This window comes from Neodiprion lecontei, chromosome 5 (genome assembly GCF_021901455.1).
Source record: "Neodiprion lecontei isolate iyNeoLeco1 chromosome 5, iyNeoLeco1.1, whole genome shotgun sequence".
Taxonomy (NCBI): Eukaryota; Metazoa; Arthropoda; class Insecta; order Hymenoptera; family Diprionidae; genus Neodiprion; species Neodiprion lecontei.
In genome coordinates, this window is record NC_060264.1 from 27,680,814 (window position 1) to 27,824,992 (window position 144,179).

At 40.9% G+C, this 144,179-nt stretch overlaps 6 protein-coding genes and 2 non-coding genes across 10 annotated transcripts; 6 read left to right on the forward strand and 2 right to left on the reverse strand.

Moving 5' to 3' along the window:
* Positions 1-3,008: 3,008 nt before the first annotated feature.
* LOC107221009 (tetratricopeptide repeat protein 36) lies at positions 3,009-4,006 on the reverse strand. Its single transcript, XM_015659846.2, has 3 exons — positions 3,849-4,006; positions 3,533-3,724; positions 3,009-3,447 (listed from the first exon to the last, which is right to left on the reverse strand). The coding sequence occupies exons 1-3, from the start codon at positions 3,955-3,957 to the stop codon at positions 3,197-3,199; spliced, it is 552 nt and encodes a 183-aa protein (XP_015515332.2). The 5' UTR covers positions 3,958-4,006; the 3' UTR covers positions 3,009-3,196.
* Positions 4,007-5,588: 1,582 nt separating this feature from the next.
* On the forward strand, positions 5,589-47,609 carry LOC107221005 (protein enabled homolog). Its single transcript, XM_015659842.2, has 10 exons — positions 5,589-5,669; positions 45,210-45,343; positions 45,529-45,618; positions 45,722-45,784; positions 46,410-46,475; positions 46,588-46,629; positions 46,712-46,783; positions 46,853-46,966; positions 47,088-47,266; positions 47,478-47,609. Exons 2-9 carry the CDS (start codon positions 45,260-45,262, stop codon positions 47,250-47,252), a joined length of 696 nt encoding a protein of 231 aa, XP_015515328.2. The 5' UTR covers positions 5,589-5,669; positions 45,210-45,259; the 3' UTR covers positions 47,253-47,266; positions 47,478-47,609.
* Trnaq-uug lies at positions 35,467-35,538 on the forward strand. Its single transcript has one exon. It is a non-coding gene; the product is annotated as a tRNA-Gln (tRNA).
* Trnay-gua lies at positions 38,642-38,738 on the forward strand. Its single transcript has 2 exons — positions 38,642-38,678; positions 38,703-38,738. It is a non-coding gene; the product is annotated as a tRNA-Tyr (tRNA).
* Positions 47,610-50,567: 2,958 nt separating the features above from the next.
* On the forward strand, positions 50,568-60,085 carry LOC107228209. Its single transcript, XM_046740269.1, has 3 exons — positions 50,568-51,685; positions 54,289-54,421; positions 59,082-60,085. Exons 1-3 carry the CDS (start codon positions 51,478-51,480, stop codon positions 59,251-59,253), a joined length of 513 nt encoding a protein of 170 aa, XP_046596225.1. The 5' UTR covers positions 50,568-51,477; the 3' UTR covers positions 59,254-60,085.
* A 746-nt stretch (positions 60,086-60,831) lies between these two features.
* LOC107228208 lies at positions 60,832-64,211 on the forward strand. 2 transcript variants are annotated; one of them, XM_015669587.2, is made up of 4 exons: positions 60,832-60,975; positions 61,227-61,436; positions 61,530-61,731; positions 63,833-64,211. In XM_015669587.2, the coding sequence occupies exons 2-4, from the start codon at positions 61,250-61,252 to the stop codon at positions 63,975-63,977; spliced, it is 534 nt and encodes a 177-aa protein (XP_015525073.1). In that variant the 5' UTR covers positions 60,832-60,975; positions 61,227-61,249; the 3' UTR covers positions 63,978-64,211. The 2 variants fall into 2 exon arrangements, with proteins under 2 accessions (XP_015525073.1, XP_046595569.1); XM_046739613.1 differs by having other exon boundaries at positions 60,959-61,098.
* A 590-nt stretch (positions 64,212-64,801) lies between these two features.
* LOC107228206 lies at positions 64,802-67,323 on the forward strand. Of its 2 annotated transcripts, none has more exons than XM_015669585.2 (6): positions 64,802-65,319; positions 65,412-65,556; positions 65,651-65,874; positions 66,090-66,298; positions 66,368-66,666; positions 66,751-67,323. In XM_015669585.2, the coding sequence occupies exons 1-6, from the start codon at positions 65,141-65,143 to the stop codon at positions 67,048-67,050; spliced, it is 1,356 nt and encodes a 451-aa protein (XP_015525071.2). In that variant the 5' UTR covers positions 64,802-65,140; the 3' UTR covers positions 67,051-67,323. The 2 variants fall into 2 exon arrangements, with proteins under 2 accessions (XP_015525071.2, XP_015525072.2); XM_015669586.2 differs by having other exon boundaries at positions 66,371-66,666.
* Positions 67,324-100,553: 33,230 nt separating this feature from the next.
* On the reverse strand, positions 100,554-117,718 carry LOC107218402. Its single transcript, XM_015656260.2, has 3 exons — positions 116,342-117,718; positions 107,130-107,521; positions 100,554-105,173 (listed from the first exon to the last, which is right to left on the reverse strand). Exons 1-3 carry the CDS (start codon positions 116,478-116,480, stop codon positions 105,015-105,017), a joined length of 690 nt encoding a protein of 229 aa, XP_015511746.1. The 5' UTR covers positions 116,481-117,718; the 3' UTR covers positions 100,554-105,014.
* Positions 117,719-144,179: the final 26,461 nt, after the last annotated feature.

Here is a 144,179-nt window from a genome sequence, read left to right on the forward strand (position 1 = left end):
GAGTTATTTCCCTTTCGGGTTAAGCTTCGTTAATTAGAATTCGATCACGTATCTCCTCTCAAAATTATGTCTGTTCCTCGATATTGTTTCTTATTTTATTTTGAAAAACTATCAAACCTAGCAATACGCTCTCAGGTACTTTTTTGCAGAGCTCACCGAGACCTTGAAATTTCTTGAACATAACTTTTGCTCTATTTGCAAGAGTTTAAGGGGGTATTCTAGTGTAGAAATTTGAAAAAATCGATTTTTTTTTTTTATATTTTCAAAGCTTAACCTTTCAAGAATGTGTCCTTAAAAGGACAAGTCAAAATTTCAATTATTTTCAGAGATATAGCTATTTTAGTGACACGTCTTCAATACTGGCTCGGCTGGAACGAATTTTACTCGAAACTTTAAACGCGTTTTTCTCAAAACTACATTTTTCAAAACGGTTGACATGATTTCTCAAGTTCTATTGAACCGATTTACTTGAAATTTGGTGAGAATCTTCTCAATACATGTCTCTATCGCACGAACTATTATTATAACGAAATAATAATTTTTACTATTTTTAAAAAATTCAGAAACGTCCAAAAAAGTCAAAAAAAACGTATTATTTTTTCGGACAGCCGTAATTTGGCAAAAAAAAATTTTTTTTCGACTTTTTTTTAGTTAGTACGATAGCTGCATTTATGTAGATTAATAATCTTTTTTTTTCTGATTTTGAAAATGCTTGCAATCGTGACAACATTGGCGCGCCATTTTTTTTGTACCCCCCACTTCAACAACTCGTAGCACTTTCAATTTTGTATTTTTTGACTTGTTTTTTTTTTTTTTTTGTAATCGTGAAATAATAATAAACGCCTGATAAAAAAATGGATGGTAAAAATATTTTTTGTTTTTTGTTTATAGCACTTCAAAAAACACCTCAAATTCATGCCTCTACACTAGAATACCCCCTTAATCAGCATAAGCGTGTGTCATTCCCTTCGGACTTGATTTACAATTATCGTTATATCTCCGAAAATATGGATCCGATTGTAACGAAATGTCGCCTAAAATTTGCTCCGACGTTCCAACCAACCGCAGATTAAAATTATGTTCAAAATCGGTTGGGTAGTTCTCGAATACAACATGAACACCTACAAACACACACACACAGACACACACATATACATATCTTAACGCGGAAGTGTAACCCCGTGCTGCAGAGGTCACAAAAGAATTACTGCGCAGCAAAAGAGAACGAGCATAGAAAGAGGGAGAAAAACAGAGAGATTCGAAAAGTTTTATGAGCTTTAATCAGACTCGCGATGCAGCATACAAACGTGTGTATGTATGTGTGTGTATAGCTGTGCGCATGTACAGCATATAGGTACAGAGTCGTTGTGAGGCGGAGTTCATTTGCGCTAATGAAATCACTGTTATCTTCTACAAAGCTATATATTTTGCCCACGCTATGCATTTATATATACACATACACGTGTATTTGCGTTCGTGTTATATCTGCCGGAGGAGCAGTCTCCTCGAGGATGGGCCATTTCTATGCACAGAACATACCTACCGTGCTCTACGGCGTTATTCGTAAACCATGCATGTATGTACGTATATACCTATGCATTTGCAGAGTCCACCTCCAGCAGCGGTTCCCAAATCGGTTTACTTCGATTATTTTTGCCGAGTGATTTTACGGTACGAAAGTGAAATAAAGGAGAGGAAAATTAAATGAAAAATAAAGGATATATTCGATATGCGTCGATTGGTCGATATGAGGGGAAAAAATAGTCGTAAATACGTTCGTCGTTGTTTTTCTTGTGCGTGAAAATGTATGATAATCAAACAACTCGTCGGATTATGGATAAGTTTGGCTCTGGTACCTGATGAAAAAAAAAATTGTTTTCGGCAAGGTCTGCTTTTGTAGAAACCAGAATGATGTTTCGGTATTTAAGAAAAATTACCAATTTTCTCTCAACACTTATTGCAAGTAACAATTGAATAAACTTCATTTTAGCATTTGAATTTTTGAATAAAGGTGATTGAAATGCGAAACTGAAATTTTTTTTATTGTCATTTACAACAAATGTTTACGAAAGTAAGTAATTTTTCGTGAAATTCGAAATATCCTTCTGGTTTCTAAAAAAGCAAAATTTGACAGCTAGACACTAATAGACTCAAAATTCGTTTTGACCGGTGATTATTGATCAACGTAAAAAAGACAAAGGCAAACTTTGTAGGTGATAGATGAAGATTTTGGTTACTATTTTACGTATAGAATCAAAATTTATTTATTTAAATACAAATTCGAAGAGAATTTTTTATTTTTTTTTTTTCCTGACCTGTGTAATTAGTGCTTGTGAATTATAATCTATGAATTGATTTATTTCAATCTTGACAAAACAAACGTTAGTAATAAAAACAACAACAACAATAACAATAATAATAAAAGAATCTATAGTCTAGTTAGGTTCTAAAATTGAATTGCATCTTTTCATCGATTGATGTGACGCACGTTTTTTCTTTACTTTGTTTGTCATGTAACGCGTCAAAAATTCAATCACTTGCACTTTATTCAGTTTTTTTTTTTTTTTTGCAGACACAGGGAAATGAATTTCACCATATTGCGTAAAGATATCGGCCTTATCGTAGGTTGATGACCGCTGATGCGCGATATTGCAGATTCATACGTTACACACACGAACCGCGTGTGGGGACAGAGAGACACAAACGCGCATGGTAGAGATTATACCGCATTGACTTGTATCCCGGGATCTGATTGCGGCGCTGCGCATAAGTTCACTTCCATCATATAGCTATAGCTATAAGGACTTAATAGCCGATGATAAAGCTTTGGCTTTAACGAGATTCACCGCTGGTGTCCCGAATGTAACGTATAGCTACCTATATTTTTACCAGAATTCGTTTGACGGTCTGACATTTTTTTTTTTTTTTTTTTCTTCGAATCCTTGTTACCTTAATTTTTTTCTCAATTAAGCGAAAATAAAAAACATTGGACCACAAAAAACAGCGACTTTTGACCAATTCATTTATTTATTACCAGCTTGAAAGCTAATACATATAAAAATCCATATAACGTTTACATTTATGTAAATTCACTGGTTAATTAGAAACATTGACAACAACGTAGTTTATTTGTAAACTTTTGAACGATTATCCATGAATTTATTTTCGTAGATGTAATGACTGTACGATAAATTCCTCAAGGATTGCTTAATTTCACAGTCATTTCTCTCAGCATCTGATTGCACATAGCCGCGTAGGGATTAAGCTCGACAAGTTGAGTTTTAGCAAATTTCGAACCGCCTTTTGCAGCCTCCGAAAAATCCCTCCTGGCTTCGTCCAATTTGCCATTTTTTCTTAACAAAATTCCTCTCTGGCAAAGCGCGCGATTTCCGGCTTTTCCTCGACCGTTGCTCAATTTCAGAGCCAAGTTTAAGTCCTTCATTGCGTCTGCGTAAGACGGATAGCAAAATAAGCAAAAAACAAAGTATATTTAGTAGTTGTTAGTCCTACGGTAACAAATGTAAATGCTGACCTTCATCCAGTCCCGCTAATCTGAGACACTGAGCTCTGTCGTTCAGAAGTGTTACTGAGTTTGGAGATTTTTTCAAAGCCTCCGCGAAAAGTCTCCGTGCTTCATCGTGGTTTCCTTTTTCCGTTTCGCTAATCGCTTGCCTGTGTATCGCTGCAATTTCCGGTATCAAAACATCCTCCTCCGAATTTTGAGCTGAAACGTTATTTTGGAATCATTAGATACTTGCTTGAGATTGTGAAATGTCAAGTTTTGCTTGATGCAATCGATCTGAGAAACATTGCGCATGCCTGCTTATCGATATTTATTTTCAACTCACTCTCTTCGTCAATATTTGTTTCCTCAGAAAATACCGCCTCGCCCAGCGGTGTCAGAGGGTTGAAGATGCTGTTGAGGACAGCCTTGTCGTGTTCGCTGAGCTGGTGCATTATTCGTACTGATTGCTGATTCGTGCTGAACGGCGGTGAATCGAGTATCAAGTAATCTTGGGAAATAGTCGAGAACAGGTTTCTCTTCCACTTGTTTACCTTCTCTCAATCAAACCGGGTATGCAAATTTTTTGGTAACATAGGTATAGGTAACCTCGACCAGTGTTCGTAACGCACGAAGTAAGTTCACAGCACACCTCTGAAGAGATCTGATCGTGGGATTAGTTTCTCTTTTAAATATCTTTGTCCTCGGTCTAATCGACAATCTTCAAACCCATACTGCCAAAAACAGTGGTGTTAAAACTCTCCAAAATCAACCGGTGTGAACTACTACAGACAAAGTTTTATGGTCAATTCAGATTCCAACATCAGACATTAAATTGTGGTCTACGTAGAAGTTCACACTGACATCTTTGTCATGGTGGATGGATGTGGAACCACAATTCTGAAAAACGTCTGATCCTGAAAAATATTCATCTCTTCATCTTTTGCACTATATTTGAAACAGGATTGAAAGTGTTTCAGCCCCACCAGCATCGGAAGCACTGGCCGAAATCAACCAGAGTGAACTACCACAGACCAAGTTTTATGGTCAATTCAGATTCGAACATCAGACATTAAATTATGGTCCACATAAAAGTCCATACTGAGATCTTTGTCACGCACGGTGCATGGACGTGGAACCACAATTCTGAAAAACGTCTGGATCCTGAGAAATGTACATCTCTTCGTCTTTGCACTGTATTTGAAATTGGATCGAAAGTGTTTCAGCCCCAATAGCATCGTCAGCAGCATTGCACTGGTCGATGCGGATGGTGGGCATGCCTTATTACCATGCCGTCGGGAATATGAGCTGCAGCTGAGGACCGACGTTCGCCTCGAGGTGGATCAACGTGGCAGTGCAACTCCCGGGCAGAGCAATGCCTTTGGCTTTGATGTCACACGCGTGATGGGGCCGCAGGATAGGTGCCTATATCGTTGTTAATAGGTTAAGCCTTCCCGCACCCGATGCAGGGCATATCGGCTCGCGTATCAAGGCGTACGTCGATCTGTCCGGCATTCTGGAGCTCGGAGGATCCGTCCCGCGAAGCCTCTGTAGGCACCCCGTAATCTATTTCCATCCCTCTCCCTCTCTCTTCGTCTGTCGAATGCACCGCTCCTCTGTCCCATAGCCACATAATATATTCTCGAAATGCAATTACCAGTCGGGATTATGTGCTCGTCGTTCACCTGACAGGTGTCCGTTCGTCCTTTGCTCGACTCTGCAGGTTCTAAGCGTGGGTAATTAAACCGCAACGTTATAGACGCGGACCGCCTGCCTGCGTTGCTCTGCTGATAAACGACCGGCTTATGGTAGTCGGAAACTTTCTTATTTACATGCTTTGTTTTGTTGTATTATATTTTCCTCAGGCTGACGTGGTGAACAGGAACAGATTCGACATCGAGGCCATCTACAGGGATCGGTGAATCATTGCCGAATCACTGGTAGCTGCGTCTACAGTCAAGCAAACCCATGAAGACTTCGCGGAGGATCCTTCTTCCCACACTACGGAGTCTCTAATATTTTGCACCTCACCGAATCAAGTCGTTGAAAATTTCAACATGCTGATTTCATTGCTCCTACTTTTTTCAGCTCTAAAGGCGAGGATACTTCACTTTCAAGCCTACTCTCGGTGTAATCAGAGAACTAATTCTGTACAACCAACACCACGGTAAGAACTGGACTATCGTTTTTCAACATTATCAATTCACTGCCGATGCAATTCTGCATTGATGCAACGAAAAAACTGAATTTCCATGAAACATGCTGGTGGTAATTGACTAGACACCTTGAAGTCAAATTCCTTTGCCTGATTTATCGGACATTTATGTCCATAACATGACGCGTAGAGACAATCATGTCGTAAGTTCTCCAAATGCAGTTTGTCACACTTCATTGATGTAAATTTTACCGCAATACCTGATAATGAACATTGAACTTGTTTAGTCCTAATTACGCTTTGCTTATTGTGCACCGCACCTTAGACCGTGAGACTGCCTGGGAAAAAGATGGGTTGCGGGTGATTCCTCGAGGGTGAAGTTAAAAAAGAGACGTTCCGACCCGTTCCGTTCGACGGTTTCAACATTTCGATTCGATCGCACCTTGTGTACCTACTAAGTATACCGCAAATAAAAACTCTTTCAGTCAAGTTACCCTAGTGCGGCAGGAATCGAGCGGTTACTGGATGCGGCAAAAAACAATCGGTTCTTCCTGACGAATGGGGGAAAATTACCTAAACATCCGTAAGATCAAAAAGTTCGGAAAGATTGTGACTCGAAGATGCGGTGAGGTTTATAGTTTTACTAAAAAGACAAAACTCCATGTGTAATCAAACGGTCCGTAATGTCTCTTACGGGGACCTTGAATGCTGCTTTCTTATCATTAATCCTCGGATTCATTTCTCGCCGTGATTTTCGCAGCCCGCCAATCTGTCTTCCAACGGAACAGTATCGAGGTGGCTTCGATTTTGATGGAATATCGACAAACGCAGCAGATTCCAGTCGCGTATACGGAGAGATATGGGATAGGAGGTGCCTCCGTGATTTGTGGACGTCAATACCGCGGCAGGGTTACGCCTGACGTATCTCACCGATCATAATTACCTCCTGTTCCCAGATATTTCGCCCGGGTTCGGTCCCCGATAACGCCTCGAGAAATCCGTCCTCCCTGCAACGGCTAACCACTGATTTACAACCTCAGCTTACGCCTTGCTGCCTAATAACCAGCGGCATCTATCGTGCGACGCATGCATGCAATGCCATCAATGAGGCAACGCTTGGTTCCGGAAAGTTCAATTTCGAATTAGGGTACCAATTGCAACTACGAGGGACACCGACAAGTTCACACGTTGGATGAAAAATATTGTTACAATTAACCTTAGCCTTCGTACAAGGTCAAGATAAGCCATTGAAAATATCGCGAGGTGACCATACAAATGGTCAAAACTACCATATTTCGGGTAAGTCAAACCATCGATCAAGGTTGAGATCGTCTGTAGAACCATGCATTGACTGCGTTTTTCTTTCTTCAATATCGGTACCTATAACTCGTAATCGCGAAACGCACTTAGTTGGAGCTTAATGTCAACTGGAAGTAGACTGAAAAGAGGAAAAATGATATCGCGGAGGTTCGTTGAACCTGTTCGACGTCTCCCTGCAGCGGTTGGCGGAATCGCAGGTATATTTCCCACAGAGCATAATGCACCTAACGTGAATGTGAGGCGAGGTACGCTTGTGTTTGAGAGTCGGTATAGTTCTGTCGGTCTGTCGCGCATCTCGTGCAATCCATAAAAAACGCTAAAGTATGAGTCACCACGCTGTCCGGTGGCAGCGTCGGTGCAGTGTATACCTGGTCAAGAGGGCGTAGTTGCAGTGGATCATCGTCATGGTACCTGCACGCAGGTGCCTCGGCGGCAGCTCTGACTCTTGGTAGTAAAAAGTCATACCTGATTGAAATCGAGACGTAGAAAAAGCGTAATCGAAGATTGCCGAAGGAAATAAAGATCGAGTCAAGCCATCACCGTCATCATTTACACACTCTTTGATCCGAAACTATTTTTTCACAACACGTACCCTGAACCCTAGATGCTCTCTTCATTGGTCATTCGAACTCCTCTCAGAAATAAAGCGTGTCGTTTTCACGTATTCAGTCTCATACCTCTCCTACAGCCGCGCAGCTGTTTTACATAAACGTCCTGCTCGATCCTAGATCAACTCGGATGGAAATGGGCAACGTGGATGCGGGGCTATTAGGTTAAATACGGTTATAATACAGGCAGGGGTTAAAGGGGTATAAACACTAAACAGCCAGTAAATCAGGACTCGGCTTTGGGCCTCAGGCCAAGGGTCAGTTGGGGGACCATTGGGTGTGGCTCATGGATCGGCTTGCACGCGTTCTCCAACGTTCTACTGCACTGCTTGGCGTAACGACGATGCACTGCCACCGCCATGATAGTCGCTGACCTGGAAACTATCCTTACGTTCGGAAGTGACCCTGATTCCCCGACTACTGGCAACAAAGGTTGAATTTCGTTTCTCGTGTTTTTTCTTCTTCCGCAGAGAACCTCTGGAAGAGACGCGCGATTTCCTCATTATTCTTCATTTAGACCGCGAAACCCTCCTGCCGGTGGGATATTTTTCACCCGCTTTATAGGTGGCTTGGTAGTACGTAGCACAGTGGAATTATAAGTTTGAGTTCATTGATTAAGCGGCGTTAGACCTTCTGGATAGTCGGTCGGCCGAGGGTCGGTGGAGCGATCGCGCCGCATTAATCCGCCATTAATTTAATCCCGTTGTGTCCAGCCGAGTGAAAAGTGAGCGAGTGTTGACTTTTAAACAAGATTTGAACGTTTTATAAATGACTGTTGCGTCCTGCACCGAGTATCCTCATCGGACGGAGAGGAGGTCCTCTCGTGCATCGCCCCGCGCTTAATACAGGGACATGTATGCATACGGTTTCGCAGCGGCGATTAATGCCACCGTTGCAAGGGTTAAAATCTGGTCGATTTATCAAATCAAGGGTGGAAAAACAAGATAAAAGTCAAACTCGTGGAAAAGTCTCTTCGTTCGCGCCCCTGTACGATCAAAAGCTGACACGGGGTTTCAGCTTTAAGCACGTGAGAAATGACCGAGAGTCTGCCACCTTTTGCCGGATGGATGAAATTGCTGTTGACCGTTGTTACAGCGTCGTACTCGGTTCGAGGACCCGAGCATCAGAAGCCCTCAAATGTCACCGTGTTAAAAATGACAGGCGTGACTTATCTCTCTATCTTGTGCTCGCTCAAAATATCAACTCCTGGTAGAGGCGTGTCTACAATAACCTCGTCAAGCTTCTTGTAAGAGTCCGCAAAAATAGCGAATGGGAATAATGGACTAGCGCTCATGCCACCGGATAGACCAGATCCTCACTCACCATTTCTTTACACGTACCTACTCCGTCATATCCTTGTCTCCAATGTTGTACCATTCTCGAGCAGTCTATCAATTCGACACACCAACAGTCAATTCACATTTTCATGCTGCAAAGTTTCAGTGATCGGATGGGATTAACGTACAACGTTTATAAATGCAGACCCACAAGCAAAGTGAATCTCCTTGAAAGGAAACTTTTGCGAATGTTGTTTGAACCTTGTCAAGGAACAGCCTCACAACGAGGTTTTCCAGTCCTCCGTACACCCCGTCAATTCGTATCTCGTAGATCGGTCCCATGAGTGTATTCATAATGAGTTGGGCGACAGCGGGGTGTACAAGAACATATTCGCAAACATGCAAAATTCAAAGGACTCTCAGCTCGTTCGCGTAGTCGCGTTGCTGCCTGCGTTATATCTGATTTTACGACATAATTGAGCCTTCCTCGACGAAGCCCTTTCAACTCCGCTTTTACACGTCTATCGCATACGTGTATGCAAATACAGATTGAGCATGATAAATTGCTGTTGTTAAGACACCCGGCATTTCGCACGAGTCAGTCACTCAGTCAGTCAGTCAGTCAGTCAGTCAGTCATTGAGCGAGCCGACCTCGCGGTGTAAACCTGTTCGGTCTTACCCGTCGTACAAAATGGTACTTTAAACGTAATATCTCCAACGGTTTCGCGCCTCCGGTTCCTCCGCTCATGCATACGAGTCGATCCATTTCTCCCAGACGACTCGGCGGCGTTTCTCGCAGGCAGAAGAGCGTCGCTAAAGTTTTTTCATTTTTTTTCTTTACATTTTTATTTTCTTTTCGCTTGACCGTCGGTGCGCACTGCGTAGTTTTCTCTCTTTGGTGCCTGGCATTCGATCGTAAAAAGAAAAAAGTCTCCTCGCTGACTTTGGCTGGCTGCAGTAGCTACCCCGAAGAATATAACAAGGGACCAGTTGAAAAGCCGCGATGCAAATGAGCGTCGAGAGTTGACGATGAGGCGCGACCCCCCACGAATTTGGTAATGAGACGATTTAGTTACGAAATCGGCAGTAAAACTATCCGGCAAAGAATGGGACGTCGACCGAATTACTTCGCCCGGGTTTCTCGCATTCCAAGGGATGGAACGTCGTCGGGACGAGTGAGAACTTTCAAGGACCGTTTCTTCGTCGGCGCGTCTCACAACCCGTCAAACCTTACGTGCAGCCCTTGCGTTATACATTTACATACGGGGAGAATGGCAGGGACTGGATCTGTTAAATGACGCAGAGGGCCTCTTCTACCGCTGCCTCCCAAAACTGACTCGACAATAAGGAGAAGAGGCGTGATGTTGTGAATAGGTTGACAAAGGGCCAGATATATTACGTAACACGATCCAACAAACAGAAGCACACGGTGCCGTTGTAAAAAGACGGTAAATTTATAAGAGAGAGGTTGACGAATGAACCATAGAAACTGAAGAGGGAATGGGAAACTTTGTTCCGAACCGAAGGGACGATCGGTACTCGCTTTCTAACTCCAGTCTATACACTTCAAAGTTCTATGAAATCCACAACAATATCTTTACAATGTTTCACGGAATCCATTTAATTTCATACATTTTTTCCAATCCGTCAAGTTTCATGAATTCTTACGAAATTCCTAAGAATCGTTAAAAGCCTGTTAAGGTAAGTGTACCAGTTATTGACACGCTTAGACCCAATTGTTGACCCTTTTATTTTTCAAAATTATAAATTGACGCCACAGATTCTGAATTTTTCAATGGCTAAAACCAATTGCTAGAGTGTTGAACACTTCGAATTTATTTTTTCCTAATTTTGAAACTAAGGATCAAACAGCTACAACTAAAAACGGTCAATAATTAGAACAGGGTAAAAAATTGGTACACTTTTCTAAATCATTCCACATTTCATGAGATTCCGTACGAAGCGATCTGTGACCTGACAAAGTATCATAAATTTTTTTTTAATCTCCAATGCAATCCACCAACTTATACCAAGTTTTACGTAAAGTCTCGTGAGATACTTCGAAGTCTCCGAAGATCGGAATTCTTCAAGTCTCAAAGTCTAGTCCGCGAGATTATATCAACGATATAAAAATTTCGAAGCTGAACAGTGTTCGCAAAACCAGGTCGAAGTAACGTTTTGCAAAGTACGTGGTCCTCCGTTTCTAAATCTACACCTTCGAGAGTTATTTTCGATACACTTGAAGCCCTACGATCATAAAAGCTCGGGCTTCGAGAACGTTTTCAGGCCTGCACTCTACGCAAGCGTTGAGGGTTGATTAATCGTCACGTTGGTGGTTGCGAATCGATGCGAAGAATCCGCGTCGCAGGTACATTGAAGTAGTGAGGAGGGGTACGCGCATTATACGTGTAAAAAGAAAGGAATCAAGGGAAGAGTGCGGAAGTTGCATGGGGCGGATTGTGCAAGCTGCAGCGGTAACGCGAGGAGGGAAAGGACGTTGACCTGACCTGGTGAAACACATACGGATCTGTCCTTACGCGCCTGTGAACGTCATTCAAGAATGGAAGGGGGACGAAGAAAAAGAAGGAAATACAGATAGAGAGAGAGAGAGCGAGAGAGGGATGCAATCCTGCGGATGCAGGGACGTTTTTGCACGCTGTGATGCTGCGGGGCTGCACCGCGTTCGCGATTCGCGCGTTCATTGTGCCCCGTATTTACCCACCTTCTACCTACCTACACCTACACCTACGCCTACGCATATACTTATAGGTACAAACCACGGCCAGAGGAGAGCAAAGAACCGACACGCACTGCACGTTCAGGGATGAAGGGGGCGAGGCAATAGCGGAGGGATAAAGTCACTGCGCTTCGAGGGGCGGAGGGATGTGGGGAGGATGTAGGGAGATCGAGGAGCTGCTGCAGGCTTCGCGATGCGGAAGACTTAATCCTGCCCTCCAACATCCTCGTGCGTAACTCGTGTTCGGTTCGTGGTAGGCATCAAAAGTGCTCCAGCCATTCTCGCTCACTGCTCAACGGTATAATCTTCTTGGTTCTTCCCGCGCTCACTTTGATGCATACCGATATTTTGTTTCGTATTGGAAATGTGTCGCTTTCTTCAACTGGGATTATTGTTTTTTTTTTTCTTTTTTTTTTTTCAATGTTTAGGGTTCCGTACCTCAAATGGAAAAAACGGAACCCTTACAGAGGATCACTTTGTTGTTTGTCCGTCCGTTTGTCGAGATCCTTTTCTCGGGAACGGGTCGAGGTATCAAGTTGAAATTAATGTCGAATACTAAGGTTTACGGTCCCTTCGAGGTGTAAAAAATTGAAGCTTTTAAGTCAACGCGATCAAAAGATACGGACATTTATGTCACGTATTTTTATACTGACAAACTCACAAATTAAAACCTATGAAGTACTTCCCGTTGATCTAGAACCACGAAATTTGGAGAGAAGCAAGATTTCACGGCGCAAGTAAAGGAAAAAGTTTGAAAATCGTTAATTTGTAGTTACAATACTTAAAAAAAGTTATTAAATTTGTACGGAACCTTCAGAGCGCGACTCCTATTCGCATTTGTTCGTTTTTTTTTTTTTGTTTCCACTCAATGTAATCAAAAATTGTTTATTAACAATAAACTGGGGCCTATAAGGGGTGACTTTTTTCTCAAGACACAGATTGTGAAAAATGATATTTATACGTAAACGCTTTCGCGCTTTCGAAGAGTTGCAGATTCGAACTTAGAGTCTACGTCCGACAAAACTGCCAATCAATTGCAAATAAATTCTCGTTTACTCTTAGATATTTCTTCAACTTTTGTCTATTATTATTATTATTGTTGTTGTTGTTTGGTTTTTAAATTCTGTATCCCGCTGACTCGTCGCCGGAGTTTCACTGCAGCAGCGTCGCGACACTGCGTCTGTTGGTGACACAATGAAGGATGTTTTCTCTATTTTACTTCGTTTCACTTTTTCATTTTGGAAAAAAGAAGGAAGGAACCTGCCATTGTTCCACGACGTATGGTGCAGTATTATCAAGGAATATTCAATAATAAGAATAACTAACGTCAGGTGAAGAAAAAACCTTTGCATTATTCTGCACGCGACGCGTGATCGCGTCAAGTATTTTAGATCTTCTTCATTTTTAAAAACTTCGGGTGGTGGCAAGTTTTTAATCGGAAACAATTTTAAATGCTGCGTTATGAAATTTAAATGGTAATCAATACAACGCGTTTCTCATCGTCAGATGAATTTATTCGCGGTTCTGAATAGCAATAAAAAAAATTTTCTTACAATTGTCAAATTATTGAGAAAAACATGTCAACGTTAGCAACGAAAAGTCCACTTCAAAAGTTTTCAAGGGTATTTACTAAACTGTTGAAATTGTCACACACAAGCTCATTATTCTGAAAAAAATGTCGTAGAATTTTGATTGCTCGAATTCCAAGACGAGCAATAGAAGTTTTGGTCCTTGGGAATGTTGTTGAGTCAAAAAATATGCAGTTTGAACAAAACTTTGAACGAGTTTTCGCTAGAAATTAGTGTAAAACAATGAGAAGACCCGGCATAAAATCGTGGCACGGTTTCCGGAGTCAGTCTGAGGTTTTTTTTTTTTTTTTTTTGTTTTTACTACAATAATTTTTGAGGTTATCCGAGCATCTGGAGGGTGAGTTTCCTTCCGTGAACGTAACTCGGCGGTACAGACAAACATAACGTAACTAGTATACGCGCATCAGGGGCTTGCGGGATCACAACAAGTAACTAAAAAGACATAAAACTTGGTCTCCGGCTCGTAAAACTGTATAACTTTGTTAAGTTCAGGGGTGTTGAATTCAAGGACTGTGTGTACAATAAGGCAACCCTTTAACCGCGAGTTATTATGCGAATTTTACCGACTTTCGCAGTACGGTTGCATTAACTATCGAGTTAAACACGTTCAAAATTCCCGCCTCGCAATGAATGCCGGGAAATTAACCTGACTAGATGCCTCCCCGAAAGGACCACCTGCCATTCACCTCCTCGCCACCGTCATGGCAATAATCGTGAACGTGAAATTTCATGCCTGCTCGATGCAATCCATTATAGATATTGCTCGTAAAGGGACGGCCCTGTCTCATATCTACATAATGCGCTCATCCCGTTGCACACGTGTAATACCCATCCGCCATGTAGCAATTCGCCATTGTTTTGTTTCAAGCTTTCTGCAACCCCCCCCCCCCCCCCCCCCTCCTTCCCCAACCCTTCTTTTAATCACCTGCCATTTTTCCTCGGTTATATTTGCACGCGGTTTTCCAACCAAACTGCATTTATCGTTATGGAATAGACGTACTAGAAGGAGAAAATGTATAGGCCGTGTAGATAGGAATGTTGGAAACGTTTTAGATCGAGGACGGAGAAGAAAATACAAAATGCGATAATCGATGACGTCGGAGAAAGAAGTTGACGAATTTTATTGTAATTAGTAACAGAATGTTGGGCAATTTTGCGAAACTCATGCAAACGGTGGAATTGGAAATTTGTAATAACAAATAATCTTGCCCATCTTATACGAATACAGTTTTAATTTAGTCTAGAAGAGTTTATTTTAATTGAATCAATCTATAATTTGATTCAAAGAAACATGATTTCCAACTATCCGAAGAACTGCCAAGTGTTATAAATTCTATTCAACCTTCGATCGACGAGGTAAAAAAATTATTTTCAGACTCAAGTAATTAATATTTTTCGGATATAATTCAAGTCATTTATTAAATCCAGTCGCAATTGCATCGAAGTTAAAACTGTCTTGAACCCTATTTTTGACTTGACAAAATTATTACAACTCGTTCGAGTGAATCGAGTGAACGGAATATAACCTCCTCCTATGCATTGTTGTTTCACTTATTTATTTGTTTCTTATCAAGTGCAGGGAGAGCGAATCGTGACGATGGTAACAATAGCGCGTGTCATAATATGAAAATTATCGGTAAGGCAGGTTAATTTTATTTTTTTTATGGGTTTTCTCTCCTCCCAAGCAAGTGGCACGAAGGTTTGGAATAGCAGACGCATTTCAAGCGTTACACCCACACATGTATACGTATAAATATACATATATACGTGCATGCATTGCCGCACTACGATGCAGGTAACGCTGCTGCAGCGAGAATAGCCGGAGCAATAGCATCCATGAACAAACATGGGCTCGTGATAATACAAGTACTAAACACTGCAGGTATCGCCCCGGTATTATTGCTTGCCCTCTCGTTGCTGCTGCTGTTGGTGTTGGTGTTGGAAAATTTTACTCCATGTATTCACCTATTCGTGTAACCTTTGCCCGATGATGCCCGTTTACATTTTAGAATTCTTTTTATACCCTTCCTTGCTTATGCTTTTTATTGTTCTTTTGTAGTTTGTTTGTCTGACAGTGTCTGTTAGTCGACGGCAAACTTGCTCCGTTGCAGGTTGTTGCTAAAAACGTTTGCAAAAAACCGAATATTCTATTATAGTATTCGTTGTTTTGCTTACGTTCACTTTTTTTGCAGTTCTTCACTTTGCGTTAGTGGTTTTTCATGGGTATAGTTTGTATTTGAATTTAGGGAACTGAAATTTCTATATTATAGACTATTGATGTCGGTCTTTGGGTTTCTGGGATCATAGTTAAAAGCATGTCAAAAGACCCAACAATAAATTGTACCGTATTAAGTACGCTATAAAAAAAAAAAATTACTGTCGTATCAAAAATACTTGTTGTAACTTTGATCAATGTAATACGATTGCTCGAAAAAAGATGCAAGGTTTTAAGTGGGTTACAGAAAAAAAAACTAAACTTTTTGTACATTAAATAACTCCAGACGTAAACGGTACAATATCGTATATGAATTACACAGGTCTGCATAAAAATATATTTTTTTCAGCTACGCGGGATGTTTTTTGGTAATTGTTGTGTTTTCGAGTATGCTGAATCCAACAATGACTTCCATTTCCCTTCGTCGCGCACGGTATTCTTGCCAGATACAAGGTACTTGCATAAAAAAACTATAACAACTATGAAAAAATCACCATTTTCTTTCAATAAACAATATTTCTTATAAAATTAAACAAACGATTTCTTTATGAAATGTATTCAACATTCCGTGTTCCATTCATTTCGCCCGTGGAAATCTTTTCTTCTTTTTTATACACCTCCGAAAACGCTTTCGCTTTCCATTTTCTCTTTCCCTGTTTGTATTTAGTCCCGAGTCTCGCTCCAACACATATTAAATGGAAGTAAGAAATCACTACTGCATAAGATTCTTAGAATAAAGAATAGGATACCAGATTTCATATTAAACGAGAGTTTCACTCTAAACGAAACCAAAAACACGCGTTGAAGAAAAAACCTGACGCGATAGAAATTATTGAATATTTTTTCCGCTTTCAGTGAGTGACAATTTTTAAGAAACGGTATAAATAAAAAATCCGCAATTTTTTGTTTCCAGCTCTGTGTTTTATTTTCGACAACCCTCAAACGCAAAACACCATCGCTTAAAAACTGTCTAAGGTTCCGAAGTTCCAGCCATCAGTTCGGAGCAACAATGGCACGAAAATAAAATTTGAAAAAACAAAAAAAAAAAAAAATAAAAAAGAAAAAATGGTGTATGGATAAGTCGCGAAATTCGATCGGTGTTAAATTTGGCAGTATATTTTTTTAGCGAACAGAGATGAAGCGTTACGGAGAGACGGGCTATGTTTGGTCGGCAAACAAAGCCGTCCGTACAACCGTCGATGCGAAACGAGTTGAAAATTTTGTGAAAACCCGTCGAACCGTGGAGGGCAGCGAAATAGGGGGGAAAGGTTTTAAGTGAATTTCGTAGCCAATACCGGCGGCGTAATGCGCGTGCAGTGGGCGTGGGTGGACGTGTCGACGGGGTTTTCACGGGTGCAGGATGCAGGATGCAGGACGCAGCATCCAGGATGCGGGGGGGGGGGGGGGGGAGTCCTGACAACTCGGCAGGAGCGCGGCACGGCAATATATCCGGGATGTTTTGGCGTTATAACGCTGTTAACACCCACGATTGCTTTCAATCCTCCCGGTTCATCATTCCCTCCCATCGGCATCGTTATACGCCAACGAATATCGCCACATGTGCGAAATTATCGGGACGAAATTACGAACGGCTAGTGAAAAGTTCACTCGTTTATCCCGAACTGAAATTTGCAGAAAACACGCCGCGAAATCGATACCGAATCATCCGATCCCGAAACTTTGCGCATCTCGTTATCCTTCTCAAGGACCAACTCGTTTTCGGCATCCTGATATTCGTAAGTCACGGGTCGTTTGAACCCGGAAAAAACTCGAAATTTCAAAACAAAAGTGTTCCCTGTGGTCGAAATATTGATGATATTATTTTTTCAAATCGGATAACGAGTTAATCTAATTTGAAGTAAATTCTTTACCCGGCAGAAAGTTGACAAGTTTTTCAATGAAAAATTGATCCGCGGTAGTGAAAAACGTCAGAAAACTGGCATCGAGCAGTAGAAAATTATAAATAAAAAAAGAAAAAAAAAAAACTCGTCGTCTTATTAGAAGCGCTAGATTAATTTCCCATCCAAAAACTTATTAAACTATTTCATTTTTAAAATTTGACGCGTGAAATAGAATAGCTTGTAATCCGATATCAAAAGAAAATTTGCCTCAATACTTAGACCTCAACGAACACTTTTGCACGAACCAGAAGTGCCAGAACTTTCGGGTTAGCCCGCGTTTAAACGAACCGTGAATCACGAGTTGTTTCATTCTTCCTTGTTATTCGGAAATGTGAATTTTCTCAACTGAGTGCGGAAAATTCAATTTTGCGTCCTCACACGAGTCCGCAAAATATCACATTCCTGCACTAGTACGGAAATGAAATCTAAATATCCAGTTACGTTACAAGAAAAGATATTTCGATTCTTTTTAAAAATTCAATTTTGCTGTTTTAAGCAATTTTGTTGTTTACAGAACATCGGAAATGTGTGAAAATTTATTTTCAAACGAAATAAAAATTTTAAGCCCACCGCAATTTTGAGTATTTTCGCGATATTAGTTTAAAGTAATTTTATGTCAAAGAGATATCGTTTTTGACTTTTAAATCAAACTTGTCTGCAACTGACTATAAAAACGTTTTGTTAATTGAAATCATTTCGGCATCATTTGATAAGACAAATTATTGTTTAGACCAGTCCCGTTCAACATTCTCCAGGTTCCTGAGAAATTTTTCAGGAGAAGAGGAGCGCCGCAAAATTGATTCGGGCGAATCTTTATGGTGACAAGGATCTCTAGGCGAGTATCCAAAGGTTGTAGAGTTGCGGTTTCGGGCTTTCGAGTCAGAGAATTGAACGGTGACAGTTTATGGGCGGTCTGCACGCTCATTCGCGTATGATGCAATCACTGGGATGATCTCTGAATCAAATCGAGGTTTGTACGCGGAGCTTCGTACACCCTTATACGACCTGCACGTGAACCTTTACCTACACACTGCAGGACATACGGATATATATAGACGTGAGCAATTTCACAGGGCATGAAACGCTGACTTCATTATTCGGTTGTTAATTCGCCGCGTCGTTTCAAACGAACCGCACACGCGTACATGCCTACGTATGCATACATGCACATGTACATTCGGCGATGCGTTGATTTTGACAGATCAAGATACAGATATCCTCGTGCCAGATCGATCGGCGTTGCACGATTAATTTTTTTTTCGTCCGTCAATTTATTTCAATAAAAGCAAAATTAGAAAAGTTTCTGATCGCGTCATTTAACCGGTTCACTTCAAAATGAAAATATTATCCCAAATTGCCTTTATTTGAATAAAGAAACGTTTTTCAGCAGATTTTGAGATGTTTTCCACGTGTTTCAGAAATTTTATCAGAATATTTTTTTTCGTAATTTGCGTTTTTCTAGAAATGTGAGAATAATGCGACGAAATAAATGACGGCAATAGATTTGTCAGGAGATTTGATCGAAGATTAATATTGTACACTATAGTGTACAAAAAAGCGAATGGGTTGACCGGTTTAAAAGGAAACTCTGTATCATACGATTAATTAGAGGAACAACAACAAAAAAAAAAATAAATAATTCCACATAAATTTTCTGTCAAAATTGTTATTCACTCTTAGAGTGGCTGAAACTTTTGAATATTAAATCGGTACTTGTTTCATTAAAAATTGATGTATTAAATCGTAAGTAAAGAGGATCACATTTCCTTCGTCCCAACTTAGGAAGAAGAAAAAAAAAAACCAGTCTATGACCGAATAGTACAACGCGAAGGTTTATTTATCCCTGTTTAATCTATGTCCGAGTAATCAGTAGAAGTACAACGAAACGTTGTCCCAGCTTCTGAACATCCTGACGACCACAGGGACGCGTGTATGTCCCTTGTTTGATTTTCCGTCCTGTGTCTTCTTCCTCTTGGTGGTGCATATTTTTCCCCCTGTTTCTTTCTTTCTTTCTTTCTCTCTTTTTTTTTTCCCCTTCTACCAAAGAGGGAGACATAATTATGCGCCGGTTTTCCTGTAGGCATAATAACGCGTATACCTATACGTCAAGGATATGACGACGTAGTTTTTTTAATTACTGCACGCCGCACCGCCGTGTGTGATGTATAACATGAATGCTCTCTCTTTCCCTCTACTTTTTTCTCCTCCTCTCGAATTTTCCTCCCACCGCATTTTTTTTCAAACCGTACGCATTGATATTTCGTTTATTCTTTACATGCATAATATTTCTCCGTCTCTTTATCATCCATTTTTTTTTTTTTTTCCATAAACTCTTCTCTGTTGCTCCCTTTTCCCAGGCTTCGCTATCATCTCCCTTCACCTCTTCCTCGTCGTTCCGTTACTTTTTACGCACTCCAAATTCTTTATTCTCTGTACTTTGCCTCTGCAATGCTGTTGCAATGACGTCTATAGGAACGCGAGTCGGTACAGGGCAAATCGCTTTTGCGTCCGGTTTGCCTGGTAATGGAGTACGGTTTATAGAACACTTTCATATTTCCCCTCTTTTCATGCTCTATATTCGATTCAGAATATCACACCTTTCTAGTCCATATGAACAAATCTGTCGAGAAAATTTAAAAGCATTTGTGTACCCCGATTAAAACAAAGAAAATATTGAAGGGGCAAATGAATACACTGTTTAATACCGGATCGAAAATACAAAAATCGCTCTATAGTGGAACCGGTATACAAATTTTCTAACTTGAAGATAGATGTTTTGACAATTTTTTGGGAATTCTTAGACCGTTCGAACAATGTTTCAGTTGACCAAATAAAAAAAAAATTTGTTGCGATTTTGCTTCTTCTGGTTATATATTAATTCTTTCTTGTACAACTTGTATATTTATAAATGATATATTATCAGCTTCCGAGAAGGCCTCCCTCAAAGGGCCGAGTACGTCGGGTAATTGTAAGTTTTTTATTTCGAGACCTAATACACCGAGAACGTACATTAACACGTACCGGATAAGGGCGAAAAAACTCATTGATAAGGTATAATTTTGACTCCTTGGTTGTCGGATAGTGAAAAAATGACGGGGGTTCGTCTTTAAGGGAGGACGTTGCACCCGCGTCAAGGGGCTTGATACCACTGGCATAGATGCGCGGATTTCGATGTGTGCAATCCGTCGCCCCCCCGTCGCAATTCCACCTGGCGCCCCTTCGACAAGCGAGCAACGTGCAAGACGCCTTCCCCATATGCCCGTCGTATGGCCGATGTGCATGGGCATGCCGAGCAGCCCGCGTATAAATATCCCATGGCAGGCGCGGTCGCACCGCAGCACCCAGGGTGCAACAATAGGCTCTTAGCGGTCACCATAGCAACCCCATCATCGATGCCTTGGTAACAGCTCGACGGGATCTTGAAGGAGATCATCTACGGGATAGGCTGCTCGATGACGCTGACCTTTTGGTATCCTGGTGTTTGGTAAAGAGACACCTTGAAAAATGGGGAACTGCTGCTGTTAATTAATGGGGGGAGGTACCTACCATAGAACGACAAAGCTTGGTCGAATTTCATGTTTTTATTTTTATTTTAATTAAATTTTTTTTTTTGGGGGGGGGGTAAACAATGTATACATATATTCATGGTCATAGGTACTTTTTATTATATTATTATTCTAGGTTTCGAAACAATTTTTGTTGGTTGAAAGTAGCGAAAAGAAAGATGAATATTTTAGATTTTACATAACCTGCGGTGATAATATATATCGCAGCACTTTTTTTCGAGTTGAATCGACAGCAATTGTGGCAAGATACACAAATCCGGTAATAAGAGTTAGAATATTCTTAGGGAGATTGACGTTGATTTGACTACAAAAAAAGTGCTGTCCATATATATTCACCACAACAGATGTAAAACCTAAGTGTTACATTTTTTTTTCGTGTATATACATGTGGTCACTTGATGAACCAACAATATTGGAAAAATATTAATAATTATTTGGCTAAAGGGGAGGCCGTAGAATGAAAGAGTTGATTTTTTTGGAAAAAAAAATTTCAAACTCTTGACTTAGCCAAAATCATGCTTATTTTGATAATTTTTAGTCAAACTTTAGGTTCATCAGTTGGACGCAAGTATCATAAAATTTTGTGTGCCAAGCTTGATCCGTCAAATGGTATTTGAATAATCCCTGTACACAGACTTACAACTCATTGGAAAAAAAAGTTTCGAGATAATCGCGTCTGAAGTTTCGACAAGGGAAAACCGTATGATTTACAGAAAAAACTGATCGTTTTTTTGCGTCCTTTATCACATTTTACCGTTAATTTGTCCGTTTTTCAATCATATTTTTCGCTTCAAAATCAGACAATTTGTGGGGACCTGATCGGTGAGCAAAATGTGTCAAAAAAAAAAATTATAATCGAACGACAAACGCCAGAGTTTAGACATTTCATTAACGTTCTAATTATAAAACCTTTTATCGAATTGACGATACCTCAGCTTATGTTATTCAAATTTGGTCATATTCATTTTTATCAAACAGCAGGTATGTTGAAGATTTTTGAAACGATTTTTTTCTTCTGCATTCTTAACTTTCGATTCGAACCCAAAGTCAAGTTCCTGGTATGATTTTAATAACGGAAAACTGACCGTTCTCCACATTTCGATGGTTTTTACGGTGTGTAAAGGGTTGCAGGGTAACAAAATCGGTTAGATATTTGACCGTAACCTGATTTGGGCCGAAGTACAAACGATTAATCTTCCTATTCACCCCGTGAATATTGCTGCACGCTTGATAAAACACGTCAAGTATATCATAACATTCTTTTTCTATCGACTAATCGAGTATCTGTCTACATACATGTGTACGTATGCGTTAGAAATAATCGTGAAACATATGGTGGGACCGACTAGCTATCGGTACAGAATTGATTGTATGTATAAATATGTATGTGTAGGTTGAAAGAAGCGGTACGTAGGTACAGGGTTGGAAACGGTTGTAGAGCAAAAACAGTCCCCATAACGAATCGCGATTTGGACACCATTGTAAAGCATTTATCACTTTGTGTTTGACCGCAAATACTCAAGATAGACCTTATATTCATTTTTGTAATATCCTCCACCTGTTCAGGAAACACAGTTTGATCTGAAATTCTCGGTATAATTCTGACCTACGGTAATTTTTTCCTTTCTCGATTTCCGGACTGCACCCGTTGCTTTCATCCGGTTGCGACGAACTCACAGTCAGTGCGATTGCCGCTTCTGGCTTGAAGAAGGAGAAGAGAGAAATAGAGTCGATTGAGAGCTGCTTGAGTAATATTTTTGGTCAAGGAGAAGCAAAATTCCGAATTATTTTATATGAAGAAACAACAAAGTTTCGAATGGTCCGAAACATGACGGCTCAAAGCTTCGAAATGCAAACTTCCGAAAAGTAAAGTTACGATAGAATGAAATTCTGAAAATTAAAGTATACTCAGACAGCGTAGTTTACTCAACGAGTGGGTGTAAAAAATCAGAATGACCAAGATTCCGAAAATAAAAATATCGGAAATCCAAAACAAAGAAAGATAAAAGTGGCGAAATTCACTCGAGTCAATTTCAAACGAGGATCTGTTAAAAAAACAGCAAACATTACAAAAGTTTTCCGCAATACCGGGGCCGCGATAAAAATCTGAACAATTTCTTTCCATTGTACAGTTCTAAACAATTAAACAGCGATTTGTCAAGGTGACGGTGAAATTCTCTGTACGAGAAAAAAATGTTTAATCATAATTTCGCTCTACTGCATAAAACCATGGTGTGAGAGACGCGGATGAAATTGCAGGTTTGCACTTGGCGACACGGAATTCAAGAATCAGAGCAAACCTCGAGGGAGTCGGTGAAATTAAAGGACATTGGAATGGGAGTGAAAAGGCATGTTGCGATAAAGATCCAAACGCGCGGTTCAATTCCCAGCGACAATTTTGCTCGTCGCAGATAATTACTGACCGTGGCGTTTTTGAATTTTCAAAATTACTTGCGGCGGCGAATTATTTATGCGGGCTCGTTCGCTAAACAATAGGGAGAAAGGTGTAAACGCGTGCTGCAGGATATTTCTTGATATGCATCGCGGTTCGCGATGCACTGGGCATTGATTAATGACACGCCTGTTGCAGTTTGGTCACAATGCAATTTCGACCCGCTATGTCCACCCGTGTGTGTGTGTGCGAGAGTGAGAGAGAGAGTGTGAGTGTGTGTGTGTGTGTACGTGGTGGGCCATTCAGCTTCGGTGTTTGTACGAAGTGACAAAGCCCTGACAAGTGTGACACGGTGACATGCAACGCCCGTCCACCGACGACAACCAATTAATCACTGTGTATACACTGCATACCCTCTCCCTGCACGCTGCACGATGTTTTACCGTATAAGGTGCACCTACGTATGTATCCGATGCAGCAGCCAAACACAATGCGAGATCCGTACGCGGATATCGGTATTAATATTCCCCAGTCCTCGCCGATTTGCACTAATATTAAGGGTGTGCCCTGGTCGATTTCGACGTTGATGTATATATACCTCCAACTGTTCAAGTCCACGTATATAAAACGCAAAAAGGGCTCAACAGCCCCATTCTATACACAATTCTGAACAAAAACGATCCGATACTTTTTCATTTGACGAAGAAATAAGGAAATGGCACGGATTCTACGAAATCATGCCATTTCTTTATTTCAGCGTCAAATGAAAATGTATTGGAGTATTTTTGTTCAGAATTGTGTATAAAATGAGGCTGTTAAGCCTTTTTTACGTGGACTTTGATATTTAGAGATATATATGTCAGCATCGAAATCGACCATGGCACCCCATCAATCGTCGGATCTCGGCTTGCACTTATTTATTTTTATGCGACCGAAACAATCATCACGTGCGACGGAAACTTCAACGAGTCTCGTTTGTCATGTTGCAGTTTTGTGTTGTACACGAACAGCGAAATGGACTTATGAATAGTTGATTCAGTCGCGAATCGGATCGTGTCTGATGAGTATGAGGAAGAAAAACGTGTGATCTGGAAAGAAGATAAATTCGTTTCTCTTTCGCGAAGAACTACACGGTATATGATATCTCCGTTCTTTATATCCTCTGCGGATAAACTATTGATACCGATTGTTCCCAAGGGTAAAACAGAGAGAATTCCCAAGGGTAAAACAGAGAGCATAAGCTGGGAGGGAATACATCCGGCTTTTTGGTGCAGAGATCACGAGCTTGACTTCACCCTCTTATCAGCTCGTTACTTGTGGCTGCGATTCAGGGTTCGCAATTCGTCCCAAATTCATGACCATCAATATAATATCTGAGAGCGTTGTTCAGATGTCGATATTTTAAGTTATTAGAAACTCGTCGTTTTAACGCACGCATCACAACATGGCGTTAGGCAGAGAGAGCGTACTTCTCTCTGTATACCTATAAGGTTAGCCAACTTGTATCTAAGGAATTAACTAGGAACTAAACCTATAGTTAGACGTAAAGATACTAAACTAGAAAAAGAAAAAAAACTCGTCTTTTTCTTCTTCTTCTTCCTGTTTTTTTCCACAGTCCCGCTTGATATATCCTGCGTTGTGCAGAAATGGAATGGGACCGACAAGAAAGGAAAGGAAAGGAAAGGAAAGGAAAGAGAAGAGCAGGAAAACATCAGCTTCCACTCAATGATTACCAAAGTATATTTGCATAGGACGCGAGAGCCGCGATAACCTCCCTGCCGTACATATATTGTATTGTATACACACACGCACACGCTCATACACACACACACGCATACACATACATATACCCAATTTACATTTTATTTTAATCGCGGTAATCGATCCGGCAGTTTCGTCTCTGCACCGCACGGATATGCGGCCCTCGTTCTCCACCTCCACCTTCCCTCCCCCGGCTCTCCTCACCTACCTATCTATGTACGAGTATGTACCTCGGAATTAAACCTCCAGCGGGAGAGACTACTTTATTTTTATTTAAACTCCTCGCGGGCCTCGATTACGCATTAGCGGATGGGGAAACTACGCTCAACTTTTAACGATTCCGATATTCTAACTGCCAATCGACGACGCCGTTACCTATTCTGCAGAGGGGGATGGAATTCTCACGATCTGTAGACTGCGGGGTGAGTTTAATTTATCAATCTGATTCCATTTACGGGCTCTCCGCTTGTTGTGTCTCATACGGATATCGGACGAATTCATTCCACGCAATTAGAATTTGTTGAGCGTGGCCGATTGAATATGGAAAGTACATTGCGATTTTTCGTGATGCGTTGATTATTCAATCAACTGGTTTCATCAATTCAGACGAATTGTTTTTACGTCTAATCATATTTTCATCTACAAATCGATTGATTTTTTTTCCTTGAAATAATTTAATTTCCTGTCCAAACGTATCTTTGTTCATTTAAATCGGTTGATTTTCTTGTTTATCCAAACAACTTATTCTTAAACTTGTTCTCGTTTTAGTGATAATAAGTTGATAAATCAGTCGATCTTGTTCACTGAAACAATTTATCCTCTTGTTCGATACCGATTTCATTGATAAATCGACTCGGAATTAAACCTCCAGCGAGAGAGTAGATCTGTCACTCGATTTAATCATCTTCTCATCAAAGTAAGCAACAGCATATACAAAAATCGGTTATAATCGGTGATTATCGATTTTTTCATAACACCTTTCGATGCAAATAACTAATCGAATCGAATTCTCGCCTCAAATAATGAACACGTTTCGATAAGTAAATCGGTAAATGGATTGAAAAAATTAATCATCTGTGAAATAACGATTTATTCAGATTTGAGATTATTTTCGTTACCGATCAAATAGATCTGTCACTTGATTTAACCATCTTCTCATCAAAGTAATCAACTACAGATACAAAAATCGGTTACAAATCGATTACAGAAGTTTTCTATAAACTACTTTCGATGAGAGTTAAAAGTGCGGGGATTGTGAAGATGGACGCTAATCCATAGGTGTGCCAATTACGCAACAACGGTTGTCGAATTAGTTTTAGCCTGTATCTTTCTGCCGTCTATAGCGAGAGATAATTGAGGCACTTTAAGGGCGGCGCCATCAATATTCCAATAATTCACAGGCTTGGGCGAATGCAAGGGGTTGCGTACTCCGTTCCCTCGGGTGTTAGTCCGGTCCTCCAGTTCTCCGGCAATACATCACACTGTCCACAGTACCGTAACTCACCCTGAACGTGGAACGGTCCATACACCAACCGATCCTGGTCAATAAACACACGCACACGCATCTGGATTCGAGTGTTAGTGAGGCAGATATACGACCGGGATCACCGAACGTAGCGTCTAATCTACCCCTAATTTTCCACGAAATGGGGAAAAACCCGCGATTCCGCTTTATTATCCCGTAATATCAATTTCATAACTCGGCTATGTTCGCCTTTCTTCATTATTACATCCGTGATGCTGCGAAATCAGGGGGAAAAAAATTATCGAAAACTTACCCATTTCAGATTTTACTCCAGCGATTTTATTTTCATCCTAGTTTTCGCATCGTTTATACTTGAGGTTATGTTGGTGAATGGGCGAGAATTTTGGAAAAAATTCTTACCGAGGTTTCCGATTCGTTGATTTGTTACCGAGCATACAAATTAGATTTACCGTCAAGTTAGCCAGAACTAAGTTTTACAATTTTTAGTTTTTCAAACCCTATTACCTATAAATTCGTTGCACCAACGGTTGATATTGTTAGAATTTCTTTAATTGGCGTCTTTTTATGATGGGCAGGTTTTGTATGAGGTTAATTGAAACGTTTCAAGTTTATGTAAAATCCTTATTGGTCATATAAAATACGATAATACGGTTTTTTGATTTAAACTTTTGGTGTGAAGGAATGAAATCCTCTCGAAAATAAGACATTTCTACAAATGACGTATTCGTGCAAACCTTCTTTTTAATTTTCATCACCTTTAGTGATATGAGAAAAGTACTGGTTTCAGTCGAAAATCACGTTTTCTAATTTCAACGAATCTTTACGTTTTCTAACCTCTAGAATCCGAAGAACAGGTTTTTAGAAAAATGTCACGCTGATGAAAAAAATTGAAACTTGCAGGATTTTACAATCGAGTGATGGGCATGAAAAATTGCCATGTCCCGTTTAATTTCAACTTCCATTCCTACCGGAAATAAATCGATTTTCAATCTTTTTACCAACAAACGTATACTTTTCCCTTCTCATTACTTCTTCTAAATAAACGATTATATTTTTCCCAGTTTATACATTTATTTAAAAAAACAAAACAAAATAGGGTTGTGTCTAATTTTTCTTTCACAACTGTTTCATCCGACTTTCCAACTCCCATCAATTTCAGACTTCTTTACTCGAACGTTTCCCAGATCACCCGCGGAAGTTTTATCGGACAGACCGACAAGACTCTTGTCTCTTTTCATATGGTGATTAAAAGTATCTTCTCGAAATAACTGTGTTTCCGGCTTGTATATTTTTACGCTCTAAATACAATATCAGATAAATTGTCTTCATACCTTGGAAAATTTGAATTTCTACACGTATACATATATATAATAAAGAAAAAAAACAGAAAAATTGTTACACGTGTTCAGATTTGTATCAAGTGCGTCTACATCGAATCCTCTCACTCTCCGTCTGTGGAAAAAAATAGTGAATGAGGGAAGAAAGCAATAAAAAAAGAAAAAAAGAAAAAATAGAAAGAGGGAAATAAATAGAGGGAAACAACGGCGTACGGATTTCAATTAAATTGAACGCCTCGATTTTCCCCGACGCCGGGGGGGCGTCGATGCAGAAGCCCGAAGCAATGCCAAGCTCTGCACTAGGTTGGTGCACCCGTCGTCGCTTCGTTGCGTCGAGCAGCAGCCGGACAATCGGGCGCAGCGGGAGTCCGGAACCCTTTCGGTCTGCCCGAGGCCGGGGTTATCGCTATCAATCTAGATCGTATAGTTCCTGGTCGTGTAAGGTATCGAAGTGAAATGATATAACCGCCACTGAAGTGTGGCGCGCTGAGCACGGAGTTGGATGTAACGAACGCGCATGCACGCAGGGAGCAAAAGCGTCACGCCGGCTAATGACCACGTTATAAACTAATGTAAGTAATCCAGAACGCGTACCGAGCCGCGAAGATTTCATTTCAGGATAAAACCCGCATTTCTAGCATCTGGCGTCGCGACGCCCCGCGGCCGCTTCTCATCATAACAGTTAGGACAGCCTACTTGCCTACTTGCGCCTAGTCAACGGCCACCGTTTGGTCAGAGGTCGCCTCTGGCTCTCTAATCACGTGAAAGGGTGTATCGTAATTAGTACACTCTGGTTCAAAAAATAATAATCGAAAAACTGGGCGATAATAATGTGATAAGAATTAACCCTTCAACGCTGAGGGGGGTTAAAAGTTTTTTGGCAGACGTGATTCTTTATTGAAAAACGAAGAAAATGAGACCCTGTAGGATCCTCGACGATATGATGTACCTGAGAGATGGAATTTACAAGATTGGAGCGTTTTTTTCACCCTCCGTTGCCGGAAGAGGTGAAAAAAAGAAATAAATAACGTCACTGTTCTAGGGTTAAGAAGCATGATACCGATTTGTTTGAAGAATTTCAAACTCTGAATTCAATTGAAGAGGAGCATTAAAAACGGCTTTAGGTGCCATTTTTTCAAACAAAATTCAAACGATGAAGAAAAAACAGATTTCAACCGTTTTCTTTTTTTTTTTTTTTGGAAATATCTAGTTCCAGATACTTACAGCCTTTTTTAAATCTCTTCTTCAATTAAGTGACAAAAGTTCGGTTATTGGTAAATTTTATTATTCGAGAACCAGGTCATTGTCAGGTTTATTTAATACCAGCATCGGGTGATTGCGATCAGATTTAGATAAGTCAGGGTTAATTTCGATCGTACGTGGATTTTCTACGAAACATCCGCGAACAATATAATTTTAATAAACTCAACAAGGTCTTGAAAAAAATACGTTCATCAATTAAAAATCTACATTCGAAAAGATTTTTTTTCTGTACAAATAATTTTTCGATTAACTGATAATCCGTACAGAAGAATAATTTGTTCGAGAATGAAATGATTAGTATGTATTGATTAATTATAAGTGAAATAAAACGAACAGCGCAGTGTTTATTTGGGAATAGAAAAATGGTACAATCCGTGTTTCATTGCTCTGAAATGATTGATTTTTTATTCGAAATTTTCTGGCTCTGAATTGGGTGAAATCGTTTGGGTTAAATTTATCTTGATTGGCATCTCAGCTTCCTAGTCATGTTGTTATATTTTTTGTTCAGCCTGTACGCCCGATAGGTCCTTAAATACTTTTAATGCATTTTGGTTATACCCAGCATTCGTGACGCGCCACGTATCCCCCCGGGTCAAACTGATCTCGAACGATTAATGTCGCATTATAACCCTTAAGCAGTAAAATGATGGCTCACGTGAAACTTGGGGCGTTTCGCTGTGATGCTGTTGCGTGCTCTACAGGGTTTCATTGCCGCTTTATATAACTACGGAGCAAGAAAATGAAAATAAAAATCTACGGTGATAATGATAACAGCGCTATATAGTAGAGGCAGTAAAATACCAAACGAAAACTTTAATAGAGAAATTTTTATTATTGCAACGAATTTATGTCGACCGATTTTTTTCCAGTTGTTCACTCAATATCGACATTTTTGATCGTAATCAATATTAATTGGTGATACGTTGTCGAATCGAGTGTTTTTTCAATGCCGACATGATTAAAAAAAAAAAATAAAACAGAAAAACAAAGCTTTCCACTGAATGTGTAGAAAATAATCTTGAAAATCAATTATTCACTATTGTTCAAGGAAATGGAACAAATGTGATGGATTTTTAATAATTCTGAACCAATTTGAAACGAGGCATCGATATCTAAACTTTTTTTAAGATTACAATATTTCTTATTTTTCTATTTTCAAAGAAATCCACAAAGCTTTCGTCATAAATTTTCGTCCAACCAAACTCATTAATATTCTTTGATTAAAAGATCGAAAATGTATGAATAGCACTGAAAAAAAAATTGATGAAAAAGTGATCGAATCGTGCGGGTTAATTGACACGAGAAATTTGTTTCCTCTGTTCGAAGACCGCAGGTGGGTATTTTTACGATTGCAATTAAGTACCTGTAGTATAACCCGAGTAGCATTTAGGCGTATGTGAACGCGTTTACTTGCATGCGTGTATACGTAGCTGGTGGATTTTGTCGCGGCGTAAAATTGATCACCGAATACCGTTGGTGGGACGGGACGAAGTGTACGTAAAGGGAGAAAGAGGGAGGGCGAGAAATTCCCCTGAAAACACCTAAATTATCGAACCGCGGGCAGCGGCACTGACCTATCCCGCAATTCCCTCGGTCGATTGCATCGCTCTCGTTCGGCCACGCCGGTGCCCCACTGCTGTAAATTGATACTCGTAATCACGCCTAATTGCTCTGCCTTTTCGTAAGGGAATTGGAAGAAAAAAAAAAGGAACAGGCACAAAGCAAAGAAGAGAAGCTCGGGCAGTGATTTTAATTATTCTTGTTCAATTTTTATTTACCTTTTATTGGACAAGTGCAAAATGAGGAATTAGAAATTTTATTGTCATTTGTACAGATTGAAATGCAGAATAATTATTATTTGCAATTATATTTCAGAGAAATTGCTTGAATTGTTAATAGTTCAAATCATTAATAGTATCGTTTGCGTGTATCGTTAAAATTTCACTCTAATTTACGTATTTAAAATATAGTAGCAATCGCGGGTCGTTTTTTTAGGGTATTTAAAAAATCTCTGATGATCAGTCTAAAGACAATAAATTCAAATTAAAATGTTGACTATTGTGCGTCAATATTATCAGACTCACTACGCAGGACATGAAATTAAAGTCGTCTTTTAATATCATTCAAGTGAAAGTGAAGTTATTCTTTTTTCTTTGGTCAAATTCACTGTAGTTGTGCAATGTTTTCGCACTGTTTCGCAGTTTCTAGAAGTAATGAAAATGGCATATGAATCAGGTGAATAATAAATGATTTGCTGATGTGCGCTTGAAAAAAAAATACAAAAATATTCATAAATAAAAAAAAAAAAAATAAAAAAAATAAAGAAAAAATATACAAAAAAGCCACACCAATTCGTTCGAATGAATTAAAAGCCGTTCAAATAATTGATATTGACGTCATTTCAATGGTTGTGAGATCAGGTTTGCCTCGAACTCCTCATTATAAACAGAATGTGATAAATAAATTTATCAACAAATATGGATTCTCGTATTACACAGAAAAATTTTACACGCTCAATTAAAGGTCAATTCAATATTTATTTCCTGCCCAATAATTAATGTCCACCATTTACAATATGTATATATATGTATATGCATATATATAAAGCGTAGTGCAGCGTAGTGCAGTGAGCACAATACTGAAAGGTACTTCATACTACATACACATGTAATAATGCACAAAGAGGCGCATTAGTCACACACCATTTTGCCACCAGGCGTGACGACGTTAGGTGCTCTCACCCTCTCTCTTACTCTCTCCCTGCTTCTGTCTCTTTCTCTCCTCGGCTTTTTTCTGATCGTTAATTCAACGATCCCCTCACCCTTTCGTCCTGTCTGCCCGCAATACCGGCTTCCCACCCCATTATGTCATCCCCGTTCGTCTTCTTTCCTCGCCTCGTGTGACTGCCCCTATTTTCCCGCGTATTTTAAAATACAACATGGCCGACGCTTGTGACGCGCGGTCACGTGGCTCTATACGGGCCCCTTTCCGTTCCCCGACACCCCCCCCCCCCCCCTCTTTCCGTAACGCACTCCGTGTCCCTGCATTGTTCAAGGCTTTTGTATGATAAGAACAATAATAACGGGCGTCACTACGAAGATGATAATTATTACGACGATAACAATGACACGGATAATTTTTTAATAACAACGCACTACGTGGTTTCAGTGGTAATTATAAAAAGAAAAATGTACCACGCAAACATGTAAGATCACTGCACTTGTTGAAGTTGTGTTTGAATCATTTTTACACATTACTACTGGAACGATCTGATTTACTTGAATTTGGAACATTTCTTGTCTCGGGAAAATCTACTAACTTGAACTTTTAGAGTTACGGAGGTAAAAGTAAACAAAAAAAATTGAGACAAAATTTGAGAAAACTCGTAAAAAAATTCACACGTTTTTCGGAACGATTAAAGTAATTGTCAAATATTCAGTAAGCATAGAAATTGATCTGAACGTCTGGGAGAAAATCGTGCATTGCCTATTCAAATAATAATTATAATAAACACGTGTAAAACGTTAAAATTTAAAGTTCACCGTGAAAATATTTAACCGAAAAAAAATATCGCAGACAATATCAGGATTGAAAAATGGTGATTAATTGTGTTCCGAATAGGAAATCATTCTCAAAGATTTTACTTATTGCTCGTTGTCCGAGTAAGATTCTTTTAAACTGTAATATCGGATAAAATTTTTTATATAAATGAAAGGCCAATTATGTCAGGAATAACTGTTAATATTTTCACGGATTCCATGTTCCGGTTTCCTCTTCCGTTCGGATCAGATAATTAGCAGACGCTTCGCGGGGTCGCGTCTATTATACAAATATATCTATGTAATTCGTTGCCAGTGGTGTTAAGAACGCATATAATGTAACAATTATCGCGCCTACAGCAGGAACAACAACAATAGCAACGGTGATATACAGAGTGATTATAAATCTAAACGAATAGACCGAATAGTCCGCCATCTGTTAGAAAGCAACGCGCATACGCTAAAAACCGCGAGGAGTTGTTTGCCAGGGTGACCAACCGTCGTGAACGTAACCTAAAAAATTTCGCCACTTGCGCTCAACGCCGCACGGCGTTATGACGGTTGGTCACCCTGACAAACAACTGTTCGCCAATTTTTGCACATGCGCATTACGTTGCAGCAGACGACGGGCCGTTCGGCCGTTAGATACAGTCACTCTGTATAGTAATAATGATAACAACAACGGCAATAATGACGGGAACGGTAATGGCGTCGCATGTTCTGGATGCCCGGGGCGTCTCGGTGACGTCGGGTGACATCAAAGTGACGCTATGTACCGCAGCCTCCGCAACTACATGCGCCAAGGCAGAACTAATGAGATTCACGTTACCAAGGCTCGATGTATACCTACCGATGATGCCGCTGCTGCGCTGCTTCTCCTTGAGGGAAGAAAAGCCGCGGAGATGAATCCAGGGTTAATTTTTATGCCGTCTCCCCCTCTTTTTTTTTTCGCCTCAATTGCAGATATCTTCCCGTCTCGAGGACCTTTCTTTCTCTCATTTCCCTCATCTTCGTTTCTCTTCCCCTTCAATTTATCATCAAAGTCAAAGCAACCTGTATTTTAAATCTTGCGTTTATCGACACTGCAGGGTTACGATCTTTATATTATACGAATGTTTGAATATTTATTTCTTTTTTTTACCACATTTTCAAATATTGCACGACTCTTGGATTATTCCTTTTACATTGCAAGCATCCCGAAAACAAAACGAAATGATAATAATGAAAATGTAGTTGCACAAATTTTTTTTTTTTTTTTATTTTTTTTTTTTTTACCATGCTTCCTGAGCATTATCACAATTTTAGAACATTTTTCTTCTTCTTTTTTTTCCTTTTTTTTTTTTATCAACGACCGAATTTCAAAACACGAAAATTACACGACGACGCAAATTTTAATCGTTTAAAAAAAGGAGGTTTTAAACTTTTGACGGACATTGTGTTGAAATATTCACCGCTCGTTCCATACACCTAATGTTGTTATGCACATCTGTATACAATGTACATATGTCATATCTGTCCTTATGCGCGCATTAAATGCCTATTACAATTCGCAATTGTGTAAAGTTGAAAAAAAACTTGCGGGGCGGACGCAAGCGCGCGCATTATTCAAAAGAGCTCTGGGGGTTACGTCGCATCGATAGCTTCGCATTTCCGGTTTCCGGTGTACGAACCCTGCGCAACAAACTCCCGTCCCATAGAATATCACTGTGCGTGTGTATAAGGCTGTGTATATGTGCATGTACGATAGTGTGTCGTATATAGTTTCGTTACCCGAGCTATTATAAAAATCACCCTTCAAGTGCAACGGCATATTTATTGCCAACATCCGTTCAATTAGGGGCTGCTGATACTTCGCGAAGAGCCAACTTTACTCGGCACGTAGGTATAGGTATAATATATTATATACACCGACGCTTTTCCTTTCCGAAGGGGGTTTTACAGTGTACATATACATCTATAACACAGCTGGGAAAAAAAAACTAAGAGACAAGTTTCAAAAAAAAAAAATCGCTACGCGATGTATTATAATTAGTTGTAATATTTAGCAATTGAATTATTCGTGGTTATTTGAGGCAATTGTAGAATTACGATACAAATACTTGTGTATCGGTAAAAGTGACGAAATAATTTTTAGAATTGAAAAAGCGATAAGAGAATTCCTTCGTGTAAAATCCTCTGGCTTGTTGCAATTTGTTTAATTATCGTTAACGCGATATCTTGCATCGTTTGTCAGTTATTACATATACGTAATTATGCGTATGCATATCGGTTCTTCTATAATTGCATCTTCCGACGTTATGTTTTATATTCACAATTACAAACAGACGTTAAATTTATTATCTCACTCATTGATATTCCGTCATTTTAATTCGTAATTTATCTTGCCAGCGAGAGATAAAATTTCATAGTTAAATTATGCGTCTAATTATAGATAATAGTGTGGTCAAAAAGAAGAAAAATGTACACTTAGAAATAGAGCAACGTTTAATCGTTCCAAGAATCGAGCATGCTTGTTTATTCAATTGCAATAATGCGTCTTATCTATTCAAGCATTCGAGGTTGAGTTAGGTTATCGTAATATATTCTACACACGTTCGGTTTTATCGTTATTATTTCACATTTTTTTTTTTTTTTTGTTTCATTACTTATTCACCTTCTTCTAACGTATACTCAATCACGTATCGATACAAATACCAAAGTGAGCATGCGCGACGTTTTTATTTAATTTTATTCGGTTTTGTAAAAGTAATTTGCCTACGATGAGCCTTCTCTCGCTGTATCAATTCTTGTACAAACAGTTCAGCCAATTGAATATCGAGGTCCCATGGTGTAATGGTTAGCACTCTGGACTTTGAATCCAGCGATCCGAGTTCAAATCTCGGTGGGACCTTAGTAATATTTTTTTTTTCTTCTATTTCTTACGCTTCTTATTCTTTTAACCCAACATTATTTTCTATTGTTAATTTTATCGTAAGAAAGAGGATCTGTATATTGTTAAGAACAAAAAAACAGCATGAAACTAAGTAAATTTCTGATCTGTATAACCATACGCATGCCTTGCGCATATACTTATAGGTGGTATACGATACGAGTGAAACAGGTTTTACGAATAACTTATTTTTCATTCAATATAATAATAACAATAATATAAATTGAAATTAGTATCGCGTCTGCAAGCGTTCGTGATCGAAAAACCAGAGAGAGAGAGAGAAAAGAAAGAAAGAAAGAACATATTTTTATTGTACTAGGACATATGCATCCGCGGGTACAAAGTGAGAGAGTACATTTTGAGATATCAGACTTACATACTACTTATAATTAATTTTAGCTTCAGAGAGAGAGAGAGAGAGAGAGAGAGAGAGAGAGAGAGACAGTGAGCGAGCAGGCAGGTTGTATATATAGGTATATAAATAAAATAGCTATATAGAGAGAGAGAGAGAGAGAGAGAGAGAGAGAGAGGAAAGGGATGAGGTATATATTATAAAATTTTGCGCACCTGTAGTCTCGAGTTCGTAATAAAATCGAGAGAGAAAGAGAGAGAGAGAGAGATAGGGAGAGTTTATTGAAGATTTTTCTCTATAAAATTCAAGTCGACGTTATCGTAAACAGTTTTGAAAGATTATTACTGCTCTCAAGTTAGTTCATCAAGATGTGACAACAGCCCCATCAAAATCTCGCTTCGATCGTAAAATACTTTCCCAATTTAAATTTAAACGGCATCATCCCTCCCGCCTCTCGCAGTTAAGGAATAGCACCGGCAGCACCGGTATATAATAAGAGAAGAGCTTCTACGCTGCGGTTAACGAGCAGAACTTCGCGTAACCGAGATGACGAGGAGAGGCTGCTGGCGGATGTTAAGAGCACCGAAGGTAGCCGAGTCGAAGAGGAAGAAGATTTGGGTTAAAAAAAAAATAGATAAAAAAAAAAAAAACAAGGAAAAAACCAACGATGGATTAAACGAATCGCGATTGGCAAAACGATTCGCGACCCGCACCGACTAACAGTAATTATTTTCATCCGAATTATACTTCATACCTACATGCTCGAGTTGTGGGTTTTATATCGGTTTTATTGTAGATCCGGTGGCGTTAAAATTGAAGCGAAATCGTTTAGAGCCCGGGAATATGGGGCGAGCTCATCGTTTTCCTCGGGATGGAAAGGGGAAAGGGGACGGAGGGCATAACTAATTTAGAACCCTTAGTTATGGAGCCCCGGCGGATGTCTTATCCCCGAGGATAATACGTTATACTGTCAGGTCTAAGATCGCTTTCTACAAATTCAGGGACATTAAAGACGGAGACTTGATTGGATAACAAACATTTTATTGAGTTTAATTTTCGAAGTGAAACGCCCGCGGTGCAATACCATTCATATATACGTACATATACGTGGGGGGTAAAAGGCGCTTCCTCTCGAGAACGTTAAACTTTAACAGCTTCTTAGCAATAAATAATATTATGCACACGAACATCCGCCGTCGCCGCACCCCGCAAGAACGAAGAAAAATCCCCATTCCATCCCTAGCCTCGTGCAGGCAATTAAATAAAATGTGATACGTTCGAGTTATGACGCGAATCTTTATTGTTTATGACACAGAGGCTCGAGAGAAAGCCCCGCGGTTCTGGAATCCCTTGTATGCAAAGGCGTAAAAAAAACGTCACCCTGTCGTCTCAAGCACCGCGCGTTCTTCGAGTTCAATTCAATTGATTGCCCCCGAGAAGAGAACGAAATCACCCTGCAATCGTGGTTCCGTAAAATTGCTCAGTTTGTCCAGGCGTTTCGTGTTTCGTGCCCTGGACGGCCAATGGGAGCGAAGGATGCGCGTGGCCGGATGCGCGGATCGGCCGATCGTCGAGAGCTCTGTTAGTTTTGCGTTCGAAAACCGTTCAAGTTTCGAATCTCTCGATCATTTTTCCCGAAGAAGGGGTACCGAGATGGTTTTAAACCGATCTCGCGTCTCCTCGAATATATTTCCAATAAATCCGTACAGCATCTTGGGCCAATTTCCTCGCCCCCGGTTACCTCGAGTCATAAAAGTCTGATATTTAAGATTTACGTCCGTCACGGCAATTATAATGTCTTTTATTACAAGCCCCCCCCCCCATCTTAGACCTCTTCCTCCTGCTTTTCCTTCTTCCCCGTTCCACAGCCGCGCGGAATAAGTTTCATCGTAAAAATGTTATTAGGCCACGCTTTCCAGTTTCCATCGACGAATGGGGGGCCGCCGTTTAAACAAGACGCGAAATTTTTATGCCCGAAACTCCTCCGGGCGTAAAAACGATCGCGTCTCGTCCCCCTCATCGGCGTTCGTAAAATCCACGTAACACGCACATGCCTAAAAGCGTGCTGGTATGCCGGATATATCGGTCTGGAATAACCGGAGACGCGTTTCTTCTTTGCAACTCGGAATTGCTGACCCCTTGAATTATTCAAGGTAGGTCGGATCGCGCTCTCTTATTCTCTCGTTAACGGATCCGCATCGCGCGGTAATTCGCCGTTTGAAAATAGCGCCACATTTTCCCGCTCGTTTGTCGCACGGCGACCGTCGTTTATTCTGCTCGCGCGCATTCGCGTTTCCTGGATTATTCACCGATGGCTAGTAATTAGGTGTGCGGGACATTGCATGTACATGGATCAATTTCTCCGAGCAGTTAAGCCCCCCCCTATTCCCGGTTCACGGCGAGTCGCTATCACGAAAACACTAAAACACTACCCCATCTCGATGATTTTACGACCCGCGGCCACGCTTTCCCGCTCTTTTTCATTCGGGCGAAAACGCGATTTCGGTATTATTTGTTTGTTTCTCTTCAACTCCCCGGCAAATTCACCAAGTTGGCAATTTCATCACCGTAACAAAATAGATTTCATCATACGCGGATATTCCCGCCGTTATCCGAGTTGAAAAGATAGGCGGCATCGAGGAAGATAAAAATGGGTCGAACCTTTGATCGGTGAAACGGTGATCTTATTAATTTTGCAACTCCATCGTACAGCCTTCGATAGCTCAGTTGGTAGAGCGGTGGACTGTAGTTGGCGAGATAACGAAAGAGAGACATCCATAGGTCGCTGGTTCAAATCCGGCTCGAAGGAGTAAATTTTTTTTTTTCTGTAACCCCGTCTCAGTACATTTTTTTGTTCCTTACTTTCTTGAATTCGATGTCCTCGGACAAATTAACGGTTCGTAAGGAATGTGAAAATCTGAATTGACTGTACACTCCCAGTATTCTGCACAAAGCGAAAGTTTCGTGATCGTTTGCTGTGTTTTTGTTTAATTTTTTTTTTTTTTTTTTTTATCATCACCGATATATTATCTTCCTAAACGTATTTTTTATTTTCCTTTGAACTCTAATCTCAATTCTTATCGCAACATGCGATAGGTGTATAATACGTTCCTAAACAGATACGAAGGGTGCGTAGGGTGTCGGTTGAGATTCGTCGTGCGGCTTCAGCGAGAAGGAAAAACCACTCAAATTAATTTCAATTTGAAGAGAAGGTGGTAGGAGGGGAGGGGGGGGGGGGGGGGGGCGCTGCATATTGTCCGCAGAGAGTGGATATATCCAAGTTGACATGTAATCAGTGGATCCCCTGTTTCGTTCGGATAGGGGGAGGAGGATCCGCAGCGCGACGAATATTCGGCAACACCCTAGTTTCTGTATTTCTATCTTCTCTCTTATATATATTTCGTTTCTATATATGTATTATACGGACAATGGCCCCTCTTATGGTTGGTTAACCTTTGACTGACACCCAACCCTCCTTCCAATATCCACTAGACTCTTCCGCTACGCCCAACACCCTCGAGTCGATCCTTGTCTGCACGTACAATCCGCACACTAGTTCGGTCAAGTTGCACATTTTTTCACCCTGCAATCCTGTTCCGATCCCCTCGACAAATCTCTGAATCTTTCCTATAATTGCTCGCAGATGATGTTTAAGAACGCATCGTTATTGCTGTTGTTATTATTGTTGGCACGTAGGGCATAAAGATCGCGGTGAGAAAGTCGAACGGATGATAAAGGACGAGTTCAGTTACGTTGAGCTGAAGTTGTTGAAACGTTGAAATAATTACTCACCTGCAAAGCGAATAGCGTTTTCGATTATTACTTAACCCTTTCAGTCGCACATTTTTTAACTCCATATTTTGGCATGAATTTTGTAACCCGAAGGTTTTTGGGGTCGCTGATCAAGAATCTGAAGTCAGGATTTGATTATTTCTAAATCCAAGATGGCGGATCCAATATGGCGAATGTAAAATCGAAAATACTATAAAAGTTCGATGATTCTGGCCGAAAATTGTTAGTCAATGATTTTTGGGTTTGTACGAAGTGTAAAGATTATTTGAAGCTGTAAATAAACTGTGACAATAAGGCTGGGAGATGGAAATTTTAAATTCCATGAAAATGTTAAATCCGGACACGCAGTGACTGGGAAGAAAGTTTGCAGATAAAGAGAAATCGGAAGCTTTTACTTGTAGCTAGGCACTTGTATCATTACCAACTCGACAACTACGGGGATTATTTTGTCTCTTGGACTATTTATTTTATTATATCCGATTTGGCCGAACCTGAGCCGGCAACATATGATGCTCGAGGTCCTAATGCCGTTGGGGTTTCACACATCCTTAATTTTGATCCAACAGGGTGACGACGTCGCGTTTGCAAAGTGCAACGGGCAGTGGCAGTTCGCTATTGTTGAATCGTTTTAGATTAAATCAGGGATGATTCAGATGGATTATATTCACGGTTGAACGGCACTCAGTGACGCCTCCCTAAGTTTGCGTCCCCATGACTGCGGCGTGAATCGATTGGCGGCATAACGAAAAAAAAAAGAAAAAAAAGAAAGGGAGAAGAAAAAAAACAACAAAAACGTGACACGAACTTGTCATAATCCTGCAGATTTCGGGCGGAGAACCGATCAAAGGAATCACGGGGTTCGGTTGGTGGAATGCGACAGGTGTTCCTTTCTCTCTTCAAATTGTCATTTATCAGGTTCGACTTGTTCTCGAGCCAAATACTGGTACCCACACTTGTTTACACGGTTAAACAGGTGACTCCGGTTATACGCGAGGCGAGAGAGTTGACTCACCTTTCAGTATCTACTCGTTTTACTGCCCTCCAGTTTCTAGGTTTCTTACTACTTTCCAACTACTCAAATCTCGAACGCGAATTGGTACTTTTCGCCTCAATCTACGCTTTGTGAAAGCCAATTCAATCCTCGAATCATCGCTCCCAGAATCTAATTGGAAGTTGCATCCAAGGGTTGAAGGTTTAATGTTCCTGTCTTTAGGGTGTTTCGTTGGAAAGAAAATTCTTTCTTCTTTATTTTCGTTCATACCCGAGAAACCTGTTATAGTCAAATTCGTCACAGAGATCTCGTGATCGTTTTTCTTGTAAAATCAATAATTTAGTCACTAATACATGTACATGTAGAGACGTTTAAGGATGAATTTTTACGTAAAATTGAGTTTCAAGAGGTAGTTTGTAAATTGTTGAAGCTGTAGACTCTGCTGTGAAAACATTTTTCTACAGAATTAAATTACCTACAAATCTGTCGTTCAAATTTTGTTTGTAAAGTCAGTAATTCAGCGACTAAAGAAGTTTAAAAGTAAATTTTTACACAAACTTGACTTTCGAGCCGAGCTGACTCAGGGTTTTTGAACTATTTAAGCTATAAATTTTACTCGAGGAAACTTTCCTCAAGAATTTGATTCTCTACAAATCGCTTCCAGGAACAAGATCCCATCATTGGAGGCAGCTGAGTGACAACAATTTAAAACATAATAGAAGGAAAAATTTGAATTCCGATGGCGAACTTAATTCAAAAATAAATTTCACAGACCCTTCGGCTATAAATTAGGTTTTTTTTTTTTTTTATATATATATATATACACAACTATGGCGGTATGTACTCAATGAAATTTTTACCAGTACAGTTTGCTTATGTTGACGTCTGATCGAAGAAAAAGTGTATAAAACATTGAATCGGGGATTGAAACAATGATTTGCACGTTCAATGTTACCGACAACTTTTCCCAATTCGCCAACAGATGAAAGGTTGGTTTTTTTTTTCGAAAAGCGAGAGGGTGCCGTCTTGGTGTTTGTGACGGGGGTGGGCGGGGGTGGAGGGGTTCATCGTTCGGAACAGGCGTAATCGATTCGGCAGGAAGCCGAGCGGAAATCGCTCTGTGACGTTCAGACGTTACCGGAGCGAGAAATTACTCATCGTTTCGATTGAGGTTAATTAATTAGATAATCAAGAGAACCCCGCCCATCTCACATTCAGAAGTCTCTACTTTCTTCCCTGTTTCGACGTCAGACATCCCTCTGATCCTCCGGGGACCAGGTACACACTTCGCAGAGTCACCTAAGGACACGCTCCGGGCTCATCTTTGGTTCACCCTTATCGGATGAGAAGGATCGAGGAGGGGAAGGGGGAGAAAAATGAACGAGGCAGTAAAAGTGATCGCTAATTATTGGAAGTAACTAATTCCTGGACGCGGGTGGTCGGATTTCAATATTTAGTTTCTGCACAATTTTTCTCCACTGTGTTGAAATCCGAAGAAAGAAAAAAAAAAAAAAAAATTACGGCGTTGTTTCTCTCCTTTCAATATTCAAGAGGAAAGGGTATTTATCGTACGTATATTTCAAGGGATGGAGATCGTTGATACAAATTTTTTGGGCAAACCGTGACTCATGATAAATGCAGGTGGTGAAAAACAAAGGTATTACATTTCGTTCAGGGGGTAATTTTTTTACAACTCGATATGCGTACGTAAACCCATACCTGTCTGCACGCGCGGCATGTTAATCGCGGTGAAAATAATATATAAGCGATGATACGGCTATGCAGTTTAATGGCGAGGAGGAAGAACTTGTTGATGTATGCACGCTGATTTAAAAGCGATACGAATATTTCCTTAGACCTATTTCACGTGGCGTTTTACAAAACATCGGAAATAATACCGAATCACCGTGTTTTTCACAATTTTACAACGCCAAATGTCTACCCCCCCCCCTTACCGCCACATTCAGCTGCCCGCTTTGCCTCGAGTTTATGATTGTCTAGTTGATGCATACAGTCGTTCGTTTTCCTCGAGTGAAATTGAATAGATTGATGCCAGAGATATATTGAAACAACAGAATAGTAGAGAGAACAAGATAATCAAGAGTGGGAGTATAGAACGAAGAAAAAGAGAAACGTATGAAAATCGCAATGTATGATCAGAAATGTCGCAATTCTAAAGCTCGGAATTTATTCATGTACAGAGTGTCATTTTTCGGACAATGTGAAAATTAATGCGAAATGAAATTCTTTGAAGTTTTCAACGAACTGATAAATATTTTGGGAAATAGGTTAGTTGAAGGATTAGTTTTTTTTTTTAAAGAGCTTTTTGATTCGCTACTTACATTAGAACCCCAGAAAATTTCAGAGGTTTAAAACGATCCGTTTGTTTTCAGTGCGTCGTTGAAACAAATTTTTAATCGAATTAACGTACCTGGGTATTAAAAAATTGAAACAGAGATAGGGAATAAATATCCGATTCACGATGTCGATACGACACGTAGATTAAAATATGCAGAATCGGATCAACTATACTTTAGAAATTTGACAGACGGTCGATTTTCTCGAAAACTCCATTATCCAATGTTCAAATCTTGGCTTTGTCACTTTTACGCAGCGTACCTATTTTCACTCACTCTATGTCCACGATCACCGAAATATTTCGTTTTGCTGCTTTGTTTAAAACTTTATACCCCGTATACGCAACGTTACAAGTTCGAAAGCGATTTGATCTTTATGGTTTTATAATCGTCGAGGCACTTTCGACGGGTTGATAGTATCGTAGAAGCGTTTATTGTCGGCTGCGTAAATATGTACATACGTACTTGTTATACCTACCTGTAACTGCGATGCATGTCAAACTGTCGCTGCCGCCGGTGCAGCATAGATCCAATTACTGCAATCATACAAAATTGCACGATGAAAATTACAAGCGTACGCACAGTGCGCGCGGCGAGTCAATTATGATATTAGCGATGCAGAATTACCGCCTCCTTCGTCAAATATTCAAACCAGCCAACATCAATTTCACAATAATCGGTGATACGCACCCTGCACCCAACAACCTCGCAGCTATCCGTCCTACGCTAAGAATTTTCCGCCGTATTTGCATTTCGCCCGATGTAAAAATCGTCGTGATCGCAGCAACGAAGCGCTCCTAAAAACGCAAATTCTTAGCCCCCGGGGTTTTTGAATTAGAGCGAATCGAAGGAAGCCAATCGCGTCGCGCCGTCGCGTCACGTGATCGCTGTTGATTGGCCGGCGCGGTGCGCGACCGTTAAAAATTCGAACGGCTCTCATTTGAAAACCGCTTAACCGTCGAGCCTCGCGTTTCGACGAATCGTCACGGTTTCTCGCTAGGAATTTTCTCGCCAATCGTCGAATCGTTTCCTCATCGTCGTTGAGTCGATGCGGGCATTCGAATACAATTATTCCGGGCTCCGGGATAGCGACGGAATCTTGGAGTGTTTGAAAGCAGAGTTTCTAGTGTTTTGACAGTTGATCCAAATCGGGCGTCCCACCCTCGGCTTCCGCCGTGTTTAGGCCGCTCGGTATTTAGTTAGTCAACCCTGCCCCGAGGCTCGATGGGAGCCAGCAAGTGTCGCCGAGATAGAACCTTTCATGTGCTAATCTATATTGATTCAATCAAACGCCTGTTCAACGACTGCGGCCGAGTCGGGTTTCCCTCTCTGTCCTCGCCTACCTCTGATCCTCGTCGTCCCGTGTTTTCCCTCTTCTGCATTCAGGAGTACAATATTATAATACATCGTACGCGTGACGATCACAGGCCGGGAGCTTCGCGGCCACGATCGCGGATCGGTACATTAGGCCCCGAAATTTGTCGGCTTGCACAAACAGAACTATGTATAAATATACGTATATTTACACCGAATTCATTCGAGACGGTGTAAATATTTACCGGTATATATTTACGTACGCGTATGTAATATGTTTACAATTCGTGGGGACAAATTGCTGTGCAACTATAGTTATTTTTTATTACACACCTGTATTTTTATCGGGATTAAACAAACTCGGGGTCGTTCAAACGCTAGTTATCTGTAAAACCTGGACTAAATTGATTTGTACACATATAATTTTGAATAAACTAACGGATATCGCGTGAAATTGTGCAATAAAATCTTTGTCCTTTGCATCAATGAGTAGAAAATGTAATTGACTTTCTTTCAGTCTTATGTAATAAAGTTGAACTCGTCGTTGTATATTATAAATCAGTTAAATCGAGTAATCACACTTTTATCGTAACAACGCTTTTCGAGTGTAATTACATCGGCGATCTATAACGATTTTCAACAGTTTGTCATTCCTTCCGACCGTCAAATTTTCGCTGCGACCTTCGCGTCTGTTTGCGTTGCGTGAAAACACGTAATGCGACAGGCGTAAATTATATCGCGATTTATTGTCGTCGCGTGGATTGGTTTTTTTTTTTAAATAATTATTTTACTCTTATCCCTTCCCTTTCTTTATCTTCTGTTATAGAGAAAAATTATATCGATGGACGAATAAACAATTCTCAGCATCCCGAAAGTATGTTTTACAGAAGACAAGGATATTACTATCGGCTTATCAAACATTTACCCTTTATCAAGCACTTCGATATCTACGATCCTCAGGTAATCGCGACGATGATTCAACCAACGAGCATGTCTATTTTCATAACTGTTGGTCAAATTCATGTAAAATACTCTCCGCTTTATCATCGAATATAACCTAAAACATCGTAACACGCCTAATTCGTAAATCAGTCATCGTTATCACTATCGACTATCAACTTTTCATTGATATTAATATCCGGCAGTCGTTTATCCGCGAAGATGTTCTGGATAACCTTGTCGTCTGCATGCTCGTCTACTGCCTTTTCTATTTCGGTTTATGGTACGCCGACAAGGTACGAACGAGGGACCAATTAATCTCTAACAAATACAGAGAATATTGCTACTGATAAACCAATAATCACGGTTCACCGTTTTTATTTAAAATTTCCCATCCAGGTCATCAATCAAATCGAGAAAGTAAACGAGAAAATGGTCGCGGTTGTACGTGACAATAAAACCGTATGTACAATTTGTTGCAAATTACTTTCCTGCAGATTATTATTGTTACTGTTATTTAATCCCATTGCCAAAAAGTAGAGGGACAAATGTTCGAATGACCTGTACAGACATTCGGTACGGGGAATGATTTTTAAGTGTTCTTTTAGTCGCTCGATTTTTTCGGAACAAAATCCATGCTCATGAGAATGAAAGAAAAAATCGTTCTTGGTAGTTAGATAAGTAATAATTCATGTTTGATTTTCGTAGACTTATAAAATGTGGTTACAAAAATTCTAAGTATTCGGAATGTAGTGAGAAATTAATTAAATTTGACGATATCAATATTATTTGGGTTTTTAACCCGAATTTCCTATTTTCAATTCAAACCGCAGACGTTAATCAATTCGCTTGTACAGTGAACGTGCATAATCTATTTATAAAAGGTAAAAGCCACGAAGAGAAGATAAATTGGAAGAAATAGAGAGATTAAATAATAATAACGATGATTATGATAGAGAGAAATGAGAAAACGAGAATGGCTCGAATTTGTTTGCGCGTATATAATTTCGTTTTCCCTTTTTTCACTAACAGTCACGATTTATATTCTCAACTTGTACACAATTATCGTAACGATTGACGATTCTAGAAATTGGAGGACTTGAGCACCCTGAAAAAGAAGCGATTAGAGTACGAGGATGTGGTTGTCAAAACGGTGGGTAAAATTTTTTGACAAAGTCGGATAAAAATTGAATGCGCGAGTTGAAAGGGAGAATGAGAAATTTGAAAAACTAAAGATCTATCTCTTGCTTTATTTCCTATTTCAGAAAGGTGTGCAACGTCAGATCGAAACATATCTAGAAAACGAAGTGAGCGTCTAATATGAGGGGAGGCAGAAAATTTCGAAAAAAAAATTAAAAACCTAAACGACGATAATTCTTTTTTCCTCAGCTGGAAATATTGACCGCGGAACTGACGGCGACGGAGCGGAAAATAGGCGATTTGGAAAAAGTGTTTGGAAAAGTAACGTCGCTTAATATCTTCGTGGGAATTTTTCAAACTTGCAAATTACACGTAACAGGTTATTTTCAGTGCAAATCTGTGGGGAGCGCTTTTAACACGGGAATACCCGCTTCCGGTCCGGAAGGCGAAATGGCGATCGAGGACGGCCAGACGTCATCGGAGGAAAAACCGGAAGACGTTAAGGTTCGCCGTTACAATTATTCCTTAGATCAAAAGAAAATAATAAAAAAAAAATTTCATCCTTTTGCGTACCAAATTTATCTCGTCATCTTTACTAACTTCGCGACATCGTTGATATTTTCAGGTATTGGAACCGTCGTTCCCGCCCCCCTTGCCGCCCGAACCTCCGCCCCGGAAGTACGGAATCTTCGTCGCCAGGCCACCCGGACATCGGGTCATTCCCGGATATGGACCGCCACCCCCACCACCGCCCCCGAAAATCGGATTCAAGCTGCCCGGCATCTGCTGAGCTTTCGGAATTCGGTCAGTTACCTTATTTCCCTTTCTCTTTTTCTCATATCGTTTTCCCCCCTTTCCAACGAATAGAAACAAAATCCTGCGACGATTTTGTATTTTTTTTTTTTTTTTTATCGTTTAGCGATTAAGATGCTCCTCTTTTCTCTCACCCCCGGAGTATAGATAAAAGTCAGTTTTATGCAAACACTGTTGAGAAAATATTGTTCACTGATTTCAGCCGCCGGATCGGATCATTCGGACAGAAAAATCGTTGAGCGGAATATTTGGCAGACGAGGAGATTTGGCGAAAGTGAGGAAAAATCGCGAAATTTAGGAACGAAATGGCCGGTGGATGATCGCAGTGCAGATATTTTGAGAAACTTATCACCGCTTACAAAGACGCTTTTGAGGCTTGCGCCTATTCTGCTTTCCGAGGAATAAAATACGTCAAGTTGATTAGGTTTTTATTTAATATGTATAAATAAATCTATGAGAATAATTAATTCGTCGGTTTACTATATTTACACGATTTTATTAAAAAGGTAGTAACAAATCGACTGTATTTTAATTCTTTTATATGTATATGTATATATTAACGTGGAAGTAATAATTGCACTGAAAAGGGAAAGTCAAGACTTTCAGGTTCGGTTTACATTGAGGTGCAGAGTTTAACAAATCTGCTCGTGTTGACCCTGTGAATATGCAGCCGGTAAATACGGCTCGCTGGCAGGTAAACTTACGCAAGTCTGTAAAACAATAACAATATTCTTACATCAGACAATCGATCATTCCACGTCGGTCATGCTTTGTCCCACCTGACAAACGACTTGGCAAAATTCCGTAGCGATATTGGCGGTGCTATTTTACTCTAAGAGTGTGACGGATTCGCGAAGTTGTATCGAGTTTTAAAATTGTCAAGCGGATCGGCAAGCGGAAGTTGAAAAAGTACCGGAAGCGCCTTGTTCCGAAATATTTGTTTTCCAAAAATTCAAATTACGATAGAGCAAAGTTCCGAAAAGTAGAGTTCGGACAGAGGTAAAGATCTTGTAAGATTTTCTAAATAAAAAGCAAATTTGGTTCAAGGGTAGGAGACGGAAGTAAGTAATCGAATGGTTTTGCGATTTGTGATTGGTGGGAATGTTAGAAATTTTACGATTGGTCAAGAGTCAATAGGAATGGAATGGCATGAAAGGTCGTAAAAGGATCAAGTCAATTCTTAATAGTTAAACAATAAGCGACCTTTTCACGGCCACTCTGTCCGGATTAATTACCGTACATATCTGTGGATCAACCAAATGTTGTAAAACGGGAATTGCCTTCGTTTGTTATCGGGAAAGGTATTTATTGCTTAATTACAGAGTTCCGGCGAAGCATATTGTTTTGCCTACAGTGCGGTACGAATTGACCTGGCTAAAGTCATAAACCAGGTTCGGCGGGTCCGTACTTAGAATTTTACAAATGGTCTAGTTGTAAACGCTAACGATAGTTTTACAGTTAAAATAACATGTGACGAATCTGCCTATTTTAACATAAATGTACACGTCACAACAATTGAATTGAAAATCCTTGATCATTCGGAATTTCGATGTTTCAGATTTTTTAATTTTCTCATTTTCGCACTCTCGGAACTTTGACTTGTCGGAGAACTTTTCCCATTCGAAACTTTGATGTTTCGTCAAAGATTAATTCCTCTACGGTTAAGTTTCGTCAGCGTAAAGTTAGGAATTTCGCGCTTTCGGAAATTTTGAAATTCAAAATTTCAACAACCAAACTTGGTCGATAAATCGGTTCCGTGAGAGGCAAAAAAAAAAAAAACGGACACTTTGGAAAAATTCAAAAAACTAAAAACTGGAGCGATATAAAACGTATTTTCGAGTTCTCGACGTACTTTTTTTTTTCATTCGGCGCAACTGACGACGAGCGTGATCATCAACAGTTCGACGAAATCTTTCGTAGGCTTGTGCTGGATGGAGGAAGAAAAAGCGCCGACTGTTCGGTTCAACAAACTCCTTCTCGACCATAATGCTAGGTATTATTCCTTTCTTCGCGTTACACCACACTCTTGACTTTCACCCGAAATGAATTCCGACTTGGAACGACACATGTAACCGCTTTTGAATTCGTTATTTAACGGAATCATTTCCCCTGGGATTGACCTACCTTTGTTTTACTTTCATTCAAAAACTGAAACGTGTATCACATTTACTAACGATATCGAAATACTTGTACAAATTGCATTTTCTTTTTTTTCATTTATTTATTTTTTTTTTTTTTCTTACTAACGGACATTGAAGATTTTTTTCTTCTTTATTCTTTGGTCGGGATTAAAAATTTCACACTATTTAAAATTTCCTCTAAAATCTTTTCCACGCAATTCTAATTCGTCTTTATGAAATTTTCATCAATGATTAGCTCTTGAAACTCTATAAGCTCAATGTGACTCGAACATTTTTCTAAATAATTATCGAGTGTTTCGACCAGGTTTTCGGTTTAGATTTAAGAAGACTGAAAATTGCCTGTGCTTATCAATGCCAATACGGCAGAAATACTTGATGAAGCTTGATAATGATGCGGCGGCTGAAAGAAATTTACAATTTTAACAAACAGAAGAAAACAATTTGGTTGATTTTTGAAAAAGCAGAACCTCCAAAAAAAAAAAAAAAATTGCACCAAGCTTCGTCGCTAATTATTATCGTCTTTATACATTTCATTACTAATACGGACGATTTTATCGACAGAAATCTTATTTCTCCCGCAAGTCCTCAACAGCAGCAAAAACCGGCTATCGATCGACTCGGTTCACTCGCTTATCGGTTTTTCCATGAACCCATTCGTCATTCGAGTGTCAGAAAACCATTGCAACGTGTCCTCGAGCGGTTATTTTACCGATCAGACCGATGCTAATGTATCAGTGACGTTTTCCTTGAGAAGATCGTGTGGGTGTTCGGCTTGCTCAGGGTCGTCCGAGTCGAGTTTCCTTATTTTTTTTCATAGAAATGAGGCCAAGACCGCTACGCGATGCTGGAGGTCAGTAAACGAAGACTCGATCGTAACTCGGATCAGAAAATCGGTTGACAACTTTTGACTGTAGAACGATTTTCGCCTCTATTCGAGGCAAAAGTCAAGATCTTTTTTCCACCCTTCTTCTTTACTCGCAGATTCGGCCGATCGCGTGCCGATTTATTGCGATAATAAAAAACGGCGACACCCGAGTTTGCTCAAAGTCGGTGTAAAATAGCTCCAAACAGCGTAACGCGGGAACTTTCACTGTCTTCTGATCGTGACCGGCCGGCTGCTCGGCTAGCGAGTTGCTCGGTTCGCGAAGAAGGCGAGAGAAGGCTGTGAACCGTCGTCTTTCCGCCTATTCATTTCGTATCCAGTCATACTCTGGCACCGAGTCTCGCCGGTTGAGCACTTGGTTCGTTCCCAGCCGCTGTTAACGGACAAACTCATTGACACGTTGGTGAAGAAAAAATCGTTTTCGGTTTTTCTTTTTTTTATTATTATTCTTTTCCTACCGTTGAATCATTCGACGAGAGACAAGTGACTGAAAATCAGCGAACTGTCGAGTCGGTTCGTCAACGACGAGGTTTCCGATCGGTTTTTAAAAATCCTCAAAAAGTTCGAACATCTGCGGTTAAAAAGTCACGACATTTCGGAATTCGTAAACACCGATTTTCGAAATCGGCCGTAAAATATCGGGACGATTTTGCAACTGAGATGGTTATTTCTTAATACGAAATATATTAATAATCCAGAGAGTAACGACGATAAAAATAAATTGAATTACCTTCTTTTTTTTAAATAATCATTTTACTCATTCGGATAAATCCAACGTCGATGGACATATTGTACAATTTTTAACAGATCAACTGACCGGCAGTCGAAGGTGTGTAAACAGCTGAGATAACAATCAAAAGATCGGATCTTGGAAACTTTCTGCTACCAGTATTATAAAAAAAAAATAGACGCCAAATAAAATGAAAACCTACCAAAGTGTAAATAAAATAGAAAGTTAAAGACAATAAATTTTTCCAAATTTTGCCATTGGAGAATAATTATCATCGCTGCCAGCTACGATACCAGCTTCATTAATTTCGACGCTATTGAAGAGTGAACGATAATTCTGTTCTAATTCGCTAGATAAGTGAACAGAGTTAACGGCAATAATAAATACGTATAAATAAAGTGACAGAAACTTGATTAAATAAAAAATAATAAAATCAAAAACACAAAACATGGATACGGGAACCGTTCGTCTGGTGATTTTCTTGGGGATGTTCCTCGTGTTCGCCGGTGATTACACGGCTCTGATGTCGTCGATATTCGGCATCAACGCCGACAAAAACGGCACAACGTCTCTCACCAAACGGCCGCAAAGCTCGCCAAAGGATTCGCCACGTGGTCAGCCTCTGCCGGAGGAGAAAATTTTTATGGAGGAAAACGGTGAGTCCTCCCTCCCTCCCACGTAAAAAAAAAAAGAAGATAACTCTGATCGAGATTCTATTTGTTTGGTTAAATCCTTGGAACGGACGATGATTACTTTTGAAATTAGAATGAGATGGAGAGAATTCTAGAACATCAGTACGATTCGTGATTTCCTTAATTCAATGCGCATACGATTTAGAGTCTCTGTCTGTAAGATACAAGAAGCGAATCACGTTATACGTATAATACATCAGACGGAAGCTTCATTGAAATTCCCACGGCGTAATCGCTGTATACAGCATGTATCATGCAAGATTCAATACATTTATACCTATCATGTAACCGTGCAGCCACTTGCCGCCGATTGTAGACGTAAATTTAAACCATTCGATCGTCGTTCGAGACTTCCACGAATCAATATAACGTACTTTACACATGGACGTATGGATTTTTATTAATTTATCCAAACTGTAAACGCTCTGTCTGTAAAACGATAGCTGAATATTATACGCGAAACGAGAAAAAAAATTTTTAAATTGTCGTTTGTACGACCGCGTATGCGATTCTAATATGGCGAATGAAACCGTTTTCTGATGCAAATGTAACCGTTTTTTTTTTTTTTTTTTTTTTTTATTTTTTATCTCGCAATACCGGCTGTTATAATTACAATCGCTTTGCTTGTCGTACAAAGTTATACTTGTTTCAGCCGCAAAAATCTTTCTCTTTCCATATTTTGTAAAACCGACGTATTTTTTCTCGGTATGTAGAGAAATTTTTTCTTTTCTCATTATTATCCTTCGACTTAATTTCACGGAAATTGTTAGATTTTCCTTTCCGTAATCCATGCTGTTCGTTTAATTTTTTTTTTTCTTTTATCACTCGACAATATTTCCCCCACGCAAATCGATCGAAAATCGGTTCATTTTGCTTTTTGTCGAAGTTTGTTTCCCTGTGGTTTTATTTTCTTATTCACCTTACGAGTTTCGATTTTGTTTCCTCGATCGCTCGGCGGATCGGTCAGTTTTTAATTATTTCACCTAACCTTCTCATAAACGATTCCAAGTTTTTGACCGTGGAATTCTACTTATCGTTTCGGGGAGCTCGGTTAATCTTGTATTAATTCGATCCCGCGATTCCGCCTTGGATCCAGAACGATATGCAAAATTCGAAGGACCGTAACATTCTCGATTTAGAGGTCATCGGTGAACGTCCTGCTAGAACTGGGACCAGGTAAAATCACAAGGAAATCATCAACATCCAATTATGACGCACGTTTCGCGCTAAAACTTACCGATCAAAGAACCGGCATTCGTTTCGCCAAATCTTTAAGCTTAGATTTTCGCGTACATACGGATTGAAAAAAAAAACCTCGTTTTTTTTATTTTTCCCCTCAAGTCGGCGATCCGATTTCTCTGACCGACTCGCATAAATCATGAAATTTTTGGCAATTGTCATTCATCGTATTCCGGTTTTGACCTCCTCATAACCCCTTTAATTCGAGGTAGGTACCTAATCGGTATCGTTAAAAAATGTATGTCATAGAATCATAAACTTGACTGGCGTAAATGTCATTCTACGCGTGCGTGTAACGAGTTAATCGTCACAAACGCGAACGCGGAGTAATCGAATGCAGATCGAAGAGAACCCGACGCGATTATTACACGGACGATGGTGAATAAGAAATTACACAATCAAGTACTCCATGGTGTATTATACATTTAATTGGCAAAAAATTTCATTCCTTTTACTTTTATTTCGATGCTCGAATCCCGGTGGGAATGGAGCGTTGCATGATCCGGATGCGAATACACAACGACGTTTAATAATAATCCTCTACCTACCAGCTGCCTAAGTTGGTTCGATTGAACCCGCGCTTTTTGATTATCGTGAACAAAAACTAGACTGCTGCAAGGCTACCGTTTCCAATGACGTAACACACGCGGTTTGTTTGAATAATGGAAGAGCAGCGCGAGCCTCTGTGTATGTACATTGAAACGAAATCCTCGTTGTCTGAAAAAGCGGAGGTGGAAAAAAATAAATAAATAAAAAATTTAAAAAAAAAACAGACACAAAGGTAGATAAAGCGAGACGGAAACATGTTACTTGAAGAATTCTAGAATGTTTACCGCACACTTGAATCGCGTACGTAACGAATCCTAATACATCAATGATTGTTGTTATTCTTGCATCGTCGATCGACTCGCCAGTCTGATCATGTTTTCGATAATCAGCCGTGAATCTTGGACGTGAAAAAAAAAAAAAAAAATTAAAATCACACCGCCACCCTTGAACCAGTTACATACCCGTAAACGTTGTTATAAAATTACGCAAAAGCGAAATGCAGTTCGTATGCGTGGCAAGAATTCAAAATCTTTCAATGATAAAATTCATCGGAGTCCGATGCAGTTATGATTATCTTATTTTTTGAAATCATTGTGAACCACCGCTGAGGTTTAATTATACACGTAGCAGCAACGTCTCGGTAAACAGAATAAATTCTGAGTTACATTGCAGCTTGATTTTTTAATTTTCTTTCATTATTCGTACTTTTGTTCTTTTCCATGTCTTACTTCGTTTTTGACATTGTTTTTTCTTTTTTTTCTCTCCTTCTCTCATCACAGGAATCTCGGCGAAAGCGAAGCTCATGTCAACGATAAAAAGCTCCTGCCTGCCGAAATTGATTTGCGAACTTACAGCGTCGACGAATCAGGATCAGCTCAGCGAGATGGAAAGATCACTCCTTAATCTGATAAGGTGAGGATTAAGACAAGGGTACAAAATAAATAAGGTTTCCTGTTTGTTTCTTTTTTTTTTTCCCCCTTCCGCACAATGTTTTATCTGTCCATCATTTGCTTTTACAATTATATCTTCGTTCTATCTTTTTGTTGTTATTGTTGTTGTTTTTTGTTTTTTTTTTCCTTCCTTTTTTCTATCAATTTGCAAGAAATTATCAAAGAGATTATCTTCCTTGATATTAATTGAAATTTGACACGAAAGGATATATTCGTAACTTGTATTAGTCGCGGTTATGAAATTCAATGTTTATTCATTCGTATCTCACGTTCACGTTCCCAAACTGCCTCGAGCTGTTTTCAACGTTTCAATTGACGGAAGTGGCGATTCTACATGCGAGTATAAAAATCGATCAACAAAACTCGAACGGACAAGTCCAACCTCCGTGAAACCACAAGATGAATCGATGCCGCATTTTACCGATTAACGATCCTCGAGGCCAAATGTATTATAGAGATTTAGTTACCATGCATATAGAAATTATGGCCGCGTATCCATCTCGCATACATGACCCAGAGAGATCGAGGGTTCTTGAAATTTAAAAAAGGACACGCTCTCTCATATTGGTCAAGGCACTTCCGGGCTAGAATTACACCTAAAAAGAGACGATTCGCGATGTGCGAGTGGATCGAGTCGAAGGGTAACTTCCTAACTTCTTTCTTTCTTTTTTTTTTTTTTTCCTTTTTCTTTTCACGGTCCAATAAATCTGGACCTAACACTTGCGGCCAAATATAGTTTCCAGTTATTCTCATCTCAGCTAGCTTCTTGCAACTCGTTATTTCTGCCTATATACAAATCCGGGAAGTACTTTCACGCAACTTTCATTTTTGCCTTGCGGTAGAAATTAGAATTCTATGTTGGTATACCTTGCAACTATACTCGATCGTCTCGTGTGTCAATTTCGATGTTGATCTTAAAACAGGACGTCGTTAAAAACGAGTCAATTTTAGTACCCACTTGTAACCCGATAAGAGAAAATGGCCGTAAAAATGTATTCTGTTGACAGTTCAGATCTTGATTTGCAATTGAATTTTGTGATCTTGGATTATCTTGATTATATTTACTGTAAACTAATATAACACATCGAGAGAAATTTTTTGTTCCAGTTACAGCTAAGTCTTTAATTATTTTCATTTTTTACCACAATCGAAAGATATAGTTCTGGGTAAAAAATGAAAATTAGTTTTCCAGCTGTTACCGGAAAGTCTGGTATCCGTTACTTTTCATTCTCATTACGATCACTGTTACTAGATTTTCTTGCAACTGTTGCGAAAATTTATTGCTCGCGCGACGATAAATTGACGTTAAAGCCTTGTTTAACTAAAAAAGTAGAGTAAAACTCACAAACTGATTTTACGTTGCAATTACCAAAAAGGATCGACAATGGCGCAAAGCGATTACGCGAACCTCGTTTTTCGTAATTCCAATAATATTCAAACAGTTTTTTTCTAACGATACCTGTTTTACTGAATTCTTCTAGCTACCATAACAAATGAAATTTTTCTCAGTGTATAATTTTTTAACTATTATTGCATCGTGTATCACAAGGTAACACGTCATTTTCTTTGTTTGTCCTTTTACTAGCCACGCGCAAACCTTCACGTATGTAATATAATCAATTTCGCGTTATGCGTGTGAAATGAATATTTATACACCGTAGTCAGCCTTTCGATTTCAAGCGTTGTTACCTAACTAAAGCCTGCCACTTTCTCTCGCGACTTAAACGAGCATATAGTACACAGAACCCGCTCTCCTCCTCTCTCTCTCTCTCTCTCTCTCTCTCTCTTCCTCTCTTGATTCTCGAGAGTAAGAAAGAGAGAGGGTCATTCAATAGCTGGCGATAACTTGTGGGTTGCATCGCCTTTCACAACGATCCCGTAACACGTCTGTTTGTTCGTACGAAAATCGATTGGTATACGAAGAAGAGTGACTCGACGCTGCGGGCAGGTACCTTATATACTCGCGATTCAAGCAAGGTTCAAGAAAAAGTCCAAGTAGGTACTTGTGGTGTCATTGCGTCAGAGTTCACGATTGCGACGATTGCTCGTAGCGTTGATTGGCGAAACGCGTGACGTCATTCGTATACGGGTTGGACTCGCGGATTTCGATTTTGGCCGTTTCAATAACGGAACGAATTGACAATTTGTCGATAATTTAACAAAAGGAATCGACTGCGCTAAATATGAAGATTAAAATTGATAACTGCGAATTTTATTGCGAACGTGCCTCGATGAATCGAAGATGGAATTTAACGCTCTCAAGGATTTGCCGGAAAGCTTTTGCCGCGATGATGAATGCGAGGAAGGGCAATCTCCGGATAAAGACTTTCCGCAAACAGATATACGGACACGATCCGGCACTCGGTTCGAATGCATCGACCTCCGCGAATCTTGCAGCGGCTGCTGCAACGGCACCAAAATGGCGCGACGGTATCTGGTATCCGTGGGTGACAAGCGAATTGGGAAAAAGGAAGGAGAGCTTCTGGATCGCCAATTTCCCGTCTGTCTCCCGGCTTATTCCCGCCCACCGATCCAGGAATCGCACTATAAACACCGGATATCTTTCCTGCAGAGCTGAGATCTCGCTGCTGATATGGAGGACCGTTCCTATTTGCGCCACTTTTAAATCCGCCAACTTTACACGGGATCGGATAAACACAACTCGGCTTTTATACCGCGCCGCCTTTTGCTTCCGCATACGAGTTTTACGTCTTTACGTACCTGCCGTATTATTATCACGTCGTCGGTTAACCCTATCAGTCGCAGTGGGATGCTCGCCGTCCCATATAAAAAATTTCCATGTCCTGGCCTTGTCACAGTTTATTTAAAACTTGAAATGATCTTTGTTACTTCGTATTACACCGTAAACCCCCGAGTAACAAGTTTCGGCCAGAATCATCGAATTGCGATGCACCGAGAGAAATATTTTTAACTATACCTGTTTCACTTAATTTTTCTCGTTACTGTAACAAATGAAATTTTTCACAGTGTAGTTTTTTTGATTATACATCCGCCATCTTGAATTTAGAAATGATCAAATTCTGACTTCAGATTCGTGATTAGCGACTCGAAAATAGCCCCGAGTAACAAAATTCAGGCCAAAATATTGGGTTGAAAAATGTGTGACCGAAAGGGTTGAACGCTTTTTTTCGAAAACTGTTCCAGCTGGTTGCAAAGATGAAACCGCAAATGTTAGCCGAATCGCGTCATGCGTATAATTTTTCAAGTCTTATCGGACAATCGGCGTTGCTGTCTCCAATTCAATTTCATTACCGGTATAAAAAAAATTCGTCACACCTCTGATTGTCCGGATTTTGAAAAATCGGTCCAGTTTTATTTACCGTGAATTTCTAAGGTCGATGTGTCCGAACTGATTACCCGCGGTTTCCTCAAGAGCATTATACACTCATACCATCGTGCAGTTGTACTTTCACCGAAAATTACCACTTTCTAGCGATACAAGTTGAGGGCATCAATTCTTGCACCGTTACTCCACGTTAAACCAAAGTCTGCACGGTGCCTGCACATATTTTCGGCATATTTATAATGTTGCACCTCTCTCTTAATCTTATGATCTTGACTTTTATTGAGGGAAAGCCGTGAATATTATAGAAACTATAGTGTTACCGGTAGCTGCATTCTCTCGGCAGTTATATCTGCGCATGTAACATATATCCAGTATATAAACTACCGACTCGAGACAAGTTATAACTGGCTTTCGAGTTGTTTCCCTCCCTCGAAGTTACTGATTATAGAAAGTGAACGCGTCGCCTTCTTACCTTGTGCTTGTTCCCCTCGCGTGACTTGTTGGCAAGTTTTTACTTCACTTCGTTATACGAGATCGAGACATATCGGCCACTCCCCGTTCCGGATCGCCTGTCGTCGCGACTTGTACGCGACTGTGTAGAAAAAAAAAAAAAAAGAATTAAAAAAATCCCCCATTTTTTATCGGAATGTCAAAACAATTATTACCTTTGACCGTAACGTTCGAATCGAATATCGAAAACGCAGCCTGTACGCAAAGCCGTACGCTTTATCACACGGAGACAGAGATAAAGGATCGTAGAAACCGTTGAAACCCGATCCGTTGACCCGATTTTATTTTTCTCTAGGTGCAAAAGCCCCATGTACAGAGCAATAAAACCGCACCTTATCTTACATCTCGGAGAACTGGAGTTTGTCTCGATTTTCCGTGGCACGGAGCGGCGGTGGGGGGGGGGGGGGGGGGGGGGCAGGCAATCGCTGAATTGTAGAGCGATATTTCATTTCGCGCTACCTATGCAAAATTACTACATACTCCGCGTCGTCGTCGAGAATTGCGAGAGGGGAGAGATTTATGGGGCAAAAAGAGTTCGCAACTTGGATGGCGGGGAACCCGGGGGTTGTCTGTTATATCCGGTTGTCTTAAACCCCGGACTTGAGCGGCGGCGAAAACTGGGTGGAAAGTAACAATTATTCATCGGATAACGTTTATTGTTCTACGCTTGCGGCAAGGCGACGTTTTTTTTTTTTTTTTTTTTTTTTGTTTTTCAATAATTCGACCCTTAGCCACAAAATCCAACTTAGTACCTTATCGTTAATTGTTGTTTGATTATCTTTTTTTTTTTCTTTTTCTTTTACAGAGACACCAGTCTCAGCACAACAGCCGAGGTCGCATCGAGGTATCATTTTGCCGCTCACATGGGCCAGCTGATTTCCGGTCTCGAGGGTCAAGGCTGCCATAATTTTTACCCGACCTGCCCATTTCCCGGTTCGACTGTTCTCAGCTTGATGAAGAAGGTCCGGATACGCTGATCGGCGAATGAGGAACATCGCGGACGGTGGAACTCTCCGTAACTTCCTGAGTTGGGGTTGAAGTCGGCGGAGAGTTTCCTGGATTCGCAAAGCTGCGTCGCATTCAAACGAGTAATTAGCCCGCGGTTAAAAGTTGGACACAGTCCGATGTATATTACGAAAATTTTTCCTGTGAAATCGTCTTGGTTTTATTTTTTCTAAAATGTAGATTGCGATGCGTGCAAAGACTGAGGATACCTAAATTGTTTTCTGTAGGGATACGAAGTCTAAATTATAATATAATGGAAGAGAGATTGTTGTAATAATACTCAATTACATTGTCATGAATTGTTATAGACGACATATACACTTTGTCTTTCGTACGGCGGAAGTAAAGTTTTTTTTTTTTTTTTTGTGCTTTTGTTTTGTGTACGCTAATTAGTAATTGCGCCGTGTGGTTGTTATATATATATATATACCTATCTCATACGACGAGTGATATATTGTAGATATGTTTAAGATAGCGAAGCTAGTCTGACTTGACGAGAATAAAATGAACAATCTGAATCGTTGATTTGTATTTGTACAGTGCATTATCATTTTCTTTAGTTTCATTTCAGAATTTCTAGCCGTTTAATATAAGTATATATACGCATACTAACCATTTTTTATATTCACCATTTATTTAAATACATCCGTTTTACATGTGTAATTATAATTATTCCTCACTGTAATATCTAGTTACATATAAATTGATTTATCACACATATGCGTCATGTCTATGCACGTGTATATTCCATACGATTAACTCGCATGTATAAAATAATTGTAATCTGTGTATAAATAAAATTCAATCAAGTGAAACTAATCAAGTTGATCGGCGATAGAAATTGCCGTGGGATTTTTTTTTTTTTTTTAACAATAATGTGCACGTCTTAACAATCTTCTGTTTCGGGTCACAGACGAGAAGCAAATATGGCGCCTTCTTCCAATCGTCACATTGCAATTTTTTCATACCTTCCTCGTTGAATAATGTCAGATTTTTGAAAAACCTGATCCTTCGCAAGTTTCCCTTCGACGGCACTACAGAAATTGTCAAAATCCTGTTAAAACCTGTCCGAATGAAAGATTCCATTCACGATTATCAGTATTTTTGCGGTTAGAGTGCAAAAACGTGACCTGCAACCGAATGAAAACAGTGTAACGAAACACTTGAAGTTTGAAAGTTAGCTGCTACAAGTGTGCCAAGTAAAAAAAAAAAAAAAAGAAAAACAAATAAGTAAACTTGCAAAATGATTCGTCACTGATGTTTTTCGAGCGGGTCTTTCCAAGGTGAAAAATGACGTGCCTTGTGGCACGTATACGCGAAAGTTGATGATGAGCGCGACGTGACGACACGACTTAGTCCGATGGTACCAACGATCGAAGCATGCTGAGGCTGAACGCCGATGGCATATGTTCCCTACGGTGATTTTCATCTACGTCATACGTTACATAGAGTAGATTTCAACCCGGCGTGTTGCAACGTGTTGCCAGACTACCTGACCAAGGTTTGCGCGGGGGGATCCGAGTTCACTTTCTCTCAGCTTATGAGCGGCACCGAGTCGAAACCCCGCCACTTGAACAGCCCGTCCATAGGCATCGGGGGACATTCAACGGCTAGTTTTTAACACAAGAAGACACAGGGGAACCGCGCTCCGCGAACGGGAAACAGCTATTTCGCCGAGAACCGAACCTCGTGACGTGAGTACATACCCGCCATCGCATTGGTAGAATCTAATCGAGAACATCGTTGCGTGTGTAGAAAAAACAATCCTCGCGGAATACGAAGCACAGTAGTGTACAGCATTCGCGGTGAAGATAGATGTAAGGTCACCCCGAATACACTAGTGAAAAATATAGATCAACGCTCTCCTCGTTAAGAGCGATAATTAATGGCGATAATTGTCAAAAATATTAGGCTGGCTTAACAACTTAGCTCTGATTTTTATCAGCAATCATCCTGCACCCTTGAGCTATGGAACTCCGGAGGACACTCGTGATTCTAGGACTCTGCCTCCTGGCGATGAAGTCTACAACGGCAGCGCCGAGCCCCCAAGAACCAGCGTTTGAAATTCCCGTTCAGCTGGTAGGGTTCCCGGTCATCATAGCCGCGGTCAGACTGACGAACTTCGTAAAGAAGCTTGCCTACTCTCTGAATCCAGGTGAGACTTGGTCCTGATAACTCTTTTACCGCTTGTTCAACCCTTCTCTGTCACGATACGATAACCATTTCTAACTCAATTCAATTGCATCAGAGACCTACGTCAGTCGCGCAAGGCGATCGGCCATTCGGGCCGTTGACGAGGAGCTGCTGGACGTCGGTGAGGTCGAGAAAAGACTGGTCGAGGAGCTGGGAAGTGACGTTTGCGTTTACGAAAGAGTCTGCTCAAGGTACGCGACCAAGACTCTCCAGAGGCGAAGCAGAGACCGAGTTATGGACTGGGACTACGTCTTCAGGTGATTAGCAACCTGTCTACGTTTAATTTTCACTTAGTAAAAGTGAGAGCGAAGAGCCTCTTTTTCTCTCTCTCTCTCTCTCTTCCCCACTGTGTTTCGCAACAAAATTCCTACGATGCACATATTCTGAGAGTTTACGACGATGATCGGCATGTGAAACCTCGTCACTTTCAAAGTTCCCGTCCGTTGCGTTCGGTCATCGACAGTTTGTGCCGAGTGGACTTTGCAAACCCGTTTGACATTCCGTCAACGTTCTGCGTCAACGATCAATGTGTGTGGCATGAACGGTGCAGGCGCCGGTCGTTTTTTGTTTTTTTTTTACTTATCGTATCTCTAGCCAGTGCGGGAATCAATTATCTACAGACCGTAAAGTCTTTGTCCAGTTATTGAAATGGCCAGGAGTGTCGCGCAATTGCTTCGTCCTTATAACCGATACTCTTTAATACCTTGACCCGATGGACACTCGTCACTCTCTTCATGCCCATTAGACTCGTGTTTATTTTGACATTATCACGGCTTAGGTGGTATTACACGTAATCGTATGGTACTCTGGACACGCATAACTGTTACGGTCTAGAAACGCACGACGGACTGTCAAAGGCGGGTGTGGACGGTGATGTGTGGTCCTTGTGGTCGCTGTGGGCCCAGAATTAGTCGAAGTTTAATGGACTCAGTCACCGTTCAAGTGTCTCGTCCGGCAGTCAAACGGCTCTGCTCTGAAAGCATAGAGTTCAATCCTGGTCATCACGGGTGCATTTCCTCAAACCATGATCATTTAATCTGGAATCCGGCGTCAGAATGCTCGGTCCGGACGATGGACCGATTCGAAGGACCTGGACCCCTAAGTCGGCCATCGAGTGACCGAAGTATCTTACCGCAATTACTTAGAAGTAATAATCGAGATGTTTTAGTGACCTGAGTATGGACAGCCTTTAGAGTAGCGTTCGTTTTGACGGCGAATGGTCGATTATAAAGTGTAACTAGTGAGCGCGTGGATCCCATCAAGAGTCGTAACAGGGGAAAGACGCACGATGGAGCGTTAAAAGCTGGTGCCATCAATGAGCGGCTCTTCGGACGACGAAAAGCTGAGAGTTAGTCGGATTTTAATAGTTTCGGCTACTGTCCGAGTATCCTTTCTTAGTCCCTTATCCACCCAGCGCGTGCATGGCACCAGGTTTCAGCCCGAGCGTCTCGCCGCGGAGATAAGACCCTTCGGTCTTAATAGCCGTGGCTCGTGCGCACTAATGCACCGGCTGGTATTCCACGTTCGCGTCTCTTCTTCGTCGTTGACCTCTCGCTCCGCGCTGCCCTTCCTTTCGACAGATGTATTCGAATCCGTCACTCTATCTCGCGCCGGGAAACTCCTCTCCAGGAGATAGCGAGCGCGTGCCACTGCAGTCCAAGCCTATGGTGTCCAGTGGTCCTGGAAATGTCCTTAAATTTCGCCTGCGTCCTGGAAATATTCTGTTCTTAATGTCCTTGAATAGCCTGGGAACGTCCTCGAATTTGTTGCGGAGTTTTTACCGGACACCGTGTAACCTCAAACTGCGCTCCAGTCACCTGCTTATCAGACAGCTAAAGTGATCCGTCGGCGCACACTGCCGTGAGCTTGACCGTTCCTTTCTCTCTGTTCCTAGCTACTCGACTGTCTTGACGAAAAATTCTTTTGGCGCCAAATAAGACCAGTCAGATAAATATTGGTCTAGACGGATTTAAAGGCCGGGGCGACGGAGATGTAATCTTTGGAACGTGACATGCTCATGCCTGCCTCTCTAATCGCTCGTCTGCGCTCTTTTTCTATTTCCCTTTCTACGCCTCCCTATAACAAAGTATTAATGTCTGATAAGACGTCCGCTGGTATTCCTTCTCACCCCAACATCTTTCTGCGGGATATTCAAATCCGTATTATACGAGTCACAAGAAATTATCTAAAGTCCCCGTTGTTCGTCGGAGAATGTCGACGTTTGAAGGCCTCGTCAACCAAACTACGCCTGCTGGAATGCGATAAAAAATTACACGACGAGCCTCGGTTTTCTGATTTGAAATAATCGATTCATCTGTTCGTGGTTAAAAAACGGCCTTTTCTTTTCATTTTTTACAGTCAGTACAAAGTGTCGCCGGATCCGATGAAGGAAAATTACCTCCTAAGTGTGTTTTTGGGCGACATAGTCGGTAGTCCGCGACTCTGTCATCAGTTGGCGAAACGAGGACGAGCCTGCGACGAGAGCACGCTGCAGTCAGAATGAACGGACGAAGAATGAAGATGTTCATTGAAACGTTTCAATTGTACATAACCATATGATATTCATTCATCACTTTTTCTACATTATTGTTATTGTTATTATAGCAATGAAGTTGTGAATAGAGCGTTACGCAGTTTTGTACAGAATATATTGTTATACTGTCATGTATTATTATCGAGCCGATGAAGCTTTAGTCGTCGCTTTCGAATGGTTGTGTAATAAAATTTGTTTGAGTTATCGAATGTTATTCCTCTTCGCTCCAAACTCATTAGTCATTTCAAACGATTCTTGCGACTGACTTTCTCTAATTATTTTTTCTCAACCCGTTCAGCATTTTGTTTCTCGCAACAATTTAATTGTAACACTCTACCCTCAACTTTCTCTCATTTCCGTCATGGTATACACTTATCGACAGAAAAAAAACAAAATGCAATCTAGAGTCTTTTGACCGAGTGCAGCGGGGTGATCGATTTGAAATTTCGATAGGTTCTTACGGGTTCTGCATTCGCGATGTGGAATTAATATTCGGCGATACTTGATGATTGGCCATCCACAGTTTCAGCCGTGGCATCGCGTCGGAGTCGCATATTGCGGAGAGTCGATGAGAAAATCAATTTCGCAACATACATAAGTGGTTAATGAGCACACATGTTCTAGCGGGAATACCGTTGCTTTTGCATACGGATATTTGTTGTGTTGTTGCGACCGTAGGCTGCGTCTGACCAAATGTAGGTCCGCTGGAGAGAGTTGAGTGACGCAGCCTCACACAAGCAATGCATGTACGTGGATGTGTCAACCCACGCAAATCTGCGAAAAGTTTTACAAACAGCTTGTTGTCCGAAAGGTACACTTCGGCAGAGTTCTTCGTGCCGATTGCTTCGCTGACACGTTCGATACGAATCCGTAATAAATTTTGGATTCTGAACTGCGCTGATCCTATTGTGTTTTGAATATATCTTGACTGAAAAAGCCAGATTAAGATATAGTTAAACTAGACAGTGCAGAAACTCGTCAAGATCAAGATTAATCGATACTCATAGTGTGACAATTAACGGTGATAGTGTGAAGTGTCTGAAAATCCAAAGAAAGAGTCAATGATACATTGCGTCTAGGATATCGATCAATCGTGGAAAGACTTCTACTGAAGAATATACTCGTGCTCAAGAATGACGTCGACTCTTTTTTGGATTGGGATTGCATCCTTTGTCATACCTTGCGTCCAGCGAACAGCTCTAGCAGTGTCAGTGAAAAAGCAGCACGAATCATCCGGACAAGAACCGTCGGGGTTGAACTCCTGCAATATTAACTGGGAGGTGAAGACCAACAGCGTTTCAGATCTGCTCAAGTAAGTATTTGAAAAAGTAATTGTAAAAGATCAAGACGGATTTGTTGAATGGATTGCGACGATATTGATGACGATTATCTTTTGATCCCAAGATGCATAGAGAACCTAGCCGAGGATTCAAAATCCGCATCATTCGCATTTCCCAAGGATCAAGAAACCCAGGGACGTCAGCGTCCTGGGTCCTATGGATTCGCTAACGGAGGACTTGGCGGTGCTCTTTACCGACCCGGCAGACCGGTAAGCAGCTGACGAACCACTCCTTTCGACTTATCATGCATGTATCGATACCCAAAAACCTGACAGAGAAAAAAATTACTCGCGATTCTCGCAGAAAGATCCTCCGCAATATCCGTTCGGATCTGGGCCCTACGGTTCTGAGGGATATGCGGAGTCCTCTGATCTGGGCCTGGCCGATGCCCTGACGTCCATAAGCCAGTACGACGACCTGAAGTGCGTGCCGCGTCTCCTGTGCGAAATCGCTGGGGGGTCAAAGCCTGGAGGTGGCAACTACAAGGCGTCAAGTCTCGGCAGTTTTGGCATGAACACAGTACTCGGGTAGGTAGAGAGCGCAATGCCTTAGGCTAATTGCGAATTAACATTAGGTGGGCCGAGCTCGACAGTCGAAGAGTGAAAGTGAATTCGCAGATTCCTCGCGATATTTCCCCCTCTTTAATCATATTGATTTGGATTTTTCTTTCTATGAGTCGGCGCACACGTGAGTCACTACTAAGGATAATGAAAACTTATTTACTTTATCGCTTACCACGCAGACTCCTGACAGGCTATAATTTCGAGGAGGCATCGCCGCTCCTGGGCTTCGCAAAGGCGGCGCTTCTCGGTTACTCGAACAAGGGCGACCCCTCCGTTTGCTATGAGGAGTACGTCAGATGTCCGAAAAATCCTCGAGCGCTTGTCCACTACCTGAACAATCACAACGGGGGTTTTTTCAGGTTCTTCAAAAGCACTCGACACTCCAACGGTGCGTATTTGCGATTGGAAAACCTTCGTCCATTTCGATCTGGGACTAATATCAGTCTCCCTGTTTCAGTAGCTCAGAGTTCAAACGGGATTGGGTACGCTAGGACGCGGCCGGCACTTCCTCCAGGACTCTCTGGACCAGAATCTGACCGCACTGGTACCGGCAAGCTGAAATTCGACAACCTGGATCCGCTGCTGCGACAGGACGAAACGGAGCGCATCCTCCATCCTTTCCACGAATATTCCAAGGTTGTTTTTCCCGAGGATGAAAAGTCCGGCACTAGAGTGTCAAAGTCATTGCAGTCGAACCCGTCGTCAGCATTCTTTCCGTCCACTTCGAAGGATCAATCATTCTTCTTTCCACTCCGAGTGCGTTGCGTAGCATCATGTTACAGAGGAAAGGAGTAAAAACAGGCATTTATCGACTAACTTCTCGTTATTTTTCATCAACAGGACGACGATGAGAGCTTAGAGGACAACAACATCGTGGCCTTTGAGAGTGACGAGGATTTACAGGGTCTGCGGAATTACAATTCGTATTCGAAGTACGAAAACCGATTACCCTCTGATCAAGTAAAAGGCCCCCAATCTATCGTCATCTTCCCCAATGATCGCGATGAACGCAGGGTGAGGTTCGTTGGTTCCGAATTTTCCAACAACCCATCGTCGTATGACAGACGCGCCGAAATATCCGAGAGGAGTTATTCCAGTGACGACCGGACCTCGACTTCAGCGACTCAAGCACCGCTATAGGAAGCAAAGAAAAACCAAGAACTTTCCTCGAACAATCATCAGTCCCATTCGGTTTGATGGCAAGACTATTTTTCTTTGCAGTGACTTAAATTCGACAGCATTTCGCCTGCCTGAAAGTGGTGATAAGCACTTCGTTTGGTCTATTGATGTTCAGTTATTGTTAGCATGGATGAAATTATGTCGGAAAAACGGACTAGTAAGATTGAAGAGATATGAAAACTGAAAACTTGGTATACCAATTCCAGAGAATAAATTATTATTTGTAAAAATGCACAATCCGAACGAGTGAAATACCGAACTAAGTTGTTTCCCAAAGGCCTGACACGTACAAGTTCACAGGCTATTCATACTGTCGTCAGATTGTTTGCAAGTCGGCAAAGTTCGTCGTCTGGAGGACAGCGTTCAAACAAGTTGCTGGGCGCTGCAGGCCGCGGTGATTAGATACCTATCACCGTGAGGTGAAAGGCTACCATGTAATTATTTTATCCGTTGTGGCGTGTAATTCTCTCTTCTAGTATCACCGGGACGGCCGGGGGATGGGGTGGAAATTTTCGACGGGGTGAACCGTGAGCCGTTTGCCGAAGGGCGTGTGGCCTGGACAGGGCCAAGGGGTGTGCTGCTGACAGGAGGAGACAATTGGCCTTCCAATACACGCCATCCTCCTCGACCGCGAGTCACTTTGTACCAATAATTCTCAAGGCCCTTGCACCGTGCAGTCCGCGTCTCGGTCATGCGGAAGAAGCGAGTTTGTTTTTCCAACTTTCCCTTACCGCTTATTCTCTTTCCGGGATGAATTCGTCTGAGACGCGATAAGTTCTTCTTCTTCTTCTTTCCCGCACTGGATGTATGAATATAATCTTATTCCATTAGGGTGGTTTTGTCGGCATTATTTTCCCCAAGCGGTGAACCGCCGTCAAAAGAGGATCCTGCATATCGTATTACCGTCATAATTCCCTGTTATTAGGATCCGCTGCCGGTTTCATGTCGGCTTACCACACCCCAAGTGAACCGCCAAATCCCTTTGAATTGAAACGGGTGCGAGAAGACGCAGCCGAGCTCACTGCTCCGCGACAAAGCAGCTCTGAGGCAAAACTAAAAAACTCATTACGCAAAATCGGGGCGAATATACCAGAGCTGAAAAGGGCCATTTAACGATCACTCGCTACACCCCAAGGTGTACACGTGGAATTACGGACCGAGTATGTCCGTCGCTGACGTTCGGTTAACCAGTCGACGTCTTTTCACGACGTTTCCTTTTCTTCCTGTCCTGTTCCCGATTTCCAACGGATCCCGGTCCAACCTCGGAAGCTCGACGAGGAAATAACGGGCTTAGCGGGCGTCAGTCATCACCGGGTGAAAACTAATCTACTAGCCATTTCAAATCGCCTATAAATATCGCGTTCGGTATCGCCCAATGCCCGATGGGACGTCAGTCATCCGCGTTGATTGCAGCATTGAAGTCACGTGCCGCGGATCAGCTATGAAGCGGGCGTCCTGGTCGCGTGTCCATATTTTTGTACCGTTGCCGGCGGGGATTTTTTTCTTTCTTCTTCTTCTTTCCTTTTTCATTCTCATTATTGTTGTTATTATTGTATACTCGATGGCGTGTCACGCCACCCTTCTCTGCGACCCCATGATGCGAAATGAATTTAGAGCCAGACCAAACATGCGCGTATAATGCGGGATGTTGGTTATTAAAATGCAAAGATCTCCGGCGCATTGAATCGGCCAGATAAGCGATATCTCGGGCTAAAATTTGAAACTTAAAAGTGGTAAGCGAAAGGGCAAATATTTGCACACCCGTAAGTGCGGAACGAGAGTTTTGGATACTTGCGGCATAAGTACGATCCGTTGCTCATCGGCGGTGATTCCCTTTTCTTTCGCTGTCCGTTCTTCAATCCCGCAGATTATCACGGGAGACAAGACAGTGCGGATTATGTCTAAGGACTCCGGATCTCCGTCCTCGGATTTTCTGATAAAAATCTGTCTTTCAACAAGTCCGGCCCTTCGGGGTCTTCCAAGAGGTTGCCAATTTATATGTTGATTCACCAGTGTCCGTGGTCACCGCCGAGGGGACATATCACGATATCTTCACGCAGCTTTGCAGCCCCTCGAAAATGTTCGCCAGTAAATATTGAATAACAGCCCGCATCATTGAAGAGGAGGAAAAATTTTTGCCTCGATACTTTGATTTTTCCTATTTCTCTTATGTAAGCCGCAATCGCCACTCGATAAGCATCCGCATTTCACTGCGTTTTGTTACTCGTTTTTCCAACCACGGGCGTGAATCATTTCCAGACATTGACCGAGATGTGATTATATGGTGTCAGTGGCGCAGCTATGGTGCAGCCACTGCCTACCTCTTCCGCGTTCCTCCCCTCGGCACTTTCGGCTACCGTGGGGTATTATTAAGCCGACAATACGTAGGGTTACACATTGCGGCTAGCCTAGCCGTGCAGGGGTTGAAATTCGACTCCCATGAGCCACGGGCGTCACAAATGCATTACGGCGTCGACGGGTCTGACATCCAAATACCTGACAATTACAGCGAGCGTGCTCACTGCTGATTTGTACAACTGGTTTTATTCTACCCATGAAAAATTGAGAAGTTACGAATTGATCGAGAGGAAACACAACTTAATTGGCGAGTGAACACGATTAGCAACTCAATCACTGTTGAGGATAACTTACGTTCGAGATGATGGTGACACGAATATCCATGCAGTCCTTTGTCAGTGTAACTGAAAACAAGAGTGGGAATCTTCTCGATACCGTGAGATAATTGCGGCGTTGATGTGTATATTACCTTGTACAAATCATCGCAGGGGTCAATTTTATTTCGAAGTAGTTGACCATCGGTGAAACGGGTTTATTTCGACGTATCTGACGTGGTAATTATGGTTTGAGATGAAACAGATCAGAACATTTGGTGTAAAAAAATTCTTTTTTTTTTGTATAATGAACCTACGACCGTGAGTTTGCGATTTTGAGGGGTGTTTTCTTTGCCTCTGCAGAGGGATAATTAATATCACTTGAACCAGAACAGTGTTTGGCACCGCATTAATTCACCGGCTGAATAATTTCACTCATAATTCAACCCTTTCGCTCGTAACTCATATCACCGAGGCAAGTAGTCGTTGCTCCACGCCAAGTGACTTGCGGTATGCTAATAGGTCACCGATGCAAATTCAGGGCGTGGACCACGGCGAGAATAAACTATGCGTACTCATCGAGCGTATCTCTAATCGGAAGAAACGAGCTGATGAGATCGAGAACTTCTACGTACAAAACTATTGAAAGGTTGCGGTCTTTAACGTATAGACAGGATAGTAGATTACGGGAATCGAGAACAGCTGAAATTAAGAGATACAATTGGAATGAATTTGTGATGGATGAGATGGGAAGAAATCCCGATGAACTTTATTGTATTTTACACTGAATAGAGTTGACAAATGTGTATTCACGAAATCTTATCATCTCTTTACTTTCTTAGTAAACTCTTCGGTACCCTCGATACATCCATGGGACTATGTAAATGTCCGCTATGTTAACATCATAATTATGACCGGAACAACTGCCACAAGTACAAGATAAACCATTGGACACAAGAATGAAAAACATTTCGACTGGTTTGCAAGAAGATGGGAAAAGGAATCATGAACTCATAGCCAGAAAGTTTCAGTTCCAGTTTATTCAATATGCCTTAGTTATAGTACAAGTGTGCAGGTGTCAGTGTATACTACTTCACCAAGTTGTCGTATACAGTACACCTATCTATGATATGTTACAGTAATACATTATACTGATATTGATATATTATAAAAATTATGATTAGAATATTAGACTAATTAATATAATTGAATCAGGCAGAATACAAATAATGTTGAACAAGATAGTACCTATTGAAGTTTGTAAGCGCAATTAAAGTTTCGGAATAAATCCAGGTGCAATGCTCCTCTGCAACACGTTGACTGTAAAATGTTGTATTCTGATTATTTTATGTGACCTAAAATTAAATTCATAATACCTACATGAGTTTATCCGCATTTACTTCGTACATTCTCGGGCGCTGGTCCTATGATGCTCCAGATACGTTTCTTGCAATCCTTGGGATCAAATAAGTGAACGGAAGGTGGTTTGAATGGATTCTGACACTGAAAGTTTTCGTTCGGAGAGATGAGAGTTGATCCTTTCCTTTATAGATTCTCGACTAATGATCGAACAGTCTTTTTCAAAACTTCTTTGCATTCCTGAGGGTCCACTTCGTCTGAAAACGAGTCCTGCAAAACGATTCTGTAACAAAGAATTTTTTGCATTTTTGGGGAAAATGATAGCGATTTTGAAAAGTGCTGGAATGAATTCTTTCTGGCACTATTCCGACGTAATTTTGCGAGAAAAATCGATTGGGCGCGGTTCCAAAACGCTGCGATCAACGAATCAAGAGTTAGAGCCAAAAAACGAGACCCTGTATTTTCAGCATTTTTCAGCGGGTGCGGTTTCCTTCCTAGGTTCTCTCCTGTTGATCCTACGCTCATTCCGCTGCGTTTTCTGGGTTCCTGGAGGTCCAATTAGTCAGGAAAGGGTCATAAAAATCGAATCTGAGACCTAAAATTTGTCGGCCAAAAAAAAAGTAAGGCTAACCCCTTTGCATTTTTGGCGAAAATTTTGACGATTTTGAAAAGTGCTGGAGTAAAATCTTTCCGGCATTATTCCGACGTAATTTTGCGAGAAAAATCGATTGGGCGCAGTTCCAAAACGCTGCGATCAACGAATCAAAAGTTAGAGCCAAAAAACGAGTTCCTGTATTTTCGGCATTTTTCAGCAGGTGCGGTTTCCTTCCTAGGTTCTCTCCTGTTGATCCTACGCTCATTTCGCTGCGTTTTCTGGGTTCCTGGAGGTCCAATTAGTCAGGAAAGGGTCATAAAAATCGAATCTGAGACCTAAAATTTTTCGGCCAAAAAAAAAGTAAGGCTAACCCCTTTGCATTTTTGGCGAAAATTTTGACGATTTTGAAAAGTGCTGGAATGAAATCTTTCCGGCACTATTCCGACGTAATTTTGCGAGAGAAATCGATTGGGCGCAGTTCCAAAACGCTGCGATCAACGAATCAAAAGTTAGAGCCAAAAAAGGAGTTCCTGTATTTTCGGCATTTTTCAGCAGGTGCGGTTTCCTTCCTAGATTCTCTCCTGTTGATCCTACGCTCATTTCGCTGCGTTTTCTGGGTTCCTGGAGGTCCAATTAGTCAGGAAAGGGTCATAAAAATCGAATCTGAGACCTAAAATTTTTCGGCCAGAAAAAAAGTAAGGCTAACCCCTTTGCATTTTTGGCGAAAATTTTGACGATTTTGAAAAGTGCTGGAATGGAATCTTTCCGGCACTATTCCGACGTAATTTTGCGAGAAAAATCGATTGGGCGCAGTTCCAAAACGCTGCGATCAACGAATCAAAAGTTAGAGCCAAAAAACGAGTTCCTGTATTTTCGGCATTTTTCAGCAGGTGCGGTTTCCTTCCTAGGTTCTCTCCTGTTGATCCTACGCTCATTTCGCTGCGTTTTCTGGGTTCCTGGAGGTCCAATTAGTCAGGAAAGGGTCATAAAAATCGAATCTGAGACCTAAAATTTTTCGGCCAAAAAAAAAGTAAGGCTGACCCCTTTGCATTTTTGGCGAAAATTTTGACGATTTTGAAAAGTGCTGGAGTAAAATCTTTCCGGCATTATTCCGACGTAATTTTGCGAGAAAAATCAATTGGGCGCAGTTCCAATACGCTGCGATCAACGAATCAAAAGTTAGAGCCAAAAAACGAGACCCTGTATTTTCGGCATTTTTCAACAGGTGCGGTTTCCTTCCTAGGTTCTCTCCTGTTGATCCTACGCTCATTTCGCTGCGTTTTCTGGGTTCCTGGAGGTCCAATTATTCAGGAAAGGATCATAAAAATCGAATCTGAGACCTAAAATTTTTCGGTCAAAAAAAAAGTAAGGCTAACCCCTTTGCATTTTTGGCGAAAATTTTGACGATTTTGAAAAGTGCTGGAATAAAATCTTTCCGGCACTATTCCGACGTAATTTTGCGAGAGAAATCGATTGGGCGCAGTTCCAAAACGCTGCGATCAACGAATCAAAAGTTAGAGCCAAAAAAGGAGTTCCTGTATTTTCGGCATTTTTCAGCAGGTGCGGTTTCCTTCCTAGGTTCTCTCCTGTTGATCCTACGCTCATTTCGCTGCGTTTTCTGGGTTCCTGGAGGTCCAATTAGTCAGGAAAGGGTCATAAAAATCGAATCTGAGACGTAAAATTTTTCGGCCAAAAAAAAAGTAAGGCTAACCCCTTTGCATTTTTGGCGAAAATTTTGACGATTTTGAAAAGTGCTGGAATTAAATCTTTCCGGCATTATTCCGACGTAATTTTGCGAGAAAAATCGATTGGGCGCAGTTTCAATACGCTGCGATCAACGAATCAAAAGTTAGAGCCAAAAAACGAGAACCTGTATTTTCGGTATTTTTCAGCAGGTGCGGTTTTCTTCCTAGATTCTCTCCTGTTGATCCTACGCTCATTTCGCTGCGTTTTCTGGGTTCCTGGAGGTCCAATTAGTCAGAAAAGGGTCATAAAAATCGAATCTAAGACCAAAAATTTTTGGTCGAAAAATGAAAAAAAAGTAAGGCTAACCCCTTTGTATTTTTGGCAAAAAGTTCGACGATTTTGAAAAGTGCTGGAATAAAATCTTTCCGGCACTATTCCGACGTAATTTTGCGAGAGAAATCGATTGGGCGCAGTTCCAAAACGCTGCGATCAACGAATCAAAAGTGAGAGCCAAAAAAGGAGTTCCTGTATTTTCGGCATTTTTCAGCAGGTGCGGTTTCCTTCCTAGATTCTCTCCTGTTGATCCTACGCTCATTTCGCTGCGTTTTCTGGGTTCCTGGAGGTCCAATTAGTCAGGAAAGGGTCATAAAAATCGAATCTGAGACCTAAAATTTTTCGGCCAAAAAAAAAGTAAGGCTAACCCCTTTGCATTTTTGGCGAAAATTTTGACGATTTTGAAAAGTGCTGGAATGAAATCTTTCCGGCACTATTCCGACGTAATTTTGCGAGAAAAATCGATTGGGCGCAGTTCCAAAACGCTGCGATCAACGAATCAAAAGTTAGAGCCAAAAAACGAGTTCCTGTATTTTCGGCATTTTTCAGCAGGTGCGGTTTCCTTCCTAGGTTCTCTCCTGTTGATCCTACGCTCATTTCGCTGCGTTTTCTGGGTTCCTGGAGGTCCAATTAGTCAGGAAAGGGTCATAAAAATCGAATCTGAGACCTAAAATTTTTCGGCCAAAAAAAAAGTAAGGCTGACCCCTTTGCATTTTTGGCGAAAATTTTGACGATTTTGAAAAGTGCTGGAATGAAATCTTTCCGGCACTATTCCGACGTAATTTTGCGAGAAAAATCGATTGGGCGCAGTTCCAAAACGCTGCGATCAACGAATCAAAAGTTAGAGCCAAAAAACGAGTTCCTGTATTTTCGGCATTTTTCAGCAGGTGCGGTTTCCTCCCTAGATTCTCTCCTGTTGATCCTACGCTCATTTCGCTGCGTTTTCTGGGTTCCTGGAGGTCCAATTAGTCAGGAAAGGGTCATAAAAATCGAATCTGAGACCTAAAATTTTTCGGCCAAAAAAAAAGTAAGGCTAACCCCTTTGCATTTTTGGCGAAAATTTTGACGATTTTGAAAAGTGCTGGAATGAAATCTTTCCGGCACTATTCCGACGTAATTTTGCGAGAAAAATCGATTGGGCGCAGTTCCAAAACGCTGCGATCAACGAATCAAAAGTTAGAGCCAAAAAACGAGTTCCTGTATTTTCGGCATTTTTCAGCAGGTGCGGTTTCCTTCCTAGGTTCTCTCCTGTTGATCCTACGCTCATTTCGCTGCGTTTTCTGGGTTCCTGGAGGTCCAATTAGTCAGGAAAGGGTCATAAAAATCGAATCTGAGACCTAAAATTTTTCGGCCAAAAAAAAAGTAAGGCTAACCCCTTTGCATTTTTGGCGAAAATTTTGACGATTTTGAAAAGTGCTGTAATGAAATCTTTCCGGCATTATTCCGACGTAATTTTGCGAGAAAAATCGATTGGGCGCAGTTTCAATACGCTGCGATCAACGAATCAAAAGTTAGAGCCAAAAAACGAGAACCTGTATTTTCGGTATTTTTCAGCAGGTGCGGTTTTCTTCCTAGATTCTCTCCTGTTGATCCTACGCTCATTTCGCTGCGTTTTCTGGGTTCCTGGAGGTCCAATTAGTCAGAAAAGGGTCATAAAAATCGAATCTAAGACCAAAAATTTTTGGTCGAAAAATGAAAAAAAAGTAAGGCTAACCCCTTTGTATTTTTGGCAAAAAGTTCGACGATTTTGAAAAGTGCTGGAATGAAATCTTTCCGGCACTATTCCGACGTAATTTTGCGAGAAAAATCGATTGGGCGCAGTTCCAAAACGCTGCGATCAACGAATCAAAAGTTAGAGCCAAAAAACGAGTTCCCGTATTTTCGGCATTTTTCAGCAGGTGCGGTTTCCTTCCTAGGTTCTCTCCTGTTGATCCTACGCTCATTTCGCTGCGTTTTCTGGGTTCCTGGAGGTCCAATTAGTCAGGAAAGGGTCATAAAAATCGAATCTGAGACCTAAAATTTTTCGGCCAAAAAAAAAGTAAGGCTGACCCCTTTGCATTTTTGGCGAAAATTTTGACGATTTTGAAAAGTGCTGGAATGAAATCTTTCCGGCACTATTCCGACGTAATTTTGCGAGAAAAATCGATTGGGCGCAGTTCCAAAACGCTGCGATCAACGAATCAAAAGTTAGAGCCAAAAAACGAGTTCCTGTATTTTCGGCATTTTTCAGCAGGTGCGGTTTCCTTCCTAGGTTCTCTCCTGTTGATCCTACGCTCATTTCGCTGCGTTTTCTGGGTTCCTGGAGGTCCAATTAGTCAGGAAAGGGTCATAAAAATCGAATCTGAGACCTAAAATTTTTCGGCCAGAAAAAAAGTAAGGCTAACCCCTTTGCATTTTTGGCGAAAATTTTGACGATTTTGAAAAGTGCTGGAATGGAATCTTTCCGGCACTATTCCGACGTAATTTTGCGAGAAAAATCGATTGGGCGCAGTTCCAAAACGCTGCGATCAACGAATCAAAAGTTAGAGCCAAAAAACGAGTTCCTGTATTTTCGGCATTTTTCAGCAGGTGCGGTTTCCTTCCTAGGTTCTCTCCTGTTGATCCTACGCTCATTTCGCTGCGTTTTCTGGGTTCCTGGAGGTCCAATTAGTCAGGAAAGGGTCATAAAAATCGAATCTGAGACCTAAAATTTTTCGGCCAAAAAAAAAGTAAGGCTGACCCCTTTGCATTTTTGGCGAAAATTTTGACGATTTTGAAAAGTGCTGGAGTAAAATCTTTCCGGCATTATTCCGACGTAATTTTGCGAGAAAAATCAATTGGGCGCAGTTCCAATACGCTGCGATCAACGAATCAAAAGTTAGAGCCAAAAAACGAGACCCTGTATTTTCGGCATTTTTCAACAGGTGCGGTTTCCTTCCTAGGTTCTCTCCTGTTGATCCTACGCTCATTTCGCTGCGTTTTCTGGGTTCCTGGAGGTCCAATTATTCAGGAAAGGATCATAAAAATCGAATCTGAGACCTAAAATTTTTCGGTCAAAAAAAAAGTAAGGCTAACCCCTTTGCATTTTTGGCGAAAATTTTGACGATTTTGAAAAGTGCTGGAATAAAATCTTTCCGGCACTATTCCGACGTAATTTTGCGAGAGAAATCGATTGGGCGCAGTTCCAAAACGCTGCGATCAACGAATCAAAAGTTAGAGCCAAAAAAGGAGTTCCTGTATTTTCGGCATTTTTCAGCAGGTGCGGTTTCCTTCCTAGGTTCTCTCCTGTTGATCCTACGCTCATTTCGCTGCGTTTTCTGGGTTCCTGGAGGTCCAATTAGTCAGGAAAGGGTCATAAAAATCGAATCTGAGACGTAAAATTTTTCGGCCAAAAAAAAAGTAAGGCTAACCCCTTTGCATTTTTGGCGAAAATTTTGACGATTTTGAAAAGTGCTGGAATTAAATCTTTCCGGCATTATTCCGACGTAATTTTGCGAGAAAAATCGATTGGGCGCAGTTTCAATACGCTGCGATCAACGAATCAAAAGTTAGAGCCAAAAAACGAGAACCTGTATTTTCGGTATTTTTCAGCAGGTGCGGTTTTCTTCCTAGATTCTCTCCTGTTGATCCTACGCTCATTTCGCTGCGTTTTCTGGGTTCCTGGAGGTCCAATTAGTCAGAAAAGGGTCATAAAAATCGAATCTAAGACCAAAAATTTTTGGTCGAAAAATGAAAAAAAAGTAAGGCTAACCCCTTTGTATTTTTGGCAAAAAGTTCGACGATTTTGAAAAGTGCTGGAATAAAATCTTTCCGGCACTATTCCGACGTAATTTTGCGAGAGAAATCGATTGGGCGCAGTTCCAAAACGCTGCGATCAACGAATCAAAAGTGAGAGCCAAAAAAGGAGTTCCTGTATTTTCGGCATTTTTCAGCAGGTGCGGTTTCCTTCCTAGATTCTCTCCTGTTGATCCTACGCTCATTTCGCTGCGTTTTCTGGGTTCCTGGAGGTCCAATTAGTCAGGAAAGGGTCATAAAAATCGAATCTGAGACCTAAAATTTTTCGGCCAAAAAAAAAGTAAGGCTAACCCCTTTGCATTTTTGGCGAAAATTTTGACGATTTTGAAAAGTGCTGGAATGAAATCTTTCCGGCACTATTCCGACGTAATTTTGCGAGAAAAATCGATTGGGCGCAGTTCCAAAACGCTGCGATCAACGAATCAAAAGTTAGAGCCAAAAAACGAGTTCCTGTATTTTCGGCATTTTTCAGCAGGTGCGGTTTCCTTCCTAGGTTCTCTCCTGTTGATCCTACGCTCATTTCGCTGCGTTTTCTGGGTTCCTGGAGGTCCAATTAGTCAGGAAAGGGTCATAAAAATCGAATCTGAGACCTAAAATTTTTCGGCCAAAAAAAAAGTAAGGCTGACCCCTTTGCATTTTTGGCGAAAATTTTGACGATTTTGAAAAGTGCTGGAATGAAATCTTTCCGGCACTATTCCGACGTAATTTTGCGAGAAAAATCGATTGGGCGCAGTTCCAAAACGCTGCGATCAACGAATCAAAAGTTAGAGCCAAAAAACGAGTTCCTGTATTTTCGGCATTTTTCAGCAGGTGCGGTTTCCTCCCTAGATTCTCTCCTGTTGATCCTACGCTCATTTCGCTGCGTTTTCTGGGTTCCTGGAGGTCCAATTAGTCAGGAAAGGGTCATAAAAATCGAATCTGAGACCTAAAATTTTTCGGCCAAAAAAAAAGTAAGGCTAACCCCTTTGCATTTTTGGCGAAAATTTTGACGATTTTGAAAAGTGCTGGAATGAAATCTTTCCGGCACTATTCCGACGTAATTTTGCGAGAAAAATCGATTGGGCGCAGTTCCAAAACGCTGCGATCAACGAATCAAAAGTTAGAGCCAAAAAACGAGTTCCTGTATTTTCGGCATTTTTCAGCAGGTGCGGTTTCCTTCCTAGGTTCTCTCCTGTTGATCCTACGCTCATTTCGCTGCGTTTTCTGGGTTCCTGGAGGTCCAATTAGTCAGGAAAGGGTCATAAAAATCGAATCTGAGACCTAAAATTTTTCGGCCAAAAAAAAAGTAAGGCTAACCCCTTTGCATTTTTGGCGAAAATTTTGACGATTTTGAAAAGTGCTGTAATGAAATCTTTCCGGCATTATTCCGACGTAATTTTGCGAGAAAAATCGATTGGGCGCAGTTTCAATACGCTGCGATCAACGAATCAAAAGTTAGAGCCAAAAAACGAGAACCTGTATTTTCGGTATTTTTCAGCAGGTGCGGTTTTCTTCCTAGATTCTCTCCTGTTGATCCTACGCTCATTTCGCTGCGTTTTCTGGGTTCCTGGAGGTCCAATTAGTCAGAAAAGGGTCATAAAAATCGAATCTAAGACCAAAAATTTTTGGTCGAAAAATGAAAAAAAAGTAAGGCTAACCCCTTTGTATTTTTGGCAAAAAGTTCGACGATTTTGAAAAGTGCTGGAATGAAATCTTTCCGGCACTATTCCGACGTAATTTTGCGAGAAAAATCGATTGGGCGCAGTTCCAAAACGCTGCGATCAACGAATCAAAAGTTAGAGCCAAAAAACGAGTTCCCGTATTTTCGGCATTTTTCAGCAGGTGCGGTTTCCTTCCTAGGTTCTCTCCTGTTGATCCTACGCTCATTTCGCTGCGTTTTCTGGGTTCCTGGAGGTCCAATTAGTCAGGAAAGGGTCATAAAAATCGAATCTGAGACCTAAAATTTTTCGGCCAAAAAAAAAGTAAGGCTGACCCCTTTGCATTTTTGGCGAAAATTTTGACGATTTTGAAAAGTGCTGGAATGAAATCTTTCCGGCACTATTCCGACGTAATTTTGCGAGAAAAATCGATTGGGCGCAGTTCCAAAACGCTGCGATCAACGAATCAAAAGTTAGAGCCAAAAAACGAGTTCCTGTATTTTCGGCATTTTTCAGCAGGTGCGGTTTCCTTCCTAGGTTCTCTCCTGTTGATCCTACGCTCATTTCGCTGCGTTTTCTGGGTTCCTGGAGGTCCAATTAGTCAGGAAAGGGTCATAAAAATCGAATCTGAGACCTAAAATTTTTCGGCCAAAAAAAAAGTAAGGCTAACCCCTTTGCATTTTTGGCGAAAATTTTGACGATTTTGAAAAGTGCTGGAATGAAATCTTTCCGGCACTATTCCGACGTAATTTTGCGAGAAAAATCGATTGGGCGCAGTTCCAAAACGCTGCGATCAACGAATCAAAAGTTAGAGCCAAAAAACGAGTTCCCGTATTTTCGGCATTTTTCAGCAGGTGCGGTTTCCTTCCTAGGTTCTCTCCTGTTGATCCTACGCTCATTTCGCTGCGTTTTCTGGGTTCCTGGAGGTCCAATTAGTCAGGAAAGGGTCATAAAAATCGAATCTGAGACCTAAAATTTTTCGGCCAAAAAAAAAGTAAGGCTGACCCCTTTGCATTTTTGGCGAAAATTTTGACGATTTTGAAAAGTGCTGGAATGAAATCTTTCCGGCACTATTCCGACGTAATTTTGCGAGAAAAATCGATTGGGCGCAGTTCCAAAACGCTGCGATCAACGAATCAAAAGTTAGAGCCAAAAAACGAGTTCCTGTATTTTCGGCATTTTTCAGCAGGTGCGGTTTCCTTCCTAGGTTCTCTCCTGTTGATCCTACGCTCATTTCGCTGCGTTTTCTGGGTTCCTGGAGGTCCAATTAGTCAGGAAAGGGTCATAAAAATCGAATCTGAGACCTAAAATTTTTCGGCCAAAAAAAAAGTAAGGCTAACCCCTTTGCATTTTTGGCGAAAATTTTGACGATTTTGAAAAGTGCTGGAATGAAATCTTTCCGGCACTATTCCGACGTAATTTTGCGAGAAAAATCGATTGGGCGCAGTTCCAAAACGCTGCGATCAACGAATCAAAAGTTAGAGCCAAAAAACGAGTTCCTGTATTTTCGGCATTTTTCAGCAGGTTCGGTTTCCTTCCTAGGTTCTCTCCTGTTGATCCTACGCTCATTTCGCTGCGTTTTCTGGGTTCCTGGTGGTCCAATTATTCAGGAAAGGATCATAAAAATCGAATCTGAGACCTAAAATTTTTCGGTCAAAAAAAAAGTAAGGCTAACCCCTTTGCATTTTTGGCGAAAATTTTGACGATTTTGAAAAGTGCTGGAATGAAATCTTTCCGGCACTATTCCGACGTAATTTTGCGAGAAAAATCGATTGGGCGCAGTTCCAAAACGCTGCGATCAACGAATCAAAAGTTAGAGCCAAAAAACGAGTTCCTGTATTTTCGGCATTTTTCAGCAGGTGCGGTTTCCTTCCTAGGTTCTCTCCTGTTGATCCTACGCTCATTTCGCTGCGTTTTCTGGGTTCCTGGAGGTCCAATTAGTCAGGAAAGGGTCATAAAAATCGAATCTGAGACCTAAAATTTTTCGGCCAAAAAAAAAGTAAGGCTGACCCCTTTGCATTTTTGGCGAAAATTTTGACGATTTTGAAAAGTGCTGGAATTGAATCTTTCCGGCATTATTCCGACGTAATTTTGCGAGAAAAATCGATTGGGCGCAGTTTCAATACGCTGCGATCAACGAATCAAAAGTTAGAGCCAAAAAACGAGAACCTGTATTTTCGGTATTTTTCAGCAGGTGCGGTTTCCTTCCTAGGTTCTCTCCTGTTGATCCTACGCTCATTTCGCTGCGTTTTCTGGGTTCCTGGAGGTCCAATTATTCAGGAAAGGATCATAAAAATCGAATCTGAGACCTAAAATTTTTCGGTCAAAAAAAAAGTAAGGCTAACCCCTTTGCATTTTTGGCGAAAATTTTGACGATTTTGAAAAGTGCTGGAATGAAATCTTCGCGGCACTATTCCGACGTAATTTTGCGAGAAAAATCGATTGGGCGCAGTTCCACAACGCTGCGATTAACGAATCAAAAGTTAGAGCCAAAAAACGACACCCTGTATTTTCGGCATTTTTCAGCAGGTGCGGTTTCCTTCCTAGGTTCTCTCCTGTTTATCCTACGCTCATTTCGCTGCGTATTCTGGGTTCCTGGAGGTCCAATTAGTCAGGAAAGGGTCATGAAAATCGATTCTGAGACCTCAAATTTTTCGGCCAAAAAAAAAGTAAGGCTAACCCCTTTGCATTTTTGGCGAAAATTTTGACGATTTTGAAAAGTGCTGGAATGAAATCTTTCCGGCACTATTCCGACGTAATTTTGCGAGAAAAATCGATTGGGCGCAGTTCCAAAACGCTGCGATCAACGAATCAAAAGTTAGAGCCAAAAAACGAGTTCCTGTATTTTCGGTATTTTTCAGCAGGTGCGGTTTCCTTCCTAGGTTCTCTCCTGTTGATCCTACGCTCATTTCGCTGCGTTTTCTGGGTTCCTGGAGGTCCAATTAGTCAGGAAAGGGTCATAAAAATCGAATCTGAGACCTAAAATTTTTCGGCCAAAAAAAAAGTAAGGCTAACCCCTTTGCATTTTTGGCGAAAATTTTGACGATTTTGAAAAGTGCTGGAATAAAATCTTTCCGGCACTATTCCGACGTAATTTTGCGAGAGAAATCGATTGGGCGCAGTTCCAAAACGCTGCGATCAACGAATCAAAAGTTAGAGCCAAAAAAGGAGTTCCTGTATTTTCGGCATTTTTCAGCAGGTGCGGTTTCCTTCCTAGATTCTCTCCTGTTGATCCTACGCTCATTTCGCTGCGTTTTCTGGGTTCCTGGAGGTCCAATTAGTCAGAAAAGGGTCATAAAAATCGAATCTAAGACCAAAAATTTTTGGTCGAAAAATGAAAAAAAAGTAAGGCTAACCCCTTTGTATTTTTGGCAAAAAGTTCGACGATTTTGAAAAGTGCTGGAATAAAATCTTTCCGGCACTATTCCGACGTAATTTTGCGAGAGAAATCGATTGGGCGCAGTTCCAAAACGCTGCGATCAACGAATCAAAAGTGAGAGCCAAAAAAGGAGTTCCTGTATTTTCGGCATTTTTCAGCAGGTGCGGTTTCCTTCCTAGATTCTCTCCTGTTGATCCTACGCTCATTTCGCTGCGTTTTCTGGGTTCCTGGAGGTCCAATTAGTCAGGAAAGGGTCATAAAAATCGAATCCGAGACCTAAAATTTTTCGGCCAAAAAAAAAGTAAGGCTAACCCCTTTGCATTTTTGGCGAAAATTTTGACGATTTTGAAAAGTGCTGGAATGAAATCTTTCCGGCACTATTCCGACGTAATTTTGCGAGAAAAATCGATTGGGCGCAGTTCCAAAACGCTGCGATCAACGAATCAAAAGTTAGAGCCAAAAAACGAGTTCCTGTATTTTCGGCATTTTTCAGCAGGTGCGGTTTCCTTCCTAGGTTCTCTCCTGTTGATCCTACGCTCATTTCGCTGCGTTTTCTGGGTTCCTGGAGGTCCAATTAGTCAGGAAAGGGTCATAAAAATCGAATCTGAGACCTAAAATTTTTCGGCCAAAAAAAAAGTAAGGCTGACCCCTTTGCATTTTTGGCGAAAATTTTGACGATTTTGAAAAGTGCTGGAATTGAATCTTCCCGGCATTATTCTGACGTATCTTTGCGAGAAAAATCAATTGGGCGCAGTTCCAATACGCTGCGATCAACGAATCAAAAGTTAGAGCCAAAAAACGAGACCCTGTATTTTCGGCATTTTTCAACAGGTGCGGTTTCCTTCCTAGGTTCTCTCCTGTTGATCCTACGCTCATTTCGCTGCGTTTTCTGGGTTCCTGGAGGTCCAATTATTCAGGAAAGGATCATAAAAATCGAATCTGAGACCTCAAATTTTTTGGCCAAAAAAAAAGTAAGGCTAACCCCTTTGCATTTTTGGCGAAAATTTTGACGATTTTGAAAAGTGCTGGAATTAAATCTTTCCGGCATTATTCCGACGTAATTTTGCGAGAAAATTCGATTGGGCGCAGTTTCAATACGCTGCGATCAACGAATCAAAAGTTAGAGCCAAAAAACGAGAACCTGTATTTTCGGTATTTTTCAGCAGGTGCGGTTTCCTTCCTAGATTCTCTCCTGTTGATCCTACGCTCATTTCGCTGCGTTTTCTGGGTTCCTGGAGGTCCAATTAGTCAGGAAAGGGTCATAAAAATCGAATCTGAGACCTCAAATTTTTCGGCCAAAAAAAAAGTAAGGCTAACCCCTTTGCATTTTTGGCGAAAATTTTGACGATTTTGAAAAGTGCTGGAATGAAATCTTTGCGGCATTATTCCGACGTAATTTTGCGAGAAAAATCGATTGGGCGCAGTTTCAATACGCTGCGATCAACGAATCAAAAGTTAGAGCCAAAAAACGAGAACCTGTATTTTCGGTATTTTTCAGCAGGTGCGGTTTCCTTCCTAGGTTCTCTCCTGTTGATCCTACGCTCATTTCGCTGCGTTTTCTGGGTTCCTGGAGGTCCAATTAGTCAGGAAAGGATCATAAAAATCGAATCCGAGACCTAAAATTTTTTGGCCAAAAAAAAAGTAAGGCTAACCCCTTTGCATTTTTGGCGAAAATTTTGACGATTTTGAAAAGTGCTGGAATTAAATCTTTCCGGCATTATTCCGACGTAATTTTGCGAGAAAAATCGATTGGGCGCAGTTTCAATACGCTGCGATCAACGAATCAAAAGTTAGAGCCAAAAAACGAGAACCTGTATTTTCGGTATTTTTCAGCAGGTGCGGTTTTCTTCCTAGATTCTCTCCTGTTGATCCTACGCTCATTTCGCTGCGTTTTCTGGGTTCCTGGAGGTCCAATTAGTCAGAAAAGGGTCATAAAAATCGAATCTAAGACCAAAAATTTTTGGTCGAAAAATGAAAAAAAAGTAAGGCTAACCCCTTTGTATTTTTGGCAAAAAGTTCGACGATTTTGAAAAGTGCTGGAATAAAATCTTTCCGGCACTATTCCGACGTAATTTTGCGAGAGAAATCGATTGGGCACAGTTCCAAAACGCTGCGATCAACGAATCAAAAGTCAGAGCCAAAAAAGGAGTTCCTGTATTTTCGGCATTTTTCAGCAGGTGCGGTTTCCTTCCTAGATTCTCTCCTGTTGATCCTACGCTCATTTCGCTGCGTTTTCTGGGTTCCTGGAGGTCCAATTAGTCAGAAAAGGGTCATAAAAATCGAATCTAAGACCAAAAATTTTTGGTCGAAAAATGAAAAAAAAGTAAGGCTAACCCCTTTGTATTTTTGGCAAAAAGTTCGACGATTTTGAAAAGTGCTGGAATAAAATCTTTCCGGCACTATTCCGACGTAATTTTGCGAGAGAAATCGATTGGGCGCAGTTCCAAAACGCTGCGATCAACGAATCAAAAGTTCGAGCCAAAAAAGGAGTTCCTGTATTTTCGGCATTTTTCAGCAGGTGCGGTTTCCTTCCTAGATTCTCTCCTGTTGATCCCACGCTCATTTCGCTGCGTTTTCTGGGTTCCTGGAGGTCCAATTAGTCAGGAAAGGGTCATAAAAATCGAATCTGAGACCTAAAATTTTTCGGCCAAAAAAAAAGTAAGGCTAACCCCTTTGCATTTTTGGCGAAAATTTTGACGATTTTGAAAAGTGCTGGAATGAAATCTTTCCGGCACTATTCCGACGTAATTTTGCGAGAAAAATCGATTGGGCGCAGTTCCAAAACGCTGCGATCAACGAATCAAAAGTTAGAGCCAAAAAACGAGTTCCTGTATTTTCGGCATTTTTCAGCAGGTGCGGTTTCCTTCCTAGGTTCTCTCCTGTTGATCCTACGCTCATTTCGCTGCGTTTTCTGGGTTCCTGGAGGTCCAATTAGTCAGGAAAGGGTCATAAAAATCGAATCTGAGACCTAAAATTTTTCGGCCAAAAAAAAAGTAAGGCTGACCCCTTTGCATTTTTGGCGAAAATTTTGACGATTTTGAAAAGTGCTGGAATTGAATCTTCCCGGCATTATTCTGACGTATCTTTGCGAGAAAAATCAATTGGGCGCAGTTCCAATACGCTGCGATCAACGAATCAAAAGTTAGAGCCAAAAAACGAGACCCTGTATTTTCGGCATTTTTCAACAGGTGCGGTTTCCTTCCTAGGTTCTCTCCTGTTGATCCTACGCTCATTTCGTTGCGTTTTCTGGGTTCCTGGAGGTCCAATTATTCAGGAAAGGATCATAAAAATCGAACCTGAGACCTCAAATTTTTTGGCCAAAAAAAAAGTAAGGCTAACCCCTTTGCATTTTTGGCGAAAATTTTGACGATTTTGAAAAGTGCTGGAATTAAATCTTTCCGGCATTATTCCGACGTAATTTTGCGAGAAAATTCGATTGGGCGCAGTTTCAATACGCTGCGATCAACGAATCAAAAGTTAGAGCCAAAAAACGAGAACCTGTATTTTCGGTATTTTTCAGCAGGTGCGGTTTCCTTCCTAGATTCTCTCCTGTTGATCCTACGCTCATTTCGCTGCGTTTTCTGGGTTCCTGGAGGTCCAATTAGTCAGGAAAGGGTCATAAAAATCGAATCTAAGACCAAAAATTTTTGGTCGAAAAATGAAAAAAAAGTAAGGCTAACCCCTTTGTATTTTTGGCGAAAATTTTGGCGATTCTGAAAAGTGCGGGAATAAGTTCTTCCATGTACTAATCCGACGTAATTTTGTGAGAGAAATCGATTTTGAAACTTGCAGTCGAAAAACGTATATTGACCGCGTGACCAGGGAGGTGGGGGAGAAAAACGACATAGTTACATAGCTTAAGTCCCAGTTTATTCAATGTGCCTCAGTTCCAATACAAGTGTTCAGGCGTCATTGTATCCTACTTCATCATGTCTTAGAATAGTATAATTATAATATGTCATATCAATACATCATTCCGATAACGATGTATTACGCAAATGATCGTGGTCATATTCTACTAAACAATAATTCTAATATAATATATCCAATAGTATCGGAGTTCCAAACAAAAAATCTGCGCACGTCTCACAGTAGCCGCTAATGATGTTGTATCTCACCGCGATAACGAGTAGAATTAAAAAAAATTCCAAATTCATAGAACCATTTATCTATATCTCCATTATACATACTAGTTTTATAGCGAAGTGTGTATACGCTAAAATTCGAGAGCACTTGTTTGACAGGGTGACTCATCTTCATGAGCGTAACCTTAAAAATCTAGAAATTTGTCGCTGGCAGTTGTGCTTAGCACCGATAGCTGTCAGAATGTCAGAGATTACACAGCCGTCATTTGAATATATAACGGTTGGTTACTTTGTCACACAAGTGCTTTTGAATTTCAGCGGATGCGCATTACATTGTAGCAGACATCACTCTGTATACGTAACCGTCTTAAATCGATTCGAAGTACCTGCCTGAAGATACTCCGAAGGAATATCAATTAGCGTCAAATTCAAATCAATTAACTTTCATCGGCATTATATGAAATCCAACATCTGTATTGCGACATTCACAGGCGACCTTGTTCCGGCTGGATTGATTTAGCGGCTCAGCCGTAATCAGCTCCTCGATAAGCGTTCCTTGTCTAAATCCTGGCGAGGTTGGGAGCTTATCGTGCGAGATAAACTGCAGTGGTTGAAACGCGTGGTGGTCGAGGAGAAGCGGGCATCCATCCGCACTCGGAGCCGTAAAGTGCGGGGCTTACCTGTTGCTTCCCGTCTTACGCGTATGATTCTCGGCAGTTCCGCTACGCGCACGTAACTCTGTTACACCTTCGAACGAGTCCCGACTCAACCCTGTTCAGGGTTACGGCTGCAGGTGCGTGCGCAAGGTGAGCGCCTATCGGTGGCCCAGACCGCGTGTCGCCGTCTCGCTGCTGCCGCGGAGCCTTATCACCTATTTTAACTTCTTATCATCGCCGAAGCGAGCCGCCAGGTTCCATTCATGACTCATCGCGACTCGCGATGTATCGATCAAATGCGGCTCCATTCTGCAGAAAACAGTACCACGGGGCGAATGTTCTATAGAAAATTTTTCTACAGAAAGAAATTCGAGATTCACATCAGAAATAATTCCTGCAATAACTGTTCTACAGGAGAATTGTTTTACAAAACAGTTTATTAAAGAAAGAAATTCGAGATCCGCAACATAAATAATCCCTGCCTGAATTATTCTCCAGGAGAATTGTTCTTCAGAATATGTCTAGAGAATATTTTTTTTAAAGAACATTTTTCTACAAAACATTTTTCCACATAAAGTTTTCGAAGCAATATTTCTCTACAGATTGTGTTTGACACAACACACATTCAGAGCAATCATCGAATCATCAAAATCGTACATTTAATCGCCAATTTCATATTTTGATTTAATTTAATTTACTTTAATCTCATGAAAATTATATTATATTAATATTTATGTTAAATTTATGTGTGTATTGAATGTCTGTTTGATGTGTGAAACCAGAAAACTGTCCCGTACTGAACTGTTCTGTAGAATAATTCTCCTGTAGAATGATTCATAGAGGATTATTTTTGATGCGAATCTCGAATTCTTTTCTGTATAAAAATATTCTGTATAAGAATAGTTTTTTTACAGAAACAAATCTGTACAACATTTACCTTGTAGAATTGATTTCTGTAGAATCGATCCTCCTCCCACCGGGCGAGTAGATAATTCCAAAGAGTCAAGTAGCCTCGTTTATGCGCTAAACTAATCCTTCAGATTGTTTATTCCACTTATAATTTGCAATCCCCGCTCTGCGCTGCTGATTCCCTGACCTGACTCAATCTTGTCAACATCAGACGATAACAATGATTACGTGAATAGTATTTTGCATCTTTTCCTGGTTTTGCACTTCCGTCTACTTCGCCACATAATTCCGGTATGGTTCTTTCTCTTTTCTTATTTTTTTCTCCGTTGCGTTGTTGATTTATATGTAGTATCTCGCTTCGTACGCCGCATTTTCCAGCCATGTCGTGAAAATATTTCTATTCTTACAACCGTCATGTTATCCGTTCGTCAAACGCTCGAGAGTTGCGATTTGAGTCGAGTTATCTGTACCAAATCGAAAAAACTTTTGGACAAAAATACTCGTTACATTTAGTTAATACGAGTGACTCAGCTACGCTTCGCTTGGTCGAAAATAAAGTTAATTACTCCCTTCCCCCGAATCACATTTGTCGAGTTAAAACAAATAATCGGGCAAAATCCGTTTAATTTTATTAAAATGAATCAAAGTCGAATTGGATTGAATGAATTGTACCTGAAATGTGGAATCCGGTCCAATTATACAATATTTTCACGTTTTTAATACACGTGTTTCACCTTTGCGTTGAAGAAACGATTGGTAAGGTCAGCTCTCGTATAATTACGTTATCTCTTTCATACACTCTTTGTCGAGCGTGAGTTTATCTCAACGCGATAATGCGTATCTAACGAGTATTACGCGTCGCGTCGTACAGTCTAGTCGGTGCAACTAGCACACATAGATCGAGTCGTACGTTGCACAGTATTTGCGGTCGTTTGAAAAACACGCACCTAAACATATGGATGCGCCCGATACGCGTGCGTGTTATCTTCGAAATTGTTATCGAGCTCGTTGTTGGAATTAGTAACTCGACTGACCACACGCTTAACGACCATCCTACACATGTACGGTGATACCATAAACAACTTTTTTTTCTGCCCTTTTTGTCCCGTTTTACACAGTTTAAATACAGCTTTGACGCTCGCAGCCACTGCGCCGTGTGTGCAATCGAGACAATATCTTGTTTCAATGAATTCGTGATGCATGGCGCTACACGGGCAAAGCCGAAGAGTCGACGGCTCGTCGGTTCTCCGGTACGTGTGAAAGGGTGTGAAAAAAATTCCCTGATAATTCCAGAGACCGGACAGAATTTCACCGCGACCGACGCGACATCGCATCCTCGAGAGGCGGTTAACCCCTCGGTTAAAGTAATTGAACATTATACCGCCTGGAGAATTATCAATCGCGTAAATATGTACCCACACAGGCATCGGGGGCGCAGGGTGAAAATTATTGGGTGAATAACGAGCCCCGGTTGAGTTGATCCCGATGCATGCACGTGCGGCGAGTTACATTTTTCGTGCCCTTTCTTTTTTCCCGGCTATTCGGCGTACCTGCAGAAACGCGGTCAATAATTCACGGCTGGATTGTTTCGCGCGTACATCCCTCTTTCATTAAATATCGCATGAGTATTACGAGAGGTGCAACGGACGAGCAATATTTCACGATCGGGAGCCTCCAATAATGCCCACCAAGACCGACTTGGCTGCAGCTCCTGGATCGCGACACGCGTCCTTTGTGGTCTGACTCATTGTTCTTTTCCGCGAAATCTAATCAGGACTTTATCAGCGTTACAGTCCGGATTCTCCCGCTGGAAAACCTCTTTCGATCTTCTACTACAATGAGCCGAATCAAGGGTCATTGGTCGTCACGCCTTCGAGGAAACCGGTTCAATTCATTAAAACTCGCGTGCCTTTTTCATCCCCAGGTTAAAAACCGTCCGGGATCGCGAATATCGGCTTTTTTTCTTGCCCTCGCTTGGATCACTTTCAGGGATATTTGTATTTCGATGCTTTTTCGACAAGCCGCAGACTAGTTCGGCAAATGTTATCTACAACGCGATTAATGTTTCATCACTATATTCCTCCAAGTGCTCGTGTGTATCTAGCATTCCGGCCTCGGTTCACGGCTCAATTATTCAGTGGGTATAAGGCCGAGTGGTTCAAGTGTATAGAGAACAGTTTGAGAAGCCGCAAACTCTTGAATAGCCTACACCGACCGCAGTTCTCGCCATTGTCCCTACAGAGCTTTCAACGAAATTAACTCAAGTATTATACAGAGCGATTAATTAATCGGTGAGATTCGGTTAAAATTCGCTTCCACTTTCTTCTTACCATTCCACCACCTGACGAATAGTCGAGTAAGGATCAGGCGCACAGTGGAAAGAAAATCAAGTCAGAGTTCCAACGTTATTCTACGTAACAATTGTTCGAATTTGCGTTTTCGACAAGAGAATCTTTCAGTGAAATTCAACTAAACCCCAACTTGGCGATCGGTACCTCAAGTCCGATTTTTTTGTCGCAGTTTGGTTTCAGACAGATTATCCGCCGGACTGTACGACCGATGCATTCCCAATCAAGATTCAACTCATTGTTCCAATCAGGTCTTATTCGATTATACTAATTGCGGAGGGTAATTGATTCGGGCTGCATCTCCGACTTAATTATCAGAATTACTCTCTTCGTTCTTCTTCCGACACGAGAGAGTCCGATGATCGATGGTCTTCCGTTGGCCGTAAGCATGCCCCGCAGAAGCCAGTTGTCGATGGGGGAGCCCGACCGCCTCGGGAACCAGGAAGCCCGTATCTAGCATGGTTTAATAGTTAACGATCGATGAATTCAGGTGTCTGCGGAAGAGGAGCAGCGCGCATGCAGCCAATTCCATCGTGGCTATACCCTCACAGAGGCAAAGGCACAGGTATACAGGCTTCTTGCACAAGTGTCGAATGCTAGTCACGGGTGATTCAGAGCTTCGTACCGCGATGTGTCACGAGCTTATAGACCAGGTGGCAAACTAGCCGCGCGAAGTAAATATAATAATAAAAGAAATAGAGACAAGAGAGAAGGAGAACAACTACGATGAAACACACAAAATGCATAGAGAAAATAAAACGAGTGCCGGTTTAGTTGCACGCGGAACTTGTAACTCCCTTGTACTTTTCCTTACCGGGTTAAATCCGCTTCGAAATTGATCGGTTAGTCAGTCATCGGCATTCCTACTTGACTGCCTGACAATGCCTTCGGTGGTTTTTTTTTTTTTTTTTTCTTCGCATTTCAGAAAAATCGAAGGAGTAGCAAACCTTGAGATGCTTCATCTCTGCGCAATTTTGCTCATCGTGTGAACCAGAAGCGACGAAGCGACGGTTTGTCAGTTTGCTAGGAACGTTTCACCTTATTTGGAAAAATGAAGATAGCAGGACGAACTCACAATATTTAGCGACATGTATCAAGAAAACTCGTTTTCGTATATCGTTCACATATATATGTATATATATATATATATCAGAAACTGATAGTAGTTGGACTGAATCTAAATCTTAGCAAACATTGATAACCGTACTTTTTTTTCGAGGAAGAAGCAAAACTTTGAAAACACTTCCAAATTCCGTGATCAGATCGGGAATATCGTTATCAATGAATTAGTTCACGTGATTAAGGTTCTTCTTTTCGGAAGAGTCAGAGGCATTATTGTAGTCAAATTCTGCTGGTCAATCACCTGTGTAAAACGAGTTTCGTGCATACACAGAGACCTTAATTGGAGTAAAAAAAAAGAAAAAAAAAATGTCAAAAAAGTAACCAGTTTCCAGAATAAATCCTGTCAGGTTATCCGTGTCTTTTTTCGAGAATTCAGGGATCAGAGCGAAAACAACGAAACGACGACTACGTATTGCAGGTAGGTAAAATACATCGAGCCGAATATTTCCGTTCTTCTTTTTTCTTTTATCTTGGTTAAAATCGTAGCATCGAAAATCCGTATCGCGTAGGTATGCAAATATAAGCGTAATCTGGTGTCAGCGGTGGGACCAATAACGTCAATCAACCACAGGGCTGCATTGCAGCGTCAGGTTGCATCGCGTGCGGGTGCAGCAGTTTGTACCGCGGTTCGCGCCGGCTCAAAATCAACAGAGGGATGCGAGAGTTGCGGAGGAAGAGGAGAAGGAGGAGGAGGAGGACAGACGAGAGGAGAGTAGAAGCGAGTGCAGGGCGGCGGGGGGGGGGGGGGGGGGGGGGGGTGTCGAAGGGAGGTTCCAGAACGGGAAACGTATGCAGTATGTAAATGTTGTCATATCGTTGCGATCTGCATATGGATGTGCACCGGATAGCCGGGCGGGCAGGTTAGGTTGCACAATGCTATGAAAAGCGAAGCTCTGACACGCCGCCCCCGCTGTGACATGTGCAGACCGTGCTGTTCGGACCGCGTTTCGTCCGAAAAACCACATAGCGGTGGTTAGGGTTATTGGAAAATAATACACAGCACGGAAATTCGCATTTAAATCGAGCACCCTGCGTCGCCGCAAATCAGGCCGTCGGCACTTCCAAGTTCCCCTAGTCCATCCCCCCCCCCCCCTCCCCCTGCCTCCACACCCCTCTGACTTTCAGAAGTCTCTATTCACGATCGGGTTCCCCACAGAGTCCGTAGGACGACGGATGCACGGCTCAATCGGTAATTTGCGACGGGTGTCTTGCGGTCCGGAGACTCGATCGCACCGAGGATGAAGTGTAGGTAGAGACGGCGGAGGAGGAGGAGTAGATTGGTTTGCGGTCACATCTCTAGTAATGAGATGCCCAGATGCTGCTGTTGCCGCTGTTGCGTCTCGGGAAACCCATTAGCTCCCCCCCTCCCCCCCCCCCCCATCGCCCATCTCATCGTCTAAACACTCGCGACTGCCTAGACGATCGGTGCACCTGTATACAGAGTCTGCATGTACGGCACCTTGATGTATGCACGGGTAAACAGGTATACGTTTGCGTCAACATTTCGCTCCACATGGTGCATGTGCTGCAGCTACACCAGATTGCACGGTGGTCGAACAGGAGCCACGGGATCGTTGACGTTGTCGTTCGAATATGAATTTTGAATTAATTGAATTTTTATTCTCTGCATCTTGACTCCGCGTGTTTTTTTTTTTTACCGCTCCGAGTACCGTTGATACAACAAAGCGTTTGGCAAAAAATTAATATGGCCGCCGCGGCCGCAATTGCGCTCCACTTCGCGACTTTAGACAGAATTTTCTACTTACCGTGATTTAGATTCCGTGATTTTCGAACGCTCCAAGGTTTCCTTCCGTATGCACGATTGATAAACGTCGATACATTCGATTATCAGCAACAACTAGCTTGAATAGTTATATTGTAATGTTAGTCTTCTGCCCCTTGTATGCCGCTTTTTTTTTTTTTACAACGCGCCAAGTATTTCATAAAATTACAGGAATTAAATTCATATCGAAACCGTACCAAGAATTCATACTCTACGGTTGAGGCATTTGAATGAATCACTTGTGCAGAAACAAGTAAAAGAAGAATGTACAGGACACGCTCGTGGTGAGAGGAGAAACCAAATTATTGTTGTAAGCATATGAGATTGAGTTGGTAAAAAAAAAAAAAAAAAAAAAACAAGAAAAAAAATCACGGAAATGATATAATATGATTCGTACGAAATAAATTAACTTGTGTATACTGTATATTAATATTTATATATAAATATACATATATATATATACAGACATATTTATATATATATGCATATACGATCCGTCATGTTCACATTTATTTAATTATATAAAAATGAAGTACAATGTAATAATAATAGTAATAATTGATACGAGACGACAAAAATTGGCGATTTGTCGTCGATAATGCAATTGAAATCACAAATAATACAAATGATAAACGATTATAATACTAATAATAATGGTAATAATAATAATAATGATAATGATAATAATAATAATAATAATAACACCACGTTTGTATACGTATACCTACATATGTATAAGACTGAAAAATATCATCACATTTGACGATAGTGCAATAATGATAGAAATCACAACAATAATCATATGAATCGTGAAAGACTTTCGGGCAGCGAAGAGATGCGTTTACCTACGTACGAAATATTTAACTGCAGCAGCACCAACAGCAGTTACTTTACATTATTCATATACATGTATACATACGTATATATTCTCATATATCACGCCGCGACTGACGGATTTTGACATTGGGCAAAATACCTATGTTAAGGAGAAACGGTAAAACTTTAAAATAATTATTCGAAGAGATTTACAAACTAGGTTATAACGACTGCTGCAAGTTCTCAGTTCGTTGTCAGCACTTTATGTTGGCAAATAAATGACGCATCATTTATACGTTACTCGTACATATGTATAATTACAGAAATATAGTCTTGGAAAATAAAAACTTCAATCGCAAATTTGCGGTAATAATTAAATATAATAATCGTAATAGTAATAATAACAAACGAATTGGAACCATCGGGTGGAACAGCACGGACTTGGATAACGTATAGTTATGCTATTTACGTACTAATATATGCATAATTGTGAATGATAATCTATAAAAGTGATAAAAAAGTAGAAAAAATGGGCATACAAAGAATAGAAGATCAAAATATATACAGTCGCCTCTATATCCCTTGCCACGGTTGGGACCGTAGAGGAGTCATTTTGGTGGAAACGATGCCCCCCCTCCTCGGTCACAACCGGTGCTCGATTCGATTCAATTTCGTCTTATATTTAAAAGTTTCTGCATAATGCAAAGCATGATAGTTTGCAAGAATAATGTTTTTGAAAAAATGGTGTCCAGCTTAATCGAAGTAATTGTATTGAATCTTCGTAGTAAAAAATTAAAATCTTCCAATTAAGTCATTATTAACTATTTTTCTGTTAAAAAGACATTATGCGATTTTAAAATCCTGTCTTGAACTTTATTAAAGATGTATACAACGAGTTTTTCAGCTGTAAAGCGGCTAAAACACCGATGGCAACGCAAATCGAGAGAAAAATAATTCTCGAGCGTTGAACGGACCAAAGGTAAAAAGAAGCAAGGTAAGTAGAGGCGACTGTATGTAAAAAATGGAACGAAATTATAATACAATTACGCGGTATGGTAATGATAATATTAGTCATTAAATTAATAACGAAATATTAAGATAAAATAATTGATGTAGCAATAAAACGTGAGCCGTAAATAATATATATATATATGTATGTATTATATATGTATAAAATTATAAGAAGTGACTTAAAAATATAACACAGCATCGTATGAATTTTACAATATTTCAGTCCCGGCCCGAAAGCCTAGAACCTAATACACTTTTTATCATATTACGAGTTTGAAAAATCAAAGAAATAATGATATTACAAAATGAGAATTGGATCCAATTACAATTTATTCGATTAATGGATTTTTCATTCGTTTAATTCAAAACAGTTGAAAGTATCTCGGAAATTTGCCAGACCGCTTAGTGACAAAAGTCTGAGAGACTTCAAATTTGAGAGTTTACCGAGGGGTTTTATTGGATCGAATTCCTGGCGTAGAAAAACATTTCTCTGTTACCAAAATGACGATAATAAATACAAGATAAAAATAAAATCAAAACATCATAAGGTAATTGTAAGAATGATAATAATAATTATAATTAAAGTACCATTTCAATTGTATATCCTGCTGGCGAAAACGTATTTTCATTACTATTATATATTATATTATATTATATTACGTTATACTATCATGTACGTTACGTTATATTACTATTATTATATATATCACGTGAGCGTCACTTATTACAGTTTTCTTCTTTGCGTATAGTAACATATCATACATGGTAATAAAATATAGACGGAGTAAAGAAAAAAAAAAATAATAATAATAATAATAATTAAACAAATATCGATCGGCCAGTCAAAAAAAGAATTTTATTGTTAGTATTACAGAACAGCATCTCTAGCAATGTGCATCGGCTCTCGCAAAAAATCGTTCCCCTTTAATTATTTGGTCACTTCTTTGGATTGGTCAGCTGGACGAAAAATATTATAATACAATATACAGTTTATAGAATAAATACATCTCAATATAAACTTTTCTCTCTCTCTCTCTCTCACTCTCTCTCTACTTTCCCCCTTTTCTCTTCAAATTTTCTGTTTATATTTACTTGATATTATCGTGTCTTTTTATTTTTTGTATTTCTTTTCTTTTCTTTCTTTACATCCCAGTTTTCGACAACTTTTGGAGAAAAAAAGTAAAAGAAAAAAAAAAAAAAAAATTGCATATAAAACGGCTCAAAGAGTCCAGACTCTATCACAAGACAAATGCGAGCTCGGTGCACAAGGCGTGAGATGTTACAAATACTTTTTTCAATTCATTATTCTCGTCGTATAATGTATCATATAACCGTGATTTATTCGATTCAATTTCTCTTTGTTCTTCAACACAGCTACGTATATATTTTTCGTAAAAATTTCTTTGCCTTAGTGGCGAGTGTAAAGGGGGGACACATTCGGAAAACCGATACAACTATCGTAATATACGGAAATACAACGACGTTCGAAATAATATATGTAGATTAATTACGTGGTCCATACATATGTATGCATTATATGTCACGGACATTTGGCTAGAGGTAACATTTTTCAAGCATTTCTGATTCGACTTTTCAATATACCGTGAATATCAAAATTGGAAGGAGATATTGTGAAATAAATAAAAAAAAAATAAAAATAAAAATTAATCAAATCATTTTAAACTAACGTGCGTAAATAATTACCGAATTATTATATACAATTAATGTTGTACGTTTGTGGCGTACGTGGGAAAAATCATGATGTAATAGTTATTTCGCAATAAAATTGGCACCGTGATTAATTGGAGTATAAGATAGACATCGATTCGCTCAAAACAATAAAATCAGCGAATAAAAAATCAATGAAAAACGTATCTGCTGAAAATTTTTCGTGAACGTAATTTTTTTTCTATTCGTTTTTTTTTTTTTCTCAAGTCCACGATTGTATCGCCAATGAATTTTTGGTGTTAAATTGCAGAACGGGTATAAAATAACCATCGCAATAATAATGACAGTAGTAGTAATAATAACAATAAAAAGTATCATCATCAATGTACAAATATGGCAAACTTAGAACATACAGTCTGACATGAGCAAATAATATGCAAAAAAAGAGCATTTTCATACGTATAATAATATGATAATAAACCTTGGACGTAAGGTATATAATCGAGGATATATTAAGTGAGCAGCGAGTCGCATACTCGGCAGCATTGTGTTAGTTGGTTTAGAACAAAACAAAAATTCTTACGAACGTAAAAAAAAAAGTTGAATTAATAATAGAAAAAAATATTCTCGCTATTTATACATACATATATATATATATATGTGTGTGTGTATAAATATATATATGTGTGTATACACATACAAGTACATATTTATACTGGTATAAAACAATCTCAACGCTCAATAGTAATTGGTCCGGTAAAGACTAGTCGGTTATTATTATTATTATTATAATTTTTTTTTTTTGTCTATTTTAACAAATACACGACGATTAATAATAATCATTACACGTTCCACGGGGACAGAGCCTATTTTTTCCCTCTTTTATACACGTATAATCACAAAAGACAAAAATTATTAATTAAAATAAGAATAATCACTATGTCAAATCGACTACAATACGTAATGTATAAGGCAAGTAATAACACGGAGGAGAATAAATGCGAAATGAAGATCGCAAAATTAATTTACGAGACATTGATAATGAGCATTAAGTATCATTTCATAATATTACGTGTATTTGGGATGTCTGTAAAGGTTGTCCCGGTGTCGCGATATTTAACTGGAGATCATTCGAAAGGCGATAATAACATTTAAGGATAACTACGACAATAATAACGATAATAATAATATTAATGATAATGATACTAATCAATATAGGTAAAATAAGGTGAAATGATGAGGAATCGGGATGAGAGAACGAAAATTGAAGCCAGGGGAAAAAAAAAAAAAAACAAAATGAAATAGAAACGTACACGACGTAAAATAGTTGTCTTTAGGGTATAATGTATTAACTGATTATGTGTAGGCGCATATGTGATACAAACTACGCGGAATAAAAATTCACGTACCGATAAAGATACTGACAATGAGAGAGAAACACAGCACGTCGTATGCCTGAACAATGTGTGTGTGTGTATATATATATATATATATATATATATGGATATATATATATATACATACATATACATATACATATTTACGCAGTAATTAATTTGCGGGTTACAATTATTAATACGATTAATCATAATATAAGTAGGTAGTTATGTATAATAATTAATTGTTGTTATTGTTGTTATTATTATTATTATATATTTTTTCTCTTAATTATTATTATTATTATTAATATTATTATTATTAATATTATTATTAATATTATTATTATGAGATCACAGTGACGCTTTGACGCGCGGGGATCTCGGGCGGGCGGGCTGTTCTATTTTGTTTCATTTTCTGTTTTCTTTTTTTTTTTTTCACTATGCTTATTCATTTATTCATTTCTTTCGCTACTTTTCTATTTTTTTATTTTTACATTATTTCCCTTCGATATATATTTGTATATACATATATATTATATTTGCCTCTATTTTTTATTTTTAATTTTTCATCTTTTTACTTTTATTAATAATCCTCTCGACTTGTTTTTGCATCGTCATTCACACGTCAGTTCTACCGTTTAGTCAAGTTTTTAATATAATAAGATAAAATGTCAATTGGTAACAATTCAAGGGACAGTGACGCGGTCGATTTCAACATCGTGCAAAACGAGAGAGGAACTTTGCTGTAATTGTCGGAAACAAATTTTCTCTACACTTTGAGAAAAGAGAAAAGTAATAATTGACGAGAAAGGGCAATGTACAGAATTTCTAATTTCTTGTTTCACTACATTTAGTCAGTTGAAAATGAACGCGAAATTTTGCTAACAATAAAATGATAAATATTAGCGAGGATCCCGGATGTGTTGATCGAGGCTTACTAAGAGAAGTATGCCGCGTTTCAAATGATGTTTCGATAATCGACTCGAGGTGAAAATGGCCGCCGCGATTCGATTGCCGGTCGCCACCTCGCTACTTTGACCGTTATTTTCTATGAACTACAGTTAAATATCAAACTAGTTTTAATTTCAGGTGATTACTTATCGCCGGCACGATTGAAAAACGTTCATTTCACCTTCCATATTGTGACGAGTCAACGAAAATTCCTCGAACATTGCGATCTCTGTTCTGCGCATGCTTGCAGGTGTCGAAATAGCAAGGTCAACTGTCCCCTTCGGTTATTATTTATATGTATACCTAAATGCAAATCACACAAGTCGAGTGAATATTACTATTAGTATTATTATTATCAACAATTCAAAATCCAAACGATATAAATTTTCACAGCCTGCCCCCCACGATCCACAATGTCACAGTTACAGCTTATATCTTTCACATTCCCTCTCCCCTTTCCATAGCAACTCTGGCGGTAGTAAAAAAAAAAAAATAAAAAAATCAAGTAGTGATAATAATAATAATAAATGACTAAATAAATAAAAACAAACCATCGAGAGATACCGTTTAAATCAGATGCAATGAAGAATACGTCAAAAATTGAATATTCCAAAGCTGCTTTCTCTTCGGGTGAAGTAAAGAAAAAAGATTAAAAAGAAAAAAAGCAAAAGGACAACAACCATCACCCCGTTTCACGCCCCTGCAGAGCTTTCGTACACTAACAATATACAGAGCTCTAATTCGTCACACTCGATATTTCGAAAATGACCGTACGGTTCATTTCCGGTCAAGTTTTTCGATAAATTATACATATTATATGCTTTCGCCTTATTTGTATTTGCAATACATTCCACATATATATTCGGATATATGTATATTTATAAATAATTTTAGTGCTCCTCTACAACCGTCAAAATAAAATGCGGCATTGCATATGTCATGTACATAATTTAAAATATATATGTATATGTAATTCGTTATAATATATCATGTATATTCTACCGATAGTTATTAATATTATTATTATTTAATTGTTATTAATGTTATCGGCATCAGCTTTATTATTATCATCATTATTAAAATGAATATTATACCATATTACTACTGCTACTACTGCCCTACTAATATTATTTTTACTTTTATGATTATTCATGTTAGTGTTATTATTAACATTATTAACCATATCACGATTACTTCTAGAATTATTATTATTTTTATCCAAATATTAGGTGTATCTTCAATATGGCTGATTAATGTCTAAAATGCTTGTATACGTTTACAAATATTATTTTACCGTTTAATTGTTAAAAAAAAAAAAAAAAGAAAAAAAAACAATGAAAAAGCAACGTTTAAAATCTTATAGTTACCACACTGTCATCGTATTATTTTTGTATAAAGTATTATCGTAATAATTAGTATGTTTATTACTTTTATTTTCATTTCTGGCATAATTATTATGCAGATTATTTTTAAGATCATCGTTATTATTATATTTAGCCTTATTAGTATTACTATTATCATTAGCGTTATGTAAAATTATCAAAAAGCAATTATTCACAGGCAGATGTACTTTTCCTCATTTCGCGGGAATGTCGCTTTACCGAGAACTTCGGAGGTCGTTTCATTGTTTTAGTTACGATTTGTTTTTATTTTGTTTTTTTAAAAATTTTATTGAAATTTGTATCAAAATCCAGACGCGGTGAAAAGCCACCCGATCATAAACTATCTATAACACAAGGAAATCAAGGAGCGAGACAAGTTTATTTGAATTTGGAATCGTGACGTCGATGAAATATATCTTGAATCGCGACTCTTGAGAATGGCAGTGGACATCGCACAATAAATATATACATTGTGTGTAAATGAAAATATGTTTGAAAAATGAACGGTAGACCTCGTTGAATTTTTTTTTTTTTTTTCTCCTCATAACGTTGTTCATAAACTTTTAATTCTTACACATATTTAGCGTTAGTTTCTAAGACGCTGGAATATTTTTTTTCCTTTTCTATTCAAAGAGCATTATAATTCGGTAGATTTTTGACGGATGCATTTATACGTACGCAGAAATGTACATCGAAAAATCGTAATCGTCAACATTCGATGCCGAGGAAACGTTTATTACTGTGCTAAGATGTTTAATTTTCATATTGTATCGTTGCTATTATTATACACCTATTATTATTGTTATTATTATTACTGTGATTAGTAAATTACGAAAATGAAGGTTCAATTTAATCGCTGAAAAATTTGTTTTTCAATTGTCCATACTTGGTTTGTCTTTTGCACTTATCCGCGTGAATTTCGAATTTTCTTCAAAAAAACGTAACAGCCAGTTTTACTCAACGCGATCTAAATATGAAATGTACACATACATTCATATAAGTGAATTTTTATTTTTTCATATTCATTTGTGTCTCTTTATTATTACTTTATTGTTAATTTCATTTTTACCGCGACGTAACGCTGATTGTCGCGTGAACACAGTCATTTCAAATTGCTTTCGATTTTTTAATAGTATCTTGTCAATTATTAATCTGTAATTGTTATTTTTTTTTTCTTTATTTTACTTTGAAAAGCGATTTCAAAATTCAATAAAAAAAAAAATGTCGTTTCTTGTACATTACAATCAACGTTATTTAGATACCAATGCCTATAAATTCTTCAAAAAACACACGCATACTTAATACAAACATGCGTCTATCGATGCGGGACAATTTAACTTGATTAGTTGTACAATTTGGAAATTGGATATTCCGAATCGGGATATCGTTTTATAATAATCGAAATATTACTTTCTTACAGGATTCGAAATATAAAAAAAGACGTTAGTAGCAGGCTAATCTTTGTAAAAATATGCAAAAGTTTTGAAAGCAATCTATTGATTGTACAAAACGTTGCACGCTGAGAAAAAAAAAAAATAAATAAATGGAAACAATTGAGAAAAACCAAATACGGTGGAGCAAAGGATTCAAATCCAAGTTGTGATAAACAGTGGAAAAAGTGAACCTGAAGAAAAAAGAAAATCTCAAAATACGTACAAAATGACATAGGTATAATAATATAATATAATTAGACGCCACTCCAAAATTAGGTAGGTATTATACACAGTCTCCCGCTGGAGATGAGCGTCGTCACTAATAGCTAATCTACCGGAGATCATTTGAAAACTGTCCACGGGACTCGCAGCTAGCCAATCAGATGCTGCGATCCTCGGTCTCTACATTACATCAATTATAGGATATCTATTTTATTCGTTTATTACACCTCGACTTATTACTCATTTATTACTTTATACGATTGTTCATGTGTTTTTTTTTTGTTTTTTTACGTTTTTTTTTTGTTTTTTTTTTTATTTTTTCTCTCATTTAACTTTCCTCATTCCTCCTTGCTCTAAATATGCATAGATGTACTTTTATGCACGCGCACAGACCCACACACACCCACCCACACGCACACACAGCCAAGCGCGCGCAATCTTGATTTTTTTCCTTTCCTTTCCTTTTTCCTTCACCCGTATCAACATTATATCATTAAATTTCGAATTACACGATTTTACCTACACAATGATTTTATATACTTAAATTTCCCACAATTATTCGATAATTTTTCTTTTATATACAAATAAGATTCCCCGTGGAATATATTTATAATCATACACAGCGTATATATGTACACGTACGTGTCATATGTTTGTTTATATACGCATACCTGCGCATCTATATTCGTACGATGTAGACGGGTAGCGACTACGACGCTTCTACGCTCGCTGCTCTTGATAATCACGGGTAATACGCGCATTTTTTATCATGCACATCGTGTATCATTATTATCATTATTATTACTACGTTATACCGTATCATTATGTCGATATAGCATACAAGAACGTCTATCCGTACATACGTATATGATTACAATTAAGATTACCGTTATAAAGATTATTATTTAATGTCATTATTATTATGAATGTTATTATTTCTATCATTATTATTACTATTAAACACCGAACGCCGATTGGTGTGTTTTCGATCGCCCTTCTGTCAAATATGGTCGCAAGATGGAAATTAAGCACATTGATTGAATTGTAATGAATGTTTGGTTTTTTTTTTTTTTTCTCTCTTCGTTCGTTTCGAATTCGCTAATTTACGTCGCGCGAATTTTCGCGCATCGCTTGAACTGCTTTGGATAAAATGCACGTTGTTTGTTATACGTGCATACGAAAATTTGATAACTAACTAGGAAGCGGTTCGAAAAATTATGAAACAGCGACTGCGAGGGCATATGATCGTTACAAGTCTACGTAAATTTTAACTATTTGAAGAAAATTTATGCACATGTGTACGTACGTCTATGTAATTAATTAATTCGTCAATTAATTAATCATTAAATTTTATTTATTCGTAATGAGATCATCGTTTGATTATTCGGTAAAGTCCTCTTTGGATCTTGCCATTGTTTTATTCGATCGGAGACAAGTAAATATACTTGTTGTAACCACTCGCGGTGAAAAATTTAATGAGGAGATTTGAAATTATTATACACGGGCAAGCATTTGTGTGTTTGTATGTTTAAATGCTATTCATTTTCACTGTTTGGTACGCAATACGTTCTACTCTTGTCTCTTTCTCTCTTTCTCTCCCTTCCGTTCACTTTTTCTGTACGTAAAGCGCGAGTAAGAGAGAACAAGAAAAGATGACGGACAAGCGTAAAGAAAACACACAATCGCGTGCATAGATTCGTTGATTAATTGTTTTTACCAATTCATCGCATTATTTCTCACCACCTTGTAAGCACCGCGAAAAACAGAGTCCAAAAGTCGCGAAAGAAGCAAAAATCCATCAATTCGATCGCACACGCGACAAAAAAGTATTCTTAGCAAAAGAAAACTTTTTGAAACGGGTATAAAAATCGGACGACGACTTTTGGCTTCAGTCGTCATTTATTCGGTGAGGTGATGAAAGAAGAAAAAATTAAAGAAAAAAAGATTGCGAAATACGATCGAGTGGAAACAACGTGACGTATATTATATTATCGTATAAAACCGAATGCGAATTATTTCCAGAGAGAGATTTTTTTTTTGCTCACCGTTAAATATAAATTAAATTATAGGTACTTAATAACGCACCTTTAAAATGTATATAAGAAACGTATAATAATAATCGCGTAATATTCGCGTTCGCTAAGCCTAAAATATACTCATGTATATGAATCGGGATGATTATACAATTATATCCGTATTATCTCATATCAATAATAACATTATATATCCGATGGTTGCTATAATCCCTAGTTCGTTTGTTATCCAATAATATCGTAATGCAATTCATTTATTCGCTTATATTCAATTATTTATTAAGCTTCAATTATTTAATTCATCAATTTATTTACTCGTTGATTTAGTTATTTATTTATTTTTTTTTTTGTCATTTCATTCACCGTCCTTCGGCCCGCGTCCAGCGGCACATCTCGCAATTCGAATTTCGCGATAGCGCACGATTTTCAAATCGCCTTAATTATAGCCGGCTTTATTTCCTCCGTATAAAAACTCTCCAGCGCTAATTATCAGCGGCGAAGAGGAATCATGGTCATGGGCTAGGACTGACCTGGATCCGAGATTTGTGACCAAGCTGCGTGCAGCCTCTCAACACGTCCGGCTCTTCTTCCTTTTCTTATTCTTCTATTCCTCCTCCTCCTCTTCCTCCTCTTCCGTCTTCTCATTCTCCAAGAGCGTCCTCTGGCGGTTGATGAAGAAAAAAATTTTAAATTCAGCAAACATTTCGGCGTAAGGAGACGCAGTCTTCTCCGCGAACCGCTGCTCGTGGGTTCTATCGCAAATGGGAGACCAATCGCCATCCCAAATACAACGCGACTGTCGTCCAGAGCGTCTCCCGAAGCGGTGCCGGGATCAAAAGTGACAAAAAACTATCCGGCGACGATTCATCGTTCCCGATAACCGGTAGACTCGATTTCTCGGCACCGGAATCCTGGAAAACAGCAAAGCAAACGAAGAGAGAAGATTATTGAGAGCCGTTTGATTTCACGTTCGCATCGAATATCGACGAGATTTTCGATAATCAAATTTTCAACTCCGCAAACGGTTTTTCTCCAAGTTTGATGAATTTTTTTTCCTTCTCTTCGTATTTTTTTTTTTTTCTTTTCGTCTGCCATCGATGATCAATTTTCATTTTTACCACCGCATCGCTGTGGTGTATACAACGTGTTACGATGAAAGAATTAAACACGGGCAATTAAATGCGCCGCGATGTCTGGGGGATGAGTTCCCTTTGTGCAGTATTCGGGGGAAGCAGGAGGACTTATATCTTGACCCCATTCTTAGTTTCCGATGTCCATTGCCGTTGTCTTAATCTATATACACGCGAGGGTATGGGTATAATAAATAAAGAAATAAGAAGAATAGAAGGCGGAGAGAGCCCAATCTCCGGCGGTGCTTTTATGGCCAACCATAATATCTGGTCAGGACCCTTCGCCCCGATCGAGAATACCGACTTGGCCTACCACCCCACAACATTCGGCCGGGTCACACCGTCCGAGAAAAGATTATCACGCTTCTACACGTGGAAACGAAGCTTCGCATTAACCGAGAATTATGGGCCGCTTCTATTCCCTCCTCGAATACTATAATACACATCAAAAGGGGGGAGAAAAAGCCGTGAAACTTTCTGTTAATTATTTACAGCGATCCCTCCTAGATATCGCGTCGTAAATACATACAGACGACTTCTGAAATGGCTGAGGAAAACATCGGAAGACTTCCACGCGTGCACGGTGTGATGAAAATTGTTGTTAAGACAAGTGCGGAAATACCCGAGATCCGTCCAGCGTGCACTTAGCAGTTACACGAGAAACTCCCGAGTGCGGAATAAGAACGCAAGGTGCACAGAAAGCAGCGAGGAAGTTGACTGAGCACAAAGAGGATCTCAAGATAGAAGGACACTTCTGATGAAATTGGTTAGATCCGAGTCTCTCTGGATTAACGGTCTCCGGAATTAAACGAGACTTGAGGCGGTACCCTTTTCTTTTGTGGGAGGGAAGATTGTTAATCGAAAAATCTCTTCTTCTTTTGGCCCTACTGTTGCATAGGTACTCCAGCTGTGAGGTGTTCCCCTCTCTTCAATTAGACGACGACGCACTTAATTCCTCAATTATTGGTTCATAGCCAGATCGAGTTTTATACTCAATCCTCAGATGTACCTTGGAAACTTCATCATCCCCAATTGTCAGACGGATGATGCGGATCGTCGTTAATCTCTCCACCCCACCACCCGTCCTCTCGGCGTTCGTTCGTTCTTTCTTTCTTTTTTTCTTCATCGACTACCGCAAACAAGCGGGAAAAGAGAAAATCCGATTTTATCAAGGGTGAGAAGAGAGACGGGCCTCGCGTCTTGACCGAGCTCGATACATATTTGATCAAACGACCCCGTCGCTGCGGCAGAGACTTTGACAAAGTGTGGGATTCGCGGGTCACCGCAACACCGGAACGGCGGTTGCCACCATGGGATATTTATTGCGCCCCGGGGATCAGAGGGTGATAACTAAATTCGCATTTATGGCCGTAAGTTCACGCCCCGGCAAACCCTCCGCGAGCAATTCTTGTCGTCGGACAAAAACGACGACTCCGCACCTGATTGTGAGTGAGTCGGGGTGAAAGACCGACTGCCCGACTAGGAAGAAGACGCTCGCCGCTGTCCGACATCGAAAGTGCATCTAGCCATTCCGTAAGCACTCGATTGCCGGGTCCTTGCCGTGACGCAATCGAAGAACTAACCATCCCATTGTACAACTTCGAAAGTCGGTATAAGGTGTACGGATCGCACTGTTGCAAAGAAGTGTGACCAGGTCGAAGGGCATAATGTCCAACGCACGCGATTTAAGAGTCCCCACGGCGAGAAAGCGACTTGAAAAACAATCTGCGGGCTTACAGTGTTCTTAGATGCGTGAAAGTCATCGGCGATGTTCCTGAGGTTGGCACCAACGTTTGCCCACTCGTTCTCATCGCTTGGTGCTTGGTAGTAACTGGTGCTCGGTTGTTCCTTCTTCAGTGCCGAGTTTTCGGACACGAGACGTCGTCTCCGTGGGCGAGGTCTTGGGCTGGGTACAGGAGCCGAGGGATTCAGCTCTGGGAATTGAAAGGCAACGTCCCTCGTCGGGCTGCTCGGAGCCGAGGCTGTGACCTGGGGCATTGGGAGTGGCAGTTGTTCGATGGCCGATGAAACTAGGTCCGGCAATGGCAGACGGGAAAGGTCGGAGTCCACCAGGACTACAGGGGGTTCTCGCGGTCCTGGAACTTCGCCGGATCGCCGGTTAACTCGGTCTGAAATCACAAGAAGAGAACGAGGCTCGTTAGAAGTGGTGTTTCCTTCCATTTTTTTTTTCGCAACAGAAGTAGTTTTCGAAAGAAAGTTGCGGTCATGTTCAGGGATCCGAATCCATCTACTTGTATATCTGTCTCATTGTGTATAAGGGCCAACCGATTTTGGGCTCGAGGATTCCATAACATCACGATGGACGGTGGGTCAGTTTCGGATGAGGATGGGTACATATTTGGTGTTTGCATGCCCTGCACAAGCGTTACGGTATATGCTCAACGAGTAGGTATATATGCATGTATACAGAGCGTAAGTATGATACATGGTGGTGGGTTTTGGATGAGGTTCTTTGTTTGTAAAGCACATTGAGAATGAGGTAGAGGATAAGGACGAGGACGAAGATGAGGTCGGCTTTGGCCCACACAATCAGTGAGTTTGTAGACAGCGAGTCTCGCCTGGCTACCGCTTTATCTAAAGTTCCAGAGTAAACTGAGAGGACGGATTCGAGCGCTACCCGCTGCCGTCTCGTCGTCAAACTTGCACGATAGCGTGCGCGGGCAGGCAAGGTATATGTACACAGCGAAGAGAAGAGAAGAAAGGATAGGAGAGGAGAGGAGAGGAAAGGAAAGAAAAAGTAGAAGATAAGTTTATCGCGCTAGCTGGCGAGCTCGGCGCTTGTCCTTAACATCCACCACACCACCAATTTTCCACGCATCTGACGCAATGATCGGTGTAAGACGTTTTTTCCTTCACATAATTATTGTTTCAATATTTTCACCCCCATTTTCAATTCGATCTTTCCCGTTACATCCACGATCTTTGTATATTACTGTTCGCGCGAGAATCCTGCAAGATTTCATGTAACGCACATTGCACGATAGATACTGCCTGGTGTATACGTCGGAGTCCAAATCCATCCTTGACATTTAAGATCATAGAAAATACACCACCGCATGCATCGACGACGTCTCTCTTTCACTTGTGCAACTCCAGCTCTGCAACGACTTTTGCGATACAGCCACCACGGCACCGTCATACTACTTGTAATATATACCTACTACTATTACTACACAGGCTTCAACTGCCGCTTTTGCTGCTGCCTGTTGTGTTCACAGTTGCGTCGATTTGTAAATAGAAGGTTTATGCCTCTCGGAGATATGTGTAAACACACCCACACCCGCTCATACGCTAAGTACGACACGTTACACACAAATCGATTCATCGTATAACTCGGCGGCGATTACGCACACCCCATAAATCGCGTACACGGGAATACACGGTTCTTTGTCCTGGGCTCGGTGACACTGCACGTTCCATCATGTATAATACATACCTACGATCATCGAAACACGCATACCTACAACAGGTTGATGCTGTGATTTTTCGATTAGTCGTGGATAATGGTTTCGTCTTACCTCTTTTTGGATCATCGCAATTCGTTTCTTTAAAGCGTTTTTTCTCCCGCATTAAGGGTAGGCAGTACGCCTACCTTTACCGACTGAGCGAACTTACTCTTTTTCTTCGTATATTAAATAAACAAGTAAACGGAAGGAGAATTCGCAAAAGTTACTCGCGTCCCGAAAATCGTCAGATAAATGTGTGGTTTTTTTCGCACGTGTTACTATTCTCACACTTCCCTCATTTCAGGGATCAAAAAATGCGTGGTTGAGATACTTCGGGCAATTCCGAAAAGAATTATGAGTAAAATGAGCCATCGTGAGACTGTTTTCGTGCAATATCGAGGTACGCTAGACGAAAGATCGATGCACCGTCGAAATTCGAACCCTTTCCGTTAATTTGTTTGTTTAACGTAAGAAGAAAAAGGGATGAGTTTCCTCTGTCGGTAATGGTAGGAGTGCTGCGTTACCCTTAATCCGCGTACAAGAGCCAGAGAGCTTTCGCCGCAACGTGACGCGAACTAACCCAATGCATGAACCCTAAGGACCGAGGGAGTGGGTGAGCGAGTTGCGTTGGTGGAAGTACAACGTCAGCGGCACCATGACTGCGGCAATAAAAGGCAAGCGAAACAAAAGTCGAGCAAAAAGTGCACCAGCACGCACGTGGCAGGCACCCGCATGTGCACTTTGGCTTCGTGTGTCTTACAAGCCGCACGTACAAGCTTATGATACTACCTATACTGTATACACAACGCGTACATATATATATATATATATATATACATATTGTACACATACGTGTAATATCTGTAACCCTAACGTAAGTGAAAAAGAGGCTAAAACGGTGATTGAAAAAGAAAGAAGAAACAGAGATAAATAACAAGAAGCGTGCTTGTGTGCGCACCAGCAGACCCTTTCCTTTGTGCACGACCTGCGCACACACAATCGCGTATAATTATACTCTTTCAACGAAAATCGTGGCAAACGATTGTCTGTGTTTCTGTTCTCCCATTGCGAGAGTTGGCGGCACTAGCTCTCGCAGCGAGGCAAAAAGTACGTCAAACTGTCCGTCGCGCACACGCACGTTACAGAGTTGTAAATGTTGTGATAACTTCAAAGAGAGACAGATAGAGGGGGGTAATCCAACTTCGGATTTTATATCCCGTGTGCTCTACCAACTACGCGACATATCTCATTCACCTATACTTGTGTGCGGAGGTTAGCCATGTAAATACAGCAGTAATGAGCTAACTGTGATCACAGGCAGAGAAGAAGGAGAAGGAGAAGGAAAAGGAGGAAGAGGAGGAGGAGGAGGGGGAGGGGGAGGAGGAGGAGGAGAACTGGACTGGAGAGCGTGCAGGCAAGTGACTGCATCGAGATCGGTTGATGCAGAGAGGCAGGCAGCCTAGCGTTGGATCGGGGGAAGTAGGGAGAAAAGCACAAAGAACTGCAGTAGCCAACTTCAAGGCCGTTAAGAAGTCGCGTATAATATACACTTTCGCCGTTAACTGTGTGCATGCGCAGCGCGCAACATTCTACATTTTTTATTTTTGAGCGGCGCACCTGCGGCATACAGCATCCCTAAATTTTTCAATATCAACGTCTCTTGGTCAATTGTCGAATACTTTTTGTTTAATAACAGGTTCTTGCTTATTTGCTCCATGGCAGAAGCTAAAGGGACAATCAATATATTAGACGTGGCAGACGAAACTGTAACTTGGTTTATATTATTTTATTTTTTTTTGTAAATTTTATTGTTACAAATAATGTAATCGAAAATTTTCGTTTCACAACGACAACGTTGAAAATTATCACGGTTGACGAGAAACGAACGAACTACGCAGTCGATTTTTCCAATGCAGGTACAAAGAACGTTCAACCTCAAGGAGATACGAATCATTCCCGCAATCGAAACCGATTGTGTACCTACATACTCACTCGGATATGTATATACATATACTTATACCAATAACACTTAACGCGGGTAGACACTGCAGTACTTAGCGAGCGAGTGACTGATGCGATTAAAAAAAAACTGCAAGTGTCCTCAGCCAAAAGTTGGAACAGAAAAAGAAAGGAAAAGAAAACGAAAATAACTCTTCTTTTTTCTTTTGCTGCAGTTATTTATCGGTTGAATTCTTGTGTGAGGAAAAATGGTACTTGTATACAGCAGTTTTTAATTCTCCTCTTCAATTATATAAGACACGGTGTATTATTCTTCCGTATCGAATCGCCGTGCAAAATATAATTCAGTCAAGCTAATAATAAACCCCCGAACAGAATTGAATTATTCATTCGTGTTTCTACCTCTTCTGTTTCTTTCCTTTTTTTTTTCTTTTTCATACAAAGAACGTATATATGTACGAGTATACAGATACTTACGAGGTATAAAATATGTAAACGAATGAAAAATGAAAATCAAAATAAAACAACTCTAGCCTCTCCAACACCAATACATGAATCTTTCGACGTTGATGTGCGCACAAATAAAAATCCCACTATCTGTAATTCACAGCAATGATTATTCATCATTTACGTGGGTTTAGAATTGAATAATGTAGGTCAGGGAACCGTCAGTGGATATCCCCCGAAAATTTGATCACTCTAATGACACACAGAGCTGGCAAATAAGCCAAACATTTCCTGACTACATTTGACTTAATACTCGACGCGATTTATTTGTCAAGAATTATACAGATTGGCGAACTCGCACGCTGTAGATAAGACTGATTGTTAACTGACAATTCGTTATGCTATGGATATTTGTAAATAAGATCGTGTTTTATACACATATTTTATACACCAACCTGTTATCTCTATATACACACAAATATATATATATGTATCTATATATATCAAACGCTACGGTGTATTTTATTTATATAGATAAAAGATAAGAAGCCAATGTTGAGTCACACTCGGTGTGGTTACATCACAATTTTTTAATTCCCTTTTCTTTTCTTCTGTTTCTTATCTCATATTTTTCGTATATATTTTATCAGATCAAATTATGCTGGAGAAATTATTCAATTAATGAATCAACGTGAAGCGAATGAAACATGTTGCGAGTTATCTCTTCTCCTTCTTCTTCTCATTCTTCAGGTCAAATAAAAGTGAATGAAATCAAATTACTAATCACGCGAATATGTCACTGCGCACAAGATAGTCAAAAAACAAACAAAACAAAAGACAAAAAAAAAAAAAAATGTGTATAAAAAAAAAAGATCGCAAGTGATAATAATAAATATAATGATATAAACACCGCATTAATTGACGCATCGGATTACGTAGCGAGTTGTATGGCTGGCGTAGTGGGTCATCGTACAGCAGCAGCAACAGCAGCAATCACACAGACACACACACACATTTACGAACGTATGGTTACGTAGGTGTGTAATAATCAATCGTTGCACGAGGCGAGGGTTTAATTTTTTCAGTTAGTCACTGAAACTTCCGCTTATGCATGTACGTAAACATAGCGGCAGAGCAGTTTGTCGCACACACGCACACACAAGAGAGTTTGCACTTTGGCAAATAATAGACACTGCTGCTGCAGAGGTTTTGTTGCAATTTTTATTGTTTTCATTCTTCTTCAATTTTTAATTTTTTTTTTCTTAATTTTATTTTCTTAAAAACTTTCATTATTCCTCTTCCCGCAACAGCATTTATTCCCTCCCTCTCAAGTTTCTCTCCTCTTTTCGTCGCTCTCGCCGCGCACGATTTGTGTTGTACATACTGCAATATTACGCGTGTAACACCGATACGCGAATCCTACGCAAAACTTGCCATCGGTGTGTCGCGCACAGCTGTTTCTATTAATATATCAAACCGCTATACCTACGCACACTGAATCTGATGCAACAGTTCGAGCAAAGTTGGCGTTCGCTTTTCTCGCCTCGCTGCTGGTATAAAACCGCGGTACAATAATCCTTGTGTGGAAAATCCCGCCTGATTAAGAATCGATTAAGTCTCGAATCGCGATTACGCTCGATATTGCAAACGATGTCCGGAAGAAAGGTAGTGGCAACAAAAAAAAAAAAAATCAAAAAATTCGAGATAGAATTGAACATTACCTTATTCATCGCACCTCGAGCAGGCGTCGATTTTTCAATTTTGTCTTTAAGACTATAAGAAGAATCGAATTTGCGCCGTCGTTTCTTCCCGTCGTGGTCGTTGAATTTACATAAATTATCATATTGAAAATATCGGTACAGAAAGCGGGAGGAGGAGCAGCGTCGAGGCGAGTTCGAGAATGAATCACGATTTTTAAATGGTAAATACGACGTTTCCGACAGTCTTTAAAAATTCATATCACAAAAAAGGCCGTCGCTACGAGGCTCGTCAACTATACCGTCAAATTCCGCCTCTCCAGAATTTTTATCCGCCCCATACGAACCGATCTACAAATTACATCACGTGGAGGGCTCGAATCTTGGTCGACACAAAGAGCGAGTTTGAATTTCGCGCCATCGTTCGCGGGTCAGCGACCTTCGAAGGTCGAGCTTCGCGTCGTCTCGAGCTGGGCCACGCTGCTGCACTGTTCCACCGAATCCTCTCCGCCCCTCCTCTCTTTCTCTCATGAAGTGAATAACGACGTATCCACTGGTTCCTATTCTCTTTCCTCCGCGTCAGCAGTCAAGAGTCGCACCGCTAGATCACGCCATTTGCATCATCCGAACTTGGAATGGCGTGAACTTAGCTGATTGTTAGCGACCAAAACGGCTACGTGCACATGGTCAATACCGCAGCGCGCGGTCACCAACTTGTTCGAAAGAACCTTTCCTCGGGAGAGAAAAAGATAAAGAGAGATAAAGAGAGAGAGAGAGAGAGAGAGAGAGAGAGAGAGAGAGAGAGAGAGAGAGAGAGAGAGAGAGAGAGAGAGAGAGAGAGAGAGAGAGAGAGAGACGGAGAGGGTCATGGTCGGACAACGTCTGCCGCGCTGGTTCCTCACGCCCACACTACCGGCGAGAAGGCAACGAGCTTCCATGCCCTTCGTTGTCGGCGATCATTTCATTGCACAACGTTTGTTAACGTGCCGATTGCTGATCGGCGAAATCTGCTGGGTTCCTCGACCGCGAATCGTGTAGCGACGACGACGAGGAGACCCAAAACCGTTCGTTTCTGTGACACTCGAGTTCACGTTATATAGACTGGCGAAGAGAAGCTGGACGGTGACGAGTACCTACAAGTTCGGTTCGTTAATCGTCATCCGATCACCCGTGATGGACAATGGATTCATTACGAACCGGACCAATCGTGGAAGCGATGAAACGGATGATGTGACATCAACTTTTCGCAGCAAAACTACTCGCGCGTTGTAACCAGGTCTCAACTTCTTAAGTTTGGACAAGTTGCTTAGAGTGGAGCATTTAACTGTTGGCGTGTAAATTTTACAAAGTGAAGAGTCTGCCGTATGAATTCATAGGAAGTTTCGATTCAAACTTTCTTACCGAAATTTCCTACGTTTCGGAACATTATGATGAGAGCGAATTTTATCACGAGTTTCAGATACTATGGATCGATTGAAATCAGGCCAAACACTGAGATTCACGAGATTGAAGTTAGTAACGTTATTGTAACGAAACATTGGGGGGAAAAATCTCTAATTTTTTTATTTTTACAATGACTTTGAAGGAACGAAGATTTCAAAATATGAGTATGTTGTTTTATTACGATTTACAGAATTTTAAAAAATTCCAAAATCGCGAAATAACGATTTTTCCTCAGCATAAGTCGGTCCGATAACGTCACCAACTTCAACATGGTCGATATTCGTGATGTTGAAGGTAGTAACGTTACTGTAATGATGTGTAATTAGGAAATATCGTTACTTCGCACCTTTAGGATTGTCTGAATCTTAGTAAAGCATAATAAACGAAACTTACTCAAAACTTGAAAAGCCAACTGCTCGAAAATCATTTTAAAATTGCACAATAATGAACGCTTCTCTCATGTTACGTTACATTGACGTTACTAACTTCGACCTCGTTGAGTTTCTTCTGAGTGTATTTGGAATAAAAAAATTCCGGGAAAAATCATACGAGGGATAATTCTGCGATGCGATCGCGATCATTCGCTTAAAAATCGTAAGCGTATCAACTACAAATCCTGTTTTATAAAGAAGCTATGAACTATACAACAAAATTTGTATAGTCCCGAAATTGAATGGTGTGAATGACAGAATTTCATACGACGATGAAACTTGGTTAGAATATCAATCAAGATTTCGCGTCAGTTTGAAAGCACCTCGCTTACGCTATTCAACTAGACTTAATGTTTGAGGAAAATCACAATATCGCAAGCTCTTGACTGTTAGAATATGTCGCACATTCTACCATACTCACGAGCATTTCGTGATTAAAACTTTTCATCAAAGCAGCAGCGACAAAACTTGATAACAAAGTTAGCGATAAATCGGCTACACGATATGATCAAACTCATCCTCGACTTAAGACAGTGAAAGCGATACTTGAAACTGATGGAAAAATCAAGTATTCAAATTCCACAACATTGCTTACTACAACTAAAAAAACATAAAATTAGCGTATTCATTTTCTTCGATAAGACTGCAAGATCCGATTCCGTCGGCTAAACTTATTAGCATCGTTGTAATGATGTACTTTTCGAAAAAATTGTTATTTCACAATTGCAGGGATGTCTGAAACGCAGTGAATCGTAATAAGGCGCAAAACTTATTCGTATTTTAAAGACTTACCTACTTCAAAGTCACTATAAATTTTCGAAATAGTAATCCCCCCCCCAATGTTTCGTTACGCCAATCTTAGTAACTCCAGCCTCGTCTTGTTTCCGCTTAGGAATATCACGCGCCTAATTTGGCGGTATAACGTGATGACGTCCGCGTCACGTCACAAGAAACTACAAGCATGTTACAAAGAGTCGCGAGAGTGGAATGCGGGTCAACGAAATGAAACAACGACCCCGATACGCGTATATACGTGGCTCGGAATGAATGTAGGTAGGATTATAGGTACTTTGAACCGGGCCCGTGTTTGAAATTTTTTACAGGTGATTCACGGCCCCCACGTGGTCGAGGAGAGCGTCGTCTCTCCTCTCGATCCTTTTCTCCCCATCCGGCTAACCCGGCAGCTTGAGGATCTTGTTTGCCGTTTGTCAACCTGATGCAACCGACGATGATCGCGATCAGCAACGGTACACGTCATCGATAACCGTTAACTACGTGCCGGAGACTTGGAACGGCTCTTATTTCCACGTAATTCGTAATTCGAAATTCGCGATTTGTTTTTGTTTTGGAACACCGTTTACCGTTTACAGTTCAACCGCAATATTCAACCGACGAAAGAGAAGGCGGGCCGGTGTTTACTTCCAAAATTCGATGTTTTTAGTCGTTGTTTTCGCGGAAACGGGGACGAAACAGTACATGGATTACATGTATATAAATAAACTCACGGTTCTGTCCTGGATTCTGGTAGCTCCTCGCCCGTATAACCTGTTGCAGGATGCCGTAAACATCCAGCAGGAGACCTTGAAGGCGTCGCTCTTGAGCTTCAGCCTCATCTTCACTCGGCAACGCGAACGGTATCGCCATGGCTGAGTTTTATTCTTGCTCACTTGGAATACGATGTCAATGAAAACTGCGATCTATACGATATACGGATTTCGATGTTGTTTATATTGTCCGTCGAAACCCCGTGATTTTTATTATTATCTCTTGTTTTTCTTTTAAATAACTCTTTCTTATGTTCTGAAATAGCGTTCTTTGAATTTCACTTGTCAAACGGCGCGGGTTATCTATGTAATCTTTCGATATCACTTCGCTTCGGAAAAATCACTGTTCCGAATACCGACGTTTAGATGCCGCGTAAGGTGGGTCTTCGAACGGTCCTCTGTCCATAGGTGCTGTTTCCTCGGCGTATTTCGTCACTCGAGATTATTTCTCTCTTGACGGATTTTTCAACTTCCGGAAACGACTGCTGGTGGTTTATTTTCACTTGACTTCGGGCTGGCTTCGAATCGTCGATCACTTTTTCTTCCTCAGATCGGGAGTCGCGAGTTCGATCAAGCTGCCAAGACGCTGTTCGATTTGTTTCTCGATGTCGACGGCGGTACGGATTCTTCGGCTTTTCTTTCAACACGTTTTCCCATCGAATTTTCGTAAAATCTTGAAGAATCAGCGACGGTCCGACAGACAACGGTGCAACGAACTTGCGATGTCAGAAAAAGAGATAGCGAGAGAAACAGTTAAAGATCAAGCGCCAAAAGGAAAGAGTAGTAACAATCGGACTTTCCTCGTTCTGCGGTTAATCGATGCTCCTTCTCCTGCTGCGCTTCTCGTTATCGTCGAAAACAGCAATGGCCGATTGAAAATAAGAATCGAAACTTTTCACAGTGTTATCGTCGTTGTTGTAACACGGGAGTTGACGTAACGGCGAAATAATTGTCCTTTCGAATCTCAGTGTACAAATGTCAACCCTCGTAGTGTCTCGGAAAACTGTTCCGCAGCGAAGTAAAAAAGAAAATAAATAAAAATAAAAACAACAAAAACAACAAAACGAAACAGAGTCAAAAACGTTAAACCGAAAAATTTCGTTTTTTCTGCGGATGAACAATCGGTCGACGAAACCGGAACGGTACTGCATAAAACTTGGGATATCCCCGTGTGATTTTACTTCTTCTTCGTCGATATCAATTTTATACGTGTGATCGTTGACGCCGATGATGATGATGATGATGATGATGAATAAGGCACGCGGGGTTATAGTTCGGGTCTTGACTGAGCTTCGGGCAAAAGAAAAACACGACTTCTCTCCTCGAGGTCTGGTGTGGTAGTGCTTGAGTCGCGCGGGTCGCGGCTCACGCTGCTCGCCACACGAGCCTGTCGTGCCGTCGCCGATGGTGGGGGGTGGGGATGTCGGGGAGGGATGGAGGGAGGGGATCGCGAGTGGTGGGGGAGCTGCGCGCGCATCTCGTGCACAAGCTCAGCACTCAACGCGAGCCGTAGAGCCAGGGTGAAATGCATCCCTACGGTTCTGCGACGAACGCACGCTGCTCTCTCGCTCGCTCGCAGGTGCGAAATGGGGATGCACGTGTGACGGGAGGCCTCTCTCTCGCACCCCCTCCTCGTTTCAAGCTCGCTCATCCCCTCCATCGCGCTCCTTACTTAACCCCTCCACACACAGGTCTATCGCTCTATCTTTTCTCCCGTTTATACATATCGCATACTTCGACGTTTTCATGTCGAGCCTGTGCGCTCCCTCCTCCCCCACTGTGTCGCTCCTTCGTCGGTACGTGAAAAATCCCGCGAAACACTATATGCGCACGCGAGGATTTCTCTATACGCACGGACGATTCAATTTAGGTTAATTTTGTTTTTTTGTTTGATCTTGAGGCTTGATGGTTTCGGTGAGTTTTTTTTTGATTCTTTGCGATTTGTGCAGGAAGGAATCTGTCTGCAGTTATTCCAAGGAAAACAAAAGTGAAATCGATCGCGACTAATAAAATTTATATTTATTTCAGAGCTTCGGTACGTGAAATTATGCTGCACAATATTATACTGCAATAATCATCATACGCACAGCGAATATATGTAGGCTATTATACTTCACACGTGTGAATTATTGTGAAAAAGTAATTTTGCAGCATGAGGTTTACGTAAAGTAATTTCATGAATTTTATAGGCATTCATGTCTATAACTTGCAGAAAGTTATATTCGTATCTCGACATACGTAACTAATTACACAAATTTCAGCCGGATGAAATTTTTAGCCCAGTACCGTTTGCATATAATTGGTAGAACTGCACATATACATGTTTACTGACCTACGTTAATCTTGCAATTTATTACGTAATGATTTTTTTAATTGAGCTCTGGTCACCGTTTTTCACTCTTTCAGATTTTTAATGTTTTATAAATAATCTTCATTACGATTAAAATAACATGAAATTGCGCAATCATAAGAAAATATGGCCAACTTGTGGAAACTGGATGTTTAACGGAAGTTTTACGTGTTTAAGAATTGGACGCTAATCAGAAACCACAGGATCGCGTATAAGTGGATAAATGTTTATTTAATTTTTTTGCCACCGTATCGCGACATTACCGCAAATCATTTTTATTTCCACGAGAGCGGTGCGTCACGCAGTTCTAGCGGATTTCCCGAGCTAAGTTCCCAGATCTTAAGCTTCCGTCCGACGTGAAATGAGAAGCATCCTTGCTGCCGTTTTGTCTGTCAAGAAACAGCTTTTGATAACTACTCGCAATCACTGGAAACGATCCTGCAGCGCAGCCTAGACAGAATTGCAATTGCGCACTGTCAGCGGCCATATTAACTTTGGCCTTTATCATACCTTTCAATTTTGTGCAAATTCAAACGAGACCTAGCACTTTCGTCTCGGGATTATGCGATTCAGATTATTGCCTATAACTTAGACCGTAATCGAATCTGATTAAGGTTAGGGTCGAATCGGTAGCGACAGTGATATAGAGACTCCTCCACCTTTGATTCGCCATTTGATCTGCAATCCCGCGAAAAAGATTACACGGTGCAATGTAACACGATATACAGTGGTCGAACCGCATCCGATTGGTGCGAGCAAAGTGACCGACGCGTATTTAGCAACGAATATTCAAGCAGAGGGGGGAAATAGAATTCCAGGGAATTTATTGCGCTTGGGGTTGCTCATCCGGTCGCTTTTGCACAGAGAGATAAAACTCCGTAGAAAGAAAAGAGAACCAAAACAATTGGCGCCTCTCCGTGGTTTCATTGGTTCTTTGAATCTAGTCAATGCATATTTTCACAGTATTAAATCAACGTAATTTAAAACATGATATTGCAAGGTACGACATTAGAGAGCTAAGGGCAATGGAATCAATCGAAAATATGCGTTACTGTAATTTACGTCTATTCAACGACAACTGTAAAGATAACCTACCAGACCACTGTGACAGCTGAAAGCATCAACAGCAATGATTATCGTGCAAAACTGATCCGGTCAAGAAGTTACAATGACGATAATTTTTACGATATTTTGTAACATTTAAATTTTTTTCCCAAGTTAAGCGTATAAAATTTCGTTTCAGTCAATATGAGACACTTGGAGATAATCTCGAATTTCCTATACAACATAAAATCCTGTGTAACGCATGTAAATTGATTTTTTGTCAAAGGAGAAAATAATTCATTGCAGACTTCGTGAGCAAAACTATCTCTATTTAAATTATATACCTTCTGATTCTATTTTACCGGGCCTTCGCATAGGAGAAACACACGACACTCATCGTTACATAGTTATTAATCCAAACGCATGAGCCTCGGATTCTCGGGAAGCTGACGAGCTCCTCGGCTCCTTGGTAGCAGGTATCCATGAGTAATTTCATCGCTGCACGCGCCTCCGTAGTAAATATGTGACGTATGTTCGACTAACGACGAGACGCTCGCCCGATGTGCGCGCATCCTTATCGCCTCGGCTGACGGCGAGCAGCGGATGGATAGGACAGCGACGAGAAACGGGATGTCGAGGTGACGGGGAGGGACGGGGATACTACGTATTACGTAGCGACCGAAGGCAGTGCATGCGTCGAATATTGAGCGCACTCAAAACTTCAACTTAAATCTCGATCTGTCCTGGATGGAGAAAAGTTCTTACCGCTGACGTTGAGGAAATTTTCTTTTTATCGCACGTGCATGAAAAGTAGGGCTTTGCGTAGCAGTTTCGCGGGACGAAATTAGCAAATTTCATATCGGTGTCACAAAGATAGGTTAAAGAGAAGAAATTAATCACTCGCGTCCCGCAAAACTACCACGCAAAGCTCAACCACAGTTCATTTTCTTGTTATAAAAAATATCGTGCGCGACTCGGGCCAAAAGTTGACGATCGCAACTCGTGTGATCGCTTCCTTCGCTTCGCTCACAATCAGTTGCAAACTTCACACTCGTCGCAATCGTAAAATTTCGTCCCTTGTCACACGATATACTATTTTACATCACCTGGTTGGAAATATTGATTTACGAAGTTCGCGGAGTCTGCGTATAAGTCTCGTACTTCTGATCAGTGCGGCAAAAAGATGTTGGCGCACGCGCGTAACTAAGTTGCTTAATTTTACACACTAGGTCTTTTTTTCACACATGCGCACTTTCCAATGACTTAATCTTACGCTCTGTGTTATTTGGTGTAAGTTACATAACGTTAATTATGGGCGATTTTACGCTGCAAACTTCGCAGCATTCATCGGAAATCATCCACTTTACTCACTCGTAACGCATACCAACTATTGTTTTACTGCGAATAAATCTATTTGTGAAGATTAAAGGACTTTTATCTATACTGGTCTACGTTAAATATAAACAAGCTTTAATCAGCCACACAATGCTACATAACCGCATGATCGCGTCCTTTCGCGCAACTTTTGTACCGCACCTATGTTTCATCATTTCCACCGTACCAAGAAAAATTTTCAAGTCCAACAAGATTGTAATATAATTGCAGTTGGTGAGATTTTACAGGCATTACGCGGTCGATTTTAAAAAGCTATTATACCTAAACATCCGCGACATGTGATTTGGCTTCCCGCAAGCTCGAGCGTCGTAAATCAACGGATTTGACGGAGACGTTGACGTTACTCGGTATTACGTAATTTACTACGTTACGCATCGTGAATTCGACGAGATTTTTTGGTGATTTTGATTTGATTTTTTTTTTTTTCTTCACATTCTTTTCGGATCGTTAATTCAGGGAAAGAGTGGGGAAAAAATTAGCGCAGATAATGTTGCGAAGCGAGAAAAGGGGAAAACAAAAATTAAATCAGTAAAGCGGAATGCGTAATTCCTATTTGGTTTTGAGAAGATTATCGCAGCGTGACGAAATTCGTAATGGCACTTTTTCGAAAAGTCAATGATCTGCTCGACTCGCACTAGGATTTACGAATAATATGAGATCATATCTAAATCGCTTCGCTCGGGAAGTAAACTAACCCGCGGGAATAATCTTCGACTTTATTCCCTTGTTACATAATGTACTATTACACGAGAGGCGTGAAGTACAAGAATATTTTCTTTTGTGAAACGGTGGAATGAACGTGTAAAGTTTGTATAAGGTGCATGGAACAAGGATCCGGTTGGGGAATATCAGCAAACACCGCCACCATATTCTGCACTTCATATCAACCATATAGGCGCTATATAAAACGGAAGCGTAACTTCACAGCGTATCGAAGATAACGACACAACTAATGTCACGCCACGCACACACATGTACATGTGTATGAGGTGTTTTATTCGTGCCACGATCTGCCTAATAACGTGTTATTCGCACAACCATTACTAACCGCGTAAACACACGTACACAGCCGTACAGAGTTGAAAATATTTAGCAAGTGACAAAGCAGCGATATATTTTCTTCTTTTTCTCTATTTGTATTGACAGCGTCGTTATCTCTACGCCACTTCCGTGCCAGGACACAACGATTAGCTCGTTTCTTTTTTCTCAACAATGTTTTTGCTTCAACTAATTGACAATTTCTACCCCGGGTACATACAGATGAGCAAATCATAATCCGATAAAAAAATATCTCGATCACAATCGTTTCGTGTGATTGTTTTCGCGTCAGATTATTATCATTATTTGCATCCCTTCGACAATTTTTCCTTCTTTTTGTGCGATTCAATGATTCTATCCTGTCTGTGCTAAGTATGTCAAGCTTCATATATATTACTCAAGTTCTCAGTGACTAACAGCTGCGGTGCGGTCAGTTTCCTTGTGGCGTTAATTTGTCCGAAACAATTGTTCAGCCGAGTTAAAGATTATCGGATGACCTCAGCTCTGAAGGTGTGTAGGTAAACCTAGCATGCCTGTCTTCTTGTGTATCACATACGTACAGTGTGTTCATAACGTCCAAAACCCTCCCTTGATCTAAAAAATTAAGGACTTTTGACCAAAGTGACTTCTACAAAAGTTGTCGAGCAACGGAGAAAAAACTTGAGCTCCGACGTCATTTTGAAGGTTATCTCAAGGTCAACTTTGTTTTTTAAAACAGAAACCACAGTTTTTGAAACCCCGGATTATGAAAGATTGGAAAATTTGACGTTCGAGTACTTATTGACTCCAATGGTTAACATGACACCGAATGAAGTATTTTAGGAAATTCTATCCGATCAATTTTCGAGTTCAGTCTTATGTATAAATCATAGAGATCTCTTGTGTTAGATCTTCAGTTCATTGTGTATTTTTAGCGACTAACGAGGATGTATTAATGAAATTGATATGACTTTCAACGATGACTAAGGCACTATCAGTTGAGATCATACTTAAATGGTATGTCAGTGGAAATCTAATTGACATGAATAATAATAATAATAATAATTCTTTATTAATCACAGTTATATTTGCAACATACGGAAGGAAGAAAGGAGTATAGCAGGGATTGGCAGTACCGACAAAAACACCCGAATTCGCACGAGGGATAAGGGAAACTACCGAAAACCTTGATCAGCAATTTGGCTCCTAAACGGCGTGACCCGTCTTGCATTTTTGCAAGTTGTCGTTCAGGACTCAATTGCCAGGCTGAAAATTTGGACCCAAATCTTCCCGCTCCGCAGCTAAGAGCGTTAGCGCCTAAGCCACAACAGTCGGCAAAACCAAATTTCAGTTTGTTCGAAATCGTAGGTCAAATTTTGAAGATTTCATTGAGAGTGATGAAAACGATTTTGCATCGACCTCCAAGACAACCTTTAATCCAAGCCCATGGTCACTGTCGGTTGACTCCTATTGATCAATGTAATTTTTGAAGAGATCATTTCACTTAAGAACCATATTTTCTTTAATAAACTTAAAATTACCTACAAGTGTCTTCTTGACTATTGGGGTCGATAAGTATTCGAACGTCAATTTTATTTATGATTATCCGTGGTTAAAAATTGGGGCACCTATTTTAAAAAACAAAGTTGACTTTGGGATAACCTTGAAAATGGCCTTCAAGCTCAAGTTCACCGTCAAGTTTGTCTTCCGCTGCTCAACAACTTTTGTGCAGGTTATTTTGCTGAAAAGTTCTAAGTTTTTGAGATCAAGGGGGCTCCCGGATTTTTTTAACACCCTGTATGTACCCATACAAAGATGTACTGCGCAATTGTCCAACCATAACTGTTAGCGTCGAACTGTGTAAAAAAAAGAAAAAGAAAGAAAAACCAATGTCGTAAACAATTATTGTCATACTTATAATGTGTGACGATCGTTGCGATTTCCGGGTGGATTTATTATGTATCGTTGGATTTTCTTATCTCTCTAGCCTCTCTGTGTTATTTTTCATCGAGAAAAATATGGGAAAGACATATAGATATACTACGTACATCGAAAACGTGAGAAAAATACGGCAAAATAAATTTCATCACTGTTTGTATAACTGCGTAGGGTAGGCGGGATTTTTACCGGATATACGTACGTCGATCTTACTAGGTGTGTTTTTTTCCTGTATAACCCGAATTCGCAAGTATCTGTACGATGAGTATATTCTGCATTCACGTCGCTTTGCGTCATCACCTAGATATAATTATTCGTTAAGTCGTAGAAATCGATGATTAACGCTTAGAATTTGCCAGCGTGTTTATAGCTTAACAAAATTTAATGCAACTTTTGCCGTATTGTAACAAATTTTGCATCATACCAAACTCGTTGAGACATAACGATTTCGAGACCAGTTATGTTGTTCTTGTAAATTTTACATACAATGGGGATGATCGATATTGCAGAAACGTTCGATAGCTGCCATGCCAAGAATTGTATGTATACGGTAAAGCGGAAGTTCGATTTTCATGGAACTGAGATAACTGAAATTGGCATAAAACAAAGACAAATATTGTGGAACTCATCATTGTTACAACCACCATATCATGTACGACACCTTTGCGGAAAAAAATAATCAGTTGATTCAACGCAAGCTAGTGGCTAAATACGTCGCCAGATTTTCGGACAACCTCAATATCGCATTCTCACCGTAGTTACTTTAAGATTTGTACAATATACTGTAAGAATGATAATTTCTACTATTTATTTCGCCAGTTGTAGTACAGTGCAACGGTTATTGAAAGCACTCGTCAAGGATGACGAAACAAATAATGAGTAATCAGTTTCATAACAGTCGAAATACCGATGAGCGTGATCGTCAAACAAAAAAAACAAGACTGTAGCTAAACGATAAGCCAAAAGCTACTAAAATCGTCAAATGTTCTGCGCTATCAATATCGTCAAGATGTAGTTGCAGAAGAAAATGAAAAGAAAGAAAATTTACCTGACAATCGCTCATTCGCTTTGAAAAGATGATTAACTAATTTATATTTCACGGATTACTATCCGCTATCAAAGAAATGTTTTATAATATTTACTCAAGCCTTTAATATCGTTTTTTTTTTTTACCGCAACTCAACGCTACCACAATGGTACCCACTTACAATGTAACATGGTAAGTACAACATGAATATCGAATTACACAGCAGCCTCATTACGTGTACCTGTAACACACATCGACGACGCAGTGAAGGATATTCCAAGAACTAACACATGTGTTGACTAACGCGCGTAAATCCTGTTAAAATAAGGGACACACACAAACGTCGACGAGTGTGCGTTGTCCGCGGGCACAGGCGATAAGAAGAATTCAGTCGTGCAGGCTTAGGCAGGCTGCGTAGGGAGGGAGGAGGAGGTGGGAGAGGAGAAAAAAAAAATTGACAAACAAGATAAAAATAAAATTGAAATGAAAAAAGTTGTAATAAAAAAATACAATTTCTGTCGTCGCTGCGTGGCTCACGTCTCGAAGCAGCCATCGGATTGGTCATCAGATGTCGTCCACAGATCAGGCGAGTTCCCAGGACCAATAGGAGTCAAGTAATCGCAAACCTGGACCCCGGGTTCAACGAGGCTCCAGCATGGTTTCGAGCTTTTCATCGACTAGCCATCTAGAGAACGAGTGTTTTCGACTTCTCACTTTTCCCTTCTTTTTGTCTACATATATGTTTGTTGTTTCCCATTGCGCAACGGCGACAATCGTCACTCCTCTATCGCACTACCCGATCCAAGATCAGAAACCTCTCAGAGGTACCGCGTTGAATCATTGCACAGGCATCGGTGGAATGGTGATTCACCCGCAGTGGGACACCGCAAGCTTCGACTCAGGTGAATTGACCCGTGCCCTCCACACGCCTGATGCCTCTCGTTTAATCGAACCACCGATCGATTTGGTCGGTCTCGAATGGATTCTGGAGTGTGAAAAAGGTATTCACAGTCGTGATTGCAACGGTTGCTAATGAAATTTTCTGCTGAACGCGTGGGTAAATTGATGTTTCAGTTGAATCTTCGTTATTTAGAAAATGACGAAAGGTGAAATTTTGAACATCAAATTTTATATTTCACGAGTCATGTTCAATTTGTACATGATCGTAAAATGGAGACAGGAAAGTTGGGGAATTTCGAGTTTCGGTTTTCCTGTTCCATTCGAAATTCAGTTCCATATGAGACGATGCTGAAAGGCCTTAATCGTAAGAGTAAGGCAAAAGATAGCGAAATTGAACATCTTCGTATAATAGTGGCAACATTCCTCGGTTAGTAACTTACGTATTCTACGATGAACGCATTCTATAATCACGTATTGAGGAATTTACCGGGTTTGTGTTATACTTGCAATCTGGACATTACGGTTAACTGTACAAATTGAGTCATGTCCGAGCGAGGAGGGGGTATAAAAAACAAAGCGCAATACCGATAAGGTGGGGAAGAGTTTGCTACCTGGTGGGGAGGCTGCAGCAGCACCAAAAAAATCGACCCACTTAGTCAGAAGCCCGAGCCTTGGGCACTACCTATAAGTGAGTCACTAGAATTTTCCTTTTTTCTCTTCTCGTTCTCTTTCATCTTTTTTTTCACAAATAGCGGAGAGACACGTACACAGGTTGGCCGAATGCGGTGGCAGCTGCCTTTCTTGAAGATTAGGTATACACGCGTAATCGCCGTTATCTTCGGTGGGGTTTAGTTCGCGATCGTTGCAGGAAAGTCGCTGTATTTTCATGGTTGAAACCCGGTTCGAATTGATGAAAAAACAAATGTAGGTAATTGGATTCCACAGCGAGCCTGCATTACGGTGAACCTGTGCAGAGATTTGGAGGAAGGAAATTGACGGACCTGCCCCAAGCGATGAGTCACGGATTCGGTCCGAGCATTATATGTACAGCTATTTCAGATACAGGCTCCAGTATCGTTCACCCCGCGTGTATCGACCGAGGATTAAAAGGCCTGTGTAAGCAGCCGGGAATCGAATGAAAATAAAACGGAGCAATAATGGTGATAAGAGTAAAAGAGAGGTAGAGGGTGGGAAGAGGAGAAAGAATAGAATAAAAATAGCGGAGTAAAAACCGTGAAATGAAAAACGTGGTAGCTGAAAAAAAAAATTCCAAAGTAAATAAACGAACGAACAAACATAAGCGTGGTCTCAATTCTCCTTATCTCTTTATGCAGTCGTCCGTGCAGACCACGCTTGAGATGACATACCGTGATTCTTATCAATTTCTGTGGTACAACATTTATCCTCACCCCGCCTAAGCGCGCACCCGTATAGCTCGTGTTTTAGCCGGAATCAAGACGAATCAAACGACACCCCACAACGCACCACGGCTATGAGCCGATAATGAGATATCGCGCGTTGAAATAATGGCACGATAGCCGCGCGCTGCTGCTGCTGCGGTGCGCTGTGCTCACAGCGCTACCGCGGTTTATAACGCAGTATATCTAGCTATCGGATAATCGGAATGATACCGTGTTTGGTGTCGTTGGATCGGTCTCGCTGCCGGCTTTGCGACGAGCTGGACGAAAATGAGGAATCTAGAAGCCGGGCCTCGTCGTATCTCGAATTCGCGAACAATTGTATGCATATTTGCTGACTCTGGAACGGATGCCGTGACGGATATCGAACTAGACGGCTTCTCCTGCCACGCGTAGAAGACGATTTTGCGTCAACGAATTCAAGGATTATTATTGTCATTTCGCTCAGTGATCAAATTATAAGTCACGCCGCGATAAAACGCGCGAGGAATACACCGAGAATTTATGACCGGAAGTGGGATACGGTCGCGGCTAAGAACCACACGGTCAGTAAGACCGATGTGCGCCATTACTGCTTCGCTACGTATGGATAAAACCTCATCACTCGGGGAACTCGATGAACAAGATTCGAATTATCGTATCGCAAATCGTGCGCAATTTGCGAAAATAGACTAAAATAGAGCGACTCAAGAATAGCGATCGGTAAACATGCAGCTGTCAACTAGATAAGAAAAAAAAATATTCTTTTTATAGCCGCTTTTTCCTGCATGTGTCACGTTTTATTTTAGTAAGTCCTTGATTTTATTTTTCTATAGGTCCGTTTATCGGAGGTTCTGGTTTATCATCAACCTTAAAGATTGCCGTGGTTTTCTGATTTCGTCAACATGCTGTAGGATATTACGCATAATCAGTACACATGACAGGCCAATTATAGACAACCGACAAATGCTCTGAAAAATACTGAAAACTTGGAAAGGATAAGTCCAGATTACTGTAAATACAAATTATATATTCATCGACCACAGACCATTTCTAATGAAACGGTATTACGACGCTTGAATAACGCCACGCATGTGTTCCGTCTCGAAAGTAAAAGTTTGAGCACAGCACACACGCCGACTTGACCGTTATCGAGTCTCGTTAGGCATTGAGTCATCAGAGCGATGCTTCGGCAGACAACGTTACTCGTCCTATCTTAATTTTAGCTACACATTTCATTTCAGGGCATGACGAATCGGTGTTACGTTATACGTGCTATAGGTACAATATTTTGAGGAAATATAACGTACGAAAAATTAGCGCGTCGGAAGAAGTTGAAGTACGAAAGAAGAGAAAAAAAAGCGTCGCTAAAATATGCTGCAATATTCAACCAGGCGTACGATGCTATTTCAATTACTCTTTGTATATTTCCACTCAATTTCATTCCGCTCCCCGAGGGGACTGAGACAGTGTGTCGTATCCTGTCCGTGCGTCGTTACAAGTGTGCACGGAGTTTTACAGGGTAATTAGCCAGTGCGGTACGGATGCATCAAGAAGAGAAGCGTGACACGTCACTGCGCTGTTGCACGTTCGAACCGAGTATAAACTGACAAATAAATATGACCAGCGGAAGTCCGTCGAGGAGCTTAATGCCTCTTGTAAGTGAAGTACATAGGGTATACATATAACGAGCAGTTTGTAATCGCAAAAATCTCTCCCGGTTTCTGTAAACGAGTACAAGCATTAAGTATATAAGTAGTGTATAATGCGTAGCGAGCATAGGCCCAGCAAAGAAAAAAAAAAAAAAAAAAAAATCCGACTCGAGAATAATGGTCATTCTTTAAAAAGTATAAGAATATTGTACACACCTGTATAGGTTGCGGGCGAAAAGGGACCAGAGATAAATTATAATGTTTCAGGTGCACGTATGCGGCACAACACAACTGCATTAGGGTTCGCGTCGATGTGCAACCCGCCGCATGGAAACACGTGCATTGTAGTTTTCGTCGTCCCCTTCACCTTTTGCCCTTTTATTTTCGTTATCCGCTTCTTTTTTTCCCTCCACCTTATTATTGTTATTTCTTTTTGCCATCCCCGATCCCGGTCCCCTGCCGTGTGTTTTTCTTTTTCCTCCTTTTCGCCCCCTTTGCCCCTCGTCCGCGCAGGTTTCTGGACTCTGTGTCTAGCCACGGCGGTGTGCACCTGTGGGAAGAAGAAACAGGTTCTAACAGATCTGCGCAGGTCAGAGACTCTCGCATCGAGTCTGATGGGTCCCTTTTCCACCACCCCCCTCGACCCTTCGCCCCGTCCGACGTCGCATCCCTTCTGTGCCCTTGACAGGCTGAATAACGAATTATGCGATGCGTTTCTCTCTTTTTCAGCAATCGTGCAATTCCTGATCGCACAGTTGCGTGGAAGCTGGCTTTATTTACTAAATCGTTTTCGTGACAAAATCCCGCAGAGAAAAGGATGAGAAGTGAAAGGAGGGGGAAAAAAAACTTTCAAGGTGCCTTTGGAAAAACAAGAGAGTGGTCAAAAGCTGGCACATCTGTCTGCACGTTTTCCTATGCATCGTGGTTGAAATAGGATCCGTGGCCTCGACACCCTGTTTGTCCAGACACCGGAGTGCAGTGCGAAGTTTAGAAGATGAATAGCCCAAAGATTTTCAACTGCTACTTTACCGTGACTAAAGGGAGGCAACCTTTCAACCATTCGGTGTACAAGGGGTGCCTAAATTTGCAAAAAAAGAGAGAACAAGGGAGCATTCAACGGTGCAACACGTGCAGAGAGGATGCGGCCCTTTTCTGCGTATCTGACATACATAGTGCCCGTTATATAACGATCCTGAATTTCGCGATCGTGTTTACAGGACGATCAAACTCGTTACAGAGATTATATTTTTAGTCCGATTGTTTGAAAGTGTTTTTGCAGCCGAAAGCTTGAACCCATTTTTGATGGTCTTCGCGATAACATACCATTAGTTTCAACTTATGCTTGTGCAAAAGCGTCGGTTTCGCTGCTGCCTTAGTGAGAAGCTACGTTATGCTTAACAGGCCACGGGTTTTAGACTAGACCCAGGGTAATGTTCTTGACGAGGTTTGTCTAAACCGTTTAAGGGTAGAACTGCAACTCCGTTTACACATGGCGAGGCAATAAGGGTATGTTGACGCGAAGATCAACAAGACTCTCAACTTTTTCTCTCACCCACTCCAACGTTTTGGTGACATTTTGTGGCACGGCTCACACGAACAAGATTCACCGATGTGTCATACGAGCTTTGTGTCAGTGTAAGGTCGACCACGCGGTGAATTACTACTGGGACATGTATCACATTCTGGTGTCGAACACGATAGTTCGAAAAAGGCACTTAATATGCTAACGTACCAACATCAGTCTACCGATCACGTAGCTGATTTCAAAGTCGGTCGTTGAAGTCAACTAACCAACCGCATCCAAACGTGACGGAGTTTCTGACCTGGCGATGATCATGTCCGTCGGCAGCTCCGAAATTCGAACGTTTCTGAGACACCCTGTGTGCAGGGTTGTTTGACTCGAGTCGAGGATCGGGTCCCTCCTAATCTGTTGCCAGAGGAGCTGGCGAGCATCGCAGTCTCGGTAGTTGCTACAGGGCAAGTTCCACCATCTGGAACAGGGATTGAACAGTGGTACCTCGTGAAAAGCGCGGACCACCATAACAAACACCAAGGGTCCGTATCGTCGCGTTGGGTTCGAGACAGGTCAAAACTAGACCTTGCTCGTTTATCGTTATGGAATCACCCGTCTAGGGTTCGGAATAAAGTGAGGGAGGCCACTCCTCGGACGGGCAAAATTTCTTGGAAGTTTCTGAACTTTTCCAAGATATCGGGACCCTGTTGCGAGAAGAGGGACTCCCTGTCCCACTCGTTCGCCCTCCGTCTGAGAAGGGCAAGTGTGACGAGGGAAGGATTCGCACCGAATGCATCGAGGTGCGGTGAAGTGACTGGCTGAGCGACAAGTGGGTGGAACACCTGACCAAAAATGGCGGTTATACCTCGTCCGGAACGGCGATTCCTCCCGGGACTTTGCACTCGGTTTCTTCTTCTTCCTAATCATAACGAAATCAGGGCAGGGGTTGAGGGTGAACGGTGGTTGGCGTAGGAGGACCCGAGTTAATAACAGTAATTCTATTACGGGTTCTACTGGCTTCTACGGTGAATTTTAATGAGTTCGAACCTCCGCGTTCGCGTACACCGAGTAAATTTGTTGCCTAACCCTGCAGGGCCGAAGCTGGACGGGGTTGAGATCACCCGTGCGTACCGTATGGGAAATAGCCCGAAGCTGCGACGATGCACGCGTCTAATCGGTGGGCGTGTAGAAGATTATGGGAAGCCAAAAATAATGATAAATTATCACCACCTCCCTTGGACCGCAGCACATCCACGTATTAGCCTAACGTCGACTACCCGTGGACGAGAAAAAAGCCTAATTGCAAAAATGAAGCACCAAGAATCGTCCCGAAGACTAGGCTGCGAAACCCTGCTGCTCCTTTTCTCTGTTGCTTACCGGGATGGATGCTTACACTATTCTTAGTGTGCCGTGTGTTGGCCCTTTTTTGTATCCGTATACCGAGCTCTAGGGTACTAATTACGGGGTTTACCGTGCCCCTTGACCAATCCGGGGAACCAGGTTCTCCTCTTTTTCAGGAGATCGGAGTATCCGCGGGTGGAACTCCGGGGCTTTTGGAAACCGACATGCGAAACAAATCCCGAGCAGGTTCGTCAAGCGGACGAGCCTGAACACGAAGCTTATCACTTGGTCGCACCGGATGAGGACGCGGCTCCCAATTAGCCTGAGGAACTGGCCGCCGACCGACCGCATCGCACCGAGACACGTGTCGATGAGGCGCCGCCATTCCGTCGCGGTCGTGACGCCGGACTCTCTAGAGCTCCAAGGTCTAGACTGTCGCTTGTGAGATCCGACTGGCTGCTGTCGCGAGAAAGAGGAACAGTCCGCGACTGGCGTGAGAACTGGTTGAGAGGAGAATCGCGACAATGTCGACGATGCCGACCGAGTGATTGATAAAAAAAATGCGAAAAAAGGCCCGGGACAAATCGGCCCTATCCGCGCAACGCTGTTACCGGGCCCCCAGCCGCCGGGCAATGCGTCATCCCCGAGTCGCCGTTCGGCCCCGCCGGGCGCCTTGCCTTAGGCCCAATTCTAGACCCAGACTAGCTAACCTTGTTAGACCTCGCGTACACCTCGCACCCCGATGCTAATCGCTGCAGCGCTTAAATTAAGTTAATACTTTAACCCTGAACGTACTTCACGCGATCCTCTTGTCGGTTGTAACGTAACCTTTAGCTTTTGTAAACACCGGTTTCAACCCTTCGCGATGGGGCGGCTGGAGAGTAATTATTCGGCACGGAGTAGTCGAGATATTTATCGAAAATCTCATCAAAATTGTTTTTACCGAATTTTCATTCACACGGAAATGTTTATTCAGCCTGAAACAAAGGAAAAGAGACCAAATTTTTGCTCTATCATTTTTTTCAAAATTCAAATTTTTACAGAAGGTTATGAAATCATTTCAACTGTTTGAGGAAATCATCAACCAACGATGTTACATCGTTTTACAAATATCTAGCGAATTGTTTATTCGTACTTTTTGCGTAAATTTGCACGCAATGCAAAAAATAACGAATTGCAAAGGTTGATATTTTATTAATTTTTAAGTAGAATCGACGACCGACATGTTCGCTGGGGGTGCAATTCAACAAAGTCACCGGGACGCGACTATACGCCGGTGTACAGTAGTGAGGAAATAAATGAAATGGATTTCCATACACCGGGGCCTGGACCAGTAGACAGAATGATACTTTGAAACTATTAATATCAATATGACAGGTTGACTAATGACGCGCAATGTACAAGCGGGACTCTGACATTACGAGATTAAAGTCCTGCCGATATATATATATATATATATATATATATATATATATATATAGGGAAAAAAATGATGAAGAACAATAGAGAAGGAAGATGAAAAGGGGAAAAAGAAATACCGACTACTGACAAGTCGAAGGAAAAAGAGGCGGAAAAAAAATTACTCTTCAACTCTCTACTAATATGATTATCTCCTATGGCCTGTCATTTGTTTTATTTAAATTTGCCTCCTCCTCGTACCCGCGTTTCACAGTCTTCCGGTTTTGTTATGCTTATACCTACTTCGCCACGATCATATCTCACGAGAAGGGGACCAAAAATATCAGGACCCTGATGCTTTCCTGGGGTTAAAAAGACGAAGAGGAATACTAGTAGGGGGATAGAAATATTTTACGGTAATCTCTTCTCACTCGTCTAAAATAAATTACAGAAATCATTATGCATCATTAAGACAAATCTATCTGTCTTCGTTTCTCTCCAACGTGACGAAATCCAGACTTTTCAACGCGTCGATAGAAAGTGCAGGTATTCGCAAATGAATTACAAGCACTGACGATTTTAAACTATTGCAGAAACGGCGCTAAATTGACATTCTAAAATAAAAATAGGTCACATTTGTTTGCTTCTTTTCCCCCAAATCCCCGTTAATTACCTCCATTCGAAGCCATTAGTGCTTACGCTTAATGTTAGTTGAAAAACATCCACTACCTGGGTGAAAGTTACAGGTGCTCACCGAGGCTCGGTTATACTTTCGGGCGATAAGGATCGCTGTCATCAATGCGACAGTTTAAACTCGTATTAATGCTCCGCGAACGGCAATCAGTTAGTAACCGGACATACTAGAACCAATCCAAAAACACAGCATACATACGAGTGAAAATGAGAGGGTGTTTGCCCGAACGAATCATAATCGACACCAAGCGTTTCGCAGTCCAGAGTCTCCCATCGGCTCAGAATGGATGCTCGATAAGTTCACGTAATTGAGCCGCATCATCACGCAGTCCCTTCAGCATTTCACACAGCTCAGCACCGCCCGATCACTCCGATAAGCTAATATCTCACCTTTGTTTTCACCCATTTCCGGTTCTCCAAACCGACAGCCTGAACGCGTACCTATCTTCTCGATCACGTTTTGTAGCGACACGAGTCTGCTTTTGGGGCTGCTGGGGCGAGGGATTCGATGAATCGGAGTTTTAATTTTCGTACAAGGTCGCGCAGCCCGCCAGTTAAAGTTAGCGCAGGCGCATGCGCGCGTACAAAATACAACATAACCTCAACTAGAACGTTGATAAACGCATAAACAAACATGGTGGGTCACGATTGGCGTTGACTCGCACAGTTTCAATTCAAGATGTTCAATTGCTCGGTTAACAGCTGTAAGAATCGTTGTGTGACGTGTAGAGGTAAAAGTATTCGCATATCCACTACGCATGGACTGAAGAAAATCCAGTCAACGTTTCACTCGTAACGTTTTAATCTACCTCGGAATCTTTTCAACAGTTTTGAATTGACCGCTTCTCGTCACGTCAACTGGCGGAACTTTTCTATCGGTTCGTCCGAAAAGCTGCGCCGTAGCATATCCAACTTCTTACTCTACGACTCTACTTATGTTTGAACTCCGCACGTTCGAATCACGGTTGTTGGCTGCGTTTACCGCTCTGCTCCGTTGCTCGAACAAAGGGAATAAATTTTATTGCGATGAGACTTAGGCGTCTCGCCTTAAGCTCGGTACGAAACGGGGGAAGAGACTTGAATTAGGTACGTGCTAGGTACCCAGTGGGAATCTGAACCCATCCGCTCTTTGTTTCATGCGAATGAAGGCGGGAGGGGAGGGGGGGGAGGAGCTATTAAAATTAGCCCTGTTAATTACGGAGGCATAAACAGCAGCGCGTCGGCGTCGAGAAATGGCAAGCCTGTTGGTCCGCACTGTGCGAAAAGCACCGAAATTAAACCCCCTCCGACTGCACTGCGGGTGGAAATGGAATCGCGACTAACGACGTAGGTACGTATATCCGTGAAAATCACCAACGGTAAACGATACGACGAAAAAATTCAGACGTTTTCTACGGGGATTGGACGATTTTCACGAACGCTGAAAGTTTTCTTCGCGGTTCGAGTGGCACGCCGTATTACTCGCGTTACTCACGCTAGGTGACCGCAATCAGCGACCATTCAACACCGAATGGGGAGTCTCACCCCCAAACTCTGCGGAGGCATTGAAAACCGCGGCAGTCGTACTTCGTGTTCGCCTATCCACCGAACCACTCAGTTATCGCCAGCTCTGTGTTTAGGCCCGTGTTTTGATAGCCTCTAAGCCGGCACGTGAACGCAATCACACTCTTGTTTATACCAAATGGTTAATAATACCGCCTCTGTTAACGGATGAATCCACGCGAGTAGACACCTGCATACATCAACCATAGCTGGTTAGAATTCACCTATGAATTATTTGGGCTGAAAACAGCCGGTGGGAATCTAAAACGGTCGCAAAAACATCACCGTGGTTTCTTAATCACTTCCTGCACAATTTCAAATTCGACAACTGGTATGCCGGAGTGATTTTCTACGGCACAAGGTACTTGTGGGTTCGCAAATTTCCTGTTGAAAATTGGCAGATTGAATATTCATTTCGCTCTTCCCCTTGCGCGTTGGTTTGTAATGTATACAGGCATCGTGCGATTGAATTACGAATGATTGGCCAAGCTCGATTCAGAAACTAGAGGCAAAGCAATTCCGTGTTCTCTGAATAGATCGTTCCGTATCAACGCTTCTCCCTGACTATCGTGTTCGAGGATGAACATTCGCGCTCACGCGTAAAGTATTTTCACATTATTTTACTATACCGCAATCTTAATTGTAGAATAGTTTTCTTTTTTTTTGTTTTCATTCATTTATTTTTTGTTTTAATCTTATTTTCATAGAAATCATATTACTGCTGGTTATAATACGCGTGGAGAGGCGATTAATTATGTACACCTGTGAAAATCGAGAGAAAATATGCGAAGTAAAAAATGAAAATCGAAATAAAAGACACAATACACAGCTATAATTGCCGTCCATTCGTTATACCTAGATGTACGGCTGTTAATTAATTCCTGAACATTCCGGTTCTCTCGATGCGATTCACGAACGACGAGACGGGTAATAATTATTACCGAGTATCCGTCGAGGAGCAGTCGCCTCCTCCTTGTGCTGCGCACGCCGCGCCGCTTTATATTTTACTCGTTCCTGACCACATCCGGTGGTCCCGACAAAAGCATCTTAATTTTAAAATACAGAAAGACAGTGCGAAGGATAGAAAGAGGGATCCTTGCGAATCGTGGAAATAAAAACGATTGCAAGAAGAAGAAAAAAAAAAAAAAACAATTGTAACAACGGAGGTAAAAAAAGCGCGGTCCTTCCTCGACCCGGCGGTCGTTTCAAGGTCAAGGACGATCCTATCCTAGCGAAAACCGTCGTCGATTTCGTCGCCGTTCCCTTCCTCTGTATCGCGTAAAATTAATGCCGTGAAAAAACTTCTGTTCGTAATAACACGAAGATGGAAATGAAGAAGATAACGAAAGATCGATACCCGAATGAATGATCGATGATCGAAATGAAATATTCGCGCCCTTGGAGCTGAGGGTGAAAATTTTCCTATGACGCAGGCAAGAACTTGCCGTTCTTTCGAGTTTGAAAATACTGCTGCCAATAAAAAAAAAAAAGGAAAAAAAGGTAACAAAGAGATTAGGAAAAATATTGTACGAGGGGGGGGCAGAAGCGACGTTGAGAGGCGATGATCGGTAAGCGTCGATTCGAACGACGAACAATACTTTACGCTTTCTCTTTCTCTCTCTCTCTCTCTCTCTCTCTCTCTCTCTCTCTCTCTCTCTCACTCTCACTCCCTCGCTGGTTCTTTTTCCCGGACTCTGATTGTGAGGGTAATTCTTCAGTCATCGGTTTTAGGGCGTCACGCATCGACGGACACAGGTGCGGCGGGGTTGGTTGGTACTTCTGCCTTTTGAACACCGTTCGCCGGGAGTGAGGCCACCACTGCCAGGGTGACCGGCTCTGAATGGCTTCTAACGTTACCTGCGGCCCACTCTTTGTATTACACTCCGCACTTCATACCCATACCCATATAATACCGGGATACGAAATATCCCTACAGGATATTATTCCCCTCGGCCGCGACCCTCCTCGATGATGTTCATTATCGCCGAACGACGTGCTCAATTGCAGATCGAACCTCTGTTGTGAGTTTGTTTTCCTTTTTTTTTTTTGCTCTTTTTTTAATTCAAGAGGTTCGTTACTGCGACGGTTGATACGTCTTTTTGCGTAATATTGACTTATTTTGTTCCAATTGTATTTTCATCTCAGACTTTACTCAAAAATTGATCCAATGTAAGCAACGATCCTCGTCATAGTTACTGTCATTTATCAGAGATTAGAAACTAGAACGGGTAGAGTGTGGAATTAGCAAAGACGTGAAAATATATCTTATAGATTTGCTCTGCGCGGGAAAAACATTTATGAGCGTATTGAGCAGAGAAATCAAAAATAATTAGGTCATATTATTAGGGACCCAATTTTAAAATGCAGAAGGGTAGAGTTCGTTCCTATTAATTCTGACGAATCCATACCTTTCTACATTTCGACTCTTCCATGGGTCGATTTTTTACATTTTGAAAATTTTACATTGCGAAACAGATAATCGCATTTTAGAGAATTCGGAATTGTAAATTTTCTGTTTTCTGATCTATCCATACACACATATACATCTTCCCCCCCCGTTTTTCTTGAATTTTTAGCGACTACAGATGAATAATTCCACAGGCATAGTCGGCTGGGACTATTTGAGAATGGAATCAACGATGCGGAACGGAAGAGTATACGAACGAATAAGAGAACAATGTTCGTGGAATATTTACGCGCGTTATCGGTAAGCCGCAAGAGTGATTAAACGACTGGCTATCCGTATACCGCACGAAGGAACGACCGGGATCGGTAACGAGATAATTATTTGTATTACACGGCTCGGCTAACAAACTTCCGAGCTCGCCGAGGGGCGGGTTGATTGACGCGTTGCGTTAAGAAAGCGATAATGCGATAGTTGTAACCGCGAGCGGAAGTCACTTTTCACAATCGACGAATCTATCGGCCGCATCTGTTTGTGGAAAAATCGAGAAAACAAATGGAGTAAAGAAACAGGTCATTACTCAAAAAGTGCCGAAAGAAGGTGATTCTCGCACGAGTGTAGTTTTTCGTCTCAACGAATGGTAGTAAATTGAGATACACGTTTTTTGCCACTTTCAGAGCTTCCAATGGCACTGTATCTTCGACATAAATTTAACTTTTCACACTTTCTGAGTTCGATTTTATCACTTACGTGAACTCTTTGAGGTTAAAAAAAATATAGAGATAGTTGGATTTGTAATAAAACAAGCGGGAAAAACAGTTTAGATTGATGGAAATTAGAAAAAGCAATTTCCGATCGAAACCAATACTTTTCCTATATCGCTACAGGTGATGAACAGTGAAAAAAGTAAGCCGTTATATCGGCGTTGAGTCGCAATTCTGCCACCTCGCAGTCACGAGCGGCGACTAGAACTTCTCTGAATAACGCGCACGTCGATACTACACATAGAACCACTAATTTCCTCCACCAGTGAGTAAATTAACTACTTTGCGAACGCTTTGTTACAGTGCGGGAATGGCACATTTTGCGCACTCAAACCCATGCGCAAAACCGTACTTTTCGCACGCGGTTTGGAAGAATAGGAGAACTATTTTTTTTTTTTCTCACAATAAAATGTACTCGCCGCCGGCGCCGCTACGTATCCGAGCGAATTCCTATTACAGGAGTAGATAGTGTTTTGTTTTGTCGAGTATAGTCCGGCGTAGGTGCAGGGTGGACATCATGATGACGGGGGATGGTACATAAACCTGGCATTCCCAAGGGAGTTACGGGACATAAAATCGAGCGTTTTCTCCCCAACCCCTCTCGGAGCTGGCGTCGAAATGTCGCCGGGTCTAACTTCTTCTTGCAGCTATACCTTACATGCACGCAGGCCGGCTCCATACACACGCCAATTCCGGCAATTCCGCATCCCTTCAACCATCCTTCCCTCCCTCCTCCTCCTCCTCCTCCTCCTCCTCTTCTTCCTCCTCCCGTCCTGCGTCCTCCACCAACACCACGGATTTCACCCACTCCAGTAAACCCGTCAATCCTGACAGCTGACCATCGTTTCTCTTCCCTATCATCCCTGCAGATACTGCAGCCTCCGCTCCCGATATACGCTCTCTCTTTCATTTCTTATTTTGTTTGTTGGAATAGATTTTTCTCCTTTGCTTTCAGCCCCTGCAGATAGGGTCGATCGTATTTCGAGCTTCCGATCTTTATACTCAGCTTCCGGATTTCGTGAATGATTTTCATTTCAAATTTGTTTTTTTTTTTTTTTTTACCAAGAATAAAGTTTCGAAAAGAGGAGGGATGAAAGCCGTTTAGGTTTATTAGAAACTCGATAAAAGTATCTGAGGAAAGGGATTAATCGTGCGAGCTGCGCTTACATTTAAACATACGTAAATAATACAGCTCAATAGGCAGCAGCCACGCATTTAGGATGAATGCCTAATGCGTACCAATTTGAGGCAAGGAAACTCTAGCGATTAAGTGTTACGTCGGCGGGTGAAGGGCGGGAGGGTGCGTTACGTGTATTTCTACGATGTACGTGTGCCAACGCCGCGATCATGTTTTATGCTCGCCTTCCTGTATAATAGCACCCATTTACGACTGCCCGCTCCGCGTATTATCCTTCGTACTGTGGATTATTGTGTAGTATTACGCGGGTGCCCAGGTAGGCAGGTATAATCTGCTTTGATTTTTTTTTTCCCTTCTTTCCTTCATTCTTTTTCCATGCCTCGTTCTCCGCTCTTTCCCTTCCTTTTTTTTTTCACCCCCTACCTCCTCGCGCCAACACCGACTCGGCTCGCTCCGATTTATGCGCCTTATGTTCACCTCAAGTTTCAACCCCGAACCCCCCGCCGGTATCCCCCTGTATTAATGATTTTGTTTGCCCCCACCCCTACAATCTCTGTAATATTGCCGACAGGTGAAACAGATTTTTCGAACCAAGAGGAATTAACTTTTTTACGATCCGCTAATTCATTTCATTCGATTTCATTCGATCGATAATATTTAATCGTCACTGTATATTAGGGTGAACGTTATCGCGGCTTTGGCAATTTGGCAATTCATTCTTATACCGAAAATATAATCAAGGTGTGAAAAAAATAAGTGTGTGTGTGAAGTTTGAAGGTGCTCAGATAATTTTAAACCGCACCACTGAGCGATTGAAATTTTCAATGAAAAATACATGAGTTTTTTCCATGCCAATACTAAAATATATCTTAGTCACATAATGTTGACGAAACAAAATTTGTGGCTTGACACAATCTTTGATCACATTATGAGGTATGAAATGCAATTTTGTAGATTTTTTTTAGCTGTGATTTTTCTACTTATAAACATTACATAGATAATGAAGATAAGTATTTTTGAATTCTTCAAGCTTCTTGATCACAGATGAAAAAAATCTGCAAATATTGAACTTAACACTTCATAATATGATCAAAGAGTCTGCCAAGTCAAAAATTTTTTCCGTACGTATTATGTGCTTAAGATAAATTTGAGTTTATATGTTCAGCATGAGAACAAAAAAATGTTACATATATACTCATAAACGTTGCGTTTAGAATTACGCGAAATAGAAATAACTCGGCGCGTGATATCTTGCAGAGTGTGAATTTTTCGGGCTCGCGATTCCACAGAATTTTGACTATAATTTTATACCGATGAGAATCGCGCCACATGTTCGGTGTACATGTATAATATACGGCTCGGATATGGAGATAGAATATCATGCTTACTCACGCGTGTGTGTTGTGATGCCGTGAAGTAGATATCGAAAATCCAAATCTAGTCGATGGGATCTATGGGGGTAGGTATGTAGGTAGGTAGGTATGCTAATGCAAAGATCATTACAATTCATCCTTCATCGGTGTAATTCTAATCGTTCTGTCATCTAGAGGCCAGAAAACAGATATTAAAATTCAATCGCACAGGTGCAGGTGGTGCAGTGTTTTCTCTGCTATACATCAACGCGGCGAGAGAGAGAGAGAGAGAGAGAGAGAGAGAGGTAGAGAGAGTGGGAGAGGGAGAAGGAGAGAAGAACGCGTCGCGTGTTTTGGCTACGGCACCTGAGGTACCAGTGACCTCATCACTCCGCCAAAAAATTACAATCTCAATCCAGAAACCAGTTTCGGAGTTGTATTCATCTGTCGCATTGTACAATCATTCTTTGTGAAAAATAAAAACTTGCCTTTCCTTAAAAGCTGAAACCAGTCCAACGATCGACTCGAAACCTTACGCTACTTAACGTTTCTCAAAAAAAAAAATAAATAAATAATAAACCGCAAGTTTTCTATTTTTGAATTGTAATATTTCATCAACGAAACGAATCCGTCAAGTGCAAAAAATCATCAGTTCGTAAAAATTCAGTTTCAAACGAGTTGTTCCCGATTTTCTGAAAATTGTTTAAAAGTCCTTAAAATAGTTGGCGAAAACGAGCAGCGGATGAAAAAAAGAAATCAGGGGATCCGCGCGCGCGGTGCGTGGAAATTTAAGAGCATTAATGTAAATGAATTCAAGTAGTTCCTAATCGTTGTGCGGTACACCTGCATCGCCATATGGCGTTTTGAACCCTGCACGACCACCACGGGGTTATAATAAGGGTACGTACGTGACGCTGGAGAAGGGGGAGGGGGACGTACCCCGGTTGGAGTTTTCCCTCGGGCACCCTCGCCTACGCTGCAGAAGCTCCCTCCACCCTCCGTCCCAACCCCAATTATACAACGCAACCCTGACTGACTAGACAGATTATGAGCTGTTATGACTGTGCAAGGTTGAGTCGTTGCGTTGCTGGAGTTACTGTTATGCTGTTATGCTGTTACTGTTACTCCAGTCGCCGTTCCCGAGCTGAGGGTGTCTCAAAAAATATATATGGGTGTGTATGTACAATGCTCGCTTCTACCGCTTGAATCCGACATATGCCTAATAAGTTTGTTTGCCCTGGATGCGGTTCCGGCCTACGGCCATAACGCAACGCGCTTAGTTATTTATTTTTCACCCTGAAAATCCTCACCGATTCGTGTGTCACTAAACCCCCGGACCATTTCGTCATGCCATTTATTTCTATCTCTGCTAAGGGGTTTACCACGGTTCAAGGGACGTGTAAACTCTTTCGTGTTGCCATCGTCAGAGGTTGGTTCCAGTCGAAAGACACTGGCTGTATTAGGTCGAGAGAGAGAGAGAGAGAGAGAGAGAGAGAGAGAGAGAGAGAGAGAGAGAGAGAGAGAGAGAGAGAGAGAGAGAGAGAGAGAGAGAGAGAGAGAGAGAGAGAGAGAGAGAGAGAGAGAGGAGAGAGAGAGAGAGAAATCCGACTCGAAATATCGAGCAACGAGAAATCCGTATCATTAATGAATATCGATAATTTCTTTAGACCCAACAACGAGAAGTTGATTCGCGTACCGGCTGTTCTTCAATTATAATTGGAGCTATGGATTTTATGTCTGTTTTTCGCGTTGAAAGAAGAAAATAATTACAGTCGCTGTGACGATGCTGCTGTAGGAGAAACGTAGGGATCGAGGAGAAAATTGAGAGACGGATCGGTAATATAAGAATCTCGAATGGAACGTCTGGAATTTCATTATAACTGCAGAATATTGAAGTATATGGACGTGTACCTTACGTGTAGTACCGTAGCTGACATCGTGTGTGTAGAGATTGGAAATATTGGAATCCTCGCGTTGTCTCCTCGTCATGTAGCCTCTCCGGTAGTCGAAAAGAGTGAACGTGTACGCCTCTGAACGTCGATTTGATGAAATGAAGAAAAGAGTCCGTAAGACAGAGACGTTTCAGAATTAAAAAAGGAAGTACCTACGTTCTGTTTCTACTCGCTTTGGCCAGATATGATGGACAGAATTATAAGAGTTTGTGTTTAACCTGGTGTCAGACTCGTTGGATATAATCCGTGAGATGCGAGTACACTGAAATATGTATATCTATATGTATACATGCGTTTCGAAGCAACTTGTTATAAAGTAGCTCAGGTAGCTGAGCACATCGGCTGGTTCTGCTCGAAGCCCCGAGCGAAGACCCTCCCAGTTTACAATCTCGAAGGCTGCTGCTGATGCTGCTGCACCTCTGCTGTACGAGTTCAGGTTACAAGGGCTAAACAGCATCTCTGCTCATTAAAAAAAAAAAAAAAAAAAAAAAATAATAATAAAGAGAAAAATAACGAGAACAAGAGAGAAGAAAATGAAAAAGGAAAAGACAAACGGCCTGCAGGCATGAGCAGGCTTCGGCACAGACGGTAATTAAATTTCGGTCGCCGAAACTCCTCATCGACGATGAATCAATCTGTCATGGAGAATAAAAAAAAAAAGAAGAGGAACAGTGGTTTTTCACATCAGCCGTTGGATTCTTGAGGTGTGTTCGGAAGGTCGTTATCGTCTTTCAGAGTGTTGCGGAGCATCGATTCGCGATTGTTTGTTTCAATTTCCAACTCGCTTCCAGTGCAGCAAAAAATTCATGCACGTGGTTCCGAATTTGGAAGGAGATCTTTCGGGGCGGCTAGAAGTCGTCGTAAATAATGAAAATCCCGGGACCCCGGCAGGTATACCCACGATTTGGGAGATCAGAATGGGATAACGACAGGTAAGACTGACCCGCTTGGTGCAGGTGTGGGTTGAGGACTGCAGCGGAGG

Bases quoted from the DNA above. Each gene is read 5' to 3' on its own strand.
- LOC107221009 (XM_015659846.2), bottom strand. From the start codon at position 3,957: ATGCACCAGCTCAGCGAACACGACAAGGCTGTCCTCAACAGCATCTTC. The intron at 3,725-3,848 runs GTGAGTTGAAAA...ATAACGTTTCAG, and splicing joins AACAAATATTGACGAAGAGA to CTCAAAATTCGGAGGAGGAT. The intron at 3,448-3,532 runs GTCAGCATTTAC...CGTCTTACGCAG, and splicing joins ATTAGCGGGACTGGATGAAG to ACGCAATGAAGGACTTAAAC.
- LOC107218402 (XM_015656260.2), bottom strand. From the start codon at position 116,480: ATGGCGATACCGTTCGCGTTGCCGAGTGAAGATGAGGCTGAAGCTCAA. The intron at 107,522-116,341 runs GTGAGTTTATTT...TTGTGATTTCAG, and splicing joins CCAGAATCCAGGACAGAACC to ACCGAGTTAACCGGCGATCC. The intron at 105,174-107,129 runs GTAAGCCCGCAG...GCTGTTTTCCAG, and splicing joins TTCACGCATCTAAGAACACT to GATTCCGGTGCCGAGAAATC.
- LOC107221005 (XM_015659842.2), top strand. From the start codon at position 45,260: ATGTTTTACAGAAGACAAGGATATTACTATCGGCTTATCAAACATTTA. The intron at 45,344-45,528 runs GTAATCGCGACG...AATATCCGGCAG, and splicing joins TCGATATCTACGATCCTCAG to TCGTTTATCCGCGAAGATGT. The intron at 46,784-46,852 runs GTAACGTCGCTT...GGTTATTTTCAG, and splicing joins TGGAAAAAGTGTTTGGAAAA to TGCAAATCTGTGGGGAGCGC.
- LOC107228209 (XM_046740269.1), top strand. From the start codon at position 51,478: ATGGATACGGGAACCGTTCGTCTGGTGATTTTCTTGGGGATGTTCCTC. The intron at 51,686-54,288 runs GTGAGTCCTCCC...CTCTCATCACAG, and splicing joins AATTTTTATGGAGGAAAACG to GAATCTCGGCGAAAGCGAAG. The intron at 54,422-59,081 runs GTGAGGATTAAG...TTTCTTTTACAG, and splicing joins TCACTCCTTAATCTGATAAG to AGACACCAGTCTCAGCACAA.
- LOC107228206 (XM_015669585.2), top strand. From the start codon at position 65,141: ATGACGTCGACTCTTTTTTGGATTGGGATTGCATCCTTTGTCATACCT. The intron at 65,320-65,411 runs GTAAGTATTTGA...TTTGATCCCAAG, and splicing joins AGCGTTTCAGATCTGCTCAA to ATGCATAGAGAACCTAGCCG. The intron at 66,667-66,750 runs GTGCGTTGCGTA...TTTCATCAACAG, and splicing joins CATTCTTCTTTCCACTCCGA to GACGACGATGAGAGCTTAGA.
- LOC107228208 (XM_015669587.2), top strand. From the start codon at position 61,250: ATGGAACTCCGGAGGACACTCGTGATTCTAGGACTCTGCCTCCTGGCG. The intron at 61,437-61,529 runs GTGAGACTTGGT...CAATTGCATCAG, and splicing joins TGCCTACTCTCTGAATCCAG to AGACCTACGTCAGTCGCGCA. The intron at 61,732-63,832 runs GTGATTAGCAAC...CATTTTTTACAG, and splicing joins GACTGGGACTACGTCTTCAG to TCAGTACAAAGTGTCGCCGG.